The sequence below is a fragment of the Triticum aestivum genome, chromosome 4B (assembly GCF_018294505.1).
Source record: "Triticum aestivum cultivar Chinese Spring chromosome 4B, IWGSC CS RefSeq v2.1, whole genome shotgun sequence".
Lineage (NCBI taxonomy): Eukaryota > Viridiplantae > Streptophyta > Magnoliopsida > Poales > Poaceae > Triticum > Triticum aestivum.
The window spans coordinates 634,668,832-634,813,010 of record NC_057804.1 but is presented as its reverse complement, the minus strand read 5'-3'; the positions used below and the strand labels follow the sequence as shown (position 1 = coordinate 634,813,010).

The 144,179-nt window shown below is 45.7% G+C and overlaps 1 protein-coding gene across 1 annotated transcript; it reads right to left on the bottom strand.

The window, feature by feature from the left end:
* Positions 1 to 22,012: 22,012 nt before the first annotated feature.
* Positions 22,013 to 23,938, bottom strand: LOC123089501 (noroxomaritidine synthase-like). Its single transcript, XM_044511170.1, has one exon. It carries the CDS (start codon positions 23,928 to 23,930, stop codon positions 22,248 to 22,250), a length of 1,683 nt encoding a protein of 560 aa, XP_044367105.1. The 5' UTR covers positions 23,931 to 23,938; the 3' UTR covers positions 22,013 to 22,247.
* Positions 23,939 to 144,179: the final 120,241 nt, after the last annotated feature.

The following is a 144,179-nucleotide window of genomic DNA, read 5'->3' as shown; positions in this document are numbered from 1 at the left end:
GAACCGGAACGGGAAAATAAAATGCTCACCACGACCACCTAAATATTTACGTTTACTACTGGACCAAATAACAATAATTGCACGCAACTTCAAAAAATAAAATGTTTGTTGAAATATACCCTTGAAGCATGCGCGCGAACAACGAACGGCGGCCTTCAATCACCGGAACCGGAGCCGAAAAATCCACCGAACTACCGGAGCTTCACCTCCACCACACTGCCCCAGCTTCTCCACCACCACCTCCACCTCCACCTCCACCGCCGCCAGTACCTCCACCAATAAGCTGAAAAATTTCTCCAACAAAATCCTCACCATGACCACCACAAGATACCCCATCAGTAGATCGAGGTCTCTTTTGGCTCCCCTAACTATGTAGAACCCATTCACGGTGCCAAATCCGCAAAAAACCGGGTGATTTTGGTGTATTAATTTGAGCTATTTCGTGTAAGAGAGAGAAGGAACGAAGAACAGAAAGAACAGAGAGATGCGCCTAGGGTGGGGAAAGGAAACGGGAAGGAGAAGGAGAAAAGAGGCAGCGCTGGGGGGCCCCGCTCCCTATCGGCCAGCAGCTGGCCGATCGGTCGGCAGTTGGCCGACAGGGGCGCCCGTGACCCAGCCCACGCCGACAGCTCCCAGGGCGGCGTGGCTCGGCCAATAGTCAGCCCACGCGTGGCCGATTGCCCACCTGTCGGCCTGCAGTTGGCCGAGAAGGCCCTGTCGGACTGCTGCTGGTTGACTAGGCTCAGTCGGCCAGCTGCTGGCCGATTGGATAATATTTTCGAAAAATATTATATTAGCGTAATATTTTTGTAAATTAATAAAAAAATGTATTATTTAAAAAAAATCAGCGGCTTAATGTGTACTTATACAGGCGAAAAGGACGACCCAATGCGTCATAGTCCCGACGACTTACAAGATGATGTGATAGATGCTACAACCCAGTCATTGTTGAAGGAGGGCACTGTAACCAGTAACACCTTTGGCTTACTTCCCTTCTGCAAGAAGAACCCGGCCCCTGCAGTGAGTTATCAATTTTAACAAATACTCTCTGCTTTGTTATACCTTATTTGATCTCATAATTCTTTATCCTTTTCCACAGGCCGATGACAACTTCTGGAAGGTCAAATATGATCATGACGCTGCCAAGCAAGCCAGGGCAGCCTTTAAAACCGAAAAGAAAACAGCCAAGATGGGAACTTCAAAGAAGAAGAAACCCAATGCCTCTGAGTTATTCAAATTGGATGATACTTCTTCGGATGATGAAGAGGTAATCTGTTAACTTTCTTAACTCCCTTGTTGCTATTTTACTGACATTCTGCCCTTTCAGGAGGATACAGGGAACAGCCAAGCAGTTGAAGAAGAGGTAACTATAATCTCCTCCGACTCAGAGCCTTTGCCAAAACAAAAAACCCGAAGGGTGACCCGTAAAGTAAGATTTTCACATCCTCTAGCTTATCAAGATCCTCGATTTCTTTTGAAGCAACAACAACTTGAGAATCGTAGGTAGACTCAGGCCACTCAAGATGCAGAACTCTCCTCCGGCTTACCCGATGTGACTAGGAAGCGCCGGACCGAGGTTATCTCCGATTTACATTCTGTTTTACCTTTGGCGGGTTTAATTCGTCAACCTCTCAATTCATCTGACTCCAATTATCAGGATACCTCTCCTTCTTCCGATGAATCTATGCAATCAAACATGCCGGTTTTCAAAATGGCTCCCGGGTAACGTAACCTTTCTTATTTTAAGTTTTACCGTACTTTATACTTTCATACTCATCCTTCTTCCTTTATTGACAACCTGCAAGTAAAGCCCAGCAAGAAGGCAAAGAAAAATAAGCCGTCTCAAGACCCAATTGTCATTAAACCGGCACTTGGCTCGTCCGCTCCTGCTAGCTCCACCCATCAGCCACCGCCTGAACCGGCTTTTGACATTCCAGTGCCAACCTCTGACCCGCCTGCAGAAAATGTTATCCACAACTCTGATAACCCGGAAGTTCCTAGCCCGGCCAAGACGACTGACCCGGAAGTTTTCTATCTGAAAAGTCAATTTGTTGAACCGGGCCAGCCTACTATTCTTGCCCAATGTACTGCCAAGGAAGAGTTTGCCGAGCATCAAAGAGCCAAACAAGACATTACTGACTATACTCACTTAAGCATTGGTGATATAGTCTCGGGCTATCTTAATCAGGTGCATAATAGTCGTGACCTAGAAATTGACATGGTGAAACAAATACAGCACAAATCTGAGGTATAACTTATGCTATTTTCCTGAATCTTACTTTCTGTATCAGCCCCCAAGTCTATTGCTTATGAAACCATATGCTGTAGACTTAGAAATCTGCTTATTGTTTGCTCGTCCGGTTCAAAGTAAATATATTTAACCCGGTTATGACATGATAGTTTTAAATTTACGATATGCATTAGCCCCCAAGGGTCAAGTATCTTTACTTGTAAAGTGCTTGAGAGTTAATATGTGTGACCCGGTATGGTAGGTTTAAAATTCTTCAGCATACATTAGCCCCCAAGTGCCAAGTATCTTTATTTGTAAAATGCTTGGGACTTTGAATGTTACCTTACCGTGATCCTTACCATAACCTGGTTTCAATGCAGTCCACCATAAGTCAATTTGAGTCGGAGATTACAGTCCTGAAGAGTCGTCTAGAAACTCAAGAAACTGAAACTCAGAAGGCCAACTCCAAATTTGAATTCAGTGTCTCTGAAAACGAGAAGTTGAAGAAAAATTTTGAGTCAGAAAAGAAAACTTGGGCTGATGAGAAGGCTTCACTAGTGACCCGGGCCGAGGCAGCAGAAGCATCTCTTGCAGAGGCAACAACCGAGCTGTCCGACTTAAAACAGCAGATATCTCAAATGGTCTCAGCCATCTTCGGTAAGTTACTGTGCAAAACCTCAAACATTGTAAGCTTCCAATGACTATTGTAATAGTTACCTCTGGTTGATTGTTATATTTGTGCACACACAGGCCCCAGGATTACCAACCTTAAGAAAAACATGCTGATCAAATTGAAAGCAGTGTACACCTTAGTGGAACAGCTATACTCCGGGTCACAATGTGCCTTGGCCGTTGTAGCTTTATCAAACACCCCTCCCCGCCTATTACAAGACATGCTGAAGCATCTCGCCGTGCTACCTCAGCGAATTCTGGACTTAAGGTGGGCATCTGCAAGAGCCCGAGCCGTAGCTGCGTTGAGCCGGGCAAAGGCATGGACGCCAGAGCTTGACTTAGCTGATCTCTCTCTTGGATATCCGAGCCTTAAGGAGGACAGTACTGCATTTGATGACCAGGATTTCACCTCTTGTGTCAAAGTCGTACGTCCCTTGGCTACCCTTATTGGGAATGATACTGATCTTACTAAGTATTCGCCGGGCTATGACAGCGAGAACCGGAGAATTCCGAACATTCCCTATGACCAAGTCAGCCTGATCCCTCCAACACGTAAGCATACCTTTGCCCCTGAAGTGGACCCGGCCAGTTTAATAGATGATGAAGCTGAGTTTCAATCCTTGAGTGGCATTGACTGGGCCTCGTCCACCTACCAGGACAAAGCAACCGACGGAGAGGCGGAGAAGGATAACCCGGAGCCTTCAAGCTCGCCGAAGGAATGAACCGCTAGGCGTTTTATAACCTTCGCAAAAACAATGCTCCACTTATTCAGACTCGGGGAGTCTTGTAATAGGAAAGAAAAGACCTCTCTATGTTTATCATGGCTTCGCGCATGTTTTTTGGTGCTTAATACTTTCGCAAGCCGCCATTGTTAAATATTTTCAGCTCATGTTGATCATTTGTCTCCTTGATGTTTACATTTTCTTGCCTCATCCTGCAATCCCTTTGGTAATCCCACCTGTTTATGTGACCTTCACCATGTAGACGGCTTCAACTCCCGAAAGTCGGAACATATAATGTTCACCGAACACTTAACAACCTGGGGTAGTTAATTTTAAGCCGGAAGAATCAAAGCCATCTCACAGTGCTTTTCAAAAAGGATCTCAAAATATTCAAGTATTTATACTTATAACATATAATAAACAATGTTCAGAGGCTTCTGATTCGAATACGATCAGTAAACCGTTCCAAAGGGGTTAAGCTAAGATTCGGATACGATCATATAGCCCCCAGTGGCCTTGGCGATGCCGATCAAGTGGGTATCGACATCTATGTTCTCTTTGGTTCGAATACGACCTATGTTTGAACAGGAATCCCCCAAGTGACCATAAGAGTTGTTTAATGACGCTGATTCGAATACAATCCACGTCAGACCCAAATGAGTTAAGCTGTGATTCAAATATGATCAGGAAGCCCCCAAGTGGGTTTGGCAGTATGCCGATCAAACGGGTATCGACAGCTATGTTCTCTTTGGTTCAAATACGACCTATGTTTGAACAGGAAGCCCCCAAGTGATCATGGCTAGATTCAGATATGATCATAAGCCGAACCAAAGGGAAAAGCCGGATTCAGATATGATCCGCTCCCTACTGGTAGTTTCCACCACCTGACAAAGAAGACATAAAAACATTCTTTGAGGAAAAAAAGGACAGAGGTCCTTCTTTATTGCTTTATATAATATGTACATCGTCAAAAATATATACATCTAATAGCCGGTGGCTTAAGTATAGTAAGGCCGAAGATGAGCAATATTCCACGGCCGGTAGGTCTCCTCCTCCGATTTAGGTGAGTCTTTGTGCTCTCGAATATCAATGAGGTGATATGACCCGTTGTTCAAATTCTTGCTGACCACAAAGGGTCCTTCCCAAGGCGGAGATAGCTTGTGCATGTCGGATTGATCTTGGATGAGCCGAAGTACCAAGTCACCTTCCTGAAAGGTTCTGCTTTTAACCCGGCGGCTGTGATAGTGACGCAGGTCTTGCTGGTAAATCGCGGAGTGGGCTATTGCCAAGTCTCGCTCCTCATCCAACAAGTCAAGTGCGTCCTGATGAGCATTTTCATTATCCGCTTCCACGTAAGCCGCCACGCGAGGTGAGTCATGTCGGATGTCACTTGGCAGAACCGCCTCTGCTCCATAGACCATGAAGAAAGGTGTGTAACCCGTAGATCTGTTGGGCGTAGTGTTGATGCTCCATAGCACAGAGGGTAACTCCTCCACCCAACAACCCGGAGTCCGTTTTAAAGGGACAAAGAGCCGGGGCTTGATACCCTTCAAAATCTCTTGATTAGCCCTTTCCGCTTGACCATTGGATTGAGGATGAGCAACAGCCGAAACATCAAGCCAGATATGTTCTCGTTGACAGAACTCTTCCATGGCTCCCTTGGAGAGATTTGTGCCATTATCAGTTATAATTCTGTGTGGGAAACCAAAACGAAAGATCACCTTTTCCATGAACTGAACCGCTGTGGCCGCATCACACTTACTGACTGGCTCCGCCTCAACCCACTTTGTAAATTTATCCACTGCCACCAACAGATGTGTCTTTTTATCCTTAGACCTTTTGAAAGGTCCAACCATGTCAAGCCCCCAGACTGTGAATGGCCAAGTAATTGGGATCATCCTTAATTCTTGAGCCGACACATTAGCATGTCGCGAGAACTTCTGACAACCATCACATTTACTGATCAGATCCTCCGCATCAGCATGAGCCGTGAGCCAGTAGAAACCATGATGGAAAGCCTTGGCCACAAGAGATTTTGAGCCGGCATGATGACCACAATCTCCTTCATGAATCTCACGAAGTATCTCTTGTCCCTCTGCAGGCGACACACAGCGTTGAAACGCCCCAGTGACACTTAGGTGATGTAACTTGCCGTTAACAATCGTCATAGATTTGGAGCGCCTGACGATTTGTCTTGCCAAGGTCTCATCCTCAGGTAACTCACTCCGGGTCATATAAGCCACATAGGGCACTGTCCAATCCGGGACAACGTGAAGAGCCGCCACCAGTTGTGCCTCCGGATCTGGCACAGCTAGCTCTTCCTCGGTAGGCACCTTGACAGAAGGGTTATGCAAAACATCAAGAAAGGTGTTTGGTGGCACCGGCTTATGTTGAGATCCCAGACGGCTTAAAGCATCAGCTACCTCATTCTTCCTTCGATCAATGTGCTCCACTTGATAACCCTTGAAATATCCAGCCACAACATCTACTTCACGTCGATAAGCCGCCATGAGAGGATCCTTGGAATCCCACTTGCCTGACACCTGTTGAGCCACGAGATCTGAGTCGCCCAGGCACCTTACCCGGCTTAAGTTCATCTCCTTGGCCATCCAGAGACCATGGAGTAAGGCCTCGTACTCAGCTGTATTGTTAGTACATGGGAACATAAGCCGGAGTACATAACGAAACTTGTCACCTCGAGGGGAAGTTAAAACAATTCCAGCCCCCGAGCCTTCTAGCTGCCTGGACCCGTCAAAGTGAATAGTCCAATATGTGTTATCTGGCTTCTCCTCAGGTTCCTGCAACTCTGTCCAATCATTGATAAAGTCCACCAAGGCCTGAGACTTAATAGCAGCACATGGCATGTACTTCAAACCATGAGACCCAAGCTCGATAGCCCACTTGGCGACTCGTCCCGTGGCCTCCCTATTCTGGATGATGTCTTCCAAAGGGGCAGAACTTACCACAGTTATAGGATGACTTTGAAAGTACTGCTTCAACTTCCGGTTGGCCATAAACACTCCGTAAACGAGTTTCTGCCAATGTGGATACCTTTGTTTGGACTCAATGAGTACCTCACTGACATAGTAAACCGGCCGTTGAACCGGATGCTCCTTGCCAGCCTCCTTACACTCCACCATGATGGCAACACTGACCGCTCGTGAATTAGCAGCCACATATAACAGCAACGGCTCTCTGTCAATGGGAGCCGCAAGAAATGGTGGCTCAGAAAATTGCCTCTTCAAGTCTTCAAAGGCAGCATCCCCAGCATCACTCCAGACAAAGGTGTTAGTTTTCTTCATCATCTGATATAACGGAAGGGCCTTTTCACCTAGCCGGCTTATGAACCGGCTTAAAGCGGCAACACGACCCGCCAGTCACTGAACATCATTGACGCACGCCGGTTTAGCCAGAGAGGTAATCGCCTTAATCTTCTCCGGATTAGCTTCAATGCCTCTGTTTGACTCCAGAAAACCTAAGAGCTTGCCTGCAGGTACACCAAACACACATTTGGCCGGTTAAGCATCATCTTGTAAACCCGGAGATTATCAAAGGTCTCTTTCAAGTCAGATATCAAGGTTTCCTTTTCTCTGGACTTCACCACAATGTCATCTACGTAAGCAAGAACATTACGCCCAATTTGATCATGCAAATAGTTCTGCACACACCGCTGATAAGTCGCCTGGGCACTTTTGAGTCCAAACGGCATAGATACATAACAGAAGGCCCCAAACGGAGTGATGAAAGTTGTCTTCTCCTGGTCCTTAACTGCCATCTTGATTTGATGATAACCAGAGTAAGCATCCAAGAAGCTCAAATGTGCACAACCCGCTGTAGCATCAATGATTTGATCAATACGGGGGAGAGCAAAGGGATCAGCCGGACAAGCCTTGTTTAAGTCTGTATAATACACACACATCCGCCAAGTGCCATTCTTTTTGAGCACTAACACTGGGTTAGCCAACCACTCCGGGTGAAAAACTTCAACAATAAACCCGGCCGCTAAGAGCCGGGCAACCTCTTCTCCAATAGCTTTCCGTCTCTCTTCGTTGAACCATCGTAGAAAGTGCCTGACCGGCTTATACTTTGGTTCAATATTGAGAGTGTGCTCAGCGAGTTCCCTCGGTACACCCGGCATGTCAGAAGGTTTCCATGCAAAGATGTCCCAGTTCTCATGAATGAACTCAATGAGCGCGCTTTCCTATTTCGGATCCAAATTGGCACTGATACTGAACTGCTTAGAAGCATCTCCTGGGGTAAAGTCAACAAGCTTTGTCTCAGCGGCCGATTTAAACTTCAACGCCGGGTCATGCTCAGTAGTCGGTTTCTTGAGGGAGGTCATATCCGCCGGGTCAACGTTGTCTTGATAAAATTTGAGCTCCTCCGCAGCACAGGCAGACTTCGCGTAAGCCGCATCGCCCTCTTCACATTCCAAGGCCACCTTTCGACTCCCATGCACAGTGATGGTGCCCTTGTAACCCGACATCTTGAGCTGTAAGTACACGTAACATGGTCGTGCCATGAATTTAGCACAAGCCGGTCGCCCAAACAGAGCATGATATGGACTCCTAATTTTAACCACCTTAAACGTCAATTTCTCAGCCCTGGAATCGTACTCATCTCCAAAGGCCACCTCCAATTCAATCTTACCAACTGGGTAAGCCGACTTACCCGGAACTACCCCATGGAAAACAGTGTTGGATGTTCTCAAATTTTTCTGAAAGGTCTCGTAGTAGAGGATATTGATGCTGCTACCGCCGTCCATGAGCACCTTAGTGAATTTATATCCACCAACCTGGGGTGCCACCACCAAGGCTAACTGACCCGGATTATTGACCCGTGGAGGGTGATCCTCTCTGCTCCATATAATGGGCTGCTCTGACCACCTCAAATAACGAGGAATTGCCGGCTCAACAGAATTCACGGCCCTCTTATGAACCTTCTGGTCACATTTGCACAAACTAGTGGTAAACACGTGATACTGCCCACCACTCAACTATTTCGGATGGCTTTGATAGCCCAACTGCTGCTGCTGCTGCCCTCCTTGACCAGACTACTGCTGATTATTACCGCCTGGATGCCCCTGAAAGCCGGAATTTGAGCCACCGCCCGGGCCATGAAAACCGCCAACCCCTGAGCCGCCGCTAGATCCATGACTGCCATCAAAGGCATTGGAATTTTTAAATGCCTTCATGATCCCGCAATCCTTCATAGGTGTGTGGCGGGATGCTCCCGGGTGCCGTGTTTCGGGAAGGGCTCATTGAGTAGCTGCTCAAGAGATGGGTCTGACCCGCCGGACCGAGGCGGCTTACCCTTATATCTCTTATTGTTACCCCGCATGTTGGCATTGGCCACAAACTCCGGGTTACCATCCGCCTTGCGCTTATTGCCGCTTTGATTCCCTGGGTTATGTTGTTGACCCTTTCCATTGCCGTTCCTTTTTTTCTTCCCTGTCTTCTCATCGTCAAACGCGGGATCCTTGGTACTATTAGAATCAGCATATTTGACTAAAGCCGCCATCAGCGTACCCATATCATTGCAGTCACGTTTAAGGCGCCCTAGTTTCTGCCTCAGCGGCTCAAAGCTGCAATTCTTCTCCAACATAAGGACTGCAGAACCGGCATCCACCTTGTCAGATGAATGAATTATCTCCTTAACCCGATGCACCCAATGGGTGGTGGATTCACCTTCTGCCTGCTTACAATTCGTCAAGTCCACGATCGACATAGATTGCTTACAGGTGTGCTTGAAGTTCTGGATGAAACGGGCTTTTAATTCTTCCCATGAACTAATGGAATTGGGTGGCAAACCTTTTAACCAAGACCGGGCCGTTTCATCTAACATCATGGTGAAATATTTAGCCATTGCCGCGTCATTGACTTCCAACAGCTCCATGGCCATCTCATAACTCTCGATCCATGCTCCGGGCTGTAAGTCGGTCGTGTAATTCGGCACCTTTCGAGGTCCCTTGAAGTCCTTGGGCAGGCGCATGTTGCGCAAAGCCAACACCAAACAAGGAACACCACCGGTTCTAGTGGCTACTCCCACCTCAATAGAAGTCGTTGGATACTCTGGGACATCCTGATAAGCCGCCTGTTGATCCGCTAGCTGAGCCACCCGCTCGTTCTCCTAATGTACTCGGTCTTGCACCGGGTTATAGCCACCGTGTTGGTTATGGCATTGGGCGTTGCTTGAAAAAGCTTCGGACTCCATGTGCCTGCTGTAACTCGGGCTCCGGTTCTGACGAGGCGGTGCTAACCAAGGCGGAGGAGTTGAATGAATCCTGTCCCTGCTGTAAGAATAGGTCTCTTGCTGAGCCAGGGCTGTCTGGAGAAGCTCTCTAACACTCCGGGTCTCCATTGCTGTTGGGTCATCGCCGTCCATGGGAAGAGCCGCCAAGCACGCCGAAGCCGCGATTAAGTTCTCCATGGGGTTAGAAAAGTGACCCTTCGGTATCGGCACATAACGCGGCGGTGCCATGCTCACATGAGGAGGTGGCATCTCTCGAGGCTGAGTCGGTCCTCCTGCTCTGGCTGTCATAAACTGATTGGCATCTGGCGGGTTACTTGGGCCGGCTCCGGGTGTAGCGAAAAGAACCCGAGGGTCGTAATTCAGAGGCAAACGAGATTGGTTTTTCTGGTGTCTCCTCCTCATTACCTCATTGGACGCGTTTAAGCTCATCGTGAGCTGGTAAGCTTCTAACTGCAACCGCTGTGCTCGGGCGTCGAGAGCCGTCCGCTCTATAGCTAGTCTAGTATCCTCAGCTGCCAAGGCCTCCTTGGCCTGTGCTATCTTCTCACGCACCCGTGCCACCTCCGCGTCATGCTCATCTTTGTTCGCAGGGATCACCGTGGCGGTTAACAGGGCCGTAAGCTTGTCCATGAGCTCTATTAGCACCTGAGCCGGCGGGCGCACATGGCCACCTGCCCCGGCTGTCCCTATTCTGGATGTTATTGCTGCAGCAGCCGTACAGTTAGCGCCGGGCTGAGTCCCAGCCATGAAGATTCCTGCCCATCTTGGCGGCTCATGGGGGTCCAAAATACTGATGCTATCGGAACAGCCCCCTAGCACGCCGTCTTGCACCTGATACAGCGAATCCGTTGAACCGGCGGACGAATCACCGTTTGAGAGGATGGCCGTCTCACCATCATCTTCAGATCCTTTAGAAAGTTCCACTCCATGGATGCAGCCCACGAAAGCACGTTTCATGACGGGTTGAACCCGGGTCTTCCTCGCACGCTGAGCCATCTTGATGAGGTCGGTGCCGCTGTCCGGCTCAGGTCCCGGCTCTCTGATCCGGCCGATGAAGACGTGGATTCCGCCGAAGGGGACCCTGTACCCGTACTCAATTGAGCCGGCGTCGGGGCCCTAGCCTTCGTCATCGATGTAGATCTTGCCGCGACGACTCTAGGTCATCCGACCCGTTACGTATCCCTTGAGCCCTTCGAGGTTTCCCTTCAAGAACTCAAATCCACCGTGCGGTGGCCCCACAGTGGGCGCCAACTGTCGTGGAATTGTCACGTCAGATGTCCTCGTGAAAGGACTTAGTTGTGAGCCATCGCAACTAGGAAGCTTGAAGGGGTTAAACGGGACAAAGGACAGAAGAGGCTTTATACTAGTTCGGCCCCTTACGGTGAAGGTAAGGCCTACGTCTAGTTGGGTTGGTATTGATGTTTCGCTGACCAGGGAGCGAGATATGCTATGCCCGGTTCTGGATGAGCTGTTTCTTTCCTTAAGCCGCTAGCAGGTCGTCCCCTTATATACACGGGTTGACGCCCTACGGATTGCAGAGTCCCGGCCGGCTTATAAACAATATCCGGCTCGGTGACTAGTTTAATTCTACCTTATGATACAAGTCATGCCATTATGGCGGTTTACTACAATGGGCCTTAAGCCCTCTATTGAACCGCCATCTTCATGCTTGATCTTGGGCTTCTTCTGGTGAATCTTCTTTGCGTAACCCGGCCTCTCCTCGGCGGCTTACAAATAGTTATATCGCCAACACTATGTTTAAGCAGACGTTATTGTTCGAATAAGATTCTATCTATTTCATTTCTTTCACGCATATGCAAATCATTTTCATGGTCTAGAAAATATTGTTCTAAAGGATCAGTAGGAGGTACAACAATAGAAGCAAGACCAACAATGTCATCCTTACTAGGCAAATCTTTCTTATGAGGTTTTCTACTAAACATGGAAAAATTAAACTCATGAGATTCATCACCAAAGCTAACACCGACCGTTTATTTCTCATAATCTATTCTAGCATTAACTGTGTTCAAGAAAGGTCTACCAAAGATAATGGGACAAAAGTCATCTTGTGGGGAGCCAAGAACAAGAAAATCAGTAGGGTGTTTTATTTTCCCACACAAGACTTCAACATCTCTAACAATCCCAATTGGTGATATAGTATCTCTATTGGCAAGTTTAATAGTAACATCTATGTCTTCTATTTCACGGGTGCTATTTCATTCTTAATTTCTTCATATAAGGAAAAAGGAATAGCACTCACACTAGCACCTATATCACATAAACCATGATAACAGTGATCTCCTATCTTAACTGAGACAACAGGTTCTTTAACCATAGCATCTTCATCATAGAAGTAAATAATATGCCCATCAATATTATCGACCAAGAGATCTTTAACCATAGCAACACCAGGTTCAACTTTGATTTATTCAGCTGGTTTAGGTGTTCTAATATAAATTTTGTTGACCACAGTTGAAACTTTAGCATGTTCCTTCATCCTAACAGGGAAATGTGGTTTTTCAATATAAGCAGTGGGAACAACTAGATAAATATTATAAATGATAGTTTCTTTATTAGCTTTTACCGGTTCTTTAATTTCTTCTTTAATAGGTGGGTGATATTTGAACCACTTCTCCTTAGGGAGATCAACATTAGTAGCAAAAGATTCACAAAAGGGAGCTACTATCTCAGAGTCAAGTACATATTTAGTGCTAAACTTTTGAAAAGCATCGGTATTCATAAAAGATTTAACACAATCAAAGTTAGTTTTAATACCTGACTCTTTACCTTCATCGAGTTCCCAATCTTCAGAGTTGCGTTTAATTCTTTCTAAAAGATCCCACCGGAATTCAATAGTCTTCTTCATAAAAGAACCAGTACAAGAAGTATCAAGCATGGATTGATCATTACGACAAAGCTCCCCCATGCTAGAGCGCTAATTTCTCCTTCACGAGGCCAAAATTTATATATATATAATTCCGATCAGGATGAACTAGATGCGTAGGATAATTTTTTTGATCGAATTCCAATTTCAACCGATTCCAGTTCCAAGATCAGATATCATTGCATAGCCTATACCATGTCAATGCCTTTCCCTTCAAAGATAAAGGGAAAAACCTCTTCTTAGCTTAATCTCCGGGCAAACCTGCAAGCTTAGACAATCCACAAATTTCATCCACATATATTAAGTGCATATCAGGATGTTCGGTTCCATCTCCTGCATAAGGATTAGCTAGCAGTTGTTCTACCATACCTGAAGGAATTTCATATTCAATATTTTCAGTAGGTGCAGTAGGTTGAGGAGCAACTAATTATGGTTCCGGTCGAGGTGAAGATACCCCAAAAAACCCTCAAAGGATTGTTTTCCATAGTAACAAGTGACAATAAATTTCAGCACGTAGTAATAATGTTTCCTTATTAATTTCCACTTACAAAAAGCACTTCACTCCCCGGCAACGGCGCCAGAAAATAGCCTTGATGACCCACAAGTATATGTGGTCAATTTTAGCCTTTTTGATAAGTAAGAGTGTCGAACCCAACAAGGAGCAGAAGGAAATGACAAGTGGTTTTCAGCAAGGTAATGTCTGTAAGTGCTGAAATTGTAAGTAATAGAGTAGTTTGATAGCAAGATAATTTGTAATGAGCAAGTAACGTTAGTAGTAACAAAAGTGCAGCAAGGTAGCCCAATCCTTTTGAGGCAAAGGATAGGCCAAAACGGTCTCTTATGATAAGCAAAGTGTTCTTGAGGGTACATGGGAATTTCATCTAGTCACTTTCATCATGTTGGCTTAATTCGTGTTCGCTACTTTGATAATTTGGTATGTGGGTGGATCGGTGCTTAGGTGTTGTTCTTACTTGAACAAACCTCCTACTTATGATTAACCCCCTCGCACGCATCTGCAACTACGAGAAAAGTATTAAGAATAAATTCTAACCATAGCATTAAACTTTTGGATCCAATTGGTCCCTTACGGAATAGCGCATAAACTAGGGTTTAAGCTTCTGTCACTCTCGCAACCCATCATGTGATAACTACTCCATAATGCATTCCCTTAGGCCCAAATATGGTGAAGTATCATGTAGTCGATGTTCACATGACACCACTAAGGGAATCACCAACATACATATCATCAAAATATCGAACACATATCAAGTTCACATGATTACTTGCAACATGATTTCTCCCGTGACCTCAAGAACAAAAATAACTACCCACAAATGATAAACATGCTCAAGATCAGAGGAGTATTAAATAGTATAATGGATCTAAACATATAATCTTCCACCAAATAAACCATATAGTAATCAACTACAAGATGTAATCAACACTACTAGTCACCCACAAGCGCCAATCTATAGTTCCAGTACAAAGATTTAACACAAGAGATGAACTAGGGTTTGGGAGGAGATGGTGCTGTTGAAGATGTTGATGGAGATGGCGCTCCCAAAGATGAGAGAGTTGTTGGTGATGATGATGACGATGATTTCCCCCTCCGGGAGGGAAGTTCCTCTTGTGGAATCGCTCCACCGGAGGGCAAAAGTGCTCCTGCCCAGGTTCCGCCTCGAGACGACGGCCTTTGTCCCGAAAGTCCTCCCCTTATTTTTTCTAGGTCAAAATGAGTTATGTACCAGAAGAGGGGCACCGGAGGTGGGCCTGGGTGAGCACAACCCACCAGGGTGCGCCTGGGCTCCCTGGCGCGCCCACGTGGGTTGTGCCCACCTGGTGGGCCCCCTCTGGTACTTATTGACTCCAAAAATTCTTATTTATTCCATATAAAATCCTTGTAAAGTTTCAGCTCATTTGGAGTTGTGTAGAGTAGGTAGCCCGACGTAGCTTTTTCAGGTCCAGATTTCCAGCTGCCCAAGTTCCGCCTCGAGACGGCAGTGCTTCGTCCCGAAAGTCTTCCCCTCAATTATTTTAGGTCAAAATGACTTATATACTAGAAGATGGGCACCAGAGGTGGGCCGAGGAGGCCAGCACCCACCAGGGCGCGCCTCGGCCTCCTGGCGCGCCCAGGTGGGTTGTGCCCACCTGGTGGCCCCCCTTTGGTACTTATTTGCTCCTATATTTATTAAATATTCCATAAAAAATCCTCGTGGACTTTCGACTCATTTGGAGTTGTGCAGAATAGGTAGCTTGAAGTAGCTTTTTTAGGTCCAGATTTCCAGCTGCCAGAATTCTCCCCTCTTGTGTATACCTTGCATATTACGAGAGGAAGGGCATTAGAATTACTCCAGAAAGCATTATTATGCAATAAAACAACATAAATAACAATAGGTAAACATGATGCAAAATGGACGTATCAGTGACCTTTCTAAAGAATCTTTCACAAATGACAACTAGGGAGCTTCTACCATCATGTCGGAGACATACACAATTTCCTTTCATACATGGCCACTTTTGGCAACAACAAGCATATGACCTCCAATACACATCGGGGGTAGAAGAAGTTGTGGATCGGGCACATGTACTAGAGTAGCAGGCAACCATTAATTAACAACACACAACTCGTCTGGGAAGGCCTCCAACTCTGACGACCACCCAACAATAAATGGGTGTTTGCTGATCAAATCTAGTGGTAGAGCATATCTAGGTATGTCTAGGCAGATGGGAGGGGAGGGGGATGTTCACGCCCGCCAGAAAAGAGGCGGCAACGCACTACCCGCCAAATCCACAAAGGCCACACCTCAGACACAATAATCGAGGGATGAGAACAACCATCTGGAGATGGCAATAGTTGTGCCAGAGGAGAATCTAAATTTTAAAAAACCTAGTAATCTACTAGTGTACAAGGACTGGAACCCCTACTAAGGTTGCCAGTCGGTGGCTAAATCTGAATGAAGGGGAAGGGATGGCACAAACACTACTGGCTAGAAGGTGCTTGGCTTTTTTCTAATAGTCGTGCCTGGAGTTGGCTCGCCCGATATTTTTGTCAATCATGTATGATTTCTAATTTTATCCGACCATTGATTTTTCTATCCCCTTTTCTTGGAGCTATGGGTTTGTTTTTGTGTGCAGGATGCAGGAGTAGTGGCAAGACAGTAGGCCAAATTGTGCATTTATGGCACTAGAGATTTATTCTGGAGAAGTAACATCACACAGAATGATATAGATAAATAATCTCAAGAAAATGACTATCATAATAAATGTTCAAAATGGGGGAAAGGAGTTTGGTATCAACTTTCAAAGCCATCTAGCAAACATCGATCCATATAACAAGATCTGAATGAGGCATTATTAAGTTCTAGCTAGATACTAGTATGATACACAATGGATTTGAGAGTTTTTTAGTGCATATCCATTGCATTGCATACGTTGCTTAGGACCATGTGATTATTGTAATTGAATGTTTCACACCAAATTACATACATTGAACAGTGGGAGAAGGAAGTATCAGAGGAGTATAGAAGAGCAAGGAAGCTGCCCTAGGGCTAGAAAGGCTAGGGAGGGAGGGAGGGGAAAGGGAAATGAAGATATAAAGAGGGCTAAAGTTGTCAACATTCATGGGCTCATGTAACTTCCGGTGTCAATAGTGGCTCTATTGCAGATTCATGCTCTCCAAGCGGATGATATGCCAGGTAAAACACAAATTATACATGATGTGTATTTTTTTAATTATGGAAAACACATTTTACATTGGAATTAGTGATGCATCTTTTGTGTAAAGACACCTAACCACATAATATCCCATGCACTTATTACGGAGACCCCTCTATTGCAAATGAGTTTCCTATCCACATGTAAGATTCAAAAGATAAAGTGTAAATACTGTGAAAATCATAATATGATGGTGTCATGTTATTTCATTTGCCCTGAAATTGTATAGAGATCTCTTTAGTCTAAATATTGCATGGATTGACATTTTTCTTTTTGAAAAGAAAATAGAAAATTGGGAAAACTGAACATGATTTATATTTTGTATTTTCTAAGGTTAATTTACTAATCATAACAAAAATACGTGGTACAGTTTAGGAAAATGTGACATTTTAGGAAAGTGTAACATCTATATCTGCATATGATAGGCATGGTTTGCCGTTCCCATTTATTTGAGATGTCGATTAAGAACTAAGTGCAAATATTTAGGGGGTACTTTGTTCAATATTAAAAAGTGCAAGTTGCACTTTTCACTTGACTAAAGTTGCACCGATCAATGTCTCGATCGACTTTTTTCTTCTGAAGTCCTAGTCGACTTAAAATAGTGCAATTTGCAAATTTTCACCCAGAAGCACTATTATTACAAGTGCAGGTTACACTTTTCGTTGAACTTAAGTCAATTGAGAGCTAGAAAAATCGACCATTTACCAATTCGCTCCGCTACACTTATACATGATTAGCAATAGTTAGGGTAGTAAAGTTGATTTTTTTCTATCTTCAATTTTCTTCCATGTGTCCCCTTTAATTGAGTTCTTCTTTTGTATCTAGGCCTCCAAAGGTGAGCTTTGGTAGCGGGATTCAAGGTCTTGTGTGAATCCTCACGATGTAAAGACAATAGAACTTCTTGACACTAGTACACTACACCTTGTCGCCAAACTATAAAAGAACTACACACATCTAAAGAGTGGTTTTCTAATCTCCCTTTGGGTAGGGGGAAGCATGATATGTCTGATCTCAACTATGTTTTGGAGTATCCAAACAAGCTTGATTTCTTGTACAATGCGAGTGGCATCTTAGAAATGCTCAAACACATCATTTTTCTTCTTCATCGCCTCCCTCTTCCTATTTGTTTAGCAATTACTCCAAATATTACCTTTCCAATGATCTATTGGATCCAATAGTAGCTTGCTTCCCTATAATTTGTGAATAACTCCATGACCCATTGTGATATAAAAGATCACAATTTGCTTTCACATAGTGTATGAATGTAACATACTAGAGCAACAAACAACTATGAAGGTAGAATCTTGAATCCTAGTAACCTCTGAAGCAAATAGATATATAGATCATATGTGAGGATCCATTTCAACTAAGGCCATGTAAAAAAGGAAATAATACTGATAACCCAACTAACCCAAATAAACATGCATTCCATAATCTCAAACTAGAGGAATAATAGTAGATACATCCATATCATCAAATTGGTTGAGCTAGGCACATTATACCAACAATACAAGGGCAGATGTACCTAGTAGGATTTACCAAATGATAATCTAACTAAAAGCAAATCAATCCAAAGTCAAGTATGGGAACAACTAATCCAATATATTCCGTGGTAAAGAAGAAAATACAATGAAATAAAACTCGTTAACTAACCAAATAAGAAAAGGTCAACAAGAACTTTGAGAGTAGGATTTGAGAAATTGATAATAAACCAAAGAAATGTTACGTTGTTCTAGTAATGGACATGTCTAAACGAAGACAGGTAGAGAAGCATGAGATCTAAAATTAATACAACTAGAATCACTATGAAATTGATTTTTTTGAAGTGATGAATAACAAAATGAATTTATTGGATACTAGCTAAGTGTGCATGCATTGCTATGGAATTCATCGACCATGAGAGGAAATACCCTTATTAGGGAGGGTGGTTCAACGTTGTTGATGAAGAAGATCTTTTGGAAGATGTAGTATGTGTAGGTTTCGTAGTTGTTGACTAAGAGTGTCCTCATCAAGACCATCTTTTCTCTTGGTCCACCATATCATGTGTCGCCTTGTACTACCCATGACCTTAGGAATGGGAGTGATTCCACCGCGTGAAGGATGGCAGCAGGGAAAACTATCCATCGGGGATGCAAAGGATTTTTTTTCTCGGTGTGAAGATGCTTGAGATCACAGAGGGACAGAAGGGAGGGGGGTCTCACATTTTTGGTGCTATGGTTTGTTTTTTGTTCCCCAAATTGTACATTACCGAGGTGTAGCTCCAGTTAAACATGATTACTTTAAACATAAAACACAGTTGTACATTAGAAATAGTAACATGTCTTTTGTGGCAAGACATTGGACGACAAGATTTGTCGGGCGCTTAACGGGGACATGGACCCTTGTATTGTGAATATATTTCTTTAGTCGTGTGTAAGATTCAAACCATAAAGTCTAAACAACGTAAATTTATAATAAGGAATATGAGGCTTTCATCTTATTTTGGTCTAAATATTACAAGTCAATTACACCACAGGAGCCTGAACTTAGCGAGAAAATTCTATTTTGTGCTAAAACTTGCGGCGTACATTGATTGATGGTAGGACTTGGCTTGGGTGTGCATCTACAATGCTAATCACGTTTTTATACACACATGATGCTGATGAGGCACGCCAGCATGGCGCGGGACCTAGTGTCATTGACTAGACGACACGAGCGAGAGCGTGTCCCATGTTTTTTGTGTGAAACCCCCCTTGAATTTTATTTCTCTCATGAAAAAGCCCCTCGATTTTTTTCTTAAAAAGACAAGAAAGCGTCACACTATAAATCTCTATGACCATTGGGCCCCACCTGCCAGGATAAATTACAAAGTGTAAATTGATATGCAAAATATTGCATCTCGTTGGACTAGCTAGCCACCAGAACACCAAGTCTCATTTGCTGTCCAAAAGGGATAGCCATCTTTAATGGCCTATAGCGGGGCACGCACATAGGGCTTAAATGGGCTGCAGTCACTTAGGCCCCTTTCTCACATGTTAGGTTTTTTCTTTCCTAGAATTCTGTAGAATCATGTAAATTGTAATTAATATACTTACAAATAAAATAACTTATGTAAATAATGTTAATGTAATTCTAAAAATATTATTATTTCAAATAATGTTCATGTAATTCTAAAAAACATTTTTATTCAAAATAATGTTCAACTAATTCTAAGAGATATTTTTATTTAAAATATTTTCATGTAATTCTAAAAAATCTTCTTATTTGAAAGAATGTTCATTTAATTCTGAAAAATATTCATGTATTATTTAAAAATGTTTATATAGTTAAAATAATATTTATGAACTATAATTATTTTAGTGAATTATAAAATATTATTCATGTATTCATTTATTTTAGGCTATTTTCATGCATTGATTTTTTTCATGTATTCACTTTATGTGTGATATTATTATCTAAAATAAGTTCATGTAATTCCTAAAAATATTCATATATTATTTTAAATAATAAATATGAGTGATAATAGTATTTGTTTCTATTTTTTATCCAAACACCCTCTTTATTACTTAGCGATAATGTTCATCGGAATACAATTTATATCAGGTGGTTGTAGTAGCCAAATATGTCTACCCGCAGCAAGACCAAGGGCAAGTTTAGCTGGGCTATGTGCATCCTTTTTTTCGTCTCTCCTCTGCAAACTAAAAGAGCAAAACTGAAAGCAGAAGATGAAGCTTTAATTTGCGTACAAACCCCAAATGTTGTTATTATGAATTAAAAAAAAACTACCATGTGAAAAATGGGCTGAAGTGACTGCAACCCATTTATTCCCCAATGTGCGTGTTCTTGTATAGGCCATTGGTTCCCTAAAAAACCTAGCTTTGCCATCTTTTTAGGATGAGTTTGCGCGTTCAAACCACCGCAGGCACTATTTTGCATATTAATTTCCTGTTCGTAGTGTTCCCTGATGGGTGGGCCCCAAGTGTCATAGAGGTGTAGTTACGTTTCAGGTGTTTTTTGCAATATAGGTATTCATTCAGGGGATTTTTAAAAAAAATCAAGGGGCATTATCATGATGAAAATAATAATTTCAGAGTGTTTTCTGCAAAAAAAGGTCACATGCCCTCGCCCTCACCTTCCAATCACTAACAATAGGTCACACGCCACGCCGGAGTGCCTCGTCGGCACCCTGTGCGTATAATGACGTGATTATCACCATAGATGCACGCCCAAGCCAAGTTCTGACACCGGTTCAATGTATGCTGCAAATTTTTAGCACCAAACAAACTTTTCTCGTCAAGTTTAGGCACATGTGGTGTAATTGAGACATATTAGTTTATCAAGTCCAAATCTTTGCAGAAGCACCGGTTCAAATATAGGGAATTCGAAACATTACATGAATTGAGATTTCTATTTTTCAAAATGAAACTAGAAAAAATCAAGGAAACTAAACATAAATTATATTGTATCTTTTTCTAAGTTTACTTTATTAATCACAAAAAAAACCACATGGTACATTTTAGAGCCAATAAGATCAAGAAAACTACACCTTATATCACTGAGAAGTTTTTCACAATCATATAGTATACTTATGTCTTATTGTCCAAACGATTTGTTTTTTTAGAGCCAATAGCCATGGCTTTCGTAAAGGATATAAGAAAAAAAAACTGAAACCTGATGATTTTTGAAACAGTTTTGCTAGAACTCATCTAGATGAGATATAATTTGGTCTTATTCACCTTTTTATAGCCATTGAATGTGATGATATAAGATGCGTGTGTGCTAACGTGGGTTGTATCTGTTTCTTGTTTTCAAAGTGAATGAGACCAAATTATATCTCATCCAAATGAGTTCTAGGTACTCCCTTTTTGAAATTGTGGTGAGGAAGCTTTTGTCACCAACGGGGTGGTCGATGAATTTATATCACAAATAAGTACTTACATAAGTTGTTCTCAGATCTGTATTTCTGTGAAAATACCACTAAGAATGTGGTTTCTCCATACTGGTGGCATAGAGGGAGTGTAGATTCAGGGAAGCCGTGTCCGTCCATCCATTAATAAGACGAAGGGGACGTACGTGAGCACGTCGTCGTCACACTAACTTTGATATTCCTGCATGATACTAGACTAGATGCGAAAGGGATCGATCAGTCGGTGATGATGGGCACGGCGGCAGCTCAATCAATAAGCTCCCGTTGCACGTACAAACATACAGAATGAACGAACATGGCATGCATCAATAATCGATCATGCATGACAGCATGATGAATCAAGGAATGGAATTGAATGCCATTGAATTAAAACACTGTCACGCATGCAAACCAAAGATTCGCAAGCAACCAACCATGCCGGCATTGTCCCTACTTACACAGTCATGTTAGCTGAGATTGGAAACCAAAGCCTCTGCACTATGCATGCCAGCCCAGCCCGATCCATCGATAAAGTTTCGGTATAAATATGTCTTCGGATCAATCAACGAGTTGATGATACATGCAATTAATGTAGGAAACTAAATATGTGTTATATGTCATGAAAAGTATACCACTAGATTTCCACACGGGTGTAGTTTCTAAATATATATTTTTTGTCACATATAATACATATTTAGATAGTTAAATTATTGACCTAGAACTACGCGAATGACTTATACACCGGGACGGAGATAATATGATTTACAGTGTACTTAATCATATTACTGGACACCTGCACACCGACAACACATATGCCGAATAAAAATGAAGGAATATAGACACTTACATCAGTACGTGCATGCATGCAACGGTACAAGTACGCATAGGTTACTGCTGCTTGCCGATCATGGCTGGATTACCCGATCTTCTCTTGACCCTGACGAGGAGGCCGTTCTTCATGTGGAGTATGATGGAGAGCTTGGGCTCCACGACGTGCCCGGGCACCACCTCCACGGCGAAGTTCCACGCCACGGCCGCCACCGTCACCTTCATCTGCACCAGCACCATCTCCTTCCCGAGGCACGTCCTGGGGCCCGAGTTGAAGGCCACGAACTTGTTGGACGGCACGTACCGCAGCTTGCCGTCCTCGGAGATCCACCGCTCCGGCCGGAACTCCCGGCAGTCGGCGCCCCACACCCGCTTCATCCTCCCCATGGAGTAGTTGAACACCAGGATCTTGTCCCCGGGCCTCACCTCGTGCCCGCTCGGCAGCACGTCGTGGGCGGCGACCGCCTTTGTCTCCACCGGCAGCGACGGGTAGAGGCGGAGGCACTCGCACACCGCCGCGTGCAAGTAGAGCAGGTTCTTCAGCTCCCCCGCCTCGAAGGCCACCATGCCGTTGGGTCCGACGGGTTTTCGGGCAGCTATGGGGGCCAGCTCCTCCAGGAGCTTTTTCTCTACCCGCGGGTTCGTGGCGATGAGGTAGGAGAACCACGAGAGGGCGGAGCTGGTGGCGTCGCGGCCGGCGACCAGGAGGTTCATCGTCATGTCCCGGATGTACACGTCCGCATCCGGGTCGCCGGCAATCTCCTCGTCGCAGATGAAGGAGGACAGCAGGTCGGCCGCCGACTTGTCCGCGCGATGCTTGTTGTAGGCGGCTCTGCGGCTAGCAATGGTGGCCGCCACGAATTCGTCGGCCGTGCGGCGCGCGGCGGCGTTCTTCCTCTCATGCCCGACGTCCAGCCTCCGCATCATCTTCCAGCACGTCACCGGCATGATGTGCCGGACGAAGACGGTGCGCAGCACGTCGTCCATGGCGCGCGCGAACGGCACGTCCGGCAGGCCGATGGCCAGGCACCCGGGGTCGACGCCGAAGACGAGGTTGCAGGTCGTGTCGAAGGACCAGCGCGTGAACACGTCCTGCAGGTCGCACGTCGTGTCGGAGTCGGCGACGTGTGCGAGGAACGGGAGCACGCTCTGCACCGCCTTGTCGAGGCTGGACTGCGCCACGAAGGCGCGGTACCGCGGGGTGGTCATGAGCATCTGGGCCTTCGTCCTCTGGCTCCGCCAGCGCTCGCCGTCGGAGTTGAAGATGCCGCCGCCGAGGATGTCGAACATCTGGGCGAACACGTCGCCCTTGGGGTAGTTCTCGAAGTTGGAGGTGAAGATGTGGCGGACGTTGGCCGGGTCGCAGGTGATGAAGTAGCGGAAGCCGGCGAACCAGAAGCGGCACTGGTAGTTGAGGCCGGAGAGGGCCAGCATGCCGGTGACGCCCTCGAAGATCCGGTGGATGTTGGAGACGATGGCCGGGAGGATGCCGACGATCGGCCACTGGGTGAGCCCGGGGGAGCGCCGGCGTCGCGTTTTCTCGGGTTTCACGGCGCGATAACGAAGCAGTAGCACGAGGAGGCAGGCGGCCGACATGAGAAGCTGCAAGACGAAGAGCCGGTCCATGCCCATGCCCATGGCGGAGAGCAGCACACCACTAGACATGCGTGCATGCAGAACGTGGTGCAAATGCAACACTGGGACGCACGGGGTGGCTAGCAGTAAATCGTACGTGCTGATCATGGAGATGCATGGTGGTGCTTATATATGCGGCACGCACGTCCCTGGCCAATTAATTGTCCATCCATTCTCAACAGCTAGCTATCAATCGGAATGCATACGCGACGCCATGACACGCGAGGGATGTGGTCACCAAGAGCAAAAGGAATTAGTTAAAGACAGCCATTAATTAGTTAGCATATCTGGTATGTGCACAGTGTAATTCGGTTGACAGTAGCAAGGGTTTTATCCCAAGAACCCTAGTAACTAGTAATGGGAATGGGGTTTGCTCGCTTAAGGCTGCAATGATATGAGGGTAATGTAGGATGCCTTCTGACGTGTCCCATTTATTATCAGCATGGGCATTTATATGATGGATCAAATACAGACTGTTATTATTTGTCCTTTTTAGGGACACTGTTATTATTTCTCTTGCTATAATTCGCTGGCACGCATCTTCTCGGCGGTGGCCTGAGGGTCTATATTTGCCCGTTATGGATTGGATGTTCAAAGTGGTAAGATGTGGTCACTTGAATCTTGTTTTTATGGGCTTTGAGGGATGAACAAAAATGTCCACCGGCTGGAAATGGCGAGCATGAAATGGCGTTGGCCATTACGATGAAGGAATCCCCGTCGAGCCACATGGTGGTCAAGCTCATTGTGGTGGCACACCAAGGAAGGTGCACCGAGTAAGAAGGGGGCACACCGCACATGCATGCATCTAGAATATGTCGAGGCAAAGAAATGTCAGACATAAGACGTTTAGATCGAGATCAAATAGAGCTTTTTTTTTTAGGAAAAAGGGGTCACCCCCGATTTACATTAAGAAAACCATAATAGATCCACCACAACGCACCCATCAGCAGAGCTAACATCTACCCCTCAAAAAAGAAAAAAAGAAACAGAGCTAACATCTGGCAGAAGCAAGATAGGTCCTGCAACACTCTAGAACCCATTTAAGTTTGCAGGGCCGGCTGAAACCTACTAGCCAAAAGGCAGGAGGTAGGCCCAAAAGACACCAGCCATCCGAAATAGTCATCATCAGGGACCTAGCATGCAGAAGAAAGTAACTACGACAAAGTACTTATCACAGACCAGGCAGATAATAATATGGGAGTTCATGGTATATAAAGTGAGGCCGTCGAATCGAGAAGCGCACAACATTCTAGTAAAGATGTCGTCGTCGGAGATGATTGAGGCCCAGAATGCTTGATCAACATCTTCAGCCACCAACAATCCTGAGAATTCCAGGGCGCCACCTCTCGACACGTTGAACACTTCATTTGCTACCCGCTCTAGAAGCTTTACCTCCCACCTCAGCTCCCTTTGTTCTTCCTCGCCTATCTGCAAAATGGAACATGATTCAATAAGCCGATAAGTTTCATGAAGAATCGCAAAAGGTCAATAATCCTTCTGCGTTCAAAACTCTAGTCGTTCCCGCGAGACCAAATAGACCACAGCAAAGCAAATACTCCAACATACATCTTTTTATTCTCAAACTGAGATAACTAGGAAGACATCATCATTTCCACATTGATGGGAAAGTTAGGTAACCCAAAAGTATTTTGGAGCACACACCAAAGGAATTTAGCAACTGAACAATGTAGAAAGAGATGATCAATATTTTCTTCAGCCCCACAAAACATACATTTGGTGTTTCGAGACCATCCCCTTTTAACAAGGTTATCTTTAGTCGGGACACTTTTTCTAACTAGAAGCCAGATAAAGACTAATTTTTTGTGAGACTTCAATTTTCCATGCCGGTGACGCAACTGGGACTACAGTTTTTTTTAAGCAACGATAACGAGCTTCCTCATCAATTTTCATTAAAGAAACTGTCAACATCTTAAAAGTTTTAACATAATAAGGATATAGCGGAAAGGGCTCAATAGGTGGACATCGGTGCATTTAGCTACGGAATACTTGAAGATCAAGCAAGACCAACAAGGCACCAAAACCTCTATACGGAATACTTGAAGATCGAGCAACACCAACAAGGCATCAAAACCTCTATATTAGTTAACGCTGATTTAGTACAAACCAGGATCGGAGGGAGTATGTTTAATTTCTTGAATCACCATCCTGGTGGTTCGAGCATTATTTTTTCTTCGCCCTTTCTCTTTCCCAAAAAAGAGCCTACACTATTGGATTTTAAGAAATAAAAACCAACATCCACGGCGCGAATAAGGGACGATGTTTATGAGAACCCGGCACCGCCAGCCCAGCCAGTGAGCCACTGATCCATCACAACTCATCAGCAGCTTCCATGGAACTGTTCCTGTTCAGTGAGCTTGGAATTGATTGGACAAGAGATTGGTCCATATTTATGTGACGGTGGTTGGAGTCGTCTAAGCCTAGCGTAGTACTACGTCGTGGCCGAAAGCTCCTCTCGCGCGCACTGCACACTGTAGGGCACTGCGTGCATGCTGCTGGGCTGGCGATCGATGTATGATCCAGCCACCGTCATTAGCGCGGATATGCATGCGTATCGCGAGAAGGCAAAGCGCACGATGATCCAGCTGCAAAATGGATCGATGATCCACGGAACTGTTGCTGTTCACGTGCCGTACGCATGGAAATGGAATCCCAATCAGTCGGGTAAGTATTTATGCGACGGTAGTTGGAGCTGTGTTAGCCCAGCTAGCTCACCATCCACGTCCTGATCATTTGAAAGCTCCTCTCCCGCGGCAGCACTGTGCGTGCATGTGCTGCTAAAGTGGCACACAGCGGGGAATGTACTCCAACGTGTCTGTAATTGTTATGTGCGAATTTGGTTCCGGAGTCTCGATGAAAATAGCTAGGAAGTTTCATCTCATCGTGTAATTTATGACTGTTGATGTGAGATAATCCATAGCTGATGACCAGCTCATATGCTCCCGGATGAACAAGAAAATCAAAAAAATAGCAAAACAATTAAAAAGGATTTTTTCATTTCCAAGCCCCTCCTTTTTTAGTTCTTCTCAGTTTTGTACATGTTGTTTGTCATTTCTCACTTTTCCCCACCACCGCGGGGCCCATCCATACAAATACCCGAATGGGGGTTGCTGTGGAGTCAAAGTAGTTTGTCGTTACTTGGCGCAGTTATTGACGCATGTGACACCTCCTGCTGGGCCATCTGTTAGTGGTTGTGTGGCCGTAGGTGGCTCCATTGCCCATCGCGCACTTACTGACACATTGGACACCCCTGTCGGCTCATCTGTCAGTGGCTGTGCGGTCATAAGCGGCCTTAGGGCCCATGTGTTAGTGTCTGACTAATTGGCACAAAAAGGTGGCTTATAATGATGTGAGAGATACTCAAACTCGTGACCGGCCGTTGTAACCACATCGTAAAAGCGCGCGCGTGTGTAATAGAGCCACACTTTTATGTACTCACGGACGCGAAGGATGGGCCCAAGATTTAGTGACCTTGGACATAGTGTACCGCCGGCAGTTTTAAACAAACATTCTGTTGTTAGCTCTGAAGATAAATTGATCTCCTTTATTATTTTGCAAAAACTGAAGTCATAATGGGTGAAAATTGCAAAGCTCCAAATTATTAGGACCACACTTACAGTTCAAATTTCAATTATCTTAAGTAAATGCCTAGAAAATCAGAAAATCAAAGAAATATAGCAAACAAACATTGAATCCATGAATTTGGCAGTATGCCTACAATGTTGTCTAATTTGGGTGAAAATTACAAAGGTCGTAATTCAATCTTCTTTAGGGTACTTCCTTCACACACAAAAAACCACTTTTGACACTTTTATTTGAAATATGGGTCACCACTTGTCACATTGTTATATAAGTAGCAAAAAGGGCTAGTCTGTTATACTTCCCGTCGAATCTCGCAACTCATTCAAATAACATGCAAATGTCACAAATTTCATTTCAAGTTTATAACTTTTACAGATGTTCAAACCCTAAACATAGCTACTGGCAAAATAACCCTATTTGCTAGTTCTATTCTACTCATCGTCGTCAACGATGTCGGAACCACTAACGAGGCTGAGGGAGTCGTCATCATCCTCGTGTTGGGGAACGTAGTAATTTCACAAAAATTCCTACGCACACGCAAGATCATGGTGATGCATAGCAATGAGAAGGGAGAGTGTGTCCACGTACCCTCGTAAACCGAAAGCGGAAGAGTTAGCACAACGTGGTTGATGCAGTCGTACGTCTTCACGATCCGACCGATCAAGTACCGAACACACGGCACCTCCGAGTTCAGCACACGTTCAACTCGATGATGTCCCTCGAACTCCGATCCAGCCGAGCTTTGAGGGAGAGTTCCATCAGCACGACGGCGTGGTGACGATGATGATGTTCTACCGACGCAGGGCTTCGCCTAAGCACCGCTACAATATTATCGAGGTGGATTATGGTGGAGGGGAGCACCGCACACGGCTAAGAGATCCAAGGGATCAATTGTTGTGTCTATGGGGTGCCCCCTCCTCCGTATATAAAGGAGGGGAGGAGAGGGCCGGTCAGGAGGAGGAGGCGCGCCCAAGGGGGGAGTCCTACTCCCACCGGGAGTAGGACTCCTCCTTTTCCTATTTGGAGAGGGAGAGGGAAGGAAGAGGAAGGAGGGAGGAAGGAAAGGGGGGGGGAGGCCCCCCTCCCAATCCGGATTGGGCTTGGGGGGGGGGAGGGGGGGCGGGCCCCTTCCCTTGCTCCTTTCCCCTCCTTTCCACTAGAGCCCATTAAGGCCCATATACCTCCCGGGGGGTTCCGATAACCTCCCGGGGGGTTCCGATAACCTCCCGGTGCTCTGGTATTATCCGATCTCACCCGGAACCATTCCGGTGTCCAAATATAGTCGTCCAATATATCGATCTTTATGTCTCGACCATTTCGAGACTCCTCGTCATGTCCGTGATCACATCCGGGACTCCGAACTACCTTTGGTACATCAAAACACATAAACTCATAATATAACCGTCATCGAACTTTAAGCGTGCGGACCCTACGGGTTCGAGAACTATGTAGACATGACCGAGACACGTCTCCGGTCAATAACCAATAGCGGAACCTGGATGCTCATATTGGCTCCCACATATTCTAAGAAGATCTTTATCAGTCAAACCGCATAACAACATACGTTGTTCCCTTTGTCAACGGTATGTTACTTGCCCGAGATTCGATCGTCGGTATCTCAATACCTAGTTCAATCTCATTACCGGCAAGTCTCTTTACTCATTATGTAAGGCATCAACCCGCAACTAACTCATTATTCACATTGCTTGCAAGGCTTATAGTGATGTGCATTACCGAGAGGGCCCAGAGATACCTCTCCGACAATCGGAGTGACAAATCCTAATCTCGAAATACGCCGACTCAACAAGTACCTTCGGAGACACCTGTAGAGCCCTTTATAATCACCCAGTTATGTTGTGACGTTTGGTAGCACACAAAGTGTTCCTCCGGTAATCGAGAGTTGAATAATCTCATAGTCATAGGAACATGTATAAGTCATGAAGAAAGCAATAGCAACAAACTAAAGGATCAAGTGCTAAGCTAACGGAATGGGTCAAGTCAATCACATCATTCTCTAATGATGTGATCCCGTTAATCAAATGACAACTCATGTCTATGGCTAGGAAACTTAACCATCTTTGATTCAACGAGCTAGTCAAGTAGAGGCATACTAGTGGCATTATGTTTGTCTATGTATTCACACATGTACTAAGTTTCCGGTTAATACAATTCTAGCATGAATAATAAACATTTATCATGAAATAAGGAAATAAATAATAACTTTATTATTGCCTCTAGGGCATATTTCCTTCAGTCTCCCACTTGCACTAGAGTCAATAATCTAGTTCACATCACCATGTGATTTAACACCAATATTCACATATGTATGTGATTAATACCCATAGTTCACATCGTTATGTGATCAACACCCAAACGGTTTACTAGAGTATGATCATGTTTTTCTCGTGAGAGAAGTTTAGTCAACGGGTCTGTCAGTTTCAGAGTCGTATGTATTTTGCAAATATTCTATGTCTACAATGCTCTGCACGGAGCGACTCTAGCTAATTGCTCCTACTTTCAATATGTATCTAGATTGAGACTTAGAGTCATCTGGATCGGTGTAAAAGCTTGCATCGATATAACTCTTTACGACGGGCTCTTTTATCACCTCCATAATCGAGAAATATTTCCTTAGTCCTTACTAAGGATATTCTTGAATGCTGTCTAGTGATCTACTTCCAGATCAAAAATTGTATTCCTTTGCCAAACTCAGAGAAAGGTATACAATAGGTCTAATACACAGCATAGCATACTTTATAGAACCTATGACTAAGGCATAGGGAATGGCTTTTCATTCTTTTTCTATTTTCTGCCATGGTCTGGTTTTGAGTCTTACTCAACTTCACACCTTGTAATACAGGCAAGAACTCCTTCTTTGACTGTTCCATTTTGAACTACTTCAAAATCTTATCAAGGTATGTGCTCATTGAAAAATCTTATCAAGTGTCTTGATCTATCTCTATAGATCTTGATGCTCAATGTGTAAGCAGCTTCACCGAGGTCTTTCTTTGAAAAACTCTTATTCAATTATCCTTTTATGCTATCCAAAATTTCTATGTCGTTTCCAATCAACAATATGTCATCTACATATAGTTTTAGAAATGCTAAAGAGCTCCCACTCACTTTCTTGTAAATACAAGCTTCTCCAAAAGTCTGCATAAAACCATATGCTTTGATCAACTCATCAAAGCGTATATTCCAACTCCGAGATGCTTGCACCAGTCCATAGATGGATCGCTAGAGCTTGCACATTTTGTTAGGACCTTTAGGATTGACAAAACCTTCTGGTTGCATCATATACAACTCTTCTTTAATAAATCCATTAAGGAATGCAGTTTTGACATCCATTTTCCAGACTTCATAAAATGCGGCAATTGCTAACATGATCCAGACAGACTTAAGCATCGATACGAGTGAGAAAATCTCATCGTATTCAACACCTTGAACTTGTCGAAAAACTTTTTTGCGACAAGTGGAGCTTTGTAGATAGTAACACTACTATCAGCGTCTGTCTTCCTCTTGAAGATCCATTTATTTTCTATGGCTTGCCGATCATCGGGCAAGTCCACCAAAGTCGACACTTTGTTCTCATACATGGATCCCATCTCAGATTTCATGGCCTTCAAGCCATTTCGCAGAATCTGGGCTTATCATCACTTCCTCATAGTTCGTAGGTTCATCATGGTCTAGTAACATGACTTCCAGAATAGGATGACCGTATCACTCTGGTGCGGACTGTACTTTGGAAGACCTACGAGGTTCTGTAGTAACTTAATCTGAAGTTTCGTGATCATCATCATTAGCTTCCTCACTAATTGGTGTAGGAATCACTGGAACTGATTTCTGTGATGAACTACTTTCCAATTCGGGAGAAGGTACAATTACCTTATCAAGCTCTACTTTCCTCCCACTCACTTCTTTTGGAAACTCCTTCTCTAGAAAGGATCCATCTTAGCAACGAATATCTTGCCTTCGGATCTGTGAAAGAAGGTGTACCCAACAGTTTCCTTTGGGTTTTCTATGAAGGCTCACTTCTCCGATTTGGGTTCGAGCTTATCAGGTTGAAACTTTTCACATAAGCATCGCAACCCCAAACTTTAAGAAATGACAACTTTGGTTTCTTGCCGAACCACAGTTCATAAGGCGTCGTCTCAACGGATTTTGATGGTGCCCTATTTAAAGTGAATGCAGCTGTCTCTAATGCATAACCCCAAAACAATAGTGGTAAATCGGTAAGATACATCATAGATCGCACCATATCCAATAAAGTGCGGTTATGACGTTCGGACACACCATTACGCTGTGGTGTTCCATCTGGAGTGAGCTGTGAAACTATTCCACATTGTTTTATATGAAGGCCAAACTCGTAACTCAAATATTCTCCTCCACGATCAGATTGTAGAAACTTTATTTTCTTGTTACTATGATTCTCCACTTCACTCTGAAATTCTTTGAACTTTTCAAATGTTTCAGACCTGTGTTTCATTAAGTAGATATACCCATATCTGCTCAAATCATCTATGAAGGTCAGAAAATAACGATACTCGCCATGAGCATCAACACTCATTGGATCGCATACATCGGTATGTATTATTTCCAGCAAGTCAGTAGCTCATTCCATTGTTCCAGAGAACGGAGTTTTAGTCATCTTGCCTGTAAGGCACGGTTCGCAAGCATCAAATGATTCATAATCAAGTGATTCCAAAAGTCCATCTTTATGGAGTTTCTTCATGCACTTTACACCGATATGACCCAAACGGCAGTGCCACAAATAAGTTGCACTATCATTATCAACTTTGCATCTTTTGGCATCAATATTATGAATATGTGTATCACTATGGTCGAGATCCAACAAACTATTTTCATTGGGTGTATGACCATCGAAGGTTTTATTCCTGTAAACAGAACAACAATTATTCTTTGACTTTAAATGAATAACCATTGAGGGTTTCCTAGATAAGGGGTATCCGGACAGCCGGACTATGTACTTTGGCCGGACTGTTGGACTATGCAGATACAATATTGAAGACTTCGTCCCGTGTCCGGATGGGACTCTCCTTTGCGTGGAAGGCAAGCTTGGCGATTCGGATGTAGATCTCCTTCTGTGTAACTGACTCTATGTAACCCTAGCCCCCTCCGGTGTCTATATAAACCGGAGGGTTTAGCCTGTAGGACAACAACAATCATACCATGGGCTAGCTTCTAGGGTTTAGCCTCTATGATCTTGTGGTAGATCAACTCTTGTAATACTCATATCATCAAGATCGATCAAGCAGGAAGTAGGGTATTACCTCCATTGAGAGGGCCCGAACCCGGGTAAAAAATCGTGTCCCCAGTCTCCTGTTACCATTAGCCTTAGACGCACAGTTCGGGACCCCCTTCCCGAGATCCGCCGGTTTTGACATCGACATTGGTGCTTTCATTGAGAGTACCTCTGTGTCATCGTTGTAAGGCTCGATGGCTCCCCCAACCTTCAACAACGCAGTCCAGGGTGAGACTTTTCTCCCTGGACAAATCTTCGTGTTCGGCGGCTTCACACTGCGGACCAACTCGCTTGGCCATCTGGAGCAAATCAACAGCTACGCCCCTGGCCATCAGGTCAGGTTTGGGAACTTGAATTATACGACCGATATCCACGGAGATTTGATCTTCGACAGATTCAGGCCTGCATCAGGAGTACCGAATAGTCACGACGAGCATGACTTAATTCTGCTATATATCGCCCCCGCAGCCGCTCTAGACCTAAATCCGGGGCAGATCGCGTCAACCGAGGACGGGTGGATGGACCCCACCACGGTGGCTGCATACTCTTCGGCGGTAGAGCCGAACACAGACTCTGCCCTTAAGGGGATCTGCGTCACCGGACCCCTGGACCTGTGTCCGGAAGTGGGTTCCGAACCGCGAGTGCCCGGGCACATCAAGTCCGATTGGGCTCCAATAATGGAGTTCACTGCCGCGGATATCTTTCAGCACTCCCCCTTGGGCTAAACACTTAATTCATTAAAGTCTATCTCCTTGACAGAAGACTCTTGGTCGAACTATGTCCGGCCTGAGTGGGACACGGATGACGAAGAAAATTGCCTCCCACCCACCACCCACTTCATAGCCACTGTCGATGACCTAACAGGCATGCTTGATTTCGACTCCGACGGCATCGACGGTATGGACGTCGATGCAGGGGACGATCTGGAACCACCGCCCACGGGGCGCTGGACCGCCACTTCATCATATGACATCTACATGGTGGACACGCCTAAGGAAGACAACAGTGACAAAAAGGACACAACGGAGGATAAACCCCCCGGACAAAAACAAAAACGACGGCGCAGGTGCCGCTCTAAGTCTAGTCACAGTAAAAATAGCGATAACAGCGCAAGGAAAAATGACACTCCGGTTGACTCCGAAGGCAACAATATGAACCCAGCTATGGAGCAAGAAGAGCCAGGCCACGCCGAACAAATGCCCGATCACAGCGATCCCGAGGGTCGAACTCATCAAACTGCCCACGGAGGGGAGGATAGTCCGGTTGACGATGCATTCATCATCCCGGAAAAACGCTTGGAACAACATAACCTCCGTAGAAGGCTTATGGCCACGGCAAGGAGCCTAAAGAAGCAGAAGCAAAGGCTTAAAGCCGCGCAGGATACACTCAACTGAAGATGGAATAAGGTGCTAGACACTGAAGGAAAATGTGGCGACGATCGCCACACAAAGAGCTAACCAAAACGCAAGCTGCTGCCCGAATTTCACGATGAGGCTGCAACACCCATTCCGCCAAAGAACAATACAGCCATTCGGCCGGACCAACCACTTCATGGCCGCGATAGAACAGCCACTGATACCGCACACGATTTACATGAGCTCTTGGACAAAAAGGCCGGCGCGGCCAGGTCCATCTTCGGATCCAGTGGACATGCTCCGACGTGGGATTATGGTCACCACAATGATCACACTGATTGAATACCAGTTCGGAATCCACACCGGACGCAACAACAGCTGATAGCATGCCACGACACGTCCAGATACAGAGGGGCTGTGCACCCTCTGTGCTTCACCGATGAGGTGCTGGATCATGAATTTCCACATGGATTCAAACCCATGAACATAGAGGCATACGACGGAACGACAGACCCTAGGGTCTGGATTAAAGATTTTATCCTTCACATACACATGGCTCGTGGGGACGACCTCCACGCCATTAAATACCTTCCGCTCAAGTTGAAAGGACCAGCTCGGCATTGGCTGAAGAGCCTCCCTGAAAACTCAATTGGAAGTTGGGAGGAACTTGAGGATGCTTTCAGGGCCAATTTTCAATGGACCTATGTCCGACCTTCGGATGCAGACGATTTAAGTCACATAATACAACAGCCCGAAGAGTCAGCCCGTAAGCTTTGGAACAGATTTCTCACTGAGAAGAATCAAATTGTTGACTGTCCGGATGCCGAAGCCTTAGCGGCCTTCAAACATAGCATCCGGGACGAGTGGCTTCCCAGACACCTCGGCCAAGAAAAGACAAGGACGATGGCGGCCTTAACAAGCCTTATGACCCGCTTTTGTGAGGGAGAAGACAACTGGTTGGCCCGTAGAGGCACCAGTGACCCAGGCACATCCGAACTTTGAGATGGCAATGGGAAGCCGTGGCACACTAAGCACAAGAGTCGAAACAATGACAATAGTCCGGACAACACGGCGGTCAATGCCGGATTCAGGGGCTCTCGACCCGGTCAAGGAAAGAAGCCATTTAAGGGCAGTAAAGAGGGACCGTTCGGCCTGAATAATGTCCTGGACAGATTGTGCCAAATCCATGGCACCTCCGAAAAACCTGCAAGTCATACTCACAGAGAATGTTGGGTCTTCAAGCAGGCCGGCAAGTTAAACGCTGAACACAAGGGAAGGGAAACACCAAGCGAAGATGAGTATGAGCCTCGCCAGCCGAACACGGGGGGACAGAAAAAATTCCCACTAGAAGTCAAAACAGTAAACATGGTCCACACAACTCACACAGAGTTCGTGGCCCCCAAATGCAACCACTGGGCGGCCTGCCCGATCACTTTTAATCACAGGGACCGCCCGACCAGTATCCAGCACGGAGGATCGGCTGCCTTGGTGCTCAACCCAATAATTGATGGATACCATCTCACTCAAGTCCTAATGGACGGCGGCAGTAGTCCTAATCTGATATATCAGGACACCGCCCGCAAGATGGGGATAGACCCATCCAGAATAAGCCAAAGTAACACCACCTTTAACGGAGTGATACCAGGCATTGAGGTCCACTGCTGGGGCTTCCTCGTATTAGAGGTGACATTCGGTTCTCCTGACAACTTCAGAAGCGAGGAACTACTCTTCGACATCGCTCCCTTCAGCAGCGGTTATCATGCATTACTCGGAAGAACGGCCTTCGCTTGCTTTAATGCAATACCGAACTATGCCTGCCTTAAACTTAAGATGCCCGGTCCATGTGGCGTCATAACCGTTAGCGGAAACACAGAGCAGTATGCGGCGGCTCTTGTAGCCGGACATTAAGCGGCCTCTCCCACCAGAACGCATGATCGGTCGTCAAGACCACGGACACGGTTAGACGAGTCCAGTACACCATCTTCAACAACAGCCCGGATAAACCTGAGCTGGGTGCTATACATATATCCAGTAAATGATACCAGGGGCTGCAAATATAATAAAGCCCACAATTCAGCTTGCCTCATTAATAGGTAGATATCTCGTATTTCTAACATCCATCGAGAATAACCAACTTCTCGCACGCTTACTCCCTTTTATGAGTTTTCGTTTTTACAAACACTATTCGTGCGACACCCTTCCAGGATACAGCACAACGGAGAGAAAGGCGCAGACATGCAGCAGGGCCCCGCAAAAAGGTTTCTCTTTAGATTAAGCCCCTGTGCAAACCTTCTTTACTGTCTTTTGTTGCTTGACATCCCGTGGGTATTCAATACACCCACAGCAGATATTGGCATTATAGGCATCTCGCAACGACAGATCAATGCACGTACCTGGAAATACAGGGTTCATAATCAAGGGCGTTGCTCAGCCCAGTATATGTTATAAAGTCCGAATACCTTCGGGAGTGTTCGGCGTCGCGAGTTTGGCCTTATATGCATCAGCTCTGAATCATGTCTTTGGTCAAATGTTGGGTTTGCCCGGCTCCTGGGTTTGCTGTGTTACTTCCGTTCTATCGGCTAAGGCGGCCAAAGGAGAACTACTGCGATTGTGCCCTGGTTATTCCGGATGAGCACCTCCGTAGAGAAAGCCGAAAACTGACTGTCATGATACAACGAGAGACTGATCAACCACTCAAAGACTCATCGGAATCTATAGGATTCCTTCGCATTAACGAGGGACCGTTTCCTGGTCACGTACATACGCGCCCCTATACGGATGCACACGGATGTACTAGGGGCTACTTAGTAGCCCCACCATTAAACTCCTATGGCTAAGTGAAAGTGTTACAACTATATTGTTCGGTTGCCTGGTTCGACGTGCGATCACCTCCTTAATGGACCAAGACGTTGGATCAAGTATGATTACGCATATATTTTTTCAAACACCCCCGCATTATATGCATGGGGGCTGAAGCCAACTACTGCTAACTTTCAAGTTATATGAATACATAAACGACCGCACAGGAGGCATTACAACACTTTCAGGCAAAAGTATAAACACAGCCTCTATATTTCACACATAATTGTTTACAATTAATCGATTTGTCACTCGAACATGACATTCTTCGAGCACTGAGCCTCTATTCTACGGGCACCTTCTATGACCTGCTCAAAATAGTGCTCGTCTGGGTCTTGGCTTCCTGCCGGACCCTGGGTTGCAATGATGGTGGCCTCCATATCTGCCCAATATGTCTTAACGCAGGCAAGCGCCATTCGCGCACCCTCTATGCATGCCGACCTCTTCACGGCATCGATTCACGATCTGGCGCTAAACAGTTGCTGCACTAAACCAAGTAACTGTCCGGCTTCGGTCCCTTCGGCCATAGATGGTCTATTATAGACCTCATTGCAAGAATGGACAACCTATGGAGCTCGGCTATAGCGTCCATCTTCTCACTCAATGTCAATGAGCGCGTTGGAGCACTAAATTGCGACCAGAATAGCGTTTCTATTTCATTATCTTTATGATCCTTGAATAACTTGGTTACATCAGCCGTACTTTTCGGCAAGTCCGCATACTCATCTGCAGCGTTCCAAAGCTTATCTAACGGAGCATACTTTGGATCTAAAAACTTCATCCGCAACAAATAGGGATTTCCAGCTGCGATTTCCCCGGCTTGTCAAAGTTCCTCCCGTGCGTCTCTAATTTCAGAGCGCGTCTCCTTAGCCGAATCTAGCGCCTTCTTCAGGTCATCCTCCTTTGCCCGATTCTCCTTCTCAAGAAGCTCATACCGGCCGGCGGCGTCCCTCAGCTCCACAGCCATCTCGGCTATATTTTCTTTGCTTCGGCGATGAGCAGCCTGTTCGGGTCTCAAGTCTTCGGCTGCCTTTAGGGCAGCTGCATTGCTAGCCCGGACTTGTTCCTTGGCTTGGGCAAGTTCCACCCTCAGGGCCTCAATGGCGGCAACTCCGCCTGCAGCTACATCATATCATATTAATATTGTAATCCTCTTCATATTTCCTAAAATAAATGAGGAAAAAACGAGCGCATACTCTTTGACTCGTCAAGCTGCTTATTTACAAGCATGATGTCGGTATCCACCACACCAATCTGTCGCCTCAGTTCGACAACTTCATAATTCTGGTCTATCGGTTGACTCTTAGCCACCTGCGCATGAATGCAGTACGATCATTACCTGAGAGTGTGATTCTCCGTTTGCCGCCTAAGGGCTGGCAACCAGAGTCTTAGGGGCCACTATCTAATACGGAGCACACCTAGCGCGTGTGGAACAATCAAAAATTACATATTTTATTGCGTACCTTGAAGCCTTTGAGCAAGCTTCCAAAAGCCTCATTTAACCCGCTTGTGGCGGAAGAAATCTTCTCTAACACCATACCCATTAGCGTACGATGACCCTCTGAGAGAGCAGCTTGCTCCAGGAGGCCCGTCAGCGTGTTCGGCCGGGCACTGGATTGTTCCGGACCCTTCTCATTGCCCTTCGAGGGAGCCGAATGCGCCGGGCTCGGGGCAGCCGAAGTGTCAGCTTCCGGCCTCAGCCGATCTGGGCTCTTCCATGACGACACCTCAGGGTCTCCTGCCCCATGGGACGGAGAGGCAGGTGGGGTTTCACTCTGCATCATCTTCGGAAGAAGATCCCCCGAAGACGAACCCTGTTGAGACGAGCTACTAGCCGGACTGCAAAAAATAGATCCTGGTTATTGTTCTTAGAGGAAACAACAATAGCTTCTTGTTTATCATTAACTTATAGCTCGGTGGAGGCCTGGCCCGTTTGCGGGCACGATGCGGTGAGGACGCCCTTCGGGGCAGGGCCCCCTGGTGGAGCTTTCTTCCCTTGCTTAGGCACCTCCGTCTCCAAATCTTCGGAGGTAGCCCTTTTCTTCCCGCGAGGGGAGGGAACCTTGGAAGAACCTCCCAGATTATCCTCCTTCACGGAGACAGTAATTCCCCCGGTTTGGATGTGCAACGTGCGGACTTCGGCTCGTCTATTCTTCTCTTCCCCTTTCCCCGAGGGCACTTGGCTCAATGCGCGCTTAAGCATCCTGGCTATTGGAGGACTAGGTGAGCCTTCGGGAAGTGGGGCCGGACACCTGATTCTATCCGCCTTGCTGAGCCAATCATGGCCTTGGACAAGTTTTCAGAATACTGTTGTATTAAACATATGCAAAGTGTTCGGTTACAGGGTTACTTACTTGGGTATCTGGGCGGTGGCAGCTCAGGCCCGCATCCTCGGTGGTGTCTAGACACCTCACTTGTGGTCTGAAGAATAACTTATACTTCCCTTCGAGCGTCATGCCGAAGAAGTGTTGAATGGTTCACGGACCTTCGGGATTGAACTCCCACATCCGGAGAGGCCGACGCTTGCACGGCAGGATCCACCAAACCAGCATTACCTGAATGATCCTGACAAAATCAATATCCCTCTCAAGAAGCTCCTGAATACGGCTCTGCAATGTTGATACGTCATTAGCAGGCTCCCAGTCCAGTCCCACATTGGTCCATGATGCCAGTTGAGGCAGGGGACCCGAGCGGAAGGCAGGGGCAGCCGCCCACGTTGTGCCTCGGGGAGCGTTGACGTAGAGCCACCTCCGTTGCCATAGATCAGACACCTCCTGGAAGGAACCTTGTGGCCATGGAACATCGATGTTTCTGCTTATCACGGCGCCTCCGCACTTCACGTGTCGCCCCCCAATCACCTTCGGCTTCACATTGAAGGTCTTGAGCCATAGGCCGAAGTGTGGGGTGATGTGGAGGAAGGCTTCACACACGACGATAAACGACGAGATGTGGAGGATGGAATCCGGAGCTAGATCATGAAAATCTAGCCCGTAGTAGAACATGAGCCCTCTCACGAAGGGATCAAGAGTCAAGCCCAAGCCTCGGAGGAAGTGAGAAACGAATACAACACTCTCGTTGGGTTCGGGAGTGGGGATGATCTTCTCAGGGGCGGGTAGCCTATGCTTGACATCGGCGGTCAAATATCTGGCCTCCCTGAGCTTCGCAATTCCTCCTCTGTGATAGAGGAGGCCATCCACCGACCTTGAAGGTTAGATCCAAACATGATTGAAGATCCGAAGTACCTAAGCTTGAGCTTCGGGTGTTGGAGCTCGAGAGGCAAGAAAGTGCAAGCGTGGTAAGAAAGGGATAGGCCTTGACCCCTCTATAAAGGGGGAGGATATCAAGTGTCCCCAACGTGAACGTTTGGGACTTGCCTAAAAACACGGAGTCACGCCAATAGGCGTGGTGGGGTTACCCATACCCGTATTGATGAGGATCCCACGATAAGAGGGACACGATCTCTGCTTCGACAAGACGTGCCAAAGAAACCGCCTCGTTGCGTGTGCGGTAGCTGGTTGTAAAAAACGGTTCAAATAAAGGCCGGGCCGTGGCATGATGTCACGCTACGAAGAGTCGTCAGTGGATTAGATCTGTGAATTATTGTTCTCTCTACGGTGGTATGTGAAATCTGTCTTGCAGAACCGGACACGAATTAAGTGTTCGAAATTTACCTTGAAGTATTCGAAGATGGAACCCGCCTTGCAATGCCGAAGACAATCTGCATGCCGGACTCATCATCATTGAAGCCTGGTTCAGGGGCTACTGAGGGATTCCTGGATAAGGGGGTATCGAGACAGCTGGACTATGTACTTTGGCCGGACTGTTGGACTATGAAGATACAAGATTGAAGACTTCGTCCCGTGTCCGGATGGGACTCTCCTTTGCGTGGAAGGTATGCTTGGCGATTCGGATGTAGATCTCCTTCTCTGTAACCGACTCTGTGTAACCCTAGCCCCCTCTGATGTCTATATAAATCGGAGGGTTTAGTCTGTAGGACAACAACAATCATACCATAGGCTAGCTTCTAGGGTTTAGCCTCTACGATCTCGTGGTAGATCAACTCTTGTGATACTCATATCATCAAGATCAATCAAGCAGGAAGTAGGGTATTACGTCCATCGAGAGGGCCCGAACCTGGGTAAAACATCATGTTCCCAGTCTCCTGTTACCATTAGCCTTACACGCACAGTTCGGGACCCCCTACCCGAGATCCGCCGGTTTTGACACCGACAACCGTATTGCAATAAACATGATCAAATCATATTCATGCTCAACGCAAATGCCAAATAACATTTATTTAGGTTTAACACTAATCCCGAAAGTATAGGGAGTGTGCTATGATGATCATATCAATCTTGGAACCACTTCCGACACACCTCATCACTTCACCCTCAACTAGTCTCTGTTTATTCTGTAACTCCTGTTTCGAGTTACTAATTTTTAGCAACCGAACAAGTATCAAATACCCAGGGGATACTATAAACACTAGTAAGGTACACATCAATAACCCGTATATCAAATATACCCTTGTTTACTCTGCCATCCTTCTTATTCACCAAATATTCAGGGAACTTCCGCTTCCAGTGACAATTTCCTTTGCAATAGAAACACTCAGTTTCAGGCTTCAGTCTAGCTTTGGGATTCTTCACATAAGTGACAACTTGCTTGCCATTCTATATGAAGTTCCCTTTCTTTCCCTTTGCCCTTTTCTTGAAACTAGTGGTCTTGTTAATCATCAACACTTTATGCTCTTTCTTGATTTCTACCTTCATCGATTTCATCATCATGAAAAACTCGGGAATCGTTTTCGTCATCCCTTGCATACTATAGTTCATCATGAAGTTCCACTAACTTGGTGATGGTGACTAGAGAACTCTGTCAATCACTATCTTATCTGGAAGATTAACTCCCACTTGATTCAAGCGATTGTAGTACCCAGACAATCTGAGCACATGCTCAGTAGTTGAGCAATTCTCCTCCATCTTTTAGCTATAGAACTTATTGGAGACTTCATATCTCCCAACTCGGGTATTTGCTTGAAATATTAACTTCAACTCCTGGAACATCTCATATGGTCCATGACGTTCAAAACATCTTTGAAGTCCCGATTCTAAGCCGTTAAGCATGGTGCACTAAACTATCAAGTAGTCATCATATTGAGCTAGCCAAACGTTCACGACGTCCGCATCTGCTCTTGCAATAGGTCTGTCACCTAGCGGTGCATCAAGGACATAATTCTTCTATGCAACAATGAGGATAAACCTCATATCACGAACCCAATCCGCATCATTGCTACTATCATCTTTCAACTTAGTTTTCTCTAGGAACACATGTAAAACACAGGGAAGCAACAAGGCGAGCTATTGATCTACAACATAATTTGCAAAATACTATCAGGACTAAGTTCATGATAAATTAAAGTTAAATTAATCATATTACTTAAGAACTCCCACTTAGATAAGCATCTCTCTAATCATATAAGTGATCACGTGATCCAAATCAACTAAACCATAACCGATCATCACGTGAAATGGAGTAGTTTTCAATGGTGAACATCACTATGTTGATCATATCTACTATATGATTCACGCTCGACCTTTCGGTCTCAGTGTTCCGAGGACATATCTGCATATGCTAGGCTCGTCAAGTTTAACCCGAGTATTATGTGTGTGCAAAACTGGCTTGCACCCGTTGTAGATGAACATAGAGCTTATCACACCCGATCATCACGTGGTGTCTCGGCACGACGAACTTTGGCAACGGTGCATACTCAGGGAGAACACTTTTACCTTGAAATTTAGTGAGAGATCATCTTATAATGCTACCATCAATCAAAGCAAAATAAGATGCATAAAGGATAAACATCACATGCAATCAATATAAGTGATATGATATGGCCATCATCATCTTGTGCTTGTGATCTCCATCTCCGAAGCACCGTCATGATCACCATCGTCACCGGCGGGACATCTTGATCTCCATCGTAGCATCGTTGTCATCTCGCCAACTATTGCTTCTACGACTATCACTACCTCTTATTGATAAAGTAAAGCAATTACAGGGCGATTGCATTGCATACAATAAAGCGACAACCATATGGCTCCTGCCAGTTGCCGATAACTCTGTTACAAAACATGATCATCTCATACAATAAAATTTAGCATCATGTCTTGACCATATCACATCACAACATGTCCTGCAAAAACAAGTTAGACGTCCTCTACTTTGTTGTTGCAAGTTTTACATGGCTGCTATGGGCTGAGCAAGAACCGTTCTTACCTACGCATCAAAACCACAATGATATTTTGTCAAGTTAGTGTTGTTTTAACCTTCTCAAGGACCGGGTGTAGCCACACTCAGTTCAACTAAAGTTGGAGAAACTGACACTCGCCAGCCACCTGTGTGCAAAGCACGTCGGTAGAACCAGTCTCGCGTAAGCGTACACGTAATGTCGGTCCGGGCCGCTTCATCCAACAATACCGCCGAACCAAAGTATGACATGCTGGTAAGCAGTATGACTTGTATCACCCACAACTCACTTGTGTTCTACTCGTGCATATAACATCAACGCATAAACCTGGCTCGGATGCCACTGTTGGGGAACGTAGTAATTTCAAAAAATTTCCTACGCATACGCAAGATCATGGTGATGCATAGCAACGAGAAGGGAGAGTGTGTCCACGTACCCTCGTAGAACGAAAGCGGAAGCGTTAGCACAATGAGGTTGATGTAGTCGTAGTCTTCACGATCCGACAAATCAAGCACCAAACGCATGACACCTCCGAGTTCAGCACACGTTCAACTCGATGACGTCCATCGAACTCCGATCTAGCCGAGCTTTGAGGGAGAGTTCAGTCAGCACAACGGCGTGGTGACGATGATGATGTTCTACCAATGCAGGGCTTCGCCTAAGCACCGCTACAATATTATCGAGGTGGATTATGGTGGAGGGGGAAACCGCACACGGCTAAGAGATCCAAGGGATCAATTGTTGTGTCTATGGGGTGCCCCCCCCTCCATATATAAAGGAGGGGAGGAGAGGGCCGGCCAGGAGGAGGAGGCGCGCCCAAGTGGGGGAGTCTTACTGCCACCAGGAGTAGGACTCCTCCTTTTCCTATTTGGAGAGGGAGAGGGAAGGAAGAGGAAGGAGGGAGGAAGGAAAGGGGGGGGGTGGCGGGGCGGTGAGGGAGTCCTGGATTAGGGGGTATCCGAACAGCCGGACTATATACTTTGGCCGGATTGTTGGACCGTGAAGATACAAGACTCAAGACTTCATCCCGTGTCCGGATGGGACTCTCCTTTGCGTGGAAGGCAAGCTTGGTGATCCGGATATTATATTTCCTTCTTTGTAACCGACTCCATGTAAACCCTAGCCCTCTCCGGTGTCTATATAAACCGGAGGGTTTAGTCCCTAGGGACAGAATCATAATCATCATAGGCTAGCTTCTAGGGTTTAGCCTCTACGATCTCGTGGTAGATCAACTCTTGTAACACCCATATCATCAATATCAATCAAGCAGGAAGTAGGGTTTTACCTCCATCGAGAGGGCTCGAACCTGGGTAAAACATTGTGTCCCTTGCCTCTTGTTACCATCAGCCTTAGACGCACAGATCGGGACCCCCTACCCGAGATCCGCCGGTTTTGACACTGACATTGGTGCTTTCATAGAGAGTTCCTCTGTGTTGTTGCTGTAAGGCTCGATGGCTCCTTCAATCATCAACGACAACATGGTCCAGGGTGAGACTTTTCTCCCCGGACAGATCTTCGTGTTCAGTGGCTTCGCAGTGCGGGCCAACTCGCTTGGCCATCTGGAGAAGATCGACAGCTATGACCTTGGCCATCAGGTCAGGTTCGGAAACTTGAACTGCACGGCCGATATCCGTAGAGATTTGATCTTCCATGGATTCGGGCCTGGGCCAGGAGCGCCGGACAGTCATGATGAGCAATGCTTAGACCTGCCGTCGGACAATGCTCGGGATATTGCCCCTGCAGGAGCCCCAGACCTAAATCCGGGGCAGATTGCGTCGCCCGAGGATGGGTGGATGGACCCCGCCCCGGAGGCTGCACCCTTATCGGCGGTAGAGCCGAACACAGACTTCACCCCCAAGGAAGCCTGCGACACCAGACCCCCGGACTCGTGTCCAGCTGTAGGTTCCAGTCCGCGCACCCCTGAGCCTGCCGAATCTGGTTGGGCTCCGGTAATGGAGTTCACCGCTGCAGATATTTTCCAACACTCGCCCTTTGGCGACATGCTAAACTCGTTAAAGTCTCTCTCTTTGTCAGAAGACTCTTGGCCGAACTATGTCCGGCTCGAGTGGGAAGTTGGCGACGAGGGAACTCGTTGCCCACCCACCACCCACTTCATAGCCACGGTCGATGATTTGACCGACGTGCTTGACTTCGACTTCGAAGACATCGACGGTGTGGACGACGATGTAGGAGAAGAACAGGAACCACCACCCACGGGGTGGCGGACATCCACCTCTTCATATGATATATATATGGTGAACACTCCGAAAGAAACCAATGGCCATGAGGCGATGGAGGATAACCCCTCAAGGAAGAAAGCAAAGCATGGGCGTCGTCAGCGCCGTTCCAAGCCCCACCACAACACTGCCGGCACGACAGTCAAAAACAATCCAGATGGTGCCGAAGATGAATACAATCCCAATCAACCTGCCTTCAAGCAGGCCGGACTAGCGAGGGACGAATATTTGGAGAGGGACAACTACATGCCCCCCTGCGAAGACGAGGTGAGCCTCGGCGATGATGAATTCGGCGTGCCTGAGGATCCCGCGGAACAAGTTCACTTTAAGCGACGGCTTATGGCCACTCCGAGGAGCCTGCAAAAGAAGCAACGACAGCTCAAAGCTGACCAAGATTTGCTCACTGACAGATGGACCAAGGTCCTGGCCACCGAGGAATATGGACTCGACCTCCCCGACAAAGAGAACACACGGCACAATTCACTACCTCAACCAAAGAAGGAGAACCTAAGGCACATACCCCGACTCCAATACATCACCACGGTCCAGGACAATACGCAGGAAACATGAGGCAACATCCTCAAGCCTCGACGCAATCCTCATAAACATCAAGTCAGGGAAGTTGGTGCCGAATTCAGTGTCCCCTAGTCCGGTCAGCGGAAAAACAACAGCTCAAGCCCATCCGGCCCAAGCAGAATACTCGATCAACCATGTGAAATTCATGGTACCCCCAGAAGGGCGGCCAAGCATACCAATAGAGAATGACGGATCCTCGAAACAAAATGGCCGGTCGCGCGCCGGAAACAATGAAGGGAGGTTCCAAACAACAAAAGACCGATCAAACATGGTGAGGTCAAAGGAAGATCCCCCCACAGCAAAAAAAATACGGCCGATCGTCTCTGACCACATCAGCCATAGCAATTTTATTGCACTCACTATCAACCCAATAGTTTGGGGGCTCCATATCACACGAACCCCCACGTGCATAAAACTATCAATAACATCTTCTCAAAGATGCCAGGTGCAAAGGCCAAGTTTTAACTGGCCCACCATACTAATGGTTGTCTTCGAATCACCAAACAAATACCACGCCGAAGAATAAGTCTTTGGCATTGTCCACTTATACAGTAATTACCACATACTACCGGGACGAACCACATTGGCTATACTCAATGGGGTACAACATCAGGCCAGTCCCATGTGACATAGTCACAATTATGGGCAAGGCCGAACTCCACCCTTAGAGTGGAAATCATGCCGCTGCTGGAATAGCGAGTCGTGCCTGTTTATCAAATTTTGATTCGGCAGCCAACTACCCGGACACCAACTGAGGAGTCCGAGCTCCTTTATGGCATGATAGCCTGGTTCAGCCAGGCTCCGATCAGGCACCCGCGGTTCAACCACAGGACATGCAGCTGCCTTTAAGCATTTGTCTTTACAGACTAACTTTGGCACATAACAGGACTGGCGACGTGGAATCAGCTCGGACGCACAAGGCAGGAGCACATAAGTGACCCCCCTGAGGGAGTCCTGGATTAGGGGGTATTCGGACAGCCGGACTATATACATCGTTTGGACTATGGAAGCGTGAAGAAACAACACACAAGACTCCCTCCCGTGTCCGGATGGGACTCTCATTTGCGTGGAAGACAAGCTTGGCGATCCGGATATTATATTTCCTTCCTTGTAACCGACTCCATGTAAACCCTAGCCCTCTCCGGTGTCTATATAAACCAGAGAGGATGGTCCTTAGAAGGCCGATCACAATTGCAATCATACCATCATAGGCTAGCTTCTAGGGTTTATCCTCTATGATCTCGTGGTAGATCTACTCTTGTACTACTCATATCTTCAATATTAATCAAGCAGGAAGTAGGGTTTACCTCCATCGAGAGGTCCCGAACCTGGGTAAACATTGTGTCCCTTGCTTACTGTTACCATTAGCCTAAGACGCACAAATCGGGACCCCCTACCCGAGATCCGTCGGTTTTGACACCGACATTGGTGCTTTCATTGAGAGTTCCTCTGTGTCGTCGCTTCGAGGCTTGATGGCGTCTTCAATCACCAACAACGCGGTCTAGGGAAAGATTTTTCTCCCCGAACAAATCTTTGTGTTCGGCGGCTTCGCACTGCGGGCCAATTCGCTTGGTCATCTGGAGCAGATCGACAACTACACACCTGGCCACCAGATCAGGTTCAGAAAGTTGAACTACACGGCGGATATTCACGGAGACTTGATCGTTGACGGATTCAGCCCTGTGCCAGGAGCGCCGGACAGTCACGATGAGCACAACCCAGACCCGCTGCCGGACAATGCTCGGGACATCACCCCTGCAGTAGCCCCGGATCTAAATCTGGAGCAGGTTGCGTTGCCCAAGGACGAAGGGGTGGACCCCGCCCTGCAGGCCACATACTCATTGGTGGTGAGCCGAACACAGGTCTCACCTCTGTGGAGGCCTGTAACCCCGGGCCCCCGGATTCATATCCGGTTGTTGGTTCTGGTCCGCACCCCCTCGAGCCAGTCGAACCAGGTTGGGCTCCGGTAATGGAGTTTACCGCTGCAGACTTCTTTCAGCACTCGCCCTTTGGCGACATGCTGAAATCATTAAAGTCTCTCTCTTTGTTAGGAGGCTTTGGGCCGAACTATGTCCGGCTTGAGTTGGAAGCAGGCGATGAAGGAATTTGTTGCCCACCCACCACCCACTTCATTGCCACAATCGATGATTTAACCAACGTTCTTGAATTTGACTCCGAAGACATCGATGGTATGGACGAGGATGCAAGAGAAGCTTCAGAATCTCTGGGGCGCGGGACTACTACCTTGTCAAATGATACACATGGTGGATACGCCCAAGAAGGACGACGGTGATAATCCGAAAGATAAAACACCCGGGCAAAAGCCAAAACGGTGGCGCAGACGCCACTCAAAGTACAGCAACAGCAAAAATAGCGACAAGACCGCAAGAAGGATCGACATACCAGTAAACCCCGAAGGCAGTAACGACCACATGGACCCAGCGATGGAGCAGGACGAGCCAGGTCATGCCAAACCGAGTTCATAGCAAATACCCGATCACAATGATCCGGAGGGACGAGCTCATGAAACCGCCCCAGAACAGGAACACAGTCTGGACGACGATGCATTCATCATTTCGGACAAACGAGTGGAATGAGCCAACCTACACCGAAAGCTTATGGCCACAGCAAGAAGTCTAAAGAAGCAGAAGCAACAGCTCAAAGCCGCACAGGAAACGCTCAGTTGCAGATGGAATAAAGTGCTAGACACCAAAGAAAGATATGGCGACGATCGCCATACAAAAAGCTATCCAAAACACAAGCTACTGTCGGAATTCGACGATGAGGCCGTTCCACCAAAGAATAATACGACCAGGAGACCAGACGTACCGCTTCATAACCACAACAGAACGCTACTGACGCCGCACATGATCTTCATGAACATCTGGATAAGAAAGCCGGTGCAGCCAGGTCCATCTATGGATCTAAAGGACACACCCCGGCGAGGGACTCTGGTCACCCAAACGCTCATACAAGCCAAATACCAGTTCAGAATAAACTCCGGACACAACAGCAGCCGACCGCATGCCACAGCACGCCCAGATACAGAGGGGCTGCTCACCGCCTGTGCTTCATCGAAGAAGTACTGGACCATGAATTCCCACAAGGCTTTAAACCTGTGAACATAGAGGCATATGACGGAACGACAGACCCAGGGCTCTGGATCGAGGATTTTATCCTGCATATTGACATGGCTCATGGGGATGACCTCCACGCCATCAAATACCTTCCCCTCAAGCTAAAGGGACCAGCCCGACACTGGTTGAAAAGCCTCCCCGAAAACTCAATTGGGAGTTGGGAGGAACTCGAGGACGCTTTCAGGGCCAATTTTCAAGGGACTTATGTCTGGCCTCCAGATGCAAACGATCGAAGTCACATAATCCAACAACCCGGAGAGTCCGCCCACAAGCTTTGGAACAGATTCCTCACTAAGAAGAATCAAATTGTCGATTGTCTGGACGCCGAAGCCTTAGCGGCATTCAAACACAACATCTGTGACGAATGGCTCGCCAGACACCTCGGCCAAGAAAAGCCAAGGACAATGGCAGACTTAACAAGCCTTATGACCCGCTTTTGCGCCGGTGAAGATAGCTGGCTGGCCCGTAAAGGCACCAGCGACCCCAGCACATCCGTAATAAGGGATGGCAACAGGAAGCCACGACGTAATAAAAACAAATGCTAAAACAAGGAAGAGAGCCCGGACAACACAACAGTCAATGCCGGATTCAGGGGGTCTCGACCTGATCAGCAAAAGAAGCCATTCAAAGGCAGTAAAGAGGGACCCTCCGGTCTGAACAGAGTCCTAGACAGACTGTGTCAAATTCATGGCACCCCGGAGAAACCTGCGAACCACACGCATAGAGAATGTTGGGTCTTTAAGTAGGCCGGCAAATTAAATGCTGAACACAAGGGGAGGGAAACACCATGTGAAGACGAGGATGAACCTCGCCAGCCGAACACTGGGGGAAAGAAAAAATTCCCGCCAGAGGTTAAAACAGTAAACATGATCCACCCGACTCACACATCCACGAGAAGGCACAAACGCGCGCATAGAGACGCGCACTGGATGTCATATCCGATCACCTTCGATCGCATGGACGGCCGAACTAGTATTTGGCGCGGAGGATCAAAGGCCTTGGTGCTGGACCCAATAATCGACGGATACCGTCTCACCCGCATCCTCATGGATGGCGGCAGTAGTCTCAACTTAATATACGATGACACTGTCCGCAGGATGAGGATAAACCCATCCAGAATTAGCCAAGGCAACACCACCTTTGAAGGGGTGATACCAGGCATTGAAGCCTACAGCAGGGGCTCCGTCGTACTGGAGGTAACATTTGCCCCCCCAGGCAACTCCAGAAGTGAAGAACTACTCTTCACCATTGCACCCTTCCAAAGCGGCTGTCATGCACTGCTTGGAAGAATGGCCTTCGCCCGCTTCAATGCATTGCCGCACTATGGCTACCTTACACTCAAGATGCCCGGTCCCCGTGGCGTCATCACCGTTAGCGGAATCACAGAGCGCTCTTCACGCGCAGAGGAACACGCGACGGCCCTGGCGGCCGGACTATAAGCGGCCTCCAATATCAGAAAACATGAGTGGTCATTAAGACCACAGACACGGTTAGACGAGTCCAGTAGCCCGGATAAAATTAAACTAGGGCACCGTATATGTAATCCCATAGCGGAAACCAGGGGCTATAAATATTTAATACAGCCCCACACTTGGCTCAACCTTATTGGCAGGCCAACATCTTACACTTTATTACCCATCGCATACTTACATTGTACTCTCCTATGAGTTTTTCTTTTTCCACAGACAACATTCGCGTGATACCCTTCCAGGATACGACACAATGGAGACAAAGGCACATACGTGCAGCAGGGCCCTGTTCAACAAGTTTCTTTTTAGATTAAGCCCCTGTGTAAACCTTTTCTATTTCCTCTTGTTGTTTAAACCATCCCATGGGTTCCATACCCATAGAGGATACTGTCGTTATTGGCATCGAGCCACGACAGACTACCGCACGTACCTGGAAACACAGAGTCCATAATGAATGGGCATTCTTGAGCCCATCATCTGTTATAAAGCCCGAACACCTTCGGGAGTGTTCGGCGTCACGAGTTTCGCCTTATATGCATCAGCTCCAAATCATGTCTTTGGTCAAATGTTGGGTTTGCCCGGCTCCTCGGTTTGCCGCCTTACGTTCCGTTATTATCGGCTAAGGCGGCCAAAGGAGAACTACTGCGATTGTGCCCTGGTTATTCCGGATGAGCACCTTAGTAGAGAAAGCCCAAAACTGACTGTCATGATGCAGCGAGAGACTATTCAACCACTCGAAGACTCACCGGAATCTCTAGGATTCCTCCGCATTAATGAAGGGCCGTTTCCCGGCCATGAACATGCGCACCCGTATTCGGATGCATGCGAATGTACCAGGGGCTACATAGTAGCCCCACCGTTAGACCCCCATGGCTAAGCGAAAGTGTTACAACTATATAGTCTGGTTGCCTAGTTCGACGTGCGATCACCTCCTTAATGGACCAAGACGTTGGATCAAGTGTGATTAAGCATATTTTTCATGAACACCCCCGCATTGTACGTGTGGGGGCTGAAGCCAATGAATGCTAACTTTCGGATTCCTCATAGTTATATAAAAAACGGCCGCAAAGGGGACACAATCATACTTCAGGGCAAAAGTATAAATATAGCCTCATAATCAAAATAAACATTTTTTTAACAAGGATTCGACTTATAACTCGAACAAGACATTCTTCGAGCACCGCGCCTTTATTAGGCGGGCACCTTCTGTGACCTGCGCCAAGTAGTGCTTGGCCGGATATTGGCCTCCCGCCGGATCCAGGGCTGCTATAATGGTGGCCTCCATATCCGCCCAATAGGCTTTAACACGGGCAAGAGCCATTCGTGCACCCTCTATGCACGCCGACCTCCTCATGGCATCAATCCGAGACACGGACCCACGGAATTGCTGCACCAAACCAAACTAACTGTCCGGATTAGGCCCCTTCGACCAAAGATGGTCTATTACAGACCGCATTGCAAGACCGGGCAGCCTGTGAAGCTCCGCCACAGCGGCCACCTTCTCATTTAGCGGCAGCGGGCGAGTGGGAGCATTTAATTGCGACCAGAAAAGCTTCTCCTCTTCCTTATCACCTTGACCCTCAAAGAACTTGACAGCGTCAGCCGTACTATTCGCCAAGTCCGCATATGCATCTGCAGGACTCCAACGCCCAGCCAGGGGAGCATACTTCGGATCCAAAAACTTTGTCCGCAGTAAGTAGGAGCCCCCAGCCATGATTTTGTCGGCCTGTTGGAGCTCCTCTCGCATACCCCGGATCTCGGTACACATCTCTTTGGCGGCATTAAGTGCCTTGTCCAGCTCGGCCGAACTAGCCTTATTCTCCTTTTCAAGGAGTACATACCGGTCGGTGGCATTTTTCAACTCCCCAGCCATTTCGGCTATCTTTTCCTCGCTTCGACGATGAGCAGCCTGTTTGGCTCTCAATTCTTCGGCTGCCTTTAGGGCATCCGCATTGCTAGCCCGAGCTTGTTCCTTGGCCTGAACAAGTTCCGCCCTCAGGGCCTCCACGGCAGCAGCACCATCTGCGGTACAAACACATTGCATTAATATTATACCCCTCTCGCATTTTCCTATACAACATAATAAGGGACGCAGAGCACATACCCTGGGATTCTTCCAGCCGTTTGTTCACCAGCGTGATATCGGCATCAATAGATCCGATCTGTCTCCTTAGTTCGGCAACTTCAACAGACTGGTTGGCTGCCGGATCCTTAGATACCTGCGCACATGTATGGCGCAGCCATTACTATGTGATCCCCCGTTTGCCGCCTATGGCGGGCAACCAGAGTCTCAGGGGCTACTATCTATACGGAGCACACCTAGCGCGTGCTTCACAACCGAAAAATAGTGCATTTTTTACTACATACCTCAAAGCCTTTGAGCAGGCTTATAAATGCCTCATTCAAACTGCTGGTAGCGGATGAAATCTTCGTGAGCACCATGCTCATTAAAGAGCGGTGCTCCTCCGAGAGCGCGGCTCGCTCCAGAAGGCCTATCAGTACGTCCGGCCGGACATTGAACCGCGTCGGACCCTTCTCATCACCCCCATGGGAGCCAAACGCTCCGGGCTCGGGGCGACTGACGGGTTTGCTTCCGGCGTCGGCAGATCCGGACTCCTCCGTGAAGACACCTCAGTGTCGCCCGCTTCATGAGGCGGAGAGGTGGGTGGGGTCTCACTCTCCATCATCTCCGGAGGAAGATCCCCCGAAGACAAACTCTGTTGAGAGGAGCTGCTCGCCGGACTGCAAAAGACGAAGTCCCAGTTATGGATCTCGGAGAAACACCATACCTTCGAATTAACGATTAGCTTACAACTCGGTGGAGGGCTGGCCCGTTGGCGGGCGCGACGCGGTGAGGGTGCCCGTCGTGGCAGAGCCCCCTGGTGATGTTTTCTTCCCTTGCTTGGGCATCTCTGCCTCCAAGTCTTCGGAGGCGGCCCATTTTCTCCCGCGCGGGGAGGAGGCTTTAGTCTCCCCTTCCCGACTATCCTCCTCAGGGGAGGTAACGATTCCCCGGTTTGGATGCGTAGCTTGTGAAGTTCGGCTTCACCGCCCTTTCGTTCGCCTTTCCATGAGGGGATTTTGCTGAGCGCCCGGCCAAACATCTTGGCAACGGTCGGACCAGACGAGCCTTCAGGAAGTGGCGCCGGACACCTGATTCTCTCTGCCTTGTTGAGCCATTCCTGGCCACGGAGGGATTTTCAGAATAATTATGAAAAATATAAATAAAGTGTCCGGCTTTAAGGTCACTTACTTGGGCATCTAGGCGATTGCAGTTTAGGCCCGCATCCTCGGTGGTGTCCGGACACTTTACTTGTGGTCTGAAGAATAATTTACACATCCCTTCGAGCTTCAAGCTGAAGAAGTGCTTAATAGTCCGCGGACCCTCCGGATTAAACTCCCACATCCGGAGAGGCCAACTTTTGCACGACAACATCCGTCGGATTAGCATCACTTGAATTATGCTGACAAGATTTATGTCCCTCTCAATAAGGTCCCGGATGCGATGCTGCAGTTTTGGTACATCACCAGCAGGCCCCCAATTAGGTCCTACGTCGGTCCAAGATGCCAACTATGACGGAGGGCCCGAGCGGAACTCGGGGGGCGGCTACCCACTTTGTGCCTCTAGGAGCTGTAACATAAAACCACCTCCGTTGCCATACATCGGATACTTCCGGGAAAGAACCCTCTGGCCATGGGGCATCAGCGTTCCTGCTTATTATGGCACCTCCGCACTGCGCATGTCGCCCCTCGATCATCTTCGGCTTCACATTGAAGGTCTTGAGCCATAAGCCGAAGTGTGGGTTGACATGGAGAAAATCCTCGCACACAATAATGAACGATGAGATATGGAGGATAGCGTCTGGAGCCAGATCATGAAAATCTAACCCATAGTAGAACATGAGCCCCCTCACAAAGGGGTCGAGAGTGAGGCCCAGGCCTCGGAGGAAGTGCGGGACAAACACAACGCTCTCGTTGGGCTTCGACATAGGGATAACTTGCCCTGGAGCAGGAAGCCTGTGCTGAATGTCGGCGGTCAGGTATCCGACCTCCCTAAGATTCATAACGTCCTCCTCTTGGATCGAGGAGGCCACCCACCAGCCTTCTGTGTCGGATCCAGACATGTTGGAGGATCTGGGGTGTTGGAGCTTGGGTCTTGGGTGTTAGAACTCGAGGTGCGAGAAGGAGCAAGGGAGGTGGAAAAGAGGCGTAGGCCTTGGCCCCTTTATAAAAGGGATGAATATCAAGAGTCCTCAACGTGACCACTTGAGACTTATCTAAAATACACGGAGTCATACCAATGGTCGCCATGGGGTCACACACGCCCATATTGATGAAAGATCCCGTAATAAGAGGAACATGATCTTTGCTTTGGCAGGACGTGCCAATAAAACCGCCTCGCAACACGAGTCGAGGTGGGGCATGACGTACGAAGATTGCCAGCAGGACGGATTTATGCTATGTTCCCTACAATGGTGTGTGAAGATCATTTTGCAGATCCGGACACAGTCTACGTGTTTGATAATAACCTTGGAGTATTCGGAAGGAAGAACCCGCCTTGCAATGCCGAAGACAAGACTGCGTGTCGGACTCATTGTCATTGAAGCCTGGTTCAGGGGCTACTGAGAGAGTCCTAGATTAGGGGGTATCTGGACAGCCGGACTATATACATCATCCGGACTATGGAAGCGTGAAGATACAAGACACAAGACTCCGGACCGTGTCCGGATGGGACTCTCCTTTGCGTGGAAGACAAGCTTGGCGATCCAGATATTATATTTCCTTCCTTGTAACCAACTCCATGTAAACCCTAGCCCTCTTCAGTGTCTATATAAACCGGAGAGGCTAGCCCTCTTAGAAGGCCGATCACAGTTACAATCATACCATCATAGGCTAGCTTCTAGGGTTTAGCCTCTACGATCTCGTGTTAGATCTACTCTTGTACTACTCATACCTTCAATATTAATCAAGCAGGAAGTAGGGTTTTACCTCCATCGAGAGGGCCCGAACCTGGGTAAACATTGTGTCCCTTGCTTCCTGTTACCATTAGCCTAAGACGCACAGATCGGGACCCCCTACCTGAGATCCGCCGGTTTTGACACCGACACCCCCCAAAGGAGGCAATCCGGATACATTTCAGATCCACACACAGCCTCCTCCAGTTCGGCCACGACAGGTTCCGCCAAAAACACCTCTTTTTATAATCATAAACCGTACTCATATGCATAGACATGTCACTCTACTACAGTGCGTAGACCTAAATAACACTTACCGGCTGTCGTTCCTCATTGACGCCTTTCTGTCATAAATGGCACCCACGCCTCGTGTAATGCCCCACTATGCCAGGGGCTTCATAGTATTCATGATATGGCAACAAAGTCCGACCACCTTTTCGGTCGCTCAGCACCCCGAACTTATAGCACTATATGCATCAGCTCTGAATCATGTCTTGGGTCATTAGTTGGGTTTGCCCGGCTCCCATGTTTTGGTACCTTATGTTCCGCTCCATTGTCTAAGGTAGCGCTGGGAGAACTACTGCGATTGTGTCCCAGTTCTTTCGGATGAGCACCTCAGTAGGGAAAGCCGAAAACTGACTGTCATGATACAGCGAGAGCTGGTCAGCTATTCGAGAGGTTGTAAAATCTTTAAAGATTTATTCCGCATAATGCCATTATAAATGCAAAGTGCGGCGGATCGGTCTTCCGAACACCAGGGGCTGCGCCCACCATACTCGAATTCCTATGGCTAAGTGAGAGTGATAAAGCCCTATAGTCTGATTGCCTGGTTCGTGGTGAGGAACACCTCCTTAAAAGGACCCAACAATGGGATAAAGAGTGTTCAGGTATGTCCCGAACACCCCCGTACTTTTTACGTGGGGGCAGAAGCCGACGACTGGCCAACTCTCAGGATTTATATACACTAAACAGCCGCATAGGAAGAACAAAAGTTCACATAAACAGGCAATAAATAATAAAAGTGCCATTATCCCGCATTACAAAGAATGGCACGACTACCTTCAGGGAAATATAGTGTCTTTGGTACACTGATCCACCACAAGGCGGGCTCCTTTCAGGACACCCTCATAGTACAACTCGGGCTTGCGATGCTCCTTACCGTCCGGTGGTCCCTCAGTCATCAGATTCTCAGCATCAAGCTTCCCCCAATGCACCTTCGCACGGGCAAACGCAATGCATGCGCCCTCTATGTAGACCGATTGCTTAATGACATCGAGCCGAGGGCAAGCACCAACAATCCGCTTCACAAGTCTGAAGTAACTACTTGGAATTGGCTCCACCGGCCACAGCCGGACAACCAAGTCCTTCATGGCCAGTTCGGCCGCCTGGTGCAGTTCGACCAGCTGCTTCAATTGATCGATAAAGGGCACCAGATAATTCGGCGCCAAATACTGCGACCAAAAATGCTTCTCCGCAGACTTCTTCTCCTCAGTCCGGTAGAATTGGGCAGCATATGATATGTTGCGTGGAAGATCCGCAAAAGCCCCTCGAGAAACAAGAATTCAGCTTGTCGCTTAGAGTTCCTCCCATTATTATGCAAAAATGGCCTTGAGTACAAAAGGCCTTACCAGCCGCAACCTTCCGGGCCTCCTGAATATCCTTCAGAGCACCCCGGGCTTCTTCCCGAGCATCCTCTGTGGATTGGAGAGCAAGGGCGAGTTGGGATTCTTTCCCTACTAGACTCTACTCCAAGGCCTTGCTTTTCTTCACGGCCTCCTGGAGCTCTCGCTCAGCTTCAATGACCCTAGCCTCGTGCTTCTCACGAAGAGCCTGTTCGGCGGCGGCCTTATTGTCGGCTTCGGCCATAGCCTTCTTCAGTGCCTCAATTTCGGCACTCGCCCCTAGAGCATACAATACAAATATTTTCGTTAGGCAAAACTTCTAATTCGTGCTCAACTTAGCACAAGGTTTCGATATACCTTGCTTGTCCTCCAACTGCTTCTTCACACGGCCAAGTTCCTCTTTGGCCCGTTCCAGATGTTGCTTTAGTCCGGACACCTCCGCACTCTGAGCGGCTGTCGTCTCTGCGGACGCCTATTTTCAAACACAGGGATACATGTCATTAACTGAGTCTCCTGCAAAGTGGATGATTTGATCCCCTATCCGTCTTTCTCTCTCTTTCGCTGGACAGTGCATCATGGGCTACTACCAATACTGTGACAATCTCCAAAAGGTTTTTAAAACATACCTCAAAGCCCTTTATAAGGCTAATGCAGGACTCAGTCAGTCCGCTCCCGGTGGACTGAATCTTTTCAATCACCGCACCCATGAGGGTGCGATGCTCATCGACGATGGACGCACTCTTTAGCGCCGTCGATAGGCCGCCCGGCAACTCTGCTTGGATAGAGGTTGCTGGCAGAGCGAGCAGGCCTCCCCCCGTCAAAGGTACCTGCTCGCCCCATCCTGGTGCCCCAAAAGGTCTCCAGGATCGCGTCCGGCCGCGGGCCGAATCCAAGAGTGCCCCGCCGTCGACAAACATGGGAGCCGCTGCTCTCGTTGTCCGGCCCCAGGGATATGCCCCCCTTGTCCGGGCCCCGCTGAGACGACACCTCAGTGTCACACCTAGGCTTCGGGGAAGGGGCCTCTGGAGGCGTCTCGCTCGCCAGGGCATCGGAGCTCAGTGAATCCTCCGATGAGGACTGTACGGCGTGGGACCTCGCCGGGCTGTACAAAATATGGCGAAGTTAAAACTACTACATCCTAATGACCTCGGGCACGTAGGTGTGTGCGGGTTTTGTATACTTACGACTTTACCAGGGGCTGGGCCCTGGGATCCCACTCCGGGCTGCTATCAGCAGCCGTGGTGGACGCCTCAGGGAGGGAACCTTTCCCCCTCTTTGGCGATTCGGCCTCCAGGGATGAGGAAGTCGTCCTTTTCTTCCCCCCCCCCTGCGGGGGACTCGTCTTCTTTCTCCTCCTCCTCATCTTCAGAGGAGAGATGGTCGTGGGAGTCTTCGGATTTTGTGTCCGAAGCATCACGACGATGGAGGCCACTCCGGATCTTCTTGACATTCTTGGAGACCTCTTTCTTCGGCGCCTCGTAAGGCGCTGGGACCAGCATCTTCGTCAGAAGAGGTCCGGCCGGTTCCTCCGGCAGTGGGGCTGGACAGTGTATCCGCTCCACCTTTTTCATCCATTCCTGGGATTATTATAGAAAGCATGATAAAAACGTCTCCCTTAGGACACGTCAGCTAAAACATGGATGGACATAGCACAACAATGACTTACCGGACTCGCAGAACGGGATAGTTGATACCCGCGGTCCTCGGTGGAGCCCGACCACGGTTTGCCGGACTTGAAGAGAACCTTCTAGATGTCCTCGTGGGAGGATCCATAGAGCTCCCGTAGCGTATGGTGTTCGGCCGGGTCGTATTCCCACAAATTGCAGGCTCGACGCTGGCAAGGGAGAACCAGGCGAACTAACATCACCTGGACTACATTGACGAGTTTGACATCCTTGTCCACCACGCTCTGGACGCGCGTTTGGAGCATCGACAACTCATTGGATGAGGAACAGTTCAGGCCCTTCTCGGGCCAGGACGTGAGCCGCAGTGGGGCTCCAGATCTGAATACGGGAGCAGCGGCCCACTTTTTACCGCGTGGTTCGGTGATATAGAACCACTGCCGCTGCCACTCCTTGACGGAATCATTGAAGGCGCCGGTCGGCCATACGACCTTGAGCATCTTGCTCACCATGGCACCTCCGCATTTGGCGTTCTTGCCATTCACCACCTTGGGCTTCACCTTGAAGATTTTCAGCCATAAGCCGAAGTGGGGCGAAATACGGAGAAAAGCCTCACAAACGACAACGAACGTCGAGATGTTAAGGAAAGAATTGGGGGAAAGGTCATGAAAATCAATCCCGTAATAATACATGATGCCGCGAAGAAATGGGTGAAGGGGAAACCCGAGCCTGCAGACAAAATGAGGAAGGAACACGACCCTCTCGTGGGGCTCCGGAGTGGGGAAGATCTATCCCGCTGGTGGAAGACGATGGTCGGTTTTCTTGGCCAAGTACCCGGCCTCTCGGAGCTTTTTGATATCCCTCTCCCGGACGGTAGAGGCCATCCATTTGCCTCCTGCTCCAGATCCAGACATCTTCGGAATCTCTCTTCGGTGGAGAAGAAGAGTGCTTGGGTGCTAGGGCTCGAGCAAAGGGGAATGGACTAGCGGAAGGAGAAGGCGTGGGCAAAACAGGAAGAGACCTTATCTCTTTATAGAGGCAGTAAAAAGCTTTTGCGCCTCCCCACTTGCCTGGTGGAACCCGCTCGTTCCCCACTCGCCACAATTGACGGTGCGGTTGGGCTACCCATACCCGTATTGATGAGAATCCCGTAATAAGGGGACACGATCTCTGCTTCAGCAAGACGTGCAGAGGAAACCGCCTCGCAATATACGTTGTGGCTGGTTGTGGGAAAACGATTCGAATAATGACTCGACTGTGGTGTCATGTCACGCCGTACAAAAATTACCAGCAGATCAGATTTATGAAGTGCTATGCTCTCTACGGTGGTATGTGAAGATCGTCTTGCGGATCCAGACACGATTCAAGTGTTCGATAATTACTTTGGAGTATTCAGAGATGGAACCCGCCTTGCAATGTCGAAGACAAACTGCGGGACGGACTCATCGTCATTGAAGCCTGGTTCAGGGGCTACTGAGGGAGTCCTGGATTAGGGGGTATCCGGACAGCCGGACTATATACTTTGGCCGGACTGTTGGACCGTGAAGATACAAGACTCAAGACTTCGTCTCGTGTCCGGATGGGACTCTCCTTTGCATGGCTTACAAGCTTGGCGATCTGGATATTATATTTCCTTCTTTGTAACCGACTCCATGTAAACCCTAGCCCTCTCCGGTGTCTATATAAACCTGAGGGTTTAGTCCTTAGGGACAGAATCATAATCATCATAGGCTAGCTTCTAGGGTTTAGCCTCTATGATCTCATGGTAGATAACCTCTTGTAACACCCATATCATCAATATCAATCAAGCAGGAAGTAGGGTTTTACCTCCATCGAGAGGGCCCGAACCTGGGTAAAACATTGTGTCCCTTGCCTCCTGTTTCCATCAGCCTTAGATGCACAGATCGGGACCCCCTACCCGAGATCCGCCGGTTTTGACACTGACAGCTGGCCCCCTTCCCAATTCGGATTGGGCTTGGGGGGGGGGGTGATGACCCACAAGTGTAGGGTATCTATCGTAGTCCTTTCGATAAGTAAGAGTTTCGAACCCAACGAGGAGAAGAAGGAAATGATAAGCGATTTTCAGTAAGGTTTTCTCTGCAAGCACTGAAATAGTAGGTGATAGATAGTTTTGTGATAAGATAAATAGTAATGAGCAAAAGTTAATAAAGTAAATAAAGTGCAGCAAGGTGGCCCAATCCTTTATGTAGCAAAGGATAAGCCTGGACAAATTCTAATAATGAGGAAGGAGCTCCCGAGGACACATTGGGAATTATCGTCAAGCTAGTTTTTATCACACTCATATGATTCGCGTTCGGTACTTTGATAATTTGATATGTGGGTGGACCGGCACTTGGGTACTGCCCTAACTTGGACAAGCATTCCACTTATGATTAACCCCTATTGCAAGCGTCCGCAACTACAAAAAGGAGTATAAGGTAAACCTAACCACGGCATTAAACATATGGGTCCATATCAACCCCTAACGAAGCAATGCATAAACTAGGGTTTAAGCTTCTGTCACTCTAGCAACCCATCATCTACTTATTACTTCCCTATGCCTTCCTCTAGGACCAAATAATGGTGAAATGTCATGTAGTCGATGTTCACATAACACCACTAGAGGAGAGACAACATACATCTCATCAAAATATCGAACGAATACCAAATTCACATGACTACTAATAGCAAGACTTCACCCATGTCCTCAGGAACAAACGTAACTACTCACAAAGCATATTCATGTTCATAATCAGAGGTGTAATAATATGCATTAAGGATCTGAACATATGATCTTCCACCAAGTAAACCAATAAGTATCAACTACAAGGAGTAATCAACACTACTAGCAACCCACAGGTACCAATTTGTGGTTTTGGATACAAGATTGGATACAAGAGATGAACTAGGGTTTGAGAGGAGATGGTGCTGGTGAAGATGTTGATGGAGATTGACCCCCTCCCAATGAGAGGATCGTTGGTGATGACGTTGGTGATGATTTCCCCCTCCCGGAGGGAAGTGTCCCCGGTAGAACAGCTCCGCCATAGCCCTAGATTTATTCCTCCAAGGTTCCGCCTCGTGGCGGCGGAATTTCGTCTTGTAAGCTTGCCCGAATTTTTCCAGGACAAAACCCTTTATATAGCAGAAGATGGACGCCGGAGGCCCACCAGGGGGCCCAGGAGATAGGGGCGCGCCCCTAGGGGGGGGGGGGGCGCCCCCCTATCTCCTGGACAGGGTGTGGGCCCCCTGGCCTATTTCTTTTTCTCATAATTCCTTAATAAATCCAAAAAGTTGTTTCGTGGAGTCTCAGGTCTTTTGGAGTTGTGCAGAATAGGTTTCCAAGGTTTGCTCCTTTTCCAGCCAGAATTCCAGCTACCGGCATTCCCCCTCTTCATGGTAAACCTTGTAGAATAAGAGAGAATAGCCATAAGTATTGAGATATAATGTGTAATAACATCCCATAATGCAATAAATATTGATATAAAAGCATGATGCAAAATGGACATATCAACTCCCCCAAGCTTAGACCTCGCTTGTCCTCAAGTGGAAACCGAACTCGAAAAATATGTCCACATGTTTAGAGATAGAGGTGTCTATAAAAATAAAAATACGGACATGAGGGCATCATGATCATTCTAATAACAGCAACATATATGGATTTTGTCATATGATTTCCTATTTTCAAGTGATAAGAAATTCACAATGTCAAGTATGGTTTAAAAACTTCATTGGGAACTAACAAACTATAATCTCAGTCATTGAAGCAATTGCAATTTATTGTAACATCAGAAAGAGTCACTAATAGAGCTTCTCAGCAAGCTCACATACTCAACTATCTCGTAGTCTCCCATAATTGTTAACACTCACGCAATACTTGTGGTTATAGAGTTTCAGCCGGACACTGAGAAAGATAGGGGCTTATTGTGTTGCCTCCCAACATATTCACCTTTAGGGGATGTCAACAATAATAGCCTATGCCAACTTACATCCAATCGGATATATATATCATGATCTTTCAAACACGAAGAGCTTGCCAAAGGATAAAATGAAAAAGGGAAAGGTGAGGATCGCCTTGACTCAAGTATTAAAGTAAAACATAAAGTAAAAGATAGGCCCTTCGCAGAGGGAAGCAGAGGTTGTCATGCGCTTTCAGGGTTGGATACATAAAATCTTAGTGCAAAAGAACGTCACTTTATATTGCCCCTTGTATGTGGACCTTTATTATGCAATCAGTCGCTTTTATTACTTCCACAACAAGTTCGTATAGAGCTTATTTTCTCTGCACTAATAAGTCATGCATATTTAGAGAGCAATTTTTATTGCTTGCACCGATGACAACTTACTTGAAGGATCTTACTCAATCCATAGGTAGGTATGGTGGACTCTCATGGCAAAACTGGGTTTAAGGATATATGGAAGCACAAGTAGTATCTCTACTTGATGCAAGGAGTTTTGGCTAGAATGAGGGGGAAAGGCAAGCTCAACATGTTTAGAAGGTCACTGACAATATACTTTAACTGAGATGTCTGAAAACATAAACCATTACGTTGTCTTCCTTGTCCAACGTCAACTCTTTTAGCATGTCATACTTAATGAGTGCTTCACAATCATAAAAGATATCCAAGATAATATATCTATATGTGAACCCCTCTTTCCTTATCACTTCCTATTAATTGCAATGATGACCAAGGCTACGTTCATCAACTCTCAACAATTTTTATGCCTCATACTTTCTATGTTTGAAGTTATCACTATCCATAAGATCAATTGAACTCTTTTGTTGTTTCTACTTTCTCAAGATCATAGCAACATAGCAAAGCCCTTGACTCAACACTAATCTTTATTATAGATAGGACACGGACTCGCTTACAAAAAGAGATCACAACAAAAAATTCAAAACTACTTGATATCAAAACTTCGAACTAATAGATCAAGATACTACTAAAAGGATCGAACTAAATAAAGCGGTAAAGATAGGAGTGTGATGGTGATACGATACTGGGGCACCTCCCCCAAGCTTGGCAGTTGCCAAGGGGAGTGACCATACCCATGTGATTATTTCTTCGGTGGTGGGTTGAAGTTAAGCAGTTGATCGCGCTTTTCTTCTCTAGCTTGTGTCTGAGGCTAAAAGTTTCCTCCCCTCAGATCCTCATCTCGAGCTCAATTCGATTATCTTTTTGCATAGATGTTGCTTGCTATCCTGCAAAAACCGTGGTGGGTTAGATTGGACCTTAGGGAGACTTTGATTTCTTGAACTCCACATGCATCTCACCCAGGTTTGAGGCAGTGGAGGCGTCCTCTTCATCAGAGCTTGTCTCCTCCTTCCTCTTTGGATCATTAGTCTTCTTCTTCCTCTGTTGGTCAGCCCATAGCGTTCCACATCCCCAATATACTTTTGGATTTTGCCAATATAATTCAGCTATGTAGCTTTCTCCCTTTCGAATCTTGGGATGACATCTTGTTTCAATTCTGCAGCAGGAACAACTCGAAACGAAAACAAGAGGATATTTGCGTGATACGGTGGTCAAAACCTTCAGGGAGTTATATATAATTGAAATTTTTACCGACCAAAATACGTAAAATACAAGAAAACGGAGTCCGGGAGGCACACGAGGTGCCCACGAGACAGAGGGGCGCGCCCTACAGGGGGGCACGCCCTCCTCTCTCGTGGGAGCCTCATGTCCCTTTCGGACTACTTCTTTCTTCCGAAAATCCTTAAATAATCCAAAACTGATGAAAATTGCCATTAGAGTTGTTTTGGAGTCGGTTTACTTACCGTACCACGTACCTATGCCCTTTTTAGAGTCTGGAACATTCTGGAAAGTGTCTCTTATGTATTCCTCAGGGGTTATGGTTTCAATAATATTAGTTTCAACATTGATAGGATTACCTGAAATATAATGTTTAATTCTTTGACCGTTTACCACCCTCGGATTTGTGCCTTCAAAGTTGTTGATTTTTATAGCACCAGAACGATAGACCTCCTCGATAACATAGGGACCTTCCCATTTTGAGAGAAGTTTTCCTACAAATAATCTTAAACGAGAGTTGAACAATAACACATAATCTCCTACGTTAAACTCACGCTTTTGCCAGCGTTTGACTTTTTCTTTGAAAAGCTTAGCATTCTCATATGCTTGGGTTCTTCATTCATCAAGTGAGCTAATATCAAATAACCTTTTCTCACCGGCAAGTTTGAAGTCATAATTAAGCTCTTTAATTTCCCAATATGCTTTATGTTCAAGTTCAAGAGGTAAATGACATGCTTTTCCATAAACCATCTTATATGGAGACATACCCATAGGATTTTTGTATGCAGTTCTATAGGCCCATAATGCATCATCAAGTTTTTTGGACCAATTCTTTCTAGATCTATTCACAGTCTTTTGCAAAACTAATTTGAGCTCTCTATTGCTCAACTCTACTTGACCACTAGACTGCAGGTGATAAGGAGATGCAATTCTATGATTGACATCATACTTAGCGAGCATCTTACGGAAAGCACCATGAATAAAGTGTGAACCACCATCAATCATAAGATATCTAGGGACTCCAAACCTCGGAAAAATAACTTCTTTAAGCATTTTAATATATGTGTTATGATCAGCACTACTAGTTGGAATAGCTTCTACCCACTTAGTAACGTAATCAACAGCAACTAAAATATGTGTATAACCATTGGAGGCAGGAAAAGTTCCCATATAATCAAAGCCCCAAACATCAACCGGTTCAATAACAAGAGAATAATTCATAGGCATTTCTTGACGTCTACTGATGTTACCTATTCTTTGACATTCATCACAAGATACGACAAGCTTACGAGCATCTTTGAAAAGAGTAGGCCAATAAAAACCAGATTGTAGTACCTTGTGTGCAGTTCTATCTCCAGCATGGTGTCCTCCATAGGATTCAGAGTGACACTTGCGTAGGATTTGTTTCTATTCATGCTAAGGCACACAACGTCTAATAATACCATCTACTCCTTCTTTATAAAGGTGTGGATCATCCCAGAAGTAATGTATTAAATCATAAAAGAACTTTTTCTTTTGCTGGTATGTGAAACTAGGCGATATATATTTAGCAAATATGATTAGCATAGTCAGCATACCAAGGAGCAGTACGAGAAGCATTGACAACCGCTAATTGTTCATCAGGAAAACTATCATTAATAGGCAATGGGTCATCAAGAACATTCTCTAGCCTAAACAAGTTGTCTACAACGGGGTTTTCAGCTCCCTTTCTATCAATAGTATGCAAGTCAAATTCTTGGAGCAAGAGAACCCATCTAATGAGTCTAGGCTTAGCATCTTTCTTTTCCATAAGATATTTAATAGCAGCATGATCAGTGTGAATAGTAACTTTGGAATCAACAATGTAAGGTCTAAACTTATCACATGCAAACACAACTGCTAACAATTCTTTTTCAGTGGTAGCATAATTTCTCTGGGCAGTATCAAGGGTCTTACTAGCATAATGGATAACATTCAATTTCTTATCGACTCTTTGCCCTAAAACAGCACCTACAGCATAATCACTAGCATCACACATAATTTCAAAAGGCAAATTCCAATCAGGTGGCTGAACAGTAGGTGCTGTGATCAAAGCTTCCTTAAGTGTTTCAAATGCTTCTACACAATCATCATCAAAGACAAAAGGAATATCTTTTTGCAATAAATTAGTCAGAGGCCTAGAGATTTTAGAAAAGTCCTTAATGAACCTCCTATAAAAACCGACATGACCAATGAAACTTCTTATACCTTTTATGTCCTTGGGACATGGCATCTTTTCAATAGCATCAACTTTGGCTTTATCAACTTCAATACCCCTCTCGAAGATCTTGTGCCCCAAGACAATGCCTTCATTAACCATAAAGTGACACTTTTCCCAATTCAGGACGAGACTAGTTTCTTCGCATCTCTGCAAAACGCGATCAAGGTTGCTCAAACAATCATCAAAAGAGGATCCATAGATGGAGAAGTCATCCATGAATACCTCACAAATCTTTTCACAAAAATCAGAAAATATAGCCATCATGCATCTTTGAAAGGTAGCAGGTGCATTACATAAACCAGAAGGCATACGTCTATAAGCAAAAGTACCAAAAGGGCAAGTAAAAGTAGTTTTAGATTGATCCCCCGCTGATACAGGTATCTGAGAGAAGCCAGAATAACCATCTAGAAAGCAAAAATGTGTGTGTTTGGATAACCTTTCTAGCATTTGATCAATAAAAGGTAAAGGGTAATGATCTTTCTTAGTAGCTTTATTTAACTTGCGGAAATCAATTACCATCCTATAGCCTGTAATAATTCTTTGCGGGATCAATTCATCTTTATCATTAGGGACAACGGTAATACCTCCCTTTTTAGGGACACAATGGACAGGGCTTACCCATTCACTATTAGCAACGGGATAAATAATACCTGCCTCAAGGAGTTTTAGTATCTCCTTTCTCACCACTTCCTTCATTTTGGGATTTAATCGTCTTTGAGGATCTCTAACAGGTTTGGCATCTTTCTCCACTGAAATTTTGTGTTGACATAATGTGCGACTAATGCCCTTGAGATCATCCAGGGTATATCCAATAGCAGCTCGGTGCTTCTTCAGAGTTTTCAATAATCTTTCTTCTTCTTTCTCTGATAGGTTAGCACTAATAATAACATGATATATTTCTTTTTCATCAAGATAAGCATACTTAAGATTATCAGGTAATGGTTTGAATTCAAACACGGGATCACCCTTGGGTGGAGGGGGATCCCCAAGAATTTCAACGGGAAGATTATGTTTTAGCATAGGTTCTTGTTTAAGGAACACTTCATCTATTTCTTCCCTTTCCTTCATAAACATATCGTTTTCATGGTCTAGGAAATATTGTTCTAACGGATCAGTTGGAGGAACAGCAATGGAAGCAAGACCAATAATCTCATCCTTACTAGATGGTTCCTTTTCATGATGTTGTCTACTAAACTTAGCGAAATTAAACTCATGAGACATACCATCTAAGCCAACAGTGACAATATTCTTTTCACAATCAATCTTAGCACTAGCAGTGTTCAAGAAGGGTCCACCAAAAATAATGGGACAAAAATCATCTTGTGGGGAACCGAGAACAAGAAAATCAGCAGGGTATTTAATCTTCCCACACAAGACTTCAACATCTCAAACAATCCCAATAGGTTTAATGGTGTCCCTATTAGCAAGCTTAATAGTAACATCAATATCTTCTAATTCTACTGGTGCAATATCGTGCATAATTTCTTTATAAAGATCATAAGGTATCACATTAGCACTAGCACCCATATCACATAAGCCATGATAACAATTATCTCCAATTTTAATAGAAATAACAGGCGTGCCTACAACAGGTCTACATGTCTTAGTATTGGGTCTAGCAATATTAGCAGTTTCACCCAAGAAAGAGATAACATGCCCATCTAAGTCCCCATCTAAGAGATCTTTAATCATAGCAATACCAGGTTCAACATTAATTTGTTCAGGAGGTGTATAGGTACTAGTATTACTCTTACGAACAGCAGTCGAAGCTTTAACATGATCTTTTATCCTAACAGGAAAAGGAGGTTTTTCAACATAAGCAATAGGAATAATAGGATCACTATATGTAATAGTCTTCTCTTCGACTGTAATAGATGCAACTACTTTCACTTCAACAGGAGGGTAATATTTAAACCACTTCTCTTTAGGGAGATCAACGTGAGTAGCAAAAGTTTCACAAAAAGTAGCTACTATCTCAGAGTCAAGTCCATACTTAGAGCTAAATCCACGGAAAGCATCGGTATCCATAAAAGATTTAACACAATCAAACTTAGGTGTCATACCTGACTCCTTACCATCGTCGGAACCCCAATCTTCAGAGTTGCGTTTAATTCTTTCCAATAATTCCCATTTGAAATCAATAGACTTCAGCATATAGGAACTAGCACAGGAAGTATCGAGCAAGTTGCGATTATCAAGAGAAAGCTGAGCATAAAAATTCTGAATAATCATTTCCCGAGAGAGCTCATGATTGGGGCATGAATATAACATTGACTTAAGCCTCCCCCAAGCTTGAGCGATGCTTTCTCCTTCGCGAGGCCAGAAATTATATATGTAATTACGATCACGATGAACAAGATGCATAGGATAGAACTTTTGGTGAAATTCCAATTTCAATCGCTTATAATTCCAAGATCTCGTATCATCACATAGCCTATAGCATGTCATTGAATCTCCCTTCAAAGATAAAGGGAAGACCTTCCTTTTGACTACATCATCGGGAATACCTGCAAGCTTAAATAATCCACAAACTTCATCCACAAAGATAAGGTGTAAGTCGGGATGCAATGTTCCGTCTCCTGCAAAAGGATTAGTTAGCAGTTTTTCTATCATACCCGAAAGAATCTCAAAGTGAACATTTTCATAAGGTTCAGTAGGTTAAGGAGCATCTCTTTGCTCTTCTGGTTGGGGTGAAGATACCCCAAACAAGCCACTCAAAGGATTAGTTTCCATAGTGACAAGTAACAGAAAATTTCAGCAAACAATATAAATGTTTCCTTACCAAGTTCCACTCACCAAGAGCGCTATGCTCCCCGGCAACGGTGCCAGAAAAGAGTCTTGATGACCCACAAGTGTAGGGGATCTATCATAGTCCTTTCGATAAGCAAGAGTGTCGAACCCAACGAGGAGCAGAAGGAAATGATAAGCGGTTTTCAGTAAGGTTTTCTCTGCAAGCAATGAAATAGTAGGTGATAGATAGTTTTGTGATAAGATAAATAGTAACGAGCAAAAGTAAATAAAGTGCAGCAAGGTGGCCTAATCCTTTATGTAGCAAAGGATAAGCCTGGACAAATTCTAATGAGGAAGGAGCTCCCGAGGACACATTGGGAATTATCGTTAAGCTAGTTTTTATCACGCCCATATGATTCGCGTTCGGTACTTTGATAATTTGATATGTGGGTGGACCGGCACTTGGGTACTGCCCTAACTTGGACAAGCATTCCACTTATGATTAACCCCTATTGCAAGCGTCCGCAACTACAAAAAGGAGTATTAAGGTAAACCTAACCACGGCATTAAACATATGAGTCCATATCAACCCCTAACGAAGCAATGCATAAACTAGGGTTTAAGCTTCTGTCACTCTAGCAACCCATCATCTACTTATTACTTCCCTATGCCTTCCTCTAGGCCCAAGTAATGGTGAAGTGTCATGTAGTCGACGTTCACATAACACCACTAGAGAAGAGACAACATACATCTCATCAAAATATCGAACGAATACCAAATTCACATGACTACTAATAGCAAGACTGCACCCATGTCCTCAGGAACAAACGTAACTACTCACAAAGCATATTCATGTTCATAATCAGAGGTGTAATAATATGCATTAAGGATCTGAACATATGATCTTCCACCAAGTAAACCAATAAGTATCAACTACAAGGAGTAATCAACACTACTAGCAACCCACAGGTACCAATTTGTGGTTTTGGATACAAGATTGGATACAAGAGATGAACTAGGGTTTGAGAGGAGATGGTGCTGGTGAAGATGTTGATGGAGATTGACCCCCTCCTGATGAGAGGATCGTTGGTGATGACGTTGGTGATGATTTCCCCCTCCCGGAGGTAAGTGTCCCAGGCAGAACAGCTCCACCAGAGCCCTAGATTGATTCCGCCTAGGTTCCGCCTCGTGGCGGCGGAGTTTCGTCTCGTAAGCTTGCCCCCGAATTTTTCCAGGACAAAACCCTTCATATAGCAGAAGATGGACGCCGGAGGCCCACCAGGGGGCCTAGGAGATAGGGGGTGTACCCCCCTGTCTCCTGGACAGGGTGTGGGCCCCCTGGCCTATTTCTTTTGCTCATAATTCCTTAATAAATCCAAAAAGTTGTTTCGTGGAGTCTCTGGTCTTTTGGAGTTGTTCAGAATAGGTTTCCAACATTTGCTCCTTTTCCAGCCAGAATTCCAGCTATCGGCATTCCCCCTCTTCATGGTAAACCTTTTAAAATAAGAGAGAATATCCATAAGTATTGAGATATAATGTGTAATAACAGCCCATAATGCAATAAATATTGATATAAAAGCATGATGCAAAATGGACGTATCAGGGGGGCGCCCCCTCCCTTGCTCCTTTCTCCTCCTTTCCACTAAAGCCCATTAAAGCCCATATACCTCCCAGGGGGGTTCCGATAACCTTCCGATGCTGCGGTATTATCCCGATCTCACCCGGAACCATTCCGGTGTCCAAATATAGTCGTCCAATATATCAATCTTTATGTCTCGACCATTTCGAGACTCCTCGTCATGTCCGTGATCACATCCGGGACTCCGAACTACCTTTGGTACATCAAAACACATACACTCATAATATAACCGTCATCGAACTTTAAGTGTGCGGACCCTACGGGTTCGAGAACTATGTAGACATGACCAAGACACGTCTTCGGTCAATAACTAATAGCAGAACCTAGATGCTCATATTGGCTCCCACATATTCTACGAAGATCTTTATCAGTCAAACCGCATAACAACATACGTTGTTCCCTTTGTTATCGGTATGTTACTTGCCTGAGATTCGATCGTCGGTATATCAATACCTAGTTCAATATCGTTACCGGCAAGTCTCTTTACTCGTTATGTAATGCATCATCCCGCAACTAACTCATTAGTCACATTGCTTGCAAGGCTTATAGTGATGTGCATTACCGAGAAGGCCCAGAGATACCTCTCTGACAATCGGAGTGACAAATCCTAATCTCGAAATATGCCAACTCAACAAGTACCTTCGGAGACACCTGTAGAGCACCTTTATAATCACCCAGGTATGTTGTGACATTTGCTAGCACACAAAGTGTTCCTCCAGTAATCGGGAGTTGCATAATCTCATAGTCATAGGAACATGTATAAGTCATGAAGAAAGCAATAGCAAAAAACTAAACGATCAAGTGCTAAGCTAACGGAATGGGTCAAGTCAATCACATCATTCTCTAATGATGTGATCCCGTTAATCAAATGACAACTTATGTCTATGGCTAGGAAACTTAACCATCTTTGATTCAACGAGCTAGTCAAGTAGAGGCATACTAGTGACATTATGTTTGTCTATGTATTCACACATGTACTAAGTTTCCGATTAATACAATTCTAGCATGAATAATAAACATTTATCATGAAATAAGGAATTAAATAATAACTTTATTATTGCCTCTAGGGCATATTTCCTTCACCTCGCTCACGAGGTAGATGATGGCGTCATCCACCGAAGCGATGACCGCGTATAGTGCAACCCTGGTGTGTCAACCGGGTCATCGGGGTGGTACTATGGCTGCTTCATTGATTCGCATAGCGTTAGGAGCAGCCTGAGAAAGTCTTCCAGGCCACTGGCCTCGCTGGCTGATGGGGATACCCATAATACATGGAAAACACTTCTTTTGCACCGACTGATTTGGCGTGCATGTAAGTCACCCTCACCGCTTGCCACCTGCCCTGGCCGACCTATTGGGGAACGCAGTAATTTCAAAAAATTTCCTATGATCATGCAAGATCTATCTAGGTGATGCATAGCAATGAGAGGGGAGAGTGTGTCCACGTACCCTCATAGACCGAAAGCGGAAGCGTTTCAATAATGCGGTTGATGTAGTCGGACTTCTTCGCGATCCAACCGATCAAGTACCAAACGTACGACACCTCCGCGTTCAGCACATGTTTAGCTCGACGACGTCCCTCGTTCTCTTGATCCAGTTGATGATGAGGGAGAGTTCCGTCAGCACGACGGCATGGCGACGGTGATGATGATGCTACCGACGCAAGGCTTCGCCTAAGCACTATGATGGTATGATCGAGCTGTGTAACTGTGGAGGGCTTCACCGCACACGGTTAAGAGAGACGTGTGTGTTCTAGGGTGCCCCCTTGCCCCCGTATATAAAGGAGAAAGGGTGAGGCCGGCCGGCCGCTCGCCCAAGGAGAGGGATTCCTACTGGGACTACTAGTACTAGTAGGATTCCATCACAAGGAAAAGAGGGGGAAGGAAGGAGAGAGAGAGGGAGTAGGAAAGGGGGGGTGAGGGAGTCCTGGATTAGGGGGTGTCCGAATAGCCGGACTACCATCATCAGCCAAACTATCATCGACCGGACTATCATCATCGACCGGACTCCAAGACTATGAAGATACAAGATTGAAGACTTCGTCCCGTGTCCGGATGGGACTTTCCTTGGCGTGGAAGGCAAGCTTGGCGATACGGATACGTAGATCTCCTACCATTGTAACCGACTCTATGTAACCCTAGCCCTCTCCGGTGTCTATATAAACCGGATGGCTCTAGTCCGTAGGACAACAACAACAACCATTACAATCATACCATAGGCTAGCTTCTAGGGTTTAGCCTCCTTGATCTCGTGGTAGATCCACTCTTGTAAAACATCGAGAGGGCCCGAACCTGGGTAAAACATCGTGTCCCTTGTCTCCTGTTACCATCCGCCTAGACGCACAGTTCGGGACCCCCTACCCGAGATCCGCCGGTTTTGACACCGACATTGGTGCTTCCATTGAGAGTTCCTCTGTGTCGTCACCGATAGGCTTGATGGCCTCTTCAATCGACAACAACACAGTCCTGGGTGAGACTTTTCTCCCCGGACAGATCTTCGTATTCGGCGGCTTCACGCTGCGGGCCAACTCGCTTGGCCATCTGGAGCAGATCGAAAGCTATGCCCCTGGCCGTCAGGTCAGGTTTGGAAGCCTAAACTTCACGGCCGATATCCGCGGGGACTTGATCTTCGATGGATCTGAGCCACAGCCGAGCGTGCCGTGCTGTCACGATGGGCATGACCTAACTCTACCGCCGGACAGCACCTTGGAGGCCGCACACAAATCCGCTCCGACCCATAGTCCGGAGCCGATCGCTTAGATCGAGGACGGATGGCTGGACACCGCCTCGGGAGCTGCAACTTCTACGGCGATGGAGCCGAACACTTACCTTGTCCCGCATAAAGCTCATGACTCCGAGGTGCCGGACTCTCTGCCAGACTCCAAACCTCCTGCGCCCCTGCCAGTCGAATCCGACTGGGCGCCGATCATGGAATTCACCGCTGCGGACATCTTTCAGCACTCACCCTTCGGCGATATCTTAAATTCGCTGAAGCATCTCTCGCTATCCGGAGAGCCCTGGCCGAACTAGGGCCAGGATGGTTGGGACGCGGACGACGAAGAAATTCAGAACCCACCCACCACCCACTTCGTGGCCACCGTCGATGATCTAACCGACGTACTCAACTACGACTCCGAGGACATCGACGGTATGGACGACGATGCCGGAGACTATCAAGAACCAGTGCCTACAGGACACTGGAAGACCACCTCGTCATATGACATATACATGGTGGACACCCCAAAAGATGGGGACAGCAAAGAAGAAACGGAGGCCGATTCCTTAAAGAAACAACCCAAGCACCGACGTCAGCGGCGCCGCTCTAAATCCCGCCAAAGCAAGAATGGAGATTCCGGCACAGGAGATAATAACACCCCAGAAAGTGCCAAAGACAACCCCCTCCAGCACGATCCAGCGCAGGAGGAGGCCAAAGCAAGCCCTCACGAGAGGGCGGCAGACGAAGAGGTCGAGGATGATAATTACTTACCTCCCTCCGGAGACGAGGCAAGCCTCGACGACGACGAATTCGTCGTGCCTGAGGATCCCGTCGAACAAGAGCGTTTCAGACGCAGGCTAATGGCCACGGCAAACAGCCTAAAGAAAAAGGAGCAACAACTCCAAGCTGATCAAGACCTACTGGCCGACAGATGGACCGAGGTCCTCGCGGCCGAAGAGTATGAACTCGAACGCGCCTCCAAAAATTACCCAAAATGCAAGTTGCTCCCCCGACTAGAGGAGGAAGCATACAAACCTGCATCACCAGCGCACAATACGGCAGACCGACCACCTCGTGGCCGCGACAGAGAGGCGTGCAAGCCCTCCACCAAAACTGTACCCCGGCATCGCTCAAAAAGCATGAAGCCACGGGGGAACGCGCCGGACTTGCGGGATATATTGGAGGGCAAGGCCAGACAATCCAGATCTATCTATGGATCACGTGGGCGCCCCAAGACCCACGACGAATACCGTCGCGCCGGATACAACTACTCCGGCCGGGCCGAACACAGCAGACAACGCTCTCTCGAGTTACGTCGCGATATTGCTCAATACAGAGGCGCCGCACACCCACTATGCTTCACTGACGAAGTAATGGATCATCAAATCCCTGAAGGGTTTAAACCCGTTAATACCGAATCCTACGATGGCACAACAGACCCCGCGGTTTGGATTGAGGATTATCTCCTCCATATACATATGGCCCGCGGCGACGATCTTCACGCCATCAAATATCTCCCGCTCAAGCTCAAAGGACTAGCTCGGCATTGGCTTAACAGCCTGCCCGCAGAGTCAATTGGATGCTGGGAAGACCTGGAAGCCGCATTCCTCGACAACTTCCAGGGCACGTATGTGCGACCACCGGACGCAGATGACCTAAGCCACATAATCCAGCAGCCAGACGAATCGGCCAGGCAATTCTGGACTTGATTCTTAACAAAGAAAAATCAAATCGTCGACTGTCCGGATGCAGAGGCCCTCGCTGCCTTCAAACATAACATCCGCGACGAGTGGCTGGCCCGGCACCTAGGACAGGAAAAGCTGAAATCCATGGCAGCCCTCACATCACTCATGACCCGCTTCTGCGCGGGAGAGGATAGCTGGCTAGCTCACAGCAACAACCTCAGCAAAAACGCTGGCAGTCCGGATACCAAGGACCGCAATGGCAGGTCGCATCAAAACAAAAACAAACGCCGCATTAACGGCGACAACAATGAGGATACGGCAGTCAACACCGGATTCCGAGGCTCCAAGCCCGGTCAACGGAAGAAGCCATTCAAAAGAACCACTCCGGGCCCGTCCAATTTGGACCGAATACTCGACCACTCATGTCAAATACATGGAACCCCCGAAAAGCCAGCTAACCACACCAACAGAGATTGTTGGGTATTCAAGCAGGCAGGCAAATTAATCGCCGAAAACAATGACAAGGGGCTACACAGCGATGACGAGGAAGAGACCCGGCCGCCGAACAACAGAGGACAAAAGGGATTCCCCCCTCAAGTTCGGACGGTAAACATGATATACGCAACGCATATACCCAAGAGGGAGCGGAAGCGTGCACTAAGGGACGTATACGCGATGGAGCCAGTCGCCCCAAAATTCAACCCATGGTCCTCTTGCCCGATCACTTTCGATCGAAGAGACCATCCGACCAGTATCCGCCATGGCAGATTTGCCGCATTGGTTTTAGACCCAATCGTCGATGGATTTCACCTCACGAGAGTCGTGATGGACGGCGGCAGTAGCCTGAACCTGCTTTATCAGGATATAGTGCACAAGATGGGCATAGACCCTTCAAGAATTAAACCTACAAAGACAACCTTCAAAGGCGTCATACCAGGTGTCGAGGCCAGTTGTACAGGCTCAGCTACACTAGAAGTGGTCTTCGGATCCCCGGATAATTTCCGAAGCGAGGAGTTAATCTTTGACATAGTCCCATTCCGCAAAATTCAACGCGGTGCCGCATTATGCATACCTTAAGCTCAAGATGCCAGGCCCTCGTGGAGTCATCATGGTCAATGGAAACACGGAACGCTCCCTCCGAACGGAGGAACATACAGCGGCTCTCGCAGCAGAAGTACAGAGCAGCCTTTTAAGGCAATTTTCGAGTCCGGCCGTTAAACACCGGACACGGCCAAACGCGCCCGGAGCAACATCAACCAAGACCACCTGGCACATTCCGAGCATGCGTAGCAATGCGGCCTCAACCCCAGCCCTCGCACAATTGTAAGACAAACTCTCCGCGTACATAATTATGCCCAGGAGATACCATGGGCATAGGGGGAGAGGCACAACCACAACAGACCCAGAGTGCGGTTCGACCACACCAGGGGCTCCCAAGTGTGTCGCTCTTTTTATATTTTATTTCTCTCTTTTTTATACAGAACTCTGTCCGGCGGCGAACCTGCCGAACTCATGATGCAACAACCAGGGAGGGACAAAGGCTGCGACGAACACTTAGGTGGTCTCCATTACGAGCATTAAATTTGTTAAATACACCATTCCGCGGCCTACCCCTGGAGGGAGACGCCTTTAATTCGTCCAATCCCTTGCTTTCCGCACTATTTGTATCATTCCGCACTCATAGCATATCTTCTCGAATAAAATGCAGCACTTTTTGCCCATAATTGCATTACCTTATATATATATGTTCATTTACGACATGTTGCATCCGTACATTTTGGTACGGCCAAATACACCAGGGGCTTATGTTCCCCGCATTATGGTGTGATAAAGACCGCACACTTTCACAAGTGCGGCACCCCGAACTTATAGCATTATATGAATCGGCTCCGAATCATGTCTTGGGTCAATAGTTGGGTTTGCCCGGCTCCCATGTTTGTCACCTTACGTTCTGTTCTATCGGCTAAGGTAGCACTGGGAGAACCACTGCGATTGCGCCCCGGTTGAGCCGGGTTAACGCCTCAGTGGAGAAAGCTAAAACTGACTGTCATGATAAGGCGAGAGACTGGTCGCTGTTCGAGAGGTCTTTTTGGGTCCTTAAAGACCGACGCCGCTTCGAGCGAAGTTCCGGATATTGTCCGACGAAGGCGTGGATAGCGTCCCGAATTCGGTCTTCCGAATACTAGGGGCTTCGCCGAAATTTAAAATTATAGAATTCTATGGCTAAGTGAGAGTGTTCAAGCATTATAAGTCCGGTTGCCTTGTTCGTTGTGTTGAGAGCCTCCCTAGATGGACCCAAAAATGGGAACAAGAGTGCTCAAGTTAATCCCGAACACCCCAGCACTCATGGCATGGGGCTGAAGCCGACGACTTGCCATCTCTCAGATTTAATAAACGGCCGCACAGAAGGTAATATTTTAAATTAACAAGTGTTGCTTAGTGCATATGAACAAAGTTTTCAGCGCACAGGATAACACATTGCGAATTTACTCAATAATTACATCCCTGGGGCACTCATCCGCAATCTTGTGGGCACCCTTCAGGACAGTCTTATAGTACATCTCGGGCGTACAATATTCCTTGCCCGCTGGTGGCGTGTCAGTGATTAGCTTCTCCGCATCCAGCTTGCCCCAATGCACCTTTGCGCGTGCAAGGGCCCGACGAGCACCTTCAATACACGCGGAGCGCTTGATAACCTTCACCCAGGGGCACGCATCCACCAACCATCGCACGAGGCCGAAGTAGCTCCCAGGCATGGCCTCTCCAGGCCACAGCCGAACTATGAGGCCCTTCATGGCCTGCTCAGCTACCTTGTGGAGCTCGACCAGCTGCTTCAGCTGGTCGCTAGGGGGCACCGGATGGCCGGCCTCAGCATACTGAGACCAGAAGACCTTCTCCATTGAGCTCCCCTCCTCGGCTCGGTAGAATGCGGCGGCATCAGACACACTGCGAGGCAGATCTGCAAACGCCCCTGGAGAGCTCCGAATTCGGGTAAGTAACACGTAATTTACATTGACATGCTTGCTTTGCATGAAAAATGCCTTACCCGCCGCTATCTTCCTCACCAACTCAATCTCCTGAAGGGACTTATGGGCATCGGCCTTGGCAGTTTTGGCACTTTCGAGAGCCGAGGCAAGCTCGGACTCTCGAGTCTTTGAGTCACGCTCCAAACTCTCATGCTTTTCCATGAGAGCCTGGAGATTTTGCCGAACCACCGCCACCTGCGCCTCCTGCTTTTCTCGCTCTGCCCGTTCCGTGGCCGCATTGCATTCGGCCGCGGACACAGCCTGCTTCAGGGTCGCCACCTCGTTCGTGGCCCCTGCAGTACCCATGTTATCCTTGTTATTTTTTGTTGCAACCTAAATCCTTTTCTGTAAGGTACAAGTTCAAAGTGGTGTTACTCACCTTATTTGTCCTGGAGCTGCTTCTTGGCGCGGCCGAGCTCTTGCTCAGACCACTCGAGCTCCTGCTTCAAAGCACCGACCTCCGCAGTCAGTGCGGCAGACGTCAGCAGCGCAGCCTGCAACCCATATTGACATAATTTTTTAGCAACCCTGCATATATCTTCTTTTTTTTCAGATCCTCAGTCCGGCTTTTCTTTCTGAACACCGAACCGAGCATCAAGGGCTACTATCTATGCGGTATTACATTGCATATTTTTAACTTCTTACCTCAAAGCCTGATAGAAGGCTACTGCAGGCTTCGGTCAGCCCGCTCTTGGCAAGCTGTACCTTTTGAATCACCGCACTCATAATAGTGCGGTGTTCTTCCTCGATGGAAGCGCTCTGCAGCGCCTCCAACAAATTGTCTGGTGCCTCCGGTTGGACGGAAGCTGCCGGCGTCATGGTCTTGCCCTTCGTGCAAAGGGGCCGCTGGCCGGACTTCGGAACCACTGCGGGTTCTGATGTGGAGTCCGACACAAAGTCCGGGAGGCTGCCTTGTGGCGCCTCCGGAGCCTCCCCCTGATGGGTCCCTTCTTGGGATCCCACCTCGGCGTCCTCGGTGTCGCGAGGGGTGGAGGCAGTCGGGATGGAGTCTACATCCGACGGAGCCAACAACCCGCTCGATGAAGCGGGGAGATCATCATTGGCCGGACTACAGGCAGCATGCGGCATCAGAATGACACTATGTGACGCAGAGAAAGAAATTATAAATCATTCAGGAATCCGGATACTTACGATATCGCCGGAGGCCTGGCCCTTGAAGGCCATTCTTCCTCGCCAACGTTGATGTTGGCGGAGCTGTCCGGGGGAATAGCCCTTCCCCTCTTGGACCCTTCGGCCTCCCCTGTTAGGGAAGCCTTCCTCTTCCTCTCTCCCTCCTCTGAGAGAGAGTCCTCTTTCTCCTCCTCGTTTTCGGGGGAGGAGTCCGCCCCGGAGTCGTCGGACACCTAAAAACGGGAACTCTTTCGAGCACCCGTGGCCTCCTTCTTGGCCTTCTTCTCCGGCACCACATGCGGTGCCGGAACCAGCAGCCTCGCTAGATGGGCATCTACTAGGTTTTCTGGCATAGGAGCCAGGCAGATAATCTGCTCTGCCTTCCTCATCCTGTCCTGTCAAAGGGAAAGGGGAAATTAAAACCCGCATAGATTCAAACTATGAAAAGCAAGTGTCCCGTAAAGGGGTAGAATCACTTACCTCGTCGGCTTGGCGCTGCGAGCGAAATCCGCGATCTTCAGTCGCGGATGCGGGGGCTTCGGCGCCCTTAAACAACACCCTCCAGGCGCCTTCGTACGTCGTGTAGAAGAGCCCGCTCAGCGCCTGGTGCTGTTCCGGATTGAACTCCCACAGATTGAATGCCCACTCTTGGCATGGGAGAATCCGGCGGACGAGCATGACTTGGACCACGTTAACCAGCCTGAGCTTCTTCACCAGCTTCTGGATACAGGCTTGGAGTCCCGCCAGCTCCTCCGAACTACCCCACAGCAAGCGCTTCTCTTTCCAGGAGGTGAGTTGCATGGGGATACCAGATCTGAACTCGGGGGCCGCCGCCCACGTAGGGTCGCGCGGCTCGGTGATATAGAACCACCCCGATTGCCACCCCTTGACGGATTCCACGAAGGCCCCTTCGAACCAAAGGACGTTGGGCATCTTGCCCAACATGGCGCCTCCGCACTCCGCTTGAGTGCCCTTCACTACCTTTGGCTTGATGTTGAAGGTCTTGAGCCACAAGCCTAAGTGGGGCTAGATGCAGAGGAAGGCCTCGCACACGACGATAAACGCCGAGATGTTGAGGATGAAGTTCGGTGCCAGATCATGGAAATCCAGGCCGTAGTAGAACATGAGCCCCCGGACAAAGGGGTGAAGTGGAAAGCCCAGTCCGCGGAGGAAGTGGGGAAGAAAAATGACCCTCTCATGGGGCCTGGGGGTGGGGATGAGCTGCCCCTCATCGGGCAGCCGGTGCGCAATGTCGCCGGATAGGTAGCCAGCGCTGCGCAGTCTTTCGATGTGCTCCTCCGTAACGGAGGAGGTCATCAACTTGCCTCCCGCTCCAGACATGACTGGGGAAGGTTGAGACGAGATGTGCGGGCTTGGGTGCTAGAGCTCGAGTGCGCGGAGATGGATAAGCAAAGGAGGAAGAAGGCGTAGGTGAAAAGGTGAATCCTTATCCCTTATATGGGCGGGCGAAGTCTACGCGTCCCCCACCGGCCTGGTAAAACTCGCTTATCCCCCAAGCGTCACCATCAATGGCGCGGTTGGGTTACCCACGTCCGTATTGATGAGAATCCCGGATTAAGGGGAACACGATCTCTGCTTCGACAAGACGTGCCAAGGAAACCGCTTCGCTAAATGCGCTGAGGTGGTAGAGTAAAAAACGATTCAAGTAATGGCTTGGTAGTGGCGTGACGTCATGCCACAAAAAACGTCAGCAGATTGAACTTGTGTATATATTATTCTCTCTACAGTGAAATGTGGAATTTATTTTGTAGAGCCCGACACTATCCTGGTGTTCACAATCTTCTATCATTCGGAGGAGGAACCCGCCTTGCAATGCCAAGCAATATACGCGCCGGACTTATCGTCATTGAAGCCTGGTTCAGGGGCTACTGAGGGAGTCTTGGATTAGGGGGTGTCCAGATAGCCGGACTACCATCATCAGCCGAACTATCATCGACCGGACTATCATCATCGACCGGACTCCAAGACTATGAAGATACAAGATTGAAGACTTCGTCCCGTGTCCGGATGGTTCAGGGCCTGAACCTGGGTAAAACATCGTGTCCCTTGTCTCCTGTTACCATTCGCCTAGACGCACAGTTCGGGACCCCCTACCCAAGATCCGCCGGTTTTGACATCGACAGGGGGCGTCGCCCCCCTTCCCTTGTCCAATTCGGACTTCAAGGGGGGGCGGCCTGCCCTGGTTGCCCTCCTCTCTCTCCATTAAGGCCCATGGTGGCCCATTAGTTCCCCCAAGGGGTTCTGGTAACCCCTCCGGCACTCCGATTTTACCCGAAACTTCCCGGAACACTTCCGATGTCCGAATAATATGGTCCAATATATCAAGTCTCGACCATTTCAAGACTCCTCATCACGTCTGTGATCTCATCTGGGACTCCGAACAAACTTCAGTCATCAAAACACATAACTCATAATACATATCGTCATCAAACGTTAAGCGCGCGGAGCCTACGGGTTCGGGAACTATGTAGACATGACCGAGACACATCTCTGGTCAATAACCAATAGCGGAACCTAGATGCTCATATTGGCTCCTACATATTCTACCTAGATCTTTATTGGTCAAACCGCATAACAACATACATTGTTCCCTTTGTCATCGATATGTTACTTGCTCGAGATTCGATCGTTGGTCATCATACCTATTTCAATCTCGTTATCGGCAAGTCTCTTTACTTGTTCTGTAATACTTCATACCGCAACTAACTCATTAGTCACATTGCTTGTGAGGCTTACAGTGATGATTATTACCAAGAGGGTCCAGAGATACCTCTCCAAAACACGAAGTGAAAAATCCTTATCTCGATCTATGCTAGCCCAACAAACACCTTCGGAGACACCTATAGAGCATCTTTATAATCACCCATTTACGTTGTGACGTTTGATAGCACACAAGGTGTTCTTACGGTATTCGGGAGTTGCATAATCTCATAGTCTGAGGAACATGTATAAGTCATGAAGAAAGCAGTAGCAATGAAACTGTAACAATCATAATGCTAAGCTAACGGATGGGTCATGTCCATCACATCATTCTCCTAATGATGTGATACCGTTCATCAAATGACAACACATGTATATGGTTAGGAAACATAACCATCTGTGATTAACGAGCTAGTCAAGTAGAGGCATACTAGGCACACTTTGTTTGTCTATGTATTCACACATGTACTGAGTTTCCGGTTAATACAATTCTAGCATGAATAATAAACATTTATCATGAAATAAGGAAATAAATAATAACTTTATTATTGCCTCTAGGGCATATTTCCTTTAGTCTCCCACTTGCACTAGAGTTAATAATCTAGATTACAAAGTAATGATTCTAACACCCATGGAGTTTTGGTGTTGATCATGTTTTGCTCGTGGAAGAGGCTTAGTCAATGGGTCTACAACATTCAGATCCGTATGTATCTTGCAAATCTCTATGTCTCCTTCCGACACTTGATGACGGATGGAATTGAAGCGTCTCTTGATGTGCTTGGTTCTCTTGTGAAATTTGGATTCCTTTGCCAAGGCAATTGCACCAGTATTGTCACAAAACATTTTCATTGGACCTGATGCACTAGGTATGACACCTAGATCGGATATGACCTCCTTCATCCAGACTCCTTCATTTGTTGCTTCCTAAGTAGCAATGTACTCCGCTTCACAGTAGATCCCGCCATGATGCTCTGCTTGGAATTGCATCAACTGACAGCTCCACCATTCCATAAAAATACGTATCCGGATTGTGACTTAGAGTCAAACGGATCAGTGTCAAAGCTTGCATCGACGTAATCGTTTACGACGAGCTCTTTGTCACCTCCATAAATGAGAAACATATCCTTAATCCTTTTCAGGTATTTCAGGATGTTCTTGACCGCTGACCAGTGCTCCACTCCGGGATTACTTTGGTACCTCCCTGCTATGCTTATAACAAGGCACACATCAGGTCTGGTACACAACATTGCATACATGATAGAACCTATGGCTGAAGCATAGGGAATGACTTTCATTTTCTCTCTATCTTATAAAGTGGTCGGGCTTTGAGTCTGACTCAACTTCACACCTTGTAACACAGGCAAGAACCCTTTCTTTGACTGATCCATTTTGAACTTCTTCAAAACTTTATCAAGGTATGTGCTTTGTGAAAGTCCAATTAAGCGTCTTGATCTATGTTTATTCCAACTCCGAGAGGCTTGCACTAGTCCATAAATGGATCATTGGAGCTTGCACACTTTGTTAGCACCCTTTGGATCGACAAAGCCTTCAGGTTGCATCATATACAACTCTTCTTCTAGAAATCCATTCAAGAATGCAGTTTTGACATCCATGTGCCAAATTTCATAATCATAAAATCAGGCAATTACTAACATGATTCAGACAGACTTAAGCATCGCTACGGGTGAGAAAGTCTCATCGTAGTCAACTCCTTGAACTTGTCGAAAATCTTTTGCGACAAGTTGAGCTTTGTAGATAGTAACACTACCATCAGCATCCGTCTTCCTCTTGAAGATCCATTTATTCTTAATGGCTTGCCGATCATCGGGCAAGTCTACCAAAGTCCACACTTTGTCCTCATACATGGATCCCATCTCAGATTTCATGGCCTCAAGCTATTTTGCGCAATCTGGGCTCATCATTGATGCCTACTACACAACCTTCTTCTTGTAGATGTTGTTGGGCCTCCAAGTGCAGAGGTTTGTAGGACAGTAGCAAATTTCCCTCAAGTGGATGACCTAAGGTTTATCAATCCGTGGGAGGCGTAGGATGAAGATGGTCTGTCTCAAACAACCCTGCAACCAAATAACAAAGAGTCTCTTGCATCCCCAACACACCCAATACAATGCTAAATTGTATAGGTGCACTAGTTCGGCGAAGATATGGTGATACAAGTGAAATATGGATGGTAGATATAGGTTTTTGTAATCCGAAAATATAAAAACAGCAAGGTAGCAAGTGATAAAAGTGAGCGTAAACGGTATTGCAATGCTTTGAAACAAGGCCTAGGATTCATACTTTCACTAGTGCAAGTTCTCTCAACAATAATAACATAATTAGATCATATAACAATCCCTCAACATGCAACAAAGAGTCACTCCAAAGTCACTAATAGTAGATAACAAAGGAATAGATTATGGTAGGGTACGAAACCATCTCAAAGTTATTTTTTCCGATCAATCCATTGGGCTATTCCTAAACAACCCTAGAGTTAATAGTAAAATAACACCTTAAGACACAAATCAACCAAAATCCTAATGTCACCTAGATACTCCAATGTCACCTCAAGTATCCACGGGTATGATTATATGATATGCATCACACAATCTCAGATTCATCTATTCAAACCAACACAAAGAACTTCAAAAAGTGCCCCAAAGTTTCTACCAGAGAGTCAAGAAAAAAACATGTGCCAACCCTATGCATAGATTCCTGATACGTCTCCAACGTATCTATAATTTATGAAGCATTCATGCTATATTATTATCTGTTTTGAATGATTATGGGCTTATTTATACACTTTTATATTACTTTTGGGACTAACCTATTAACCGGAGGCCCAACCCATATTGCTGTTTTATTGCCTGTTTCAGTATTTCTAAGAAAAGGAATATCAAACAGAGTACAAACGGAATGAAACCTTCGGCATCGTGATTTTTTGGAAGAACATCATCCTGGAGGCTTGGAGATCAAGTCAGAATATACTCGAGGAGCCCAGGAGATAGGGGGGCGCCCCCCCTACAGGGCGAGGCCCCCTGTCTCGTGGACCCCTCGAGCACCCCCCAACCAACTGATTTCGCCTATATATTCCCTTGTACCCTACAACCATCGAATATGAATATAGATCGGGAGTTCCGCCGCCGCAAGCCTCTGTAGCCACCAAAAACCTCTCGGGGGCCCTTCCCGGCACCCTGCCGGACGGGGGATCCTTCACCGGTGGCCATCTTCATCATCCCGGTGCTCTCCATGACGAGGAGGGAGTAGTTCACCCTCGGGGCTGAGGGTATGTACCAGTAGCTATGTGTTTGATCTCTCTCTCTCTCTCGTGTTCTCTCTCGTGTTCCCTCGATGGCATGATCTTGATGTATCCCGAGTTTTGCTATTGTAGTTGGATCTTATGATGTTTCTCCCCCTCTACTCTCTTGTGATGAATTGAGTTTTCCCTTTGAAGTTATCTTATCGGATTGAGTCTTTTATCAGAACACTTGATATATGTCTTGTCGTGCTTATCTGTGGTGACAATGGGATATCATGTGCCTCTTGATGTATGTTTTGGTGACCAACTTGCGGGTTCCGCCCATGAACCTATGCATAGGGGTTGGCACACGTTCTTGACTCTCCGGTAGAAACTTTTGGGCAATCTTTGAAGTACTTTGTGTTGGTTGAATAGATGAATCTGAGATTGTGTGATACATATCGTATAATCATGCCCATGGATACTTGAGGTGACAATGGAGTATCTAGGTGACATTAGGGTTTTGGTTGATTTGTGTCTTAAGGTGTTATTCTAGTATGAACTCTTTAATAGATCGATCCGACAGAATAACTTTGAGGTGGTTTCGTACCCTACCATAATCTCTTCGTTCCTTCTCTGCTATTAGTGTCTTTGGAGTGACTCTTTGTTGCATGTTGAGGGTTTGTTATATGATCTATCTATGTTATTATTGTTGAGAGAACTTGCACTAGTGAAAGAATGAACCCTAGGCCTTGTTTCCTATCATTGCAATACCGTTTACGCTCACTTTTATCATTAGTTACCTTGCTGTTCTTATAATTTCATATTACAAATACCTTTATCTACCATCTATTTTGCACTTGTATCACCATCTCTTCGCCGAACTAGTGCACCTATACAATTTAGCATTGTATTGGGTGTGTTAGGGACACAAGAGACTCTTTGTTATTTGGTTGCAGGGTTGTTTGAGAGAGACCATCTTCATCCTACGCCTCCTATGGATTGATAAACCTTAGGTCATCCACTTGAGGAAATTTGCTACTGTCCTACAAACCTGTGCACTTGCAGGCCCAACAACGTCTACAAGAAGAAGGTTGTGTAGTAGACATCAAGCTCTTTTCTGGCGCTGTTACCGGGGAGGCTAGGTAAGGGCACTCACTCACACCCCGTCAACTAAGCTCTTTTCTGGCGCCGTTGCCGGGGAGGTTAGCGCTTGAAGGTATATCTTTAGATCTTGCAATCGAATCATTTTGTTTCTTGTTTTATCACTAGTTTAATTTATAAAAGAAAACTACAAAAAATGGAGTTAAGTTTGTCTCGTACGCTTCGTCTTTTTAATATCTTTCGTGAGAATGATGGAAGGGAAAATTGTGCTCAAGTGCTAGAAGAAGAATGCATTAGAATGTTTGGCACTAAATCTTTGTATAATGAGCATGATTGCAATGTTGTTAATATGAATTCCTTGAATATCCATGATGCTTATGATATGAAAGGGCCCAAGCTTGGGGAAGCTATGTTTGATGAGGATGAAATATTTGAGAATATATTTGCTGAAATTAAGTTTGTCCCAAGCCTGGGGATGCTACATTTAATGAAGACGATATTTTTAGCATCCCAAGTTTTGATATGCAAAGTTGTTATGATGATAGCATGCCTCCTACCTATGATGATTATATTGATGAAAGTGGGTTTGGAAGAGTGTCAACTTTAGTAATTAGTGATCCCACTATTTTGGAGGATGTTGAATTTTATTGTGATGAATATGAAAGTGGATTTGGAAGAGTGTCAACTTTATTTAGTGATTCCATTATCTTGGGAGAGGTTTCAATCGATTATGATGAGAACGAAGTTGCTACTTATGATGATTATTGTGATGAAACTTATGCTATAAAAAGTGGTGATGATTATATTTATAAAACTTTTCATGATTATGGTTACCCTTTTTCTGAACATTACTCTTTTAATGTGGAAACAATTTTTAGTTTTCAAGTCTCTTATGATACTCCCACCATTCCGAATGAGAAGAATTTTGCTTATGTGGAGAGTAATAAATTTTCTATGCTTGTAGATCATGAAAAGAATGCTTTAGGTGCTAGTTATATTGTTGAATTCATTCATGATGCTACTGAAAATTATTACGAGGGAGGAATACATGCTTGAAGGAATTGCAATAATATCAAGTTTCCTCCCTATGTGCTTAAATTCTTGAAGCTATGCTTGTTTTACCTTCCTATGCTAGTTGATTATTGTTCCCATAAGTTGTTTGCTCACAAAATCCATATGAATGGGAAGTGGGTTAGGCTTAAGTGTGCTAGTCATATGCTTCATGATGCTCCCTTTATGTTTCAATTCTTATCTTTTATGTGAGCATCATTGCCATCATTTTCACGACCGGTTTTTTTCAATAAAATGATTATTGATAAAACCGATCTTTTAATCCCAGTATAGGAAAAGTCATCCTTTCTGGTAGACAACGCTTGATAAACAGAGAACCAGTAGCATCAAATATATTACAGGGTTGAGCTGAGGCTGCTCAACAATTTATTACAAACACGCCAATATCTTACATAAGGGCGATTATGACACAGGGGTGTGGTGGTATGCTACTAGCTCGAGGAAACGTGGTGGCGGATAACTTGACTTGTAATGGCAGCACATCGAGCGTCGAGGTGAGGCTCGATGAATTTATTTCTGGTTGCGGAAGCGGATAATACAATAACCAAGATAGGATCGCACGGGACTGACTGGGACTCCTCTAGGCGTCGGACTCGCTATCAAACTCTTCATCCATGAGATCGCCTTCATCAACATCTGGCCAAATCAACAAGCCAGGTGAGTACTTTGAAAGTACTCGCAAGACAGTTCGGACAAAAGATATAATCAATGAATGCATGAATGCGCCGTGAATAAAGAATGATGCTCATATAACAATGGTAATATTTGCCGGACTTGATAAATAAAATAAATAATTGAAAACCGATCGGGTGTCTGGAGCGACGCCTCGAAAGGTAAATAAATAAAATGCATGCCGCAGTCGGGCGTCTAAGCGACACCACATAAAGGGCTTTAAAAGAAATGCCACAGTCGGGCGTCTGAGCGACACCACAGACAGGGCGTTAAAAGAAATGCCACAGTCGGACGTCTGAGCGACATCACAGACAGGGCTTCAGAAAAATGCCACAGTCGGACGTCTGAGCGACATCACAGATAGGGCTTTAAAAGAAATGCCACAGTCGGACATTTGAGCGACATGACATAAAGGGCTTAAAAGAAATGCCACAGTCGGACGTCTGGGCGACATCACATAAAGGGCTTTAAAAGAAATGCCACAGTCGGACGTCTGAGCGACATCACATAAAGGGCTGTAAAAGAAAAGCCGACGTCGGACGTCTGAGCGACATCGCAGACAGGACTTGCAACAAATGTAAATAACAGATATGCCGCCGTTGGACGTCTGAGCGACATCACAGACAGGGCCTATAACAAAAATAAATAATAGGTATGCCACCGTCGGACGTCTGAGCGACATCGCAGACAAGGCTTGTAATGAATGTGAATAACAAGATTAGTCCATCCACAAGAATAATCTTTTAACCGGATTTATCACACATAAATCCCGCCAGAGTTTTGTCACTGAGGCTGATACCTGACAAGATAAGATGAATATAGTACTTGAACAAAGTACAAGATAATTGAAGGATTTGAGACTCTGCAGAGTTTGGATGAACTGACCACAGCCAACGGATTTCCTTAGTAACGAAGGACTAGTTCCGTTTACGGTATTTCAGTAGAAACACATTTAGCTAGTACACACCCATTTCACCTCACGATGCCAGGAATCACCCTGGACAACGTCCAAGAAAAACTTTGAGACGGGGAGGCCACAACCTCGAATAGCATGGGATCAAATTTCTATACGCGCGCTCTAAGGGGTGCCCCCCTCTCGGTCCCAACCGGAAACACCCATGCCCCCTGACCGGATGACGGGCTTTAATCCAGGGCCATGGAACCCTCATCCCGGCCTCTCTACTTGGTGTGTACCAGGAAAACGGTTGCAACTTACTATGCCATATCCCTTGCGGAAAACATGTGGCAGCACAGGAAGGAAATGAAGGGAATATGATTTGATCATGTTGACACTGCTGTCAAAAGGACTGGCCTAAGCCTGGCATGTCACAACACTGCCATCTTACCCATCCTCATGCCAACACATGGCTATGCAAATATGTATCCAACAACATAATGCTTTCCGAAACTTACTTTCCGATTATGTGCATGAAACATAACATTTAAAGTGATGTTCCTAAACAAGCCATGACCATGCTACAATGCAAACATGCAACAACACTCATCATATCAAGAGTTCAAACATGCTTGCCTGGTTCGGAGTAGTCGGAGTCTAACTGTGCGAAGTTTGCAGCTCCGTCGCTTCCTCCGGAATCTACGGTATAAGAAAAGATATGCACGCAACGTAAATACCGTGAGTGTACAGAAAAGTGTTCCAAATATTTTCCAAATAAATACGATAAAAAACTAGACAAAATTTTGAAGAGGACAGAAAAAGAATCACTCAAAAATTCCTTTCTGTTAAAAATTTATAAGGGTTTTAACCCAAGGACTTATCTGTAATGAAACAGAAAACTTCCAGGGGGCTTTGCGGAAAAGTCCAGATAACATTTCGCTTAAAAGAAATGGCTGAGAGACTGACAGGCGGGCTCCACCCGTCAGGTTTGAATTTTCAAACGAGGGAAAACAGAGCGCGACGGTGCCGAGAGGTGCGGTGGTCGCCGGCGGCGATCCACGGCGAGGCAGGGAGATCGGAGAGTACCTCTGTGCTCAGGGTGCCATTCCGCGTCTGTGGGAGGTGGTGGTGGTCGCCCGCGAGTACCACGTCGGCGGCGACGCTTGCTCCGGTGGACGGCGGTTCGGGTGGTCGTGGATCTCGCCGGAGAGAGCTGCGAGGTCAAAATTGAGGTGGGGGTTATCTTACTAGAGGTGGTACGAGGCTACGGTCGAAAGTAGGGCAACGGAGGGGTTCTCACCGGAGAGAACGATGCCGGAGCCCGAGACGGACGGAGGTGGCCGGAGTCGAGGAGGAAAGGCCCCTCGAGGCTCGTTCAGTGGCCGGGCGGGGTCTGGTGAGATGGTGGAGTCGTGCGGAGGCGAGAGCAAGCTCGGGGTGCTATATATAGTCGCCTCGAGGCGGTTGCCAAGAATGGGGTTCTCTGGCGAGGTGATTACGGCGGCGCAGTGGTTGCACGGGAGGGTTCAGAGGTTGAGCGTCGTCGTGGGTGTCCCCTGGTTCCGTTTACATGCTAACCGCGTCGGGATTGGGTTGTTTAGGGGGAGCTCGACGGAACGGGGCGGCGCGGGCCCGTCGGCGGCAGGGAGCATGCTCTACACGTGCCGCGCCACGGCGATGGTGCCGCATGCGTGCGCTGGACAGGAGGTGGCCACGCGAAGCCACCAGGACGCTTGGGCGGCGCCGAACGGCGTTGCACCACAGTTTTGCCCCCTGTCGTCCGTTACGGTGGTGCAGCCGCCGCAAAGCACGCCGACGCAGGCGGGCCAGGGCGCCACCGACGCCAGGAACGCACCAAGCGCTCGTGTGAAGCTCCGGACAAGAGGTATAGGCTGCGAGCAATGTGCCAAGGGCACTGTGGGCTTGTGACTGAAGTTACTGATGGAGATCGACACTGATCTTCTGAATTTTCTGAAAGTGAACAGTACTGGTGCATGCAAGGTGTTCGACAGAATGATCTAGGCATGTAGGGATTTTTCCTTGAGCTGGTTTTTGGTGGAGGGGCCTCTCATTGCATCTAGAGGCTGCCTGAATATTTGTAGAATTTTTGGAGATGTGTAATTATGAATTTCACCAAATTTGGCAAATCTGGTCCAAACTTGCAGTGAGGTGAAATTTGAAATATTTGAACAGGAGAAGAGTGGATCAAGATGGTTCTAGGTTCTGGGTACAAAGGACTATCCAAGGGTGTTGAGTTGAGGTCAAAAATCAAAAGCATTAGGGTACTTGCTTTGCAAATCACCTAGGCTCAAAAGAAAAGACATAATTATTTTGGGAGGAGAAATAATTGGAATAAAATCCAAAAATGGATATTATTAGTTTGGATAGAATGTTTGGGTTGAACCAAAGTGGAATGAGTGGTTTTTGAGAAAATTTTACCATAGGAGACATGGTAAAATTTAGAAAGGATCAAAACCAAATAAAAGCCCAAAAACCAAAAAGATTTTTCCTCTCAGGAGAAACTAAATCCAAGAAAGATTGTTGCTGAAAACAAAACCACAAAGGAAAATTTTGGAGTGTCACAGCACCTACCCCCTTAGGAAAAATCTCGTCCCCGAGATTTCAGCTGATCCTTAAACAGGTGTGGGTGCTCTGTCCGAAGAAAATCCTCTCTCTCCCAAGATGCTTCATTCTCGGTGTGGTTGCTCCACTGAACTCTGAAGAATTTGATGGTTTTCCGTCGGGTCCTCCTTTCAGACTCTTCTAATATTTTTATGGGGTGCTCCCGGTAGGTGAGGTCCGGTTGTACGTCAATATTTTCATGAGATACCTGCTTCTCTGGATTTCCTACGTACCTTCTCAATTGTGAGATGTGAAACACGTTGTGGATATCGGATAAATCCCTGGGTAAGTCTAGCTGGTAGGCTACCGTGCCTCTTCGGGCCATTATACGGAATGGTCCTATGAATCTTGGTGCTAGCTTTCCCTTAATCCTGAATCGTTGCAGACCCCTCATAGGAGAGACTCTTAGGTAAACAAACTCTCCGGGTTCAAAACTGATTTCTCGATGCTTCCGATCGTAATAACTCTTTTGTCGACTTTGAGCTGTCTTGAGTCGATCTCTAATTGTCTTAACTTTCTCTTCAGCCTCTTTGAGCATATCTGGGCCGAAGATATGGCTGTCTCCGGTCTCTGACCAATTTAGCGGGGTACGACATCTTCTGCCATACAGAGCTTCAAAGGGTGCCATTTGCAAGCTGGCTTGATAACTGTTGTTGTATGCGAACTCTGCATATGGTAAGCTTTCTTCCCAACTGGTTCCGTAGGTGAGGACACAAGCTCTCAGCATATCTTCCAGGATTTGGTTTACGCGTTCGGTCTGCCCATCGGTCTGGGGATGGTACGCGGTGCTGAATGCTAGTTGGGTACCCAGTGCATGTTGTAGGTGATCCCAAAATCTAGAGATGAACTGTGTGCCTCTGTCAGACATGATAGTCTTTGGGACTCCATGCAGGCAGACGATACGGGCAAGATAAAGCCTGGCCAGTCTCTGAGTGGAGTAAGTCGTCTTCACTGGAATAAAATGTGCCACCTTGGTTAACCTGTCGGTTATGACCCATATGGCATTATTTCCATGTCGTGACCGTGGTAGTCCAACAATGAAATCCATTCCAATCTCGTCCCATTTCCACTCGGGTATTTTGTTTGGTTGCAACAGCCCGGCTGGTTTCTGGTGCTCGGCCTTTATGCGTTGACAAGAGTCGCAACATGCAATAAACGTGGCTATGTCTCTCTTCATACCGTGCCACCAAATTTTTCCTGAAGGTCTTTGTACATCTTTGTCCCCCCAGGATGGATTGAGTACGGAGCGGTGTGGCTCTCAGACAGAATTTGATGTTTGAGGTCCTGGATATTTGGCACGCAGATTCTTTCCCTGTACCATAATATTCCTTGCTCATCTATGTTGAATTCCGAGGCCTTGCCCATACTCACTTTCCTTTTTATGCCATCAATGCTGGGGTGTCCGTGCTGGGCTCCCTTGATCTTTTCCATCAGGGTCGGCTGTATTTCCAAATTTGCCACACTGCCTTCGGTAACCATTATTAAATTGAGCTGGCAAATTCTGTTGAAATTCTGGCCTCAACTTTGGTATACTGTCATCGTCTGTGCTGGGATTCCGACTCAGGGCATCTGCCACAACATTTGCTTTTCCAGGATGATAGTGGATTCCAACATCATAATCCTTCACCAATTCTAACCAGCATCGTTGTCGTAGATTTAACTCTGGCTGTGTGAAAATATACTTAAGACTCTTATGGTCTGTGTATATCTCACAACGATTCCCAAGTAGGAAGTGTCTCCATTCCTTGAGTGCATGGATGACCGCTGCTAATTCCAAGTCATGAGTGGGATAATTTTCCTCATGCTTGCGTAGTTGTCTAGAGACATACGCAACTACCTTGCCTTCTTGCATCAATACGCATCCGAGGCCTTTCCGGGATGCGTCACAATATACCTCAAAATTTTTGTGTATATCTGGCACAATTAGTACTGGTGCCGTTGTTAATTTGCTTTTTAGCTCTTGGAAGCTTTTCTCACATGCTTCCGTCCATTCAAACTTCTTGCCTTTCTTGAGCAATTGTGTCATGGGCTTTGCTATAGTGGAGAATCCTTCAATAAATCTCCGATAATAGCCTGCCATTCCCAAGAAACTCCGTACGTCCGTTATGTTGGCTGGTGGTTTCCAGCCAAGTACGGCCTTGACTTTTTCCAGGTCTACTGCAATACCTTCTTGGGTTAGCACGTGGCCCAGAAAACCCACCTGCTTTAGCCAAAATTCACATTTGCTGAATTTGGCGTACAGTTGATGTTTCCTGAGTTCTCCGAGTACAATCCTGAGATGTTTGGCGTGCTCTTCTGGTGTTTTGGAATATATCAGAATATCATCGATGAATACCGCAACAAACTTGTCCATATACTTCATAAATACTTTGTTCATGAGGTGAACAAAATATGCGGGGGCGTTGGTTAGTCCGAATGGCATCACTGTGAACTCATACAGCCCATATCTGGAGGTGAATGCGGTCTTGGGAATATCTTCTGTTCGTACTTTTAATTGGTGGTACCCTGATCTCAAGTCAATTTTTGAGAAGACTTTGGCCTGTGCGAGCTGATCGAATAAATCATTTATTCGGGGCATTGGGTATTTGTTCTTGATTGTGACCATGTTGAGAGCTCGATAATCAATACACAACCTCATTGTTCCATCCTTCTTCTTGGCAAATAAAATTGGAGAACCCCAAGGTGAGGAGCTGGCTCGTATGTATCCTTTCTCCAATAATTCTTTTATTTGCTTCTTCAACTCTACCAATTCGGATGGTGCCATTCTGTAAGGTTTCTTGTAAATAGGAGCGGTTCCGGGTGCTAGCTCAATGCTGAATTCTATTTCTCGGTCTGGTGGCATGCCTGGTAGTTCTTCTGGAAATACGTCTGGGAATTCACATACTACTGGAACCTTGTTCAGCTCAGAAACGTCCACCTTGTTTAATCTAGGTTGCCGAGGTATTTGTCTCTCTTTGGCTGAAACTTTTATTTTCTTCCCATGATGGTGTGTGAGAATCACGGTACGGTTGAAGCAGTCAATAAAACCTTTGTTGGTGGTTAACCAATCCATTCCTAGGATGACATCCAGTCCTTTGCTTTCCAGTACGATAAGGTTGGCGTAAAACTTCAATCCTTCAAATTCAATAACCACACCTTGACAGTAACTCTGGGTCACTTGCTTAATTCCAGGGGACTTGATGATCATTGATTTTTCCAAGGGAAGCATCGAAAAATTATTTTGCAAAGCAAAACTTTTCGAAACAAATGAGTGAGAAGCTCCAGAATCGAACAAAACCATGGCAGGTATTGTGTCGATGGGGTACGTACCGAGTACGATATCTGGGGCGTTCTGTGCTTCCTCTCGGGTCAAGTGGTTCAGGTGACCTTTCCGGTGGTTGTTGTTGGGGTTGAAATTGCTTCGCTTTGGTGCTGAATTATTTCCACCATTATTGAGCTTCGGGTTTGAGTTCCTTGGCTTGGGACACTGCTTGGCATAGTGCCCTTCTTCTCCACAAGCATAACAGGTAACGCCTGGGCGATAGGTGAACTCTTTGTCTCTTGCATGGAAATTCTTGATTGGACGTGAATTATTCATCGGGGTTTTGTGTGAATCCCCCTTCTGAAATTCCTTCTTGCTTCTGTGATTGCAAGCAAAAGTAGTCTGATCCCTTTTTCGTTTGCGGAAATCTTCTAGGCTACGTTGCTCGTTTTCGAGGGTAATGGCCTTATCCACCAGTGTTTTAAAATCTAGAAAGGTATGCACAACTAGCTGGCACTTAAGGGCGGGTGCCAGGCCTTCCAAGAATTTTTCCATCTTCTTGCTCTCGGTCATGCGTTCTTCATTGGCGTAGCGAGACAGCAGAGTGAATTGGCTGTTGTATTCTGACACTGTCATGGCCCTTTGCTTGAGTTTATCAAATTCTTTCTTCTTGAATTTCATGACGCTCTTAGGAATATGTGCCCCACGAAAACCTTCTTTGAAATTTTCCTAGGTGATTTCATTTTCATTGGGGTGCATGTACAGGAAGTTTTCCCACCACGATGCAGCTGCTCCCATGAGGTAGTGTGGTGCATACAGTACTTTTTCACGGTCTGAACACTGTGCGATAATTAATTTTCTCTCCATGTCTTGAAGCCAGTCCTCGGCCTCAAGAGGCTTGTCAGTATGAGAAAATGTTGGAGGACGCGTCTTTTGTAACTCAGATAATTTGGATTGCGGTTGATACTGACCACGGTTACTTCCCATATTGATGAATTGGTTCATCATTTCCTGGTGTCGCTGTTGACTCTGTTTGTACAAACGACAAACTTGTGTAAAAGCTGTTTCACTGTCCTGTTGACTTGTCTGACCCTGAGTGAAATTGTGGTTCTGCTGTGTGCCATAATTTTCTTCTGGCTGAGTTGGCATGGAGCGCGTCCAAGTGAGACATCTTTCACTCTGGGGATATATTTTGTGAACTCGTAAGACAAAAAAGAGAGTCGCAAAAGTCAATAAAATCACACACAAGGAACATTTTTAAACTCCAGGATATTTTTGGAAACACACGATTGCGCGCGGAGAAGGACTAATGCATATCTTACACGCGGGCATAATTATACATTACATCACTCAGGATATGCGAACATAATCCTGACATGTTATTTAAACTAGTGCACTCCTCCAGATCCTACATGATGCACAAACAGGCTACTTCTCACAACCTATGTACATATAGACATATTACACAAGTCGATACATCGCGTGGCATCTACGCGTACTCAGTCGGAGATGGTGAGGATCTCCCTTGGCCTGCCGAGGGTGAGACGCAGAGATGCTGGGGAATCAACTTCCTCCTCGCTAATAGGTTCCAGACGAGAAACGTTGTGCTGAGCTGATGGAGCAGGTGCCGTAGGCAGGATAACACGAATACGACTGGGTGGAATAGGTGGAGTAGCACGTATGGGAGTGGGTGCAACAAGTAGTGCAGAGCGGACGGGAGTGGGTGCAATAGCCTGGTTAAACTCCTCTGTGGTAGGCAGACGACGAGCAGAGGTGAGTATGGTAGGTGAGTGAGAGGCTGCGGATGACACAAAAGTCAGTGGTGGAGCGGTGTGCAGGAGTTCCCTCCTGTTAGCAGCACAACCATGAACTGAGTCCATGCGTGCAGCTACGAGGTCATCCACCATGCAGTCGAATGCTGCCTCCAGGGCTCGGAGGTACTCGACAAGCATCTCAAAGGCTTCTTCTCGCTCTCCTCTGGGGCAAGAGAAAGAGTAGTGACAGGTGTAAGGCACATGGCATGGAAGGTAGCGGTAGCGACGGGTCTTCATTGCAGGAAGAACATCCCGAAGACGGGCTATCGTCTCGCGGGCAGCCATCTGCATAGCATGCCTTTCTGTAGGCATGGCTCTCCCCACGAATCGGAGGCGGCGTATTTCGGCATGGCCTCCCCTGAACTGCACCACGGCCTGGTGCATAGTTAGACTGTTGTTGATCTTGTGTGGATAAAGCGTGAAGACTGGGCGCGCGGATGGCCCCATCGCGACCTGAACGATGAAGGAGAGGAGTTTGACGAACCCCTCAGGCACGTTGGCGAACATTTGAGACTCGCAGTCGTTGCCGGTCATCTACAAAAGTAGGCAAAAATTCTGAGTGATCAGATCATAAAATTTTATGCTGACTGTCAGAAAAATGTCTACACTTGTAAAAACATGAATAACTCTATCATGCTAATAACCAATTAGCGATCGCACCTAGTGGCTTCCTACAGTCAGCCTGGCTCTGGTACCAAGTCTGTCACGACCGGGTTTTTTCAATAAAATGATTATTGATAAAACCGATCTTTTAATCCCAGTATAGGAAAAGTCATCCTCTCTGGTAGATAACACTTGATAAACAGAGATGCCACAGTCGGACGTCTGAGATTTGTCGGACAGTTCGGACAAAAGATATAATCAATGAATGCATGAATGCGCCGTGAATAAAGAATGATGCTCATATAACAATGGTAAGATTTGTCGGACTTGATAAATAAAATAAATAATTGAAAACCGATCGGGTGTCTAGAGCGACGCCTCGAAAGGTAAATAAATAAAATGCATGCCGCAGTCGGGCGTCTAAGCGACACCACATAAAGGGCTTTAAAAGAAATGCCACAGTCAGGTGTCTGAGCGACACCACAAATAGGGCTTTAAAAGAATGCCACAGTCGGATGTCTGAGCGACATCACAGACAGGGCTTTAAAAGAAATGCCACAGTCGGACGTCTGAGCGACATCACAGATAGGGCTTTAAAAGAAATGCCATAGTTGGACGTCTAAGCGACATCACATAAAGGTCTTAAAATAAATGCCACAGTCGGACGTCTGGGCGACATCACATAAAGGGCTTTAAAAGAAATGCCACAGTCGAACGTCTGAGCGACATCACATAAAGGGTTGTAAAAGAAAAGCCACCGTCGGATGTCTGAGCGACATCGCAGACAGGACTTGCAACAAATGTAAATAACAGATATGCCGCCGTCGGACGTCTGAGCGACATCACAGACAGGGCCTATAACAAAAATAAATAATAGGTATGCCACCGTCGGACGTCTGAGCGACATCGCAGACATGGCTTGTAATGAATGTGAATAACAAGATCAGTCCATCCAGAAGAATAATCTTTTAACCGGATTTATCACACATAAATCCCACCGGAGTTTTGTCACTGAGGCTGATAACTGACAAGATAAGATGAATATAGTACTTGAACAAAGTACAAGATAATTGAAGGATTTGAGACTCTGCAGAGTTGGATGAACTGACCACAGTCAACGGATTTCCGTAGTCACGAAGGACTAGTTCCGTTTACGGTATTTTAGTAGAAACACATTTAACTAGTACACACCCATTTCACCTCATGATGCCAGGAATCACCCTGGACAACGTCCAAGAAAAACTTTGAGACGGGGAGGCCACAACTTCTAATAGCATGGGATCAAATTTCTATACGCGCGCTCTAAGGGGTGCCCCCCTCTCGGTCCTAACCGGAAACACCCATGGCCCCTGACCGGATGACGGGCTTTAATCCAGGGCCATGGAACCCTCATCCCGGCCTCTATACTTGGTGTGTACCAGGAAAACGGTTGCAACTTACTATGCCATATCCCTTGCAGAAAACATGTGGCAGCACAGGAAGGAAATGAAGGGAATATGATTCGATCATGTTGACACTGCTGTCAAAAGGACTGGCCTAAGCCTGGCATGTCACAACACTGCCATCTTACCCATCCTCATGCCAACACATGGCTATGCAAATATGTATCCAACAACATAATGCTTTCCGAAACTTACTTTCCGATTATGCGCATGAAACATAACATTTAAAGTGATGTTCCTAAACAAGCCATGACCATGCTACAATGCAAACATGCAACAACACTCATCATATCAAGAGTTCAAACATGCTTGCCTAGTTCGGAGTAGTCGGAGTCTAACTGTGTGAGGTTTTCAGCTCCGTCACCTCCTCCAGTATCTACGGTATAAGAAAAGATACGCACGCAACGTAAATACCATGAGTGTACATAAAAGTGTTCCAAATATTTTTCAAATAAATATGATAAAAAACTAGACAAAATTTTGAAGAGGACAGAAAAAGAATCACCTAAAAATTCCTTTCTGTTAAAAAGTTATAAGGGTTTTAACCCAAGGACTCATCTGTAATGAAACAGAAAACTTCTAGGGGGCTTTGCGGAAAAGTCCAGATAACGTTTCGCTTAAAAGAAACGGCTGAGAGACTGACAGGCGGGCTCCACCCGCCAGGTTTGAATTTTCAAACGAGGGAAAACAGAGCGCGACGGCGCCGAGAGGTGCGGTGGTCGCCGGCGGCGATCCACGGCGAGGCAGGGAGATCGGAGAGTACCTCTGTGCTCAGGGTGCCATTCCGCGTCTGTGGGAGGTGGTGGTGGTCGCCGGCGAGTACCACGTTGGTGGAGACGCTTCCTCCGGCGGACTGCGGTTCGGGTGGTCGTGGATCTCGCCGGAGAGAGCAGCGAGGTCAAAATTGAGGTGGGGGTTATCTTACTAGAGGTGGTACGAGGCTACGGTCGGAAGTAGGGCGGCGGAGGGGTTCTCACCGGAGAGAACGATGCCGGAGCCCGAGGCGGACAGAGGTGGCCGGAGTCGAGGAGGAAAGGCCCCTCGAGGCTCGTTCAGTGGCTGGGCGGGGTCTGGTGAGATGGTGGAGTCGTGCGGAGGCGAGAGCAAGCTCGGGGTGCTATATATAGCCGCCCCGAGGCGGTTGCCGAGAACGGGGTTCTCCGGCAAGGTGATTACGGCGGCGCAGTGGTTGCACGGGAGGGTTCAGAGGTTGAGCGTCATCGTGGGTGTCCCCTTGTTTCGTTTAGATGCTAACCGCGTCGGGATTGGGTTGTTTAGGGGGAGCTCGACGGAACGGGGCGGCGCGGGCCCGTCGGCGGCAGGGAGCATGCTCTGCGTGTGCCGCGCCACGGCGATGGTGCCGCATGCATGCGCTGGCTAGGAGGTGGCCACGCGGAGCCACCAGGATGCTTGGGCGGCGCCGAACAGCATTGTGCCGCAGTTTTGCCCCCTGTCGTCCGTTACGGTGGTGCAGCCGCCGCAAAGCACGCCGGCGCAGGCGGGCCAGGGCGCCACCGACGCCAGGAACGCGCCAAGCGCTCGTCTGAAGCTCCGGACAAGAGGGATAGGCTGCGAGCAACGTGCCAAGGGCACTGTGGGCTCGTGACTGAATTTACTGACGGAGATCGACACTGATCTTCTGAATTTTCTGAAAGTGAACAGTACTGGTGCATGCAAGGTGTTCGACAGAATGATCTAGGCATGTAGGGATTTTTCCTTGAGCTGGTTTTTGGTGGAGGGGCCTCTCATTGCATCTAGAGTCTGCCTGGATATTTGTATAATTTTTGGAGAGGTGTAGATATGAATTTCACCAAATTTGGCAAATCTGGTCCAAACTTGCAGTGAGTGAAATTTGAAATATTTGAACAGGAGAAGAGTGGATCAAGATGGTTCTGGGTTGTGGGTACAAAGGACTATCCAAGGGTGTTGAGTTGAGGTTAAAAATCAAAAGCATTAGGGTACTTGCTTTGCAAATCACCTAGGCTCAAAAGAAAAGACAGAATTATTTTGGGAGGAGAAATAATTGGAATAAAATCCAAAAATGGATATTATTAGTTTGGATAGAATGTTTGGGTTGAACCAAAGTGGAATGAGTGGTTTTTGAGAAAATTTTACCATAGGAGACATGGTAAAATTTAGAAAGGATCAAAACCAAATAAAAGCCCAAAAACCAAAAAGGTTTTTCCTCTCAGGAGAAACTAAATCCAAGAAAGATTTTTGCTGAAAACAAAACCACAAAGGAAAATTTTGGAGTGTCACAACCATCATGCCTAGCAAGAAAGGCATTTAAAAAAAGCGCTTGTTGGGAGACAACCCAATATTTACCCTTACTGTTTTTGTGCGTCCACATGAATATTCTACTGTAGTAATCATGTTTTATAGCTTTTATTTCAATAAAGTGCCAAGTAGAACCTTTGGGAAGACTTGGGTGAAGTTTATATGATCTTGCTGTAAAAAACAGAAACTTTTGCGCTCACGAGAATAGCTGCCATATTTTACTGGAGAGTGCTTTTAGGTTGATTCTTTTTGCAGATGATTAACAGACAAATCCCTCAGGTCCACCAATTTATTTCTGAATTCTTTGAGTTCCAGAAGTATACGTTTGATACAGATTACTACAAACTGTTCTGTTTTTGATAGATTCTGTTTTCTATGTGTTGTTTGCTTATTTTGATGAATCTATGAGTAGTATCGGAGGGTCTGAACCATAGATAAGTTGAAGTACAGTAGATATAACACCAATATGAATTTAGAATGAGTTCATTACAATACCATATGTTGTGGTTTTGCTTTCTTTTACTAACGGAGCTTACGAGTTTTGTTTTGAGTTTTGTGTGGTTGAAGTTTTGGGTAAAAGATTCGATGGACTATGGAATAAGGAGTGGAAAGAGCCTAATCTTGGGGATTCCCAAGGCACCCCAAGGTAATATACAAGGACAACCAAGAGCCTAAGCTTGGGGATGCCCCGGAAGGCATCCCCTTTTGCGTCTTCGTTCATCGGTAACTTTACTTGGAGCTATATTTTTATTCGCCACATGATATGTTTTTTGCTTGGAGCGTCATTTTATTTTATTATTTTTTGATTGCGATTAGTTATAATAATGTTTTGCATCTTTAGTTTCAATAAAAAAGTCAAGGATAGCCTTTGCCATGCTTATTTTGCAAGTATACATGTTGCTGTTTGAAAACAGAAAGTTTACCGCTGTTGCAAAACTTCTCTAGAAAAGTCAGAGAATGGTATAACGTTGAATATTTTTGCTTATTAAGCTCTGATAAAATTATTACAGTGGTATTTTTAGTTCATAATTTTTAGAGTCAGGGAAGTATTGATACTCTTGCATTCTTTACAGACTGTACTGTTTTGGCAGATTGCTGTTATGGTTGCATTGTTTGCATATGTTTGCTTGTTTAATGATTCTATTTGAGGATAGGAGTATTAAATATGCAGAGGTATTTAGTATTAAATGTTGAATAATAATTGAAGTGATTTGTTATAGTAGAAAGTGATAAGGTTTTGCATTGGTTTATACTAACCGATCTCACGAGTTCTTGTTGAGTTTGTTGTGAATGAAGCTTTTGATAAAATGAAGAGAAACCATGATATGAAAGGAATTAAGGAGACACAAAAGCTCAAGCTTGGGGATGCCCAAGGCACCCCAAGATATTATTTGAAGAAGTCTCAAGCATCTAAGCTTGGGGATGTCCCGTTAGGCATCCCACCTTTCTTCTTCAACAATTATCGGTTAGTATCGGTTGAACCTAAGTTTTTGCTTCTTCATATGAGTTGTGCTATCCTTGCAATGTCATTTTATTTTGTTTTTCTTGCTGTTTGAATACAATACCAAGATCTGAAATTCTTAAATGAGAGAGAGTCTTCGCATAGTTGCATAATTATTTTGCTACTCATTGATCTTCACTTATATCTTTTTGGAGTAGCTTTTCATTTACTCGTGTGCTTCACTTATATCCTATGAGTGAATTGTTGAATGAGTTGATTGTCATAAATCTGAAATTATATATGCCTCATTTGCTTATCCCATGGGGAGTAATGACTTCACATATAAGAAGTAGAGGTTGTAAATTTATTGATGGTTAGCAAGCATTGTTTTAGTCATTTGAACAATTCATGAAAGAATATTGAAGAGAGATTTCACATATAAATATATTATCATAGACATATTTTATAATTGTGATCACTCATTATGTATGACATGCTAAAGAGTTGATGTTGGACAAAGAAGACAACGTAATGGGTTATGTTTTCTCGCATCTCAGCTAAAGTATATTGTCATGGATCATTCAAACATGTTGAGCTTGCCTTTCCCCATCATGCTATCCAAAAATTCCTAGCACCAAGTAGAGATACTACTTGTGCTTCCAAATATCCTTAAACCCAGTTTTTCCATGAGAGTCCACCATACCTACCTATGGATTGAGTAAGATCCTTCAAGTAAGTTGTCATCGGTGCAAGAAAAAAAAATTGCTCTATAAATATGCATGACTTATTAGTCTGGAGAAAATAAGCTTTGTACGAACTTGTTATAGAAGCAATAAAAGCGACGGACTGCATAATAAAGGTCCATATACAAGGGGCAATATAAAGTGACGTTCTTTCGCATTAAGATTTTGTGTATCCAACCCTAAAAGCGCATGCCAACCTCTGCTTCCCTCTGCGAAGGGCCTATCTTTTACTTTATGTCTTTTACTTTTTGCAAGAGTCAAGGTGATCTTCACCTTTCCCTTTTTATTTTATCCTTTGGCAAGCACTTTGTGGTGGGGTGATCCTGATATATATATCCAATTGGATGTACGTTAGCATGAACTATTATTGTTGACATCACCGAAAGGTGAATATGTTTGGAGGCAACATTGTAAGCCCCAATCTTTCTCTGTGTCTGATTAAAACTTCATAACCACAAGTATTGCGTGACTGTTAGCAATTGAAGAAGACTATATGATAGTTGAGTATGTGAAGTTTGCTAAATCAAAGCTCTAACATAGACTCTTCCTGAAAGTAAGATGAATTGCAATTGTTTTGATGACTAAGAATGAAGTTTGCTAGCTTTCAAGAAAGTTTATGGTTTATGCTTTGACATGTGAATTGCTTGTTACTTGATTATGAAAAGTTTTATGAGATGAACTATTGTTATGACATATAATGATGCTAGTAAAGATGATTGAAATTATCATTGATCAAACTTGTGCACCTTCTAGCATTCACACTTCATAAATTCTTTCTTTTATCATTTACCTACTCGAGGACGAGTAGGAATTAAGCTTGCACTACTAGGGAAAACCTTATACACAGAACTTTAGCAGTAGCGTGGGTCAAAAAAGCACGCTGGTGCTAATTAGCAGTAGCGCACCTGAGGAAACCGCGCTGCAGATAAAGATCTAGCAGTAGCGCGTCTTGCTGTACACACGTTACTACTAAAATTCCCACGGCTTAGACGATAGGCTACACATAGTAGTAGTGATCTATGACGAACTGCGCTACCGCTACTTTGTTTGTAGCAGCGCGTTTTAATATAAACCCGCTGTTGCTAAAGGTTATAAAATTAAATGGAAAGAAAATGGAAAGGTAATTGAAAATGAAAGAAATAGAATAAGGTGAAAGGAAACAAATAAAATGTGAAGAAAACTAAATGAAAAAGGGGAAAAAAGAGAAAGGAGTAGCAGTAGCGTGTATCACAGAACGCGCTGTAGCTAAGATAGCAGCAGCGCTTTTCCTAGAACGCGCTACTGCTACTTATGACTTAACCACGGGGTTCGTCCTTCCCCACGCGGCCACTTCCCCCAAATCCAACTCTCTCCACTCTCGCTGCCGCCGTCGCCCGTCGGCCGCCGCGCGCTCTCCGCACCCTCTACGCCGCCCCCGCCCCCGACCTCAACACCGCCCCGGATGCCGCCTCAACCCCGACCTCGACGCCGGCCGCCATCCGCCGTGCGCCCGAGCCCCGACCCCGACCTCGACGCCGCCATGCCCCTCCCTCTTCGCAGGCACCCGAGGTGAGCACGCCTGCTCCTCCCTCTCCCCTACCTCTGCCTAGGGTTTCTTTATATTTTAGTTGCATCAAATTAGTTAGGGTTCATGTAAGAGCGGAAACAAATCGGATGCGGATGCGGCTCAAATGAGTTAGGGTTCATGTAAGGGTGAAAACAAATCAAATTTCTAAGATGAATCATAAAATGAGTAAAATTTGACCACTTATTTCACTTTATAGTTGGATAATTGAAATATCCGCTACCACTTTCCACCCCTATAGGTTCATCAAATTAGATGGTAATTAGGGCAGTAGTTCCTAGGTACTAATTAGTTAGGGACAATTGCATTTTTACCCCTAGTTGGTTCCTACCCACGGGTTTTGCCCTTACTTTTCGAGCTTGCTCAGTTTTGCCCTTACTTTTTCCATCGAGGTCCCTCGAATGCCCTTTGACCGTTTGACCAAAACTTTGAAAATTCATAACTAATTCATACGAACTCAGAAAAATGTGAATAAGATATCAAAATTTTCAGATAAACATTACCTTTATGGGCATATCATTTGCATTCAGGAAAAAAGCATCGTTTAAACTACTCGAGGTAATTAATGTTATTAACATTATTAAAAATAAATAGGTATAAACAATACTTTTTTCATGAATAAAAAATACATGCAAATGTAGGTGATGTTTTCTGAACATCCTGATAACTTATTTGCATTTTTCTGAGTTTGTATCAACTTGTTATGAATGTTCTAACGACTTTGACCATTATTTGGAAACTTCATAACAAGTTGATACGAACTCAGGAAAATGCAAATAAGGTATCAGGATGTTAAGAAAACATCACCTACATTTGCATATAATTTTTATTCACAAAAAAAATATTGTTTATACCTATGTATTTTTAATAATGTTAATAATATTAATTACCTCGGCTAGTTTAAACGATGCTTTTGACTTGAATGCAAATGATATGCCCATAAAGGTAATGTTTATATGAACATTTTGATATCTTATTTGCATTTTTCGGAGTTCATATGAATCAGTTATGAATTTTCAAAGTTTTGGTCAAATGGTCAAAGGGCATTCGAGGGACCTTGATGGAAAAAGTAAGGGCAAAACTAAGCAAGCTCGAAAAGTAAAGGCAAAACCCGTGGGTAGGAACCAACTAGGGGTAAAAATGCAACTGTCCCAATTAGTTAGTAAGAACTAGGTACTAATTAGGTACTAGAATATTTTTATTTATAGTAAGTTTATTTTTAGTAAGAACTAGTTGAATTACTAGAACTAGTTAGTAAGAACTTGTTTCTATTTTTTAGTTAAAGCAATTTTTCCCGCCTCGACGTGGACGATGCCTATCCCGCATCCTCGTCGTCGAGTCGGCGGAGGACGACACCTGCTTGACCAGATCGGCCTTGTCCGGGACTGGGCTCCGCCGGGGTGGTACTGGGAGGCGCTACCTACCGGGGACGCAGGTTGGTGAGGAGCCAGCCTGTCATTGACCCGAACCTTCTTTGGTGGCGGTCTCGTGGGCCAGTGACGATCCAGAGGCTCGAGGACTCCGCGGAGGTGGTGCGTCACCGTGTCAGTGAGGAGGACGCGCACGTCCGTCGTTACTTGTTTGCGTTGGAGCACAGGCCGTTCTCCAATACCTGGCAGGTTCTCCGGGGATCTCACTGGAGCTATGATCCCGTGATGGTTCCTTCTCTGTGGGTGTCCACCGCCCGCGCCGATACCCGTCGTGTGCTAGGGTTTTAGTTGTATTAGTGATGTTATATGTATGACACTATTCGTGATGTATTAGTGATAATATTCGATGATGTACGGAGGCATGAGATGATTTACTTTTGCTTATTGAATGCATGCTAATTTGAGTCCTATAAGATATTTTGAAATGTATATCTTGTGTTGCTCAATATCCAAGTGGCCGGTCATGTTTGCAGGTTACACCTCCGAGTGGCCTATGTTTTGCCGGAGTGTTGATTCATTTCCATTCCGGCAAATTTCAGGCGCTCGATATGTCCTATTTTAGTAAAGGTCATGCCGGATTTTTCCGTGAATTTTGGCATGACTTGTGCCAGAATATGTAGGAAATATTTGAGTGCCCCGGATTTGTGTGTTGAGTATCTTGGTAGTTGTCTTCGATTGATTTTCAATTAATGTTTTAACTATGAACATAGGAAATGTCTGACGACGAGAAGGATTTCGGTATTTGCAAATACTGCGAAGACGAGCGCAACCTGTGCGGCGGAATCTTCCTAGATGATGATAGGCGCTTCAGCATCAAGCTCGACGAGAACTTCGAAGTGGATACAATAAGTCACAACGACAAGTCTTTTTTCGTAATTAAGCATGACATCTGCTTCATTTGCTTCAACTTATATTTTTTTTACTATTCTACTAGCGTATCCCCTGCCATGCAAGAGTTCTTGTATTGGATAAGATAGGTTTTAGTCATAGTATGGAGGAAAAGAAAGTTTACTTGAAGACCGAGCATGGTTATATTTTCCATGCAAAATTGTACAATTCAGACGACTACACCTATTTTGGATGCAAAACATGGCGAGCACTATGCAAGACTTATGCATTTGAGCCTGATATGGTTATCACCTTTGATATTCGTCCGGAAGATGATATTGAAGGTAATACCGACATGTGGGTCGATGTGCAGACGCCTCCAGTTATACCATTATGTAAGTTTCTCAACCATATTTATGTATTTTATATTGTTTATTCAAAAATAGTTGACAACTAAATTGTATTATCAGCTTATTTCGGTGCAAGAAAACATGTCCAGCGCTTGGTAGACAGGACCGTATACTGTCCTGGGGCTGAACTCAACTGCGAGGAGCTCAGTCATTATGTTTCATGGCTTGAGGATCTTGATACTGTCAAGACAAATTTTCTTCCTGCATTTAGAAATGTTAGTACTGAAAATGTGCGACCAATAGTGTTCGTAATGAACTACGGTCACATCTATTTAGGAAGGATGGTAAGATTTTTACTATTTGTCATCAGTGCATCTTTTCCATACATTATTTTTGAAGCTAAACTTCATTGCTAAGTATGTTACCATACGATGTTCTTCAACAGGGACTCCCGATGAATGTTGTGCCTTATGGGATCGAGACTAAAGGTACCATGAGTATTATCATCTTACGGCCAAGATATCCTACAGATTACTTTAGTGCATTCAAGATTAGTGACGGATGCTTAATAGTGCAAGACTGGACCAAATATGTGATGGGGGAGCGTAGATAAGTACTAGGGGGCAGCAAACAGATGTGCTACCCACGATTAGGAGACAGGTTCATCTGCATGCTCCAACTTGATCAAGGAGGAGAGCTATACATGTTTTATGTTATTTTACCTAAGAGAGAGCAGCAGAAGTGATTAGCTAGCTAGAAATGAGTTTGAGGATGATGATGTGCTACACTATTACTATGATGATAAAATAGCTAGTGTTGGTGGTAATGACTATGATGATTATTATTAGCTAGTGCTAGTGGTGATTAAATAAATATTGTTAGTGGTAATGACTATGATGATGATTAAATAGCTTGTGCTGGCGGATTAGATTCAAGTGGAGGCAACATGTGGTGCACATTGAAAGTACTACTAGTCCAAACTAGATCAAGTTTGGATTAGTAGTATACTTTTGACATGCACCACATATTGCCTCCAGTTGAACCTAATCCACCTTCATTTGACACACTGTTATGGACATAATGATGTAAACCTCATAACTGGTATTGTACCAATATTTGTACGATGGCGCATAAATACACTAAAAATAAAAAAATAAAAAATACTAGTAGCGATGGACAGAAAACACGCTGCAAGTAGTTACGTTAGCAGTAGCGTGGTACTGAACAAACGCTGCAGCTATTTGTCCTAGCAGTAGCGCGTGTGGGCATGCGTTAATGCTAAGAAATAGCTGTAGCGCCTTATTAGTAGCGCACCTACCCGCGCTACTAGTGAGCACAAAACCAGCGCTACTGCTAGGGTTTTCCCTAGTAGTGTTGGGGATGCTGATACATCTCCAATGTATCTATAATTTATGAAGCATTCATCCTATATTATTATCTGTTTTGAATGATTATGGGCTTTATTATACACTTTATATTACTTTTGGGACTAGCCTATTAACCGGAGGCCCAGCCCATATTGTTGTTTTATTGCCTGTTTCAGTATTTTGAAGAAAAGGAATATCAAACGGAGTCCAAACGGAATGAAACCTTCGGCATCGTGATTTTTTGGAAGAACATCATCCTGGAGGCTTGGAGATCAAGTCAGAAGATACTCGAGGAGCCTAGGAGATAGGAGGGCGCCCTCCCCCTAGAGGGCGAGGCCCCCTGTCTTGTGGACCCCTCGAGCACCCCCCGACCGACTTCTTTCGCCTATATATTCCATCATACCCTAAAACCATCGAATATGGAGATAGATCGGGAGTTCTGCCGCCGCAAACTTCTGTAGCCACCAAAAACCTCTCGGGAGCCCTTCCCGGCACCCTGCCAGAGGGGGGATCCTTCACCGGTGGCCGTCTTCATCATCCCTGCGCTCACCATGACGAGGAGGGAGTAGTTCACCATCGGGGCTGAGGGTATGTACCAGTAGCTATGTGTTTGATCTCTCTCTCTCTCTCTCTCTACTCATCATGGCACCCTCCACCCTCATGGGCCCCATGGGACTCCCCTCCGATAACTTTTTGTTCCAATATTTTTTATATTTTCCAAAAAAAATCTCCGTTGATTTTCTGCGCATTCCGAGAACTTTTATTTCTGTACAAAAATAACACCATAGTAGTTCTGCTGAAAACAGCGTCAGTCCGGGTTAGTTCTAATCAAATCATACCAAAAGCATGTAAAAATATTATAAACATGGCATGAATACATCAAAAATTATAGATACATTGGAGACATATCAACATCCCCAAGCTTAACTCCTGCTCGTCCTCGAGTAGGTAAATGATAAAGACAGAATTTTTGATGTGGAATGCTACTAACATATTTATCAATGTAATCTCTCTTTATTCTGGCAATAATATTCAGATCCATAAGATTCAAAACAAAAGTTTAATATTGACATAAAAATAATAATACTTCAAGCATACTAATAAAGCAATCATGTCTTCCTAAAATAGCATGGCCAAAGAAAGCTATCCCTACAAAATCATATAGTCTGGCTATGCTCTATCTTCATCACACAAAATGTTTAAATCATGCACAACCCCGATGACAAGCCAAGCAATTGTTTCATACATTTTATGTTCTCAAACTTTTTCAATCTTCACGCAATACCTGAGCGTGAGCCATGGACATAGCACCATAGGGGGAATAGAATGGTGGTTGTGGAGAAGACAAAAAGGAGAAGATAGTCTCACATCAACTAGGTGTATCGATGGGCTATGGAGATGCCCATCAATAGATATCAATGCGAGTGATTAGGGATTGCCATGCAACGAATGCACTAGAGCTATAAGTGTATGAAAGCTAAAAAAGAAACAAAGTGGGTGTGCATCCAACTTGCTTGCTCACGAAGACCTATGGCATTTGAGGAAGGCCATCATTGGAATATACAAGCCAAGTTCTAGAATGAAAATTCCCACTAGTATTTGAAAGTGACAATATAGGGGACTCTCAATCATGAAGATCATGGAGCTACTTTGAAGCACAAGTGTGGTAAAAGGATAGTAGCATTGCCCCTTCCCTCTTTTTCTCTTTTTTTTATTTGGGCCTTTTCTCTTTTTTTAGTCTGGAGTCTCATCCCGACTTGTGGGGGAATCATAGTCTCCATCATCCTTTCTTCACTGGGACAATGCTCTAATAACGAAGATCATCACACTTTTATTTACTTACAACTCAAGAATTACGACTCAATACTTAGAACAAAATATGACTATATATGAATGCCTTCGGCGGTGTACTGGGATGTGCAATGAATCATGAGTGACATGTATGAAAAAATTATGAACAGTGGCTTTGCCATAAATACAGTGTCAACTACATGATCATGCAAAGCAATATGACAATGATGAAGCATGTCATAATAAACAGAATGGTGGAAAGTTGTGATAACCCACAAGTATAGGGGATCGCAACAGTTTTTGAGGGTAGAGTATTCAACCCAAATTTATTGATTCGACACAAGGGGAGCCAAAGAATATTCTCAAGTATTAGCAGTTGAGTTGTCAATTCAACCACACCTGGATAACTTAGTATCTGCAGCAAAGTATTTAGTAGCAAAGTAGTATGGAAGTAACGGTAACAGTAGCAAAAGTAAGAGGAGCAGTTTTATAGTAATTATAATAGCAGCAACGGTAAAGTAAATAAGAAAAGCACAATATGTGAAAAGCTTGTAGGCATTGGATCAGTGATGGACAATTATGTCGGATGTGGTTCATCATGTAATAGTTATAACATAGGGTGACATAGAACTAGCTCTAGTTCACCAATGTAATGTAGACATGTATTCCGAATATAGTCATACGTGCTTATGAAAAAGAACTTGCATGACATCTTTTGTCCTACCCTCCCGTGGCAGCGGGGTCCTAATGGAAACTAAGGGATATTAAGGCCTCCTTTTAATAGAGTACCGGACCAAAGCATTAACACTTAGTGAATACATGAACTCCTCAAACTACGGTCATCATCGAGAGTGGTCCCGATTATTGTCACTTCGGGGTTGTCGGATCATAACACATAATAGGTGACTATAGAGTTGAAAGATAGTGTGGCGACCGATTCTCCGGGTGTTAATTCCCAGAAACTGGTCGTTGTGCTCACCAGCCCCAGGATAACTGTTAGCTGATGAGGCACCAACTTGATACAGAAATTCCAAGCAAAATACAACATATGTAGTACAAGACCATTCTGGTCCGTGAGTACAACAAATGGTTTCTAGTGGTTGATGGCGGAAGCGGGTTGTGAAACATCAGTGTCTATGAGACTCCATTTCCCACGGGAACAGCTGACCAGGTTAACTCCTATCTTCGCGAGACTGCTATCACCGTTGCTTAGGTTCCGGGGCTGTCAACACGGTCGCTCCTTTCCGCGCAAGAAATCTGGCCAAGACAATAGCCATGGACAAGCCAGTGAGTACTTTGAATGTACTCGCAAACATTATGAACACGGGTATAATATAACAATGATGTGCTGAAAATATTTTATACTCATGACGTCAGTCACAAAAGATAAATATAACTCTGATGCGTGCAAGCATGTTAATTATGAATATGCAATAACTTAGCAATATTAAAATTATGAAATAAATAACAAACATGCCACAGTCGGGCGTCTGAGCGACACCACATAAAGGGCTTTAAAAGAAATGCCACAGTCGGGCGTCTGAGCGACACCACATAAAGGGCTTTAAAAGAAATGGCACAGTCCGGCGTCTGAGCGACACCACATAAAGGGCTTTAAAAGAAATGCCACCGTCGGGCGTCTGAGCGACACCACAAAAAGGGCTTTAAAAGAAATGCCACAGTCGGGCATCTGAGCGACACCACATAAAAGACTTTAAAAGAAATGCCACAGTTGGACGTCTGAGCGACACCACATAAAAGGCTTTAACAGAAATGCCACAGTCGGGCGTCTGAGCGACACCACATAAAGGGCTTATAAAAGAAACAATCATAGTGAATATCTCGGAGGTAGAACCATCCCAGAGATACTCGATGATAACAATAATATCACGGGTTAGTCAACAATAATAATAATCATAATTATCACAAGTCACAAGTAGTAATTCCAGTTCTGGTTTAACAGTTTCACCTCCGAAGACCGACACTAAGACCGACACTTGACCCATCCCAGACTGTAATCCTTAACCATGGACACGGCTATTCGAATAGGTTTAATCTCTGCAGAGGGTGTACTCTTTACCCACGAGTAACGGATTCCTTTAGTCCATCGGGACTAATTCCGTCTATGGTCTTTTTGTTGAAAACACACCTAACTTGCACACACCAGCTTAACTCACACGTCTCTGGAATCACCCACGACACCTGTCAAGCAAACTCTAAGTGGGGAGGCTACAACCTCGCGTAGCATGGGATCAAATTTATATCGCGCGCTCTAAGGGGTGGCCGCCCCTCTCGGTCTCAACCGGAAACACCCATGCCCCCGGACCAGGTGGCCTGCCTACCAGCTACAACCGGTATCTTCCACCCTGGCCTCTCTGTACGGTGTGTGCTAGAAAGAGGTTGACAACTTACTGAACCGTACTCTACTTGTTGTAGAGACGAGTGGTAGTACGAAACAAGTATGGGGGTTACTGGAACAAGACTCGATCTATGGTCGACTCAGGAGGTTTAAGTATTCCCTGCATGATTATCATAACGAATATATTTCAACCAATAGAGTCACCGCTCATATTACCTTACCATGCCATACCAGACATAACCGTCCCGACGGAGACCGGCGACAAACTCATGCATACCCAAGGCAGAGGTTTTCCCGGGTTCCTGTCGGTATGCATGCAAGGCGCATGAGGATGATTATCATTACAAGTGTGTTCATTTCCAACAGCATGGAAATCACTAACATGCACCCATGCATATGATCATGTCACATGGAATAACAAGATTCTCCAAAATGAGGTAGTGTTATAAATGTGTCAACGAACACACAAAAGTATTATGCCGGGGTTCAGAATGCTTGCCTTTAGGTCAAGGGAAGGCAGGGTGCATTTCAAACTCTTGAAATACTTCTCCTCTCTTCAAAAATCCTATTTTTGAAAATATAAATGTATAAACACACAAAATAAAAACAGCACAAAAAGTTGTTTTAAATTTTTTTCAAATAAATCTTAAACTAAACTTGACAATATTTGAGATAGGTAGGAAAAAGAGTTAATTCATTTGGAGTTATATTTTAAAAGATAAAGCCAGTCAAAGTCCTGGTAAAAATCTGTTTTTAAAATAAAATAGAAAAGAAAACGTTTTAAAAGAAAAACACGTCGAAGGCGTATTCGGGAAAGGCGCTTCCACTTACTCCTGCGTGGACAGGCGCTGGGTCACTGACGGTGGGCCCGCCTGGCCCACTGGTCATGTTTGACCGGCCACGCGCGCGTCGTTCCCCTCCGACCGAATAGAGGCGGAGCTCCAGCGAGGATTTGCCGGCAAACGGGGGCGTCCCTTGGTGATCTGAGGACATGGGTGTGCTCAGGGGGTCGAGACGAATCCGTGGGTATTCGCCATGGTCACCGACGTGAATGGAGTCGCCGGCGACGAGCTTCGCGGCGGAGAAGGCATTCGGGTGGATAGTGAGTTTGGGGCTGCGGTGGTCTCCGGCCAAAATTGAGCGTGGGGTTGTGCTCACGAGAGGGAGGGAGAGTTCTTGGTGGAGAGAGTGGAGAGGGGGAGGCACTGGTGGTGACGGAATCGGCCGGGAAATGGCAGCGACCGAACCGGCCGGACTTGGGGAAGAAGGCCTTCCCCTCCTCAACTGTTGGCCAAGGTAGCACTAGGAAGGTCATTTGAGGTTGGTCGAGGACTCGATTGAGCTCCGGGGCCCTTATATATGCGGTGGATGTCGGTTCCGAGGAGGCCGGCGATCAGGACGACGGCGAACCGCCTCCCTGTAGCTTGGGCAACGTGGCGGCGACGAGCGCTAGAGGATGAGGCTGCGGATGAGCTCGCAGTGTTCCAGGGGGCAGGTGGCAAGCCGGGGTGGCTTTGGCGGCGCCGACCGTGGCAGAGGCGCGCTGCGGACGCCGGCGTGCCGCCAAAAGCTCTGTCGGCAGTGCTGTTGGCTGCCAGGGCGGCTTGGCGCGTTGCTGTGAGGAGGTTAGTGCGTGGCGTGGCGCTGCAGAGCGGGCCAAAACCAGGGGGCCAGCGTGTCGGCTCGGGCGCGGTTGGTGCAATACGCGCTCTTTGGGCGCGTCCAGTGCACGCACGAAAGGTGTTCGATACAATTTCGTGGCATGCTACAGGTCACAGGTGAGGTTGGCAAGCAACAGAGCTAGGTTGTTGATAGAGTGAAGCTCAGGGGACAAGGTGGTTTGGTTAGGAGACCCAGTTCACAATGCCAACAACAATTCATGTCAAATCTGATCATGCACTCCAGGTGTTTAACAAAATGCCACAGGCACTTAGGCTTTTCTTGGAGTGCCCAAATCTTCCAGATTGAAGTCTCTTAGGATGCATAAGAGGGTGGTGAGGTTAGTTGGTGAAAAGCACAAACTTGCTAGTGCAAGTTTTGCAGAACTTCAAATCTGGACAGGATGTGAATGGCATTATTTCATGAACCAAAAATATGTCAATGGTTGCACGCTCCTGGACTTAGGGGTTTAGCATAGAGGACTACAAGTAGGGAAAGGAGTCTAGGGCCAAAGAGCAAGCAAGAATATGGTTGATGTATAAACCATCATGTTGGACCAGAATGGAGATGAGGTTGATTCACTCAAAAATTTCAAAGAACATCCCTGAATTTTTGCATATAATGGAATCATATGCTCCTACTGACATCCCATAATTTTGGTGGAAGCTAGAAAGAAATATTTAAAAGGGTTGTAGTGCAAAATTGTCCACTGGACTAGAGAAGAAAAACATGTGTAGCACTCAAAATATGCAATGAATGAAATATATTATTGCACAAAAGTGATTTAGGGGCATCACATGACATCTCCAAATTTTGGTTGGGTTTTTAGTTAAATCTATCAACTGGTTGTAGTACAGAAAGAGCTCCAAAACTCAAAACAAGTCATTTTAATGAATAAAGCTCAGGGTGAAATAATTTAATAAATAAACCTACTGATTAGGAAATTGTTTTAATGAGATGGCATAGAAGTTCAATATGTTTTGGAAGGATCCTGTCGGTGTCAAAACCGGCGGATCTCGGGTAGGGGTTCCCAAGCAGTGCGTCTTAGGATCAATGGTAACAGGAGACAAGGGACACGATGTTTTACCCAGGTTCGGGCCCTCTTGATGGACGTAAAACCCTACGTCCTGCTTGATTGATATTGATAATGTGGATATTACAAGAGTAGATCTACCACGAGATCAAGGAGGCTAAACCCTAGAAGCTAGCCTATGGTATGATTGTTGTAATGGTTGTGGTTGTATCTCTATCAACTAGCCTGGCCTCGGTTTATATAATGCACCAGAGGCCTAGGATAACAAGAGTTCTAGCCGAATACGCCAGTGGGGGAGGAGTCCTTGTCTTGATCGCCAAGTCTTGTGGAATCTTCCTTGTATGCGGCAACTGTCCGGACTGGCCCATGAGTATACGGCCATGGGGATCCTCGGCCCAATCCAACTGATCGGGAGACGACGTGGTGAGTACCCCCTAGTCCAGGACACCGTCAGTAGCCCCCTGAACCGGTCTTCAAGTTGGGGACGCTCCTCGATTCTTCCGAACTATTCTTCATCTTCGGTCGCCGGTCTTGAAAACTGGTTCAACAAATCTTCTCAACTTCTATCTTGAGGATCGCCGAAATGCATTCGACGAGTTTACGTGTTGGGTATCCGAGGAGCCCCTTTAAGTTTACGGCCTTTATCAATGCCTTGTTATTTTTATGCCATGCCTCGGGTTTGAAGTTGTTCCCGGGTGGCAACATCCTCTTGCGTCCGAGCTCCAACGCCGGACTGCATTCGAGGTATCCTTTGCAGCCGAGCACCAATGCCGGACTGCTTCCCAGCTCTAATGTCGGACTATGTATCCGAGCTCCAACGCCAGACGATATCCGAGATCCAACACCGGACTATGTATCCGAGCTCCAACGCCGGACTGTGTATCCGAGCTCCAACGCCGGACTGTATCCAAGATGTCATAGATCATCTTGGTCCAAAAAAGTTGAAGGAGTTTAGCCGAGCTTAATGCCGGAAATGCCCTCTATGGAGCCAGCCACTAGCGCCCGAGCTTTATGCCGGACTGCTTCCGAGGTGGTGCACCACCCCGAATGTGGGCCAATTTTTGTCAATATTTTTGATTGGTGCCAGTAGCCCTCAAGGTGGGTATCGGTCAAAAACCCGAGATACACATGAAGGATGACATAAGACCGCTGATCCCCGTAGCTGCTGAGACTCAGGCCGATTTGCAAAATCGGTCTGAGGATCAAGTCCTAGCTCGGCAGAATACTTCGGGTCACAAAAAGCGACGCGCTCAGTCCTCGAGACTCAGGTTGGGTGCGGCCGACCAACCTGAGGATCAAAATCTCCTTGGAAACTGTATTGCACTTGAAATTTTCTGCATAGAACAGGCAATGCAGTAGCCCCCGAGACACTGGCCGGGTGGCAACACCAGATCAGGGGATTGATGTGCCCCTTTAATATTTGTAAATAATAAGCCCGAAGCCCATTAGCCCCCGAGCCTTAATGCGGGCACGGGAGGCCTAATTAAGGATCGATATCCATAGTAAAATCACAAATTATGTGTAATGAGTCTATGTATCCAAGTACTTTACGTCATTAATGCTCGGATCCGCATTGTACAAAACTTTGTTGACCGACCATCAGCTTTCACCTCCTCGGCCAATAGCCGAGGAATGTTTGTCCTTCTTTATAAAGCCTTTATGAGGGCAAAGATTTACAACAAACAAGGCAATCTAGCCATACGGTTTTATAAACAAAGGTACGCAGAGAGATATGTTATATTGCTGTTTAACAGAAGAAATGTCTTCCAAAGAAAATAGTCCCGCTATCGGTTCCTTTCTTTGGGTTGTCATGCTAAGCATGATCATGAAACCTCAGCTCCAATGTAAGAGCAAAAGATCGAGGATTTAGTTTGGGAGGCCAGTTAATAGCCCCCGGTAGTGTTCGGCGACAGTTGAGGTCAAGCCGTAAACACTTCGGCCAATGTTATGAATGGCCCGTCATTTAATATAGTCATCGGATCGCTAACCAGTTTACACCTATTGTGACAGTCAGTTTTCGGCTTTCTCCACTGAGGTGCTTGACCATGCGAGCTGGAAGCACAATCGCAGTGGTTCTCCCTTTGCACACCTAGCCGAACAAAGCGGAACATAGGAGCAAGCGCGGGAGCCGGGCAACCCAACTATTGACCGAAGACACAATTCGAAACTGATGCATATAAGCAATATCCGAGAATGTTTTTGCCAAATCCCTAAAGGAGTCCGGCGTTGCACTGCGAGACTTGTGCTGAAAACACACAAATAGTTTAAAAGTGCCAAAAGCTTGGAAACCCAAAAAAACGTCAGTAAAAACATGACGTCCAAACAAGATCAAGTGTTCGGTGCCAACCCGAAAATTGGACTTTAGAAAAAAAGTGATTCTGCCGTGCTTTAACATGACACATCCCATCTCAAGACTTCAAGAGGGTCAGCCTACGGATTAGGCAAGTTTAGAAAACTAAACTCTAGCGATTTTGAGAGAGAAATTAGGCTCGTCGGCTAGTGACCGCACACTCGTGTCGAGAAAATGAGTGATAAATAATAAAAACTTTGCAACGACTAATAAGAAAAACACTTAGTATGAAACGACTCAAATAAACATAAGAACCCCCAAGTGACTTGGGTAAAAGTTGACTATATAATGTAAGGTGACATGTAGAATGCCTTCTAGCCGGATTGTAGATCGTTTGTCATAGCGGACCTTTTCGCTTCGACCTCAGGACCCAACAGTCTGGAGTGTGTCCGAATACCTTCGTGGTTATATAAGAACCGTGGTATGCATGGAGACAAGGCGTAGGGGTCATTAGTGCTGTATCAGACAAGTGCTCAACTAGTTATGTTATATTACATGGGTACTAAGAAAAATTTCCAGGGAGAATAGTTCCGTTAAGGGTTCCTTTCGCTGGGATGCATGCCCTAAAGTGCATGTCAAAGCTGCTATGAAAGCAGAAAATCATCTGGGGGCAGATGGGTAAATAATTAAAAATCATCTTTTAGTTCACCGACCGAATATTCCCTTAAGAACGCTAGCTTTCGGCTTCACCCAGTCTGAGGTACACATCCGGCTGACCCGGCAGTAACAATCGCAGAGGTGCTCCCTTTACCACCTAGCCGAACAATCGGGAACGTAGGGGTAAGTACAGGAGCCAGGCAACCCAGCTTGGCCAAAACTTAAGTCATATCGTTGCATATAATGGTGAATAAAAGGTACATGCGGAAGTGTGACACATGTGTTGGGCATAAAGCCCGTATTAATAAGCTTCTGTTAAAGAAGCCCCCAGGTATAATGAGCGCGGGTAGCGCGTCAAGTATGTGCAAACAAAGTTTGGACAAGGAAAATTTTTACAAGCAACTTTTTTTCAAAAAAGTATAATGCTTGGTCGAACCGAACACAAGTTAGAAATTTAAAACTTTGAGCATGAAGGCAACTTAGCTGGTTAATGTGTTCGGTATTGACGACACGGTCCGAGCTTGATGCGGGACAAGGTTCCATCCCCCAAGCCGGTCCCGAGGTGGCGGAGCAAAGAGCTCGGCACTCCGAAGTGGTGACATAGCATGGTTAATGCAGGACGGCAGAGTGATGCCGAAGTCCTTGGCATGGGGTAATGAAGTGTTGACAAAGCCCCCCGTCCAGCCGAGGTGACGTCAAAGGATATAGTCCGGCTGGATCATTTTCCTGTGCACAAAAAATAGTGCAAACCAGAGATAATAGTAATACAAAAATCGTTGCATAATAAATAATTTATGCAAAGTGAGTAATAAAAGAAATATGGCCTGGCGCCAAAGTCAATGTCGATGCAGGGCGGCGGCGTGATCCGGTAAGGGCATGGCAAGGCCTGAATTCACAGGTCAGTTCGATTTCCGGATGCGGCGTTCGCCGGACTATTTACGAAAACTGACCGAACCACCATGCAACCATCGTTAATGTGGCCACCATTTGATAGACCTGGTTTATTTGTTGTAGCAATCCGAAGGAACGTGATTCCCAAAATTGGGACTCGACCCGCGCACCCATTGCCTGGTCGGCTAGTGACGCCGAAGTGTCCGGAGTAGGTTGATGAAGAGATGGCGAAGCCCCCGAACCAGCTGAGATGTCGAAGTAGGTCGCCGTGATGGACACCAGCTTGAAGAAGCAATAGTGCGGCCTTGCCGATGCAGGTCACGACGTGGTCGATGCCGGCTTGATGAAGCGACCGTGCGGCGATGCCGGTATGCCCGCTCCGTGTAATCCGTGGGGAGGCGATGTTGGTGATAATTTATCCTTCGCGATGCCGGACTCTTGTTCGGCTTGCCAAGATGATGATCCGAAGAAGTTGAGCTTGGCTCAACAAAGTGACGACGTGACTAGCGCAGGTCGGCAGCCGTGGAGCAATATTGCCGGACTGGTTTGACACCAGCATGATGTTGAAGATCATGTTCAAAAGATCTTAAAGTTAGCGGGATGCGTTCGGGAATAAAACACAACACCCCATACGAAAACTTCCTTCAAAAAGGATGTCCGAGATCCCGTTCATAAAGAAGATGAATTCGGGTTGGATTCGTTCTTGCGCAGAAAACAGATCCAAAAAGTGATGCACTAATCGGAAGTTTCCCGGAGTTTGGACGGTCGGATCGAGCTGAATTTTTGGCAGGTGGTAGATATGGGAATTCCTCAGTAAATCAACGGTTGGATCATCCAAAGGACATCCGATCTAGATGCTGGATACCACGCCCTAAACTCGTCCGGATTCTCGTCCAGATTTAACAGGGCTCCGGTATATCGGAGATTGCCGGAGATTCCTCCATCGGAACTCGACGAAATTTTTGCAGGGTTGTTGTAGACTTAATTCCGCATAATTCCACCGAAGTAATCGTTTAACTGACACTCGAGGAGGCGGTGGCGGCGGATACAAATTTGCTGTCCAGAAAAACAGCATGGTCGCCTGAGGGCAATGTTGACGTTGAGCCCCCGAGCTCCGTGGATGACTCCTCCTTGATCTTGATAGAGATCGGAGTTGGTGTTGATGAAGGCCTTCATCCGAACATGACGATCGGAGGTAGGGCGCAGTCCTTGGTCAAGCCAAGGTGACCAGCCGAGCTGGCGACGAAGAAGCCGACGTCGCAGTTGACCTGCAGTCGAGTCATTGATCCTTTCGCCGATCACACAGCGGAACTCTCAACGAAAGCACCAATGTCGGTGTCAAAACCGGCGGATCTCGGGTACGGGTTCCCAAGCAGTGCGTCTTAGGATCAATGGTAACAGGAGACAAGGGACACGATGTTTTACCCAGGTTCGGGCCCTCTTGATGGAGGTAAAACCCTATGTCCTGCTTGATTGATATTGATAATGTGGATATTACAAGAGTAGATCTACCACGAGATCAAGGAGGCTAAACCCTAGAAGCTATCCTATGGTATGATTGTTGTAATGGTTGTGGTTGTATCTCTATCGACTAGCCTGACCTCGGTTTATATAATGCACCAGAGGCCTAGGATAACAAGAGTTCTAGCCGAATACGCCAGTGGGGGAGGAGTCCTTGTCTTGATCGTCAAGTCTTGTGGAATCTTCCTTGTATGCGGCAACTGTCCGGACTAGCCCATGAGTATACGGCCATGGGGATCCTCGGCCCAATCCAACTGATCGGGAGACGACGTGGTGAGTACCCCCTAGTCCAGGACACCGTCAGATCCACTTGGGAAAAATTCCTTAATATGAAAGGAAAAGTTTTGAAATCAACAGAGATATTCTTGCAGGCAAAAAAATTTAAACTCTTTGGCAAAAAATTTATAACTAAAACCTGGTTAAATTTTTGGGGTATTACAATTACTACCCCCCTAAAAAAATCTCGTCCTCGAGATTTGCTAAGAGCCGTTGTGAAAAACAAATACTCCATACGTGTTCGAGCGGTTGTGAGTCTGCTGCCGTGGTGCTGCGTGGATGAAAAATAAACTACGTAGTGAGGGGATAAACGATGCAGCGACTCAGGGAAAAGAAATCTCATTCTAAGATTTTTCGCGGTTATACAAGTTAATCACGAAGAAAACTACTCATACTAGTAGAAATTAAATACACGACTCATCACACAAATTTGAGGTACCATGCATAAGTTACAACGTAACAGTAAATGCTGAAATAACAAACATAGCAGTGACGTCTAAAATGAAAACGGTAACTGGATAGGATCCCGATAAAATGTCTCTGGCAATGGGATACACTCCTCTTCTATCGGAGGAAGTGGACTGACCAGTCGATGTATGCGTCTCTCCGGGTCGGGCCTCAGTGGTCTGCTGATGGCAATCTGAGGATTTAAATCAGCGAGACTCTGGAGATAGACCATTACTCGCTGGTTCAAATGCTCTTGAGCGATGATGTACTGGATAAGGTTGGCTAGTACTGGGTCTCTCTCAGTCCGTCCACCGGGAAAAGATGTTACTCCTCCGGGTGCTGCACGGCTCGGTAAGTAATAATATCCTTGTTCGCGGGCATAGGGTACTGCGGATCGAAGGCGAGCAATTGCTTCTTTCGCAGCAGCTTCTATGGCCAGGTGTGGGGTTGGCATAGATTCCCCCATGAAGGAAACTTCCGTTGGAACTTGATTGGAGTCTACGAGAGGGATGTGTAATGCTGCCCAATATTCCGAGGTGGAAAAAGTGATTCTCGATTTGAACAGCTCGTACTGGGGTGGCTGGGTAGAACCCATGGTACTGCAGGTAAAGTCCCACAATATTTTGACAAAGCTACCTGGGGTTGCATCTGGGGTTCTCAGATGAATACTGGGGCTCGGCATGACAGGAAAAGGTTGTGAGGGTGGTGCACAAGGTGTGGGGTGCTTGGTAAGGTCACGAGGTGGCCTTTATATAGCAATGGAGCTGGGTTATCTCACCGTGGTGAAAGGTAATAATTTTACCAGCTTAGCTCCAAAGGTCGGGTCAGTGTCAGAGATACACATATCTCATAAAGAGACGTGTTACTGTGGTTGTCGTCGTGGTTGGTTTTGGTAGCTGTGCCCGGAAAATATGCAACTATGCGCTGACAAAAAACACAAGGCTACCATTAAAACAGAGGCACAATGACAGGCTGCGTTTATACACAAGGTTACACGATTATAAAGCAAGGATACACTGAAACTCGGTACTACTCGTACAGCTTAGTCTACCTCGTTTACGTCTAAACGGGCGTGCCTGGTGGATGACGAGGCTTCTCCACGTGTCTCACTGCCGGGATTAGTCGGAGATGGCGGAGGAACTGCAGGGTCGGGGTAGCGATGATGACCATCGTGGGGATTGTTGGCCACAATCCCGTTGGAGTGTGTTCCCAAAAGGCGTCGAAGCACTTCTGGGGTCATCACAGTGTCTCGGTTGGCGGTTGGAGCTGATCTGAGGGTTTCGATCGGGTGTCCGAACAGCACGACTGGGTTGTCGGCGTCGGGCTCGTCTTCTCTTCTTGCTGGGGCTCGACGAACCAGCTCTCCTTGAGCTGTGATCAGATCAATGGGGATTTGATCGAACAATGCCTCTAGTGCACTTACATAGCGCACTAGGTGCAATAATGCGGGATCCGTCTCGTGATCTCCGTTGGCAACTTGGGGTGGTCTACCATACCCTTCACGCCTGGGGTAGTAGTAGAACGAGCGACAGTTAACTCCGGGCAACAACTGCCGAAGTTGAACTATAGCCTCTCGACCAGCTAGCTGGACGGCTAGTGGCTCGAAGGAAGTTGTTCTTCCGGTGAACTTGTAGGGGCGTTCAGGAGATAGACTCCTACCGTAGATGTGCACAGTGGCCCAGAATTGACGGCTCTCACCGCTCATGGACCCTTGGTACACCACATATTCTGGGGGCTCTTCTAACGCATAGGCACGACGGGTGAGGTTTGCGAGTATGGTCACAAAACCTCCAAGGTTGGTCGCTGTGGTCTCGTTGTGCACGACGGGGCCTGGCATTATGGCTCGGTTTGTGGTAGAGGCTGTGCTGGGTTGGGGCTAGCGTGCCCTTTTTATAGAAAAAGGGGACGGAGTCTTCCTTCGCACGCTTGTGAAGGAGACATCTTGGGTGCTGGTTACTGGCGTGTGATCGACATGCTAGGTTGACAGGTTGGGCACCGACTGCCAAAAGTGTCGGGGTCACTGTGTGGCTATCTTGCACGAGAAGCTTGGCTGGGGTTTGGTTAAGGTCTGGTGGGTTGGTTTGCCTAAGTTTTTCGACCTGGCTAAGATAGGATTAGCCAATGGTCAGCCTGGCTCTGATACCAATATGTGGCGACCGATTCTCCGGGTGTTAATTCCCAGAAACTGGTCGTTGTGCTCACCAGCCCCAGGATAACTGTTAGCTGATGAGGCACCAACTTGATACAGAAATTCCAAGCAAAATACAACATATGTAGTACAAGACCATTCTGGTCCGTGAGTACAACAAATGGTTTCTAGTGGTTGATGGCGGAAGCGGGTTGTGAAACATCAGTGTCTATGGGACTCCATTTCCCACGGGAACAGCTGACCAGGTTAACTCCTATCTTCGCGAGACTGCTATCACCGTTGCTTAGGTTCTGGTGCTGTCAACACGGTCGCTCCTTTCCGTGCAAGAAATCTGGCCAAGACAATAGCCAGGGACAAGCTAGTGAGTACTTTGAATGTACTCGCAAACATTATGAACACGGGTATAATATAGCAACGATGTGCTGAAAATATTTTATACTCATGACGTCGGTCACAAAAGATAAATATAACTCTGATGCGTGCAAGCATGTTAATTATGAATATGCAATAACTTAGCAATATTAAAATTATGAAATAAATAACAAACATGCCACAGTCGGGCGTCTTAGTGACACCGCATAAAGGGCTTTAAAAGAAATGCCACAGTCGGGCGTCTGAGCGACACCACATAAAGGGCTTTAAAAGAAATGACACAGTCGGGCGTCTGAGCGACACCACATAAAGGGCTTTAAAAGAAATGCCACAGTCGGGCGTCTGAGCGACACCACATAAAGGGCTTTAAAAGAAATGCCACCGTCGGGCGTCTGAGCGACACCACAAAAAGGGCTTTGAAAGAAATGCCACAGTCGGGCATCTGAGCGACACCACATAAAGGGCTTTAAAAGAAATGCCACAGTCGGGCGTCTGAGCGACACCATATAAAGGGCTTTAACAGAAATGCCACAGTCGGGCGTCTGAGCGACACCACATAAAGGGCTTATAAAAGAAACAATCATAGTGAATATCCCGGAGGTAGAACCATCCCAGAGATACTCGATGATAACAATAATATCACGGGTTAGTCAACAATAATAATAATCATAATTATCACAAGTCACAAGTAGTAATTCCAGTTCTGGTTTAACAGTTTCACCTTCGAAGACCGACACTAAGACCGACACTTGACCCATCCCAGACTGTAATCCTTAACCATGGACACGGCTATTCGAATAGGTTTAATCTCTGTAGAGGGTGTACTCTTTACCCATGAGTAACGGATTCCTTTAGTCCATCGGGACTAATTCCGTCTACGGTCTTTTTGTTGAAAGCACACCTAACTTGCACATACCAGCTTAACTCACACGTGTCTGGAATCACCCACGACACCTGTCAAGCAAACTCTAAGTGGGGAGGCTACAACCTCGCGTAGCATGGGATCAAATTTATATCGCGCGCTCTAAGGGGTGGCCTCCCCTCTCGGTCTCAACTGGAAACACCCCTGCCCCCGGACCAGGTGGCCTGCCTACCAGCTACAACCGGTATCTTCCACACTGGCCTCTCTGTATGGTGTGTGCTAGAAATAGGTTGACAACTTACTGAACCGTACTCTACTTGTTGTAGATACGAGTGGTAGTACGAAACAAGTATGGGGGTTACTGGAACAAGACTCGATCTACGGTCGACTCGGGAGGTTTAAGTATTCCCTGCATGATTACCATAACAAATATATTTCAACCAACAGAGTCATCGCTCATATTACCTTACCATGCCATACCAGACATAACCGTCCCGACGGAGACCGGCGACAAACTCATGCCTACCCAAGGCAGAGGTTTTCCCGGGTTCCTGCCGGTATGCATGCAAGGCACATGAGGATGATTATCATTACAAGTGTGTTCATTTCCAACAGCATGGAAATCACTAACATGCACCCATGCATATGATCATGTCACATGAAATAACAAGTTTCTCCAAAATGAGGTAGTGTTATAAACGTGTCAACGAACACACAAAAGTACTTTGCCGGGGTTCAGAATGCTTGCCTTCAGGTCATGGGAAGGCAGGGTGCATTTCAAACTCTTGAAATACTTCTCCTCTCTTCAAAAATCCTATTTTTGAAAATATAAATGAATTAACACACAAAATAAAAACAGCACGAAAAGTTGTTTTGAAATTTTTTCAAATAAATCTTAAAATAAACTAGACAATATTTGAGAGAGGTAGGAAAAAGAGTTAATTCATTTGGAGTTATATTTTAAAAGATAAATCCAGTCAAAGTCCTGGTAAAAATCTGTTTTTAAAATAAAACAGAAAAGAAAATGTTTTAAAAGAAAAACACGTCGAAGGCGTATTCGGGAAAGGCGCTTCCACTTACTCCTGCGTGGACATGCGCTGGGTCACTGACGGTGGGCCCGCCTGGCCCACTGGTCAGGTTTGACCGGCCACGCGCGCGTCGTTTCCCTCCGACCGAACAGAGGCGGAGCTCCGGCGAGGATTTGCCGGCAAACGGGGGCGTCCCTTGGTGATCTGAGGACATGGGTGTGCTCAGGGGGTCGAGACGAATCCGCGGGTATCTTCCATGGTCACCGACGTGAATGGAGTCGCCGGCGACGAGCTTCGCGACGGAGAAGGCATTCGGGTGGATAGTGAGTTTGGGGCTACGGTGGTCTCCGGCCAAAATTGAGCGTGGGGTTGTGCTCGCGAGAGGGAGGGAGAGTTCTTGGTGGAGAGAGTGGAGAGGGGGAGACACTGGTGGCGACGGAATCGGCCGGGAATCGGTTATCATGTGAGGCATAATCCAATTGAAAATTAAAATCAAGATGACAAGTTTCATGGTTATCATTATTCTTTATAGCATACATGTCATCACAATAATCATCATAGATAGCAAATTTGTTCTCATAATCAATTGGAACCTCTTCCGAAATAGTGGATTCATCACTAAATAATGTCATGACCTCTCCAAATCCACTTTTATTATTATCACAATAAGATTCAACACCCTCCAAAATAGTGGGATCGTTATCTAAAGTTGACACTCTTTCAAACCCACTTTCATCAATATAATCATCATAAATAGGAGGCATGCTATCATCAAAATAAATTTGCTCATCAAAACTTGGGGGACAAAAAAATATCATCTTCATTAAACATAGCTTCCCCAAGCTTGTGGCTTTGCATATCATTAGCATCATGGATATTCAAGGAATTCGTACTAACAACATTGCAATCATGGTCATCATTCAAATATTTAGTGCCAAACATTTCAATGCATTCTTCTTCTAGAACTTGGGCACAATTTTCCTTTCCATCATTTTCACGAAAGACATTAAAAAGATGAAACATATGAGGAACTCTCAATTCCATTTTTTTGTAGTTTTCTTTTATAGACTAAACTAGTGATAAAACAAGAAACTAAAAGATTCGATTACAAGATCTAAAGATATACCTTCAAGCACTAACCTCCCCGGCAATGGTGCCAGAAAAGAGCTTGATGTCTACTACACAACCTTCTTCTTGTAGACGTTGTTGGGCCTCCAAGTGCAGAGGTTTGTAGGACAGTAGCAAATTTCCCTCAAGTGGATGACCTAAGGTTTATCAATCCGTGGGAGGCATAGGATTAAGATGGTCTCTCTCAAACAACCCTGCAACCAAATAACAAAGAGTCTCTTGTGTCCCCAACACACCCAATACAATGTTAAATTGTATAGGTGCACTAGTTCGGCAAAGAGATGGTGATAAAAGTGCAATATGGATGGTAGATATAGATTTTTGTAATCTGAAAATATAAAAACAGCAAGGTAGCAAGCGATAAAAGTGAGCATAAACGGTATTGCAATGCTTCGAAACAAGGCCAAGGGTTCATACTTTCACTAGTGCAAGTTCTCTCAACAATAATAACATAATTAGATCATATAACAATCCCTCAACATGCAACAAAGAGTCACTCCAAAGTCATTAATAGCGTAGAACAAACGAAGATATTATGGTAGTGTACGAAACCACCTCAATGTTATTCTTTCCGATCAATCCATTGGGCTATTCCTAAATAGCCCTAGAGTTCGTAGTAAAATAACACCTTAGCACACAAATCAACCAAAACCCTAGTGTCACCTAGATACTCCAATGTCACCTCAACTATCTGCGGGTATGATTATACGATATGCATCACACAATCTCAGATTCATCTATTCAAACCAACACAAAGAACTTCAAAGAGTGCCCCAAAGTTTCTACCGGAGAGTCAAGACGAAAACGTGTGCCAACCCCTATGCATAGATTCCCAAGGTCACGGAACCCGCAAGTTGATCACCAAAACATGAATCAACTGAATCAATAGAATACCCCATTGTCACCACGGGTATCCCACGCAAGACATACATCAAGTGTTCTCAAATCCTTAAAGACTCAATCCGATAAGATAACTTCAAAGGGAAAACTCAATCCTTTACAAGAGAGTAGAGGGGGAGAAGTATCATAAGATCCAACTACAATAGCAAAGCTCGTGGTACATCAAGATCGTGCCAAATCAAGAACACGAGAGGGAGAGAGAGAGAGAGAGAGAGAGATCAAACACATAGCTACTGGTACATACCCTCAGCCGCGAGGGTGAACTAGTCCCTCCTCTTCATGGAGAGCGCCGGATGATGAAGATGGCCACCGGTGATGGATTCCCTCTTCCGGTAGGGTGCCGGAACACGCTCCCGAGAGGTTTTTGGTGGCTATAGAGGCTTGCGGTGGCGGAACTCCCGATCTAGGTTATTTTCTGGGGATTTCTGTATTTATAGGAGGGTTTGGCGTCGAGAACAAGTTAGGGGGACCCATGGGGAGTCCACGAGGCACAGGGGCACGCCCCAAGGGGTGGGCGCGCCCTCCACTCTCGTGGGCCCCATGAGACTCCCCGCCAATAACTTTTTGTTCCAGTATTTTTTATATTTTCCAAAAAAAATCTCTGTTGATTTTTAGCGCATCCCGAGAACTTTTATTTCTGCACAAAAATAACACCACGATAGTTCTGCTGAAAACAGCGTCAGTCCGGGTTAGTTCTAATCAAATCATACCAAAAGCATGTAAAAATATTGTAAACATGGCATGAATACATCAAAAATTATAGATACGTTGGAGACGTATCAATCATCGCTTCCTCATAGTTCGTAGGTTCATCATGGTCTAGTAACATGACTTCTAGAATAGTATTACCATACCACTCTGGTGCAGATCGTACTCTGGTTGACCTACGAGGTTCGGTAGTAACTTGATTTGAAGTTTCATGATCATCATCATTAGCTTCCTCATTAATTTGTGTAGGAACCACTAGAACTGATTTCTGTGATGAACTACTTTCCAATAAGGGAGAAGGTACAATTACCTCATCAAGTTCTACTTTCCTCCCACTTACTTCTTTTGAGAGAAACTCCTTCTCTAGAAAGGATCCATTCTTAGCAATGAATATCTTGCCTTCGGATCTGTGATAGAAGGTGTACCCAACAGTTTCCTTTGGGTATCCTATGAAGATGAACATCTCAGATTTGGGTTCGATCTTATTAGGTTGAAGCTTTTTCACAAAAGCATCATAGCCCCAAACTTTAAGAAAGACAACTTTGGTTTCTAGCCAAACCACAGTTCATAAGGCATCGTCGGAACGGATTTTGATGGTTCCCTATTTAAAGTGAATGCAGCCATCTCTAAAAGATAACCCGAAAATGATAGTGGTAAATCAGTAAGAGACATCATAGGTCGCACCATATCCAATAAAGTACGGTTACGACGTTCAGACACACCATTTCGCTGTGGTGTTCTAGCTAGGTGGCGTAAGTTGTGAAACTATTCCACATTGTTTCAAATGAAGACAAAACTCGTAACTCAAATACTCTCCTCCATGATCAGATCGTAGAAACTTTATTTTCTTGTTACGATGATTTTCCACTTCACTTTGAAATTCTTTGAACTTTTCAAATGTTTCAGACTTATGCTTCATTAAGTAGATATAACCATATCTGCTCAAATCATCTATGAAGGTAAGAAAATAATGATACCAGCCACGAGCCTCAACACTCATTGGACCGCATACATCAGTATGTATTATTTCCAATAAGTCTGTAGCTCATTCCATTGTTCCGGAGAACGGAGTTTTAGTCATCTTGCCCATGAGGCACGGTTCGCAAGCACCAAGTGATTCATAATCAGGTGATTCCAAAAGCCCATCAGCATGGAGTTTCTTCATGCGCTTTACATCGACATGACCTAAACGGCAGTGCCACAAATAAGTTGAAATATCATTATCAACTTTGCATCTTTTGGATTCAATATTATGAACATGTGTATCATCATGATCGAGATTCAACAAAAATAGACCACTTAGCAAGGGTGCATGACCATAAAAGATATTACTCATATAAATAGAACAACCATTATTCTCTGATTTAAATGAATAACCGTCTCGCATCAAACAAGATCCAAATATAATGTTCATGCTCAACGTTGGCACCAAATAACAATTATTCTGGTCTAAAACTAATCCTAAAGGTAGATGCAGAGGTAGCGTGTCGACGGCGATCACATCGACCTTGGAACCATTTCCCACGCGCATCATCACCTCGTCCTCAGCCAATCTTCGTTTAATCCGTAGCCCCTGCTTTGAGTTGCAATATGAGCAACACAACCAGTATCAAATACCCAGGCGCTACTACGAGCATTAGTAAGTTACACATCAATAACATGTATATCAAATATACCTTTCACTTTGCCATCCTTCTTATCCTCCAAATACTTGGGGCAGTTTCGCTTCCAGTGACCAGTCCCTTTGTAGAAAAAGCACTCAGTTTCAGGCTTAGGTCCAGACTTGGGTTTCTTCTCCTGAGCAGCAACTTTCTTGTCGTTCTTCTTGAAGTTCCCCTTCTTCCCTTTACCCTTTTTCTTGAAACTAGTGGTCTTGTTAACCATCAACACTTGATGCTCCTTTTTGATTTCTACCTCTGCAGCTTTTAGCATCGCGAAGAGCTCGGGAATTGCCTTGTTCATCCCTTGCATATTATAGTTCATCACAAAGCCTTTATACCTTGGTGGCAGTGATTGAAGAACTATGTCAATGACACTATCACCAGGAAGATTAACTCCTAGCTGAGTCAAGTGGTTATGGTACCCAGACATTCTGAGTATGTGTTCACTAACAGAACTACTCTCCTCCATTTTGCAGCTGTAGAACTTGTTGGAGACTTCATATCTCTCAACTCGGGCATTTGCTTGAAATATTAACTTCCACTATTGGAACATCTCATATGGTGCATGACGTTCAAAATATCTTTAAAGTCCCGATTATAAGCCGTAGAGCATGGCACACTGAACTATCGAGTAGTCATCAACACGTGTCTGCCAGGCATTCACAATGTCTGCAGTTGTTGGCGCGGGTGGTACACCTAACGGTGCTTCCCGGACGTAATTCTTCTATGCAGCAATGAGGATAATCCTCAAGTTACGGACCCAGTCCATGTAGTTGCTGCCTTCATCTTTCAACTTAGCTTTCTCTAGGAATGCATTAAAATTCAAAGGAATGGTAGCACGGGCCATTGATCTACAATAACATAGACATGCAAAATAACTATCAGGACTAAGTTCATGATAAATTAAAGTTCAATTAATCATATTACTTAAGAACTCCCAGTTAGATAGACATCCCTCTAGTCATCTAAATGATCACGTCATCCAAATCAACTAAACCATGTCCGATCATCACGTGAGATGGAGTAGTTTTCAATGGTGAACATCACTATGTTGATCATATCTAGTATATGATTCACGTTCGACCTTTTGGTGTTAGTGTTTCGAGGCCATATCTGCATATGCTAGTCTTGTCAAGTTTAATCCGAGTATTCTGCATGTGCAAAACTGGCTTTCACATGTTGTATGTGAACGTAGAGCTTATCACACCCGACCATCATGTGGTGTCTCGGCATGATGAACTGTAGCAACGGTGCATACTCAGGGAGAACACTTATACCTTGAAATTTAGTAAGGGATCATCTTATAATGCTACCGCCGTACTAAGCAAAATAAGATGCATAAAAGATAAACATCACATGCAATCAAAATATGTGACATGATATGGTGTAGCGACCAAACCTCAAACAGTCTGATCTCTGTGCATCCATGTCATCCCTGCATCCGTAATGATGACACACACAATACTTGAGGGATTTATAACAGAGTAGCAATCACACACTTATTACATCAAATGTCTCAAAAGAGAACTTATTACAATAAATATGGCTTAAGGCCATCTAATAACGATAACAGAGGAAGGCTTGGAAGATAAGCGAGTCCATCAACTCCAATGGCATCACTGAGTATAAGACCACGACCTAAGGCACGTTACTCGTCGTCTGAAAAGTCTGCAACATGAACGTTGCAGCCCGAAAACGGGTCAGCACATGGAATATGCTAGCAATGTAACACATAGAGAGTAATTAACAGAATGATGCTATTTTTTTAAACTACATGCATATATGGCTGGCGGAAAGCTCTATGGTTACAGTTTTGCATAAAGCCAGTTTTTCCCTACTGCAAAGGAATAAATTGTATTTAACTATCAAGGTGGTTGTTATACATTGAGAAGGTTCCTCCAACTCAATCCCAATTAAGCTTCATCATTAAACCCAACAAATAAATTTTAAGTAACATGATGAGATTCACATGATAATCCAGGTGCTAGATACTCAAAACGTCCATAACCGGGGACATGGCTAACCATGATTAGTTTATACACTCTGTAGAGATTTACACACTTTTCCCCACAAAACTCGATCTCCTCCGCTGGATTTCTCGCACTACATGGTGTTTGAGAAACGGATGACCGACACACAGTCTTTCAGAAGCATAAACTCCCTACTCCGGGTAGACAGTTACACCTACTTTCCCCTAATTCTGCTAGTCTACCTCTTCAAGAGTTCACACAACTTAATCAACTATGCTAGAGACCATAGTAGCTTGTGGTTGCACATGGAAGTTTCTAGCATGAATAATCTCATGATCCCTTTGAGGCTGGGTGGCGGTCCATACAATAGTAGAAAAGGGGTCAAATGTGAAGCACATTAGTGCCGATTTGTAAAAAAACGGCACTAATGTAATCAATAGTGCCGGTTCATGGCTGCGATCAATAGTACCGGTTCGTGTTGAGCCTTTAGTACCGGTTCGTGCCACGAACCGGTACTAAAGGGGTAGTGGCAGGCTGGCGTCAGGCCGGGTCCCCACGAGCCCCTTTAGTACCGGTTTGTGTTACCAACCGGTACTAAAGGTCTAACCTATAGTACCGGTTCGTGCCACGAACCGGTACTAGGGGACAAGCCTTTAGTACCGGTTCGTGCCACGAACCGGTACTAAAGGGGCCAATTTTCAAACTCTACCCCCCACCCCCCCCCCCCGTGTATCGCCATTTCAGTTTTGAAAAAATCAAAAGAAAATGATAAAAACTTCAAAAAATAAAATCCTTCGAGAGGTAGTTATATTACTATATCTACTAGTTAGGAAAATTTGAAAACTTAAATTTGGACATGTTTTGCAAAAAGTGTAGGGAAAATGTAAAACGGCTATAACTTTTGCATACGATGTCGGGAAAAAACGTATAATATATCAAAAAATTCAGCACGAAAATCCGCATCCAATAGAGATCGCCTACGGCCTGTTTGGAATTTTTTAGAATCCTCAAATTTGAAAAGGAAAAAAAGATATGGTCAAATTTCAGTTTTTTTAAAAAAATTTGGTTAAATTTGGTCAAACTACTTATTCAAGAAGTATTAATGTTACTACATAATTATTCAAAAATATTAGTGTTACTAAATAATTATTTCAATTTTTTGAATTTTGGTCAAACTATGGTCAAACTATGGTCAAACTTATTCAAGAAATATTAGCGTTACTAAATAATTACTGTCTTTTTAGAATAATAGTTTCAAACTCAAACGGTGAAATGTGTGACTTCATGCTCAAGCTAAACTCCTGAGGGTTAATAGGATTGACATCTTACTATTGTCAGGAAAACAACAAGTGCAGACTCGGAAACGAAGGAGAATAGAACCCGAAAGTTAAGCGTGCTCGGGCTGGAGTAGTGAGAGGGATGGGTGACCAGTCGGGAAGTTAGATGATTTGGAATGAGTGATCCACACTTGAGCAGTTAAGAGAGGTGATTAGAGACTAAATCATCAAATAATTTAGAAAAAAATCAAAAAAAAATTCCAAAATTTTCAAAAAAAATTCAAAAAAAAACCTTTAGTACCAGTTGGTAACACCAACCGGTACTAAAGGTCCCCCATACTAGGGCGCGAGCTCATGCCACGTGGTGGCACTTTAGCGCCGGTTCGTGCCGAACCGGTACTAAAGGGGGGGGGCCTTTAGTGCCCACACTTTAGTGCCGGTTCCATAACCGGCACTAAAGGCCCTTACAAACCGGTTTTAAAGCTCCGTTTTCTACTAGTGATAGGAGAATCACACGGTACCCCGGGATTTCGAAAAATACAGGCAACACTGGGTTCCCCAGGTGCCTCAATCCACCCAGATGTGAATTTAAGTTGCCACCTTAATTAAACCATTAATTAACAATCTCACATCTATCATGAATGCACTCACCCAATCCACGTCTACTAGCTTAGCATGGCAATATAAGCAAACGTAGAAGTAACTCCCAAAGCTTTGTTAATAAAATAGGTAATAGGTACTACCTCATCTACTTCCCAAAACCCACATATTAATCAGATCCTAATCATGCAATTGTTTGAGGATTGATCTAATGCAATAAAACTGGGTAGTAAAGAGGTATGATCAAAGTGTTACTTGCCTTGCTGATGATCCGTGAAACCTAGAGACTCGTAGTAGCAAGCGGTGCACTCTGGGTACAATAAGCACTCATCTAATGCACATGTAAAACTCAAATAAGAGATCTAACCAGAAAGTTCAACTTAAGAACTCCAGTTTGCAAAAAGAATCAAATCAAATGAAGCAACGACAGTCAAACAACGAAAGAAACAAGCTTCATTTACTAATCTGGACCTAAGTCAAATTTTACGGTAGTAAAAACTTGTTTGAGTTGGTTAAACGGAAAGAGGGTTTCGAGACGAAACTCTAGGCGCTTGAATCGCCTGATTTCGATAAACGAGCGAAAAGTGATACGAAAACGAAAATCGGATCAGAATTCGCGATCTGGAATAATCACGGAAAATCCGATAAAAAGAAAAATGGACGAACAGGCTAACGAACGAACGTTCGCTGTCTGCGGCTAAAAGACGAAAATCATTCGTTAAAACGAACAAACGAACAGGCATTCGCTAAATAACTAAACCGGAAATAAAATAAACCGATCTATATAAAAAATCGGGTTCCTAAAGAACCGACGGTTTTCTCTCGAAAACCGTGGCGGCTGCGGGGACTACCTCCGGCGGTCAACAGCGGCGGCGGCGGGTCAACAGGTGGTGGCGGCGGCGGCGGCGGGCGACGTCGGCGGTGGTGGTGGCGGCGGTGGCAGCGGTAGGCGGCGGTTGGCGGCGGCTAGGGTTAGGGAGGCTCGGGTGGGCTGGGGTGGGCTCGGGGGCGCACTATTTAAAGGTGGCCGGCCAGGCGGAGTCCTGGCCAAATATGGCCCGAGGTCGGTTCGCGTTTTTTTTAATAATTACGCGCAGAAAAACAAATAAAAGAAATACTAAACGGACTTCAAAAATCCGAAATAAATTTTCCCCGACTTCTAAAATCAAGCCGGACAAGATGAACATTTATTTGGGGCCTAAATGCAATTTTGAAAAACGTTCATTTTTCCTAAATTCAAATAAAATAGCCAGAAACTCCGAAATAAAATCTTATTTGCTTTTTATTCAATCCACAATATTTCTTTATTTTGGGAAAGTCATTTTATTTCCTCTCTCATATTTTCATATTAGAAATAATTGAAGATGAAATAAATAAAATCAAATGATCCTATTTTCAAAATTTGAGAAAACTCAATTATGACAATATCGAAATCCCCAACTCTCTCAGTGGGTCCTTGAGTTGCGTAGAATTTCTAGGATCAAGCCAAAATGGAATAAAATATGATATGCAATGATGATCTAATGTATAACATTCCAAATTGAAAATTTGGGATGTTACAAACCTACCCCCTTAGGATGAATCTCGCCCTCGAGATTCGGGTTGGCTAGAAAATAGGTGAGGGTGGTCCTTCAACAGATCTTCCTCTCGCTCCCAGGTGGCTTCATCTTCAGTATGGTGGCTCCACTGAACTTTGCAAAACATGATAACCTTACTGCGTGTGACTCGGCTGGCAAACTCGAGAATCTTGACTGGTTTCTCCTCATAGGTCAAATCACTATCCAACTGAATTGCTTCCAGCGGTACTGTATCTCTCAGCGGTATATCAGCCATCTCCGCGTGGCACTTCTTCAACTGGGAAACGTGGAAGACATCATGAACTCCTGACAATCCTTCAGGCAATTCCAACTTGTAAGGAACTTCTCCCATACTCTGCAAAACTTTGTATGGTCCTACAAAACGTGGCGCTAACTTTCCCTTAACTCCAAAGCGCATAACTCCTCGAAGTGTAGATACACAAAGATAAACTCTTTCTCCGACTTCGTAAGTTGTCTCCTTGCGTTTAGAATCTGCATAGCTCTTCTGCCTGGACTGGGCTACCTTGAGCCTATCACAAATCAACTTTACCTTTTGTTCAGACCCCTTAATCAAATCCGGACCAAACAACTGGTGGTCTCCAACTTCATCCCACAACAATGGTGTCCTACACCTCCTTCCGTACAAGGCTTCGAAAGGGGCCATCTTCAAACTAGATTGATAATTGTTGTTGTAAGAGAACTCCGCATACGGTAAATTCTCGTCCCAACTAGATCCATAATCTAGTGCACAAGCTCTCAGCTTATCCTCCAGAATCTGATTGACTCTCTCGGTCTGTCCATCTGTCTGCGGATGAAAGGTCGTACTGAACTCTAGCCTGGTACCCAAAGTTTCGTGCAACTGATTCCAAAACTTTGAGGTAAACTGGGTTCCTCTATCTAATACGATGCTCCTTGTAACTCCATGCAGACATACGATCCTGGTCATGTATATCTTTGCCAACTTAGCACTGGTGTAAGTGGTCTTCACTGGGATGAAATGAGCTACCTTCGTCAATCGATCAACTACAACCCAAATTGGGTCATAGCCTAAACGAGTCCTGGGAAATCCCGTGATAAAATCCATGCCTAGTTTATCCCACTTCCATTCGGGTAACGGCAATGGCTGTAGCAATCCTGCTAGCTTCTGATGCTCTGCCTTCACTCTTTGACAAACATCACACACTGCTACATACTCCGCAATATCCTTATTCATTGTGGTCCACCAGAAAGTGTCCTTCAAATCCAGATACATCTTGGTATTTCCTGGGTGAATCGAGTACAGTGAGTCATGGGCCTCTTGCAAAATCAACTTCCTGATCTCCGGGTCATTGGGCACATAAACGCGGTCTTCAAACCATAAGGTATCGTGCTCATCCTCACGAAATCCTATAGCTTTTCCTTTGCTCATCCTCTCTTTTATCTCAGCAATCTCCTTGTCAGTCTTCTGAGCTTCTCTGATCTTATCCATCAAAGTCGACTGAATCTCCAATGCTGCAACATAGCCTCTTGGAACTATCTCCAAACATAGCTTGCGAAGGTCCTCGGCTAATCCTTTGGTAACTCTCCAGTCAAGAGTGTGTTGACATGGCTCTTTCGGCTCAACGCGTCGGCTACTACGTTAGCCTTTCCGGGGTGATAATGCAATCTCATATCATAATCCTTGATGAGCTCCAACCATCTCCTTTGCCTGAGATTCAACTCCTTCTGTGTGAAGATGTACTTCAAACTCTTGTGATCCGTGTACACCTCACAATGATTTCCAATAAGAAAGTGTCTCCAAGTCTTCAATGCATGCACTACGGCTGCTAACTCCAAATCATGTGTAGCATAATTCAACTCATGGGGCTTTAGCTGTCGTGAGGCATACGAAACAACTCTTCCCTCCTACATAAGCACTGCTCCAAGTCCTCGACATGAAGCGCCGCAATACACCTCATAATCCTTGCGCTGATCTGGCAAAATCAACACCGGTGATGTAACCAAACGTTTCTTCAACTCCTGGAAATTGGCCTCACATTCCTCAATCCATTTGAATTTGGTGTCCTTCTTCAACAACTCCGTCATGGGCTTAGAAATATTCGAGAAATTCTCAATGAATGTACGGTAGTATCCTGCGAGTCCAAGAGAACTCCGGATCTCTCCAACTGTTGTTGGTGCTTCCCAATTTGTCACAGTGACAACTTCCTTCAGCCAGAATTCGCACTTGCTGAACTTGGCATATAACTGATGTTCGCTTAGCTTTCCAAGTACCAAACGCAAATGATCCTTATGCTCCTCTTCATTCTTTGAGTAGACCAGAATATCATTAATGAACACCGCGACGAACTTATCAAGAAACTCCATAAACACCTTGTTCATCATGTTCATGAAATAGGCAGGTGCGTTAGTCACACCAAATGACATAACGATATACTCATACAACCCGTACCTGGTGGTAAAAGCCGTCTTAGGTATATCCTACTCTCGAATCTTCAACTTGTGGTATCCTAATCGCAGATCAATCTTGGAAAATACCTTAGCTCCTTGCAATTGGTCAAACAGATCATTCGTGATTGTCACTTCATTCAATCCTCGATAATCAACAACCATCCTTAATGATCCATCCTTCTTCTCCACTAGAAGCACTGGTGATCCCCAAGGTGAAGAACTTGGGCAAATATATCCTTTATCTAGTAACTCCTTTATCTGCTTCTTAATTTCCTCTAAATCTTGTGCGGGCATCCTGTACGGTCGCTTAGAAATTGGCCATGTGCCTGGCAAAAGCTCAATCAAAAACTCAATGTCTCTATCCGGTGGCATGCATGGCAACTCTTCTGGAAATATGTCAGGAAATTCCTTCACCAGTGGTACTTCCTCCTATACAACTCCTGATAAAGAATTCACTTGGGTCCTCTTCGGCTCATGCCATGACACATACTTGATCCTTCTTCCTTCTGGGGTGGTAAGCAAAATCGACTTACTGGCGCAATTGATGTTTCCTCCATACATCGATAGCCAATCCATACCCAAAATCACATCCAACCCTTGCGACTCCGAAACTATCAAATCCGAAGGAAAAACATGTCTACCTATGGCTAATGGTACTTGAAAACATCCTTGACTAGCCATATACTCTGCTCCTGGTGAGCTTACTAACATAGGTGTTCTAAGAACTTTGGTAGGTAGTTTATACTTATCCACAAATCCCCTTGATATGTATGAATGAGATGCACCACTATCAAAAAGAACGATTGCAGTAAATGACTTAACCAAAAACTTACCTATTGCTGCATCTGGCTGGGCTTTAACCTCCTCCACGCTAAAGTTGGTTCACCTGTCCCTTGTTGAAAGGGTTCGGCTTCTTCCTAGAGCTTCCATTGCCATTTCCATTCTTCGCTTCAGGACATTCAGTGGCATAATGTCTAGTCTTCTGGCATTTGAAACAGGTAATGTGGCTTAGATCCCTCTTGGCTGGGGTTGATGGGTTGGTACGATTCTGTCTGTTGCTTCCTCCATTCCCATTACCATTCTTGGGGCCACTATGGTTGTGCGAACTACCTCTTCCATGGGTATGCTGAAAAGGTCCTCCCGAGTTCGGGGTAAAATGAGGCTTCTACTGAGCTCCAGAATTGTACTTCCCTTGTCCATACTTCCTCTTGCGGCTTTCAATCTGCTGTTGCTTCCCTTCAACCATGAGAGCACGATCTACCAACTCCTGGTAGTTGTTGAAGGTTGCTACCATCAACTGCATGCTCAGCTCATCATTCAGTCCTTCCAGAAACTTCTCCTATTTAGCTGCATCCGTAGCAACGTCATCTGGGGCATAACGTGCTAGCTTACTAAAATCATCCACATACTAGCCAACAGTACGTCCTCCTTGGTGCAAGTTACGAAACTCACGCTTCTTCATGGGCAGAGCTCCTGCTGAAACATGGGCAGTACGAAAAGCCTGCTGAAACTGATCCCATGTGACAATGTCGATGGGATAAGTGGCTGTGAATTTTTCCCACCATGATGTTGCGGGTCCATCAAGCTGATGTGCGGCAGAACACACCTTATCCGCATCTGTGCATCCAACAATGGTTAACTCCCTTCCCATCTTGCGGAGCCAATCATCTACAACTATTGGCTCAGTGCTACTGGAGAACACCGGCGGATTCAGCCTCAAGAAACGGGCTAAGTGATCAACAGGTGGTGGTGGTGGGGGGTTGTTGTTGTTGTTGTTCCCCTGATTCTGATTCCAGACTAGAAGCTGCATCAATGCATTCTGCTGTTGGATCAACTGAGTGAGCTCCGGTGGGAAATCAAATCCATTGTCACGTCTCGGAGGCATCTGAGGGTTTAGAAAAGATGAGAATTCAGAATAGAATGAGGTCTAGAGAGAAAACACTAACCATATGCACATGAGACAAAAGCAACCAATATCACTTCAATCAATTCAAACAAGGGCATACAACGGTCTAACTATCGTTACGAAAGTGCTCGGACTATGTTATATACATGGGGGAATACTACTACTGTTATGGTGGTCAACTAGAAAAATTGTTCGGTCGAAGACTCCATGATATCTGCTCCAGCTTCATCAACAAAGTGATCATCGCTATCATCCGGGTCCGAGTCGGTGTCGTCGATGATGATATGGTGCTCCGGACAAGTGCAATCATCATCTTCTCCTCCAGTCGTGGGAAATCCCATAAACACCTTTAGCTTCTTCTTTAGATCTTCATTCTTCTCCATGAGTGTTTCTATTTCCTCCTCATAACCATCGCGTGTAGACCTAAGTCCTTCCTCCAACTCAGTGATCTTGGTCATAGCCTTCTTCAGATCTATCATGCCTGCGCACATCTGGTTCTCCTGGCGATGAATGTGCTAGTTTAACTCCTGGATGAAAGCTGCAATTGATCTATCCTTCCAGGTGCTGATCATCTCCCATTTCTCATCTCGGCGCCCACAAATCTGGTAGATAGTATTCTTAAAATCCTTGTGGTAAACTTCTCCAGTGCGTCCCATTGTGATGTGGGCTGCCATGCTCTTTCCTAGACTCTAGGTTGGTGCATCAAAGGAAAACTCTATGGGCTCAGTGACGGGCATGAATGTCCTTCCTGGAACTTGAACTTGAATCATCCAACGCTCCTCTTCTGGTAAAGTAGCGATGTAGGTCCCGGTGAAGCTTGGTACTCCGATGTTCAGGTACTTAGTGACTTCAGTCAAGTGGCATCCAAAGGGTGTATCTTCATCCGGTTGCATGAACTTCTTCCTTGGATCCGCCATTCCTAAAAGAGTAGAAAAGATGAGGAGTCAGAAATGAGAAGAGAGAGAGAGTAGTGATCTAGGGCTTTACCTTAGTGGTCTGTCCTACAGTCAACGTGTGCTCTGATACCATCTTGTAGCGACCAGACCTCAAACATTCTGATCTCTGTGCATCAGTGTCATCCCTGGATCGGTAATGCTGACACACACAGGACTTGAGGGATTTATAACAGAGTAGCAATCACACACTTATTACATTAAATGTCTCAAAAGAGAACTTATTACAATAAATAAGGCTTAAGGCCATCTAATAACGATAACAGCGAAAGCCTTGGAAGATAAGCGAGTCCATCAACTCCAACGGCATCACTGAGTATAAGACCATGACCTAAGGCACCTTACTCGTCGTCTGAAAAGTCTGCAAACATCAACATTGCAACCCGAAAATGGGCCAGCACATGGAATATGCTGGCAATGTAACACATAGAGAGTAATGAACAGAATAATGCTATACTACATGCATATATGGCTGGTGGAAAGCTCTATGGCTACAGTTTTGCATAAAGCCAGTTTTTCCCTACTGCAAAGGAATACATTTTTTTTAACTATCAAGGTGGTTCTTATACATTGAGAAGGTTCCTCCAACTCAATCCCAATTAAGCTTCATCGTTAAACCCAACAAATAAATTTTAAGTAACATGATGAGATTCACATGATAATCCAGGTACTAGATACTCAAAACGTCCATAACCAGGGACACGGCTAACCATGATTAGTTTATACACTCTGCAGAGGTTTGCGCACTTTTCCCCATAAGACTCGATCTCCTCCGCTGGATTTCTCGCACTACATGGTGTTTGAGAAACGGATGACCGAGACACGGTCTTTCAGAAGCATAAACTCCCTACTCCGGTTAGACAGTTACACCTACTTTCCCCTACATCTGCTAGTCTACCTCTTCAAGAGTTCACACAACTTAATGAACTATTCTAGAGCCCATAGTAGCTTGTGGCTGCACGCGGAAGTTTCTAGCATGAATAATCTCATGATCCCTTTGAGGCTGGTGGCGGTCCCTAGGAGAATCACACGGTACCCCAGGATTTCCAAAAATACAGGCAACACTGGGTTCACCAGGTGCCTCAACCCACCCAGATGTGAGTTTAAGTTGCCACCTTAAGTAAACCATTAATTAACAATCTAACATCTGTCATGAATACACTCACGCAATCCACGTCTACTACCATAGCATGGCAATATAAGCAAACGTAGAAGTAACTCCCAAAGGTTTGATAATAAAACAGGTAATAGGTACTACCTCATCTACTTCCCAAAACCCACATATTAATCAGATCCTAATCATGCAATTGTTTGAGGATTGATCTAATGCAATAAAACTGGGTAGTAAAAAGGTATGATCAAAGTGTTACTTGCCTTGCTGATGATCCGTGAAACCTAGAGACTCGTAGTAGCAAGCAGCGCACTCCGGGTACTCTATCACAAACAAACAAGCATACAATAAGCACTCATCTAATGCACAGATAAAACTCAAATAAGAGATCTAACCAGAAAGTTCAACTTAAGAACTCCGGTTTGCAAAAAAGAATCAAATCAAACGAAGCAACGAAAGTCAAACGGCGAAAGAAACAAGCTTTGTTTACTAATCTGGACCTAAGTCAACTTTTACAGTAGTAAAAACTTGTTTGAGTTGGTTAAACGGAAAGAGGGTTTCGAGACAAAACTCTAGGCGCTTGAATCGCCTGATTCCGATAAACGAGCGAAAAGTTATACTAAAACGAAAATCGGATCAGAAATCACGATCTGGAATAATCGAGGAAAATCCGAGAAAAAGAAAAAACGAACGAACAGGCTAACGAACGAGCGTTCGCTGTCTGCGGCTAAAAGACGAAAACCATTCGTTAAAACGAACAAACAAACGGGCGTTCGCTAAATAACTAAACCTGAAAAAATATCGATCTATATAAAAAAACGGGTTCCTAAAAAAACCGACGGTTTTCTCTTGAAAACCGCGGCGGTGGCGGGGACTACCTCCGCGATCAACGGCGGCGGCGGCAGGTCAACGGGCGGCGGCGGTGTTCGGCTCTGGCGGGGCGGCGGCAGCGGCAACGGCGGGCGACGTCGGTGGCGGCGGCGGCGGCAGCGGCTGGTGGCGGCTAGGGTTAGGGCGTCTCGTGTGGGCTGGGGTGGGCTCGGGGCACACTATTTAAAGGGGGCCGGCCAGGCAGAGTCCTGGCCGAATACGGCCCGAGGTCGGTTCGCATTTTTTTTAAATAATTATGCACAGAAAAACAAATAAAAGAAATACTAAACGGACTACAAAAATCCTGAAATAAATTTTCCCCGACTTCTAAAATCAAGCCGGACAAGATGAAAATTTATTTGGGTCCTAAATGCAATTTTGAAAAACGCGCATTTTTCCTAAAATCAAATAAAATAGCCAGAAACTCCAAAATAAAATCTTATTTGATTATTTTATTAAATCCTCAATATTTATTTATTTTGGGAAAGTCATTTTATTCCCTCTCTCATATTTTCATATTAGAAATAATTGAAGATAAAATAAATAAAATCAAACAACCCTATTTTCAAAATTCGAGAAAACTCAATTATGAAAATATCGAAATCCCCAACTCTCTCCATGGGTTCTTGAGTTGCGTAGAATTTCTAGGATCAAGCCAAAATGCAATAAAATATGATATGCAATGATGATCTAATGTATAACATTCCAAATTGAAAATTTGGGATGTTACATATGGCCTTCATCATCTTGTGCTCATGATCTCCATCACCGAAGCATCATCATGATCTCCATCATCACCGGCGCGACACCTTGATCTCCATCGTAGCATCATTGTCGTCTAGCCAACTATTGCTTCTACGACTATTGCTACCG

Bases quoted from the DNA above. Each gene is read 5' to 3' on its own strand.
- LOC123089501 (XM_044511170.1), bottom strand. From the start codon at position 23,930: ATGATCAGCACGTACGATTTACTGCTAGCCACCCCGTGCGTCCCAGTG.